This window comes from Indicator indicator, chromosome 11 (assembly GCF_027791375.1).
Source record: "Indicator indicator isolate 239-I01 chromosome 11, UM_Iind_1.1, whole genome shotgun sequence".
NCBI lineage: Eukaryota > Metazoa > Chordata > Aves > Piciformes > Indicatoridae > Indicator > Indicator indicator.
Genome location: NC_072020.1, coordinates 15,044,628 through 15,188,806, shown reverse-complemented (window position 1 = coordinate 15,188,806; position 144,179 = coordinate 15,044,628). Strand labels below are relative to the sequence as shown.

General features: G+C 41.4%; 2 protein-coding genes across 2 annotated transcripts in view; both read right to left on the bottom strand.

The window, feature by feature from the left end:
* Positions 1–20,222, bottom strand: part of LOC128970119 (uncharacterized) — a 23,188-nt gene extending 2,966 nt beyond the window's left edge. The window contains exons 1-8 of the mRNA XM_054385139.1: positions 20,180–20,222; positions 19,734–20,068; positions 18,838–18,874; positions 18,201–18,407; positions 16,327–16,377; positions 15,895–16,207; positions 15,054–15,106; positions 7,119–7,412 (exon numbers count right to left, since the gene is read on the bottom strand). Of these exons, the coding sequence (XP_054241114.1) occupies positions 7,119–7,412; positions 15,054–15,106; positions 15,895–16,207; positions 16,327–16,377; positions 18,201–18,407; positions 18,838–18,874; positions 19,734–20,068; positions 20,180–20,222 (1,333 nt within the window). The remainder of the gene's footprint in view (positions 1–7,118; positions 7,413–15,053; positions 15,107–15,894; positions 16,208–16,326; positions 16,378–18,200; positions 18,408–18,837; positions 18,875–19,733; positions 20,069–20,179) is intronic.
* A 9,409-nt stretch (positions 20,223–29,631) lies between these two features.
* AMPH (amphiphysin) lies at positions 29,632–141,480 on the bottom strand. Its single transcript, XM_054384757.1, has 22 exons — positions 141,412–141,480; positions 93,396–93,476; positions 81,108–81,162; positions 75,365–75,459; positions 72,798–72,893; positions 71,326–71,433; positions 70,858–70,943; positions 69,169–69,244; positions 68,182–68,264; positions 65,848–65,986; positions 64,509–64,637; positions 59,888–59,995; positions 56,347–56,370; positions 53,687–53,710; positions 51,036–51,068; positions 49,365–49,415; positions 47,184–47,297; positions 40,911–40,967; positions 35,651–35,776; positions 34,179–34,445; positions 32,281–32,382; positions 29,632–29,739 (listed from the first exon to the last, which is right to left on the bottom strand). Exons 1-22 carry the CDS (start codon positions 141,478–141,480, stop codon positions 29,632–29,634), a joined length of 2,031 nt encoding a protein of 676 aa, XP_054240732.1.
* Positions 141,481–144,179: the final 2,699 nt, after the last annotated feature.

Here is a 144,179-nt window from a genome sequence, read left to right as displayed (position 1 = left end):
CCTTCTATTCCTTCTTTTCCTCGCTGCCCATGTCATGAGCTGAATGAGCTAACATGATGTTCAGTTTAACTATACAGCTACCATGCCTCATATTGGAAGGGATGATAAAGGGCCTGTGACTGGCACTGCTTTGAGCTTAGTGAGCTGCTACTTGAGCCTCAGTAGCATCTTGTGCACTTTCTTTCTGCTAGTCTGCCCCAGTTGTCCAGCAAATAGTGTTGATTCAAGCAGCCTTTATGGGTATGAGAAATGAAATCACATTAAATTATGTGAAAATTAAAGGTGAAGGGACTAGATATGAAATCTTGGTTGTTGAGTAATCCTTCCTCTAGTAGCATGTGCAAAATCAGCCTAGAAACATTTTATTCCTGCAGTTATTTTACAACTGGAACCTCAAGCTGATTGGCAGCTATGCTAATTCAGGAAACAAAGTCTCCTGGAAGGGATTAATCCATCAAGCCACCTTCCTGCAAAGCTGTGCCTCATGCAGGAACTGTCTTTGGGTACATGCACCTGTAACAACCTGAGATTTCTTTTGGGGACCTTTGAGCACTTTGTCACAGCAGAGACCTGTGTTTCTTTTGTTTTGCTGTGGTTTGGTTTGGTTTGGTTTTTTGGTACTGTGCTTTGGTTGAGAGATTATTTCCTTATGTTGGGAAGGACTTCATTTATTTTCAGGATTGTCCTGCCATTTGCTTTGCCACAGGTGGCAAAGTTCCAGCTGGAGGAGGACTGAAATCTTCCTGAGAAGCTGAAGCTTCTGATTTTAAATCTTCTAGTGATCACTGGGAGCAGTAGGTTGCCTTTTCTTTTGCACCTGCCTGTTTTCAGTATCTGTTGACTTGACTTTCATCTTCATTCATCTTGTCTTCTGTAAAAGAAAATCTCTGGCGGAAGCTTTTAGGATTTGGAAGGTGTGGCAACAGAATCTGTGGCTGACTTGCTTGTGGAGCTGCTGACAGGAGAGTTTATGCAGAAAACAAAGGGAATGGTTCTTATGTGCTGTATTGCCTCACAGAGATCTATCTTCTTTACATAGGTGTATTAGGTTGCCTCCCAGGTGGTATGAAAATATTTGTCCAAGATATATTCAGTAGTTCCTGAGGTTAATCTTCCAAGAAGTAGGTAATCACTGGAATGTGTTGTCGTGCACACCTTACCAAGAGACTGGTAATACAACGAAGTAAAGCTTAGCTACGAGGGAACTCTATGTAATGACTGAACTCACTAGGTGAAACTGGTCAATTAATTGTCACTCAATCTACGTCCTTGTAAATGTCCACAGGTGCAGAGGAACAAATTCTTGAACTATTTTTTTCCAAGATCTTTTATTTCCCTGGCACTTTCTAAGTGTGTTTAGCATTTCTAAACCTCAAATAGTCTAATATTTGAATCGCTCTTAAAATGTATTAATTTGGGAATCCAGTATCAACAGAAATTAGTTGTTGATGGACTGCTATAATTCTTATGCAGATCTTTCTCATTTACAATTCCTGTGAGAGGAATTGTAATTCCATTCCTATGTAAGGAATCTGTAGGTAGTTTTTTACATATCATGCCATAGGTTATTTTGATAGTTGAGAAGTCAGTATTCTCAAGTATGTAAGTTGTGGTACAGCATAGGACACAAAATCTGTATCTACACAAGGTCTTTGTCTTGTTCCAGCAGGGTAAAAAAAAAACAAAACATAGAAAATCCCTTTCCACAATTAAATTCCTGTGTGCTGATTACTCCTGTGTGCTTTTGTAGCACAAGCTGGTCCTGCTCTGTTGTCTTTTTGTTAGAAGCACCCAATTGCATGTGACTTTTTTTTTTTTTTTTTTTTTTTAAGGATTTGCATTAATTCTGCAACTGAACTAGGGCAACTGTCATGCTCATACTTGTGGAAGCTTGAATGCAGTGAAAATCAGTTGTGGTAAAATAAGTGCTTGAGAAGAAATATCTTTCAAGTGCTAACAAAGTCCTGACCACAGAAGCTTGCACTTAGTGGTTCACGTCTAACTGGCAGGCACTCATGATAAATAAGGCTGCAAGTCCTGCAGACGTCCTGCAGCAGGCCTGCTGTTGTCGTAAGCCATAACCCCACGTGTGCCTGTCACAAGCATACAGTCAGACCAACATGCGTAGCAAACTGTGAGTTTCACTGCCTATTTACATGTAACCTAGGCATGTGGGTTTTGTCACTTTGCATTTCCATTAAAAGAAAATGGTTTAGAAGTAGATTGTGGTAAAATGCAGGATGGCTGTGGTCTAACTGTCCTCAGCTTATCACTCCTTCTCATCACAGCCCACCTCCTTAGAACCAGTTGTGACTGGTTCAGCTTACAGGGGTTTTCCACTAAATAACCAGACCTTCCTGCAAACAAAAGCCCCAGCCCCCAGAAACCTTAAAATATACTTAGCATCTTATTTAGGCTAAATAGGTAAAAATTAAAAACTTAATATGAACAATGTATGTCTGCATAAATAAACTGCAGGGTTGTGTGAGCTGTTACAGATGTAAAACCTGTAGCCAAGGACTTGAGAAAACCCAGAAACTGTGAGGTCATAGCTGTGTTCAACAGGGTTTAAGGCTGTACATAGGCAAGGTTTGTTTTTTGTTTTTTCTTTCTGTGCAAAAAACACAAAGAGCTGTATTTTCTCTCTACTTTTCTGTGCTGCATGGATAACACCTTTCAGTTTTGTGTACGAGACAGGCCAAGTGGGTTTGGGGAGCATTTTACTGAAAGAGATCTTGTTTTTTCTAATGCAATCAAGTATTTCTCTAGCATGGATAAAGGTAAAGGAGACTAGGAGAGTAATAGCAAGATGCCACTAAAATCTATAGTAACTGCATTCCAAAAATACCTTTGTAGCTGTTTTATATCACTGTGATTGGAACTGAGCCCTTACAAATCATAAAGCTGTTTCTCAAAGAGAGCTTGACTAAAGATGAAACAGCACATCTTTTTGTTGAATAACATGGCACTGAAGGCAGTAATCAGCTGTAGTGGCTTCAATGTGAAGATTGTAAAACAGCTCTTAAGATATGCTGGTAGTAAAATAGCTGTGGCTGTTAGAACTGTCTGACTTATGTTCTTCTCTTGAGATGGCATGAGCCCTAGAAGGCAGTCCTGTTGGAACATCACTGCATTCCCCCCTGCCTTGGCTTAGCTCTTCGACAGAAAACACATCATGAGCTGCCTTTTATTGTTCTGTGTAAAAGTGTTCCTGAAAAGCAGAAAATTGATGGTGTCTTGAGGCATTTATAAAAAAATAGAGACATGAATCAGGTTTTCTAGCCATCTTGGTGCACACTGTGGAAATGATAGAGAACAAACACAGCCTCACAAATACAGCAGCAGGAAAGCTTTTATTGCTGTCTACATCATTGCAGATACAGTGAGTGTAAATGCCGCAGGCACTTACCTCCAAACTTAGGGCAGCGTTTTGTCCCAAACCTAGCAATGCTTTACCCCAATATGTCTACTGATTTTTCCACAGATATTTACAAGGAAGTGATTAGTGGGACTTGGAGACAAAGACTTCAAAGTCCAACATCTGAGAATTTTTTCTCTATTGCAAAACCACTTTCTCTATGCTTCAGATCTAAAGTTTTGCTCAACTTAAAAAGGTGTCCCTAGACAAGATGATGTTCTTCATAATTACAATTATTTTCTTTTCTGAAAATGCAACGTGCACGTTTTCATTCTGTAGAGCCTGGTGGATTTCTTTCATTTCTGTATGTTCACCTTAGAATTGTTTTTGTGCTCATCTGATAACTTCCTCATTCAATAATATGTTAACTTTTAATATTGTCTTTAAGTGACTCTTAGAGCACGCATCACTTCAAAATATTTAAGTCCTGATTTGGTGGATACACGAGAGTTGCGATAAAGTAGAAATGAACAAATAGCTGTGAATTTTCAGAACAGGAGTGCTCCTAGTTAAGCCTCAAGCCCAATGACAAAATGTGTCTATGCTTTTTTTTTTTTTTTCAAAAGCCTCATTCTACCTCTATAAATCTCTGCATACATCATAACTTTTAATACAAGCAACTTCTTCATTTACCAATATAGACTTTAGATTAAAACTGAAAGTATGTGACCATAATCCTACTGCCCACTTCAATTCAAGACTCAGAAAAATTAGGAAAGCTAGAGTGATAGGAAAACACTAGCAGTAAAACAAAACTAGCCCTATGCACTAAAACCAGAAAATTATTTGGGGATTATTATTTTGTTGTTACATCTAACACTGAAAGCCAGGGAGGTATGATCAAAGCAAACTGAAAATGATTTTGTAAGTCTAAACTGGCATTTATGCTTTCTTTCCTTGGTGCTTGGTTGCAGTCCACATTCTGTAGATGAAGAAGAGTACGATGAAGTAGTACATAGAGCTCTTCAGAAGAAGGACGACATACACTAAAAACGCTGCCCTGTGCATTAAGTGATCTGTAACAATCATAAGACAGAAAAGTCTTGGTTAGTGTCTATATTGTACAGCCTCCTAAAAATGATTCCTGTGGGCAGTGTTTAAGCACATACAATGCTTGACTGCCCTTTGAGTGGGCTTGCACTGCTAGTAAGTTTCAGTCTGATCGGGTTTCTTAGCACTAGGCTGCTTCTCAATGCTGTTGGGCTATTATTCCATGCAAAGGCAGGAACATCATTCTTTTGTTTCCAGAACTGATTCCTAATAGCACCATATTTGCTTGAATCCTATCATGTTGGATTTTTTGAATACAAGTTCTCATGATTATTCCTAAATTCCCATTCAAGGTAAAAGAAAATTCCATTGTCTGAAATGCTGAGTAATTGCTAGGCTGATAAAGCATCATCTGAAGCACTGAATCATAGAATGGCTTATGTTGGAAGGGACCTTAGAGATCATTTACTCCAACCTCCCTGCCACAGGCAGGGACATCTCTCAACTAGACTCAGCTGATCAAGGCCTCATCCACCCTGGCCTTGAACAGCCCCAGGGAGGAGGCATCCAAAGCCTCCCTGGGCAGCCTATTCCAGAGTCCCACCACCCTCATACTGAAGAACTTCTTTCTAAGCTGCAGTCTCTCTCCCTTAGCTTAAAACTGTTCCTTCTTGTCCTATTGCTAGACACCCTTAGGAAAAGTCCCTCTCCAGCCTTTGTAGGATCCCTTCTGGTATTGGAAGGCAGCTCTGAGTCCTTCTGCAGTATTCTCTTTTCTAGGCTGAACAACCCCAGCTTCCTCAGCCTATCCTCAAAACAGTGCTGCTCCAGCCCTTGGATCGTCTATGTAGCCCTCTGATGGACTCACTCCAACAGCTCTGTGTCCTGATGGAAACACCAGAACTGGATGCAGTACTGGAGGTGGGGGTCTCACAAGAGTTTCAGGTATTTTAAAAAGTGGCACTTAACACAGGTTAATAATCTAGTAGCCCAATCAGCATCTGTAGCATCCTTGTAAAGCTGCCTGATAGAGGTGGGAGAGCCCCTTGTTATAATCCACAACAGAAGTTATTTCAGAGTAGCACTGAAATGTTTTTAAGTTACAGACCCCAGACTCAAAGTACTTCTTGTATACTATTTAGAAGGATTATTTTTGTCATGTTCTGAACATATGTAGCAGTATCTCTTAATTATTAATATATATTAATTACCTCCATTAAAAACTGTGCCGTTTCCAGGATATGTGATGCAGTCGCCTTCCTGAGGGACAGTTTCTTTAGAATGCACTGGAAGGAGAGATTAGATGCCTCAATTAGTATTTTTGTAGTTTTAACAAAAGTGAATTGAGAGATGGGGGGAGAAGAGAGGCAGTACTGCAACAGTAAAATAGGAAGTTAGTATTCAACAGCAATAAAAACCTCAAAACATGTTTAAGATCTGTCGGCAGGTATGTTCACAAGTAGGATTTGTTTGCAGAGAGAATTTGAAGTGGGGGAAATGCTATCAGAGAAGTGACTGGGTATTTATTACTGTAAGCAGGAGGTCGGCCTTTGCCCTTTCAGGAGTGTGCCCATGGCTGTAGCTTGGTGAAGTCTCATTTATTTGGATCTGCAGGCTGTTGAACCACTGGATCTTACCACTGAATTATCTGGAGTCTGTTTGCTTTCAGAACATGTTGTATTATAAATGGAGAGTAATTTGCATCAGAAGGGACCTCAATTAGTCTGCTACTTAATGGCTGCTCAATACTGAAGAGTATCTTTGTGAGAGTATGATCTAAGTTTCCCCTGCTGGGAATGTGCTATTTCATTGGTGGTTGTTCTCTAAAGTAAACCCTCATTGTACTTGAAGCAGCAAATTTGTGCTTGTCCTTGGTTATGGTGTTTGTATGCATTGATACATGGACTTAAAGACATCCATATTACATTCCCAAATACATCTTCCATCTAAAGAAACTTAAAGCTTATTTTTGCCAGAGTATATTTTGAAGGTTGAAATATGATGGTTATTTATGACCATGCTCTCCCTCAGTGGAGTTATGTTAATTTATAGTAAGTTGAACAGAAGTAGATGCTGAGAAAAGGTTAATCTAAACCAATATAGACAGCTTTTCTTAGAAGACCTTACCATGATTTAAGCAACTTGCATTGATTATAGGTAACTCTTTTTTCCTTTAAAATTGCATCATCTTTCAGATTTTGCTTTGCATAATCAACATTTCCACTGTTAAATGCCTATTCTTGCATGGTTATTACATCACTATTGCTGGGCTGTGACTAAGTAATATATTTAAACTTCATTCTATGCTCTCAGCAACTTTGTTTTTACTTTTTCCTTTTTTCGTAGCTGTGACTAACGTCAGGCGTTGTCAGAGGGACTCAGATATGCAAGCCATGGGTATCAGAGAAGTAATAATGTTTTCAGAAACTCTCTACACTGGATAGTAGCTGACATGACCCTGTGCAGACCATTTGGAGCTATGCTAGTTTACACCTGATGTAACACCCTATTACAAAGGGAGCATAGCACAGATTAGGTTGCTTTTCCTGGGAAAACTGAGACTTCCTCTGGATGTGTATTTTAGCTATTGTTGTGCCAGATGCTTTCAGGAACAGTAATAGCTAAAGAATTGTTTCTGTAATTCTATTGCAATGAAAAAAAGTGATTTCTATAATAACAAGTAGATACATTTTTAGCATGTGGTATATACCTTTTGCTGGCAGTGAACGCTGCTGGCTTTCATGCTCATATTTGCAGTAGTAGTTCTTGTCTTTGTTCTCTGCTGGCACAGTTAACCAGCTGCTGATTGAGTATTTATCCTCTTTTGTGAGTTTCCAAGTGTCTCCTTTTACCACGTTGTCTGTTACCTCCTTATTTTCTCCATCGGTCCATTTCACCTGAATAACTTCTGGGTAGAATTTCTCAATAAGGCAAACATATGTTATCTGATTGTCATGTTTCTTCTGCAGGATTTCAGAGTTTGCTGGTGCTGAAATTTGTTTGTCTGGATTGGTTATTGGAGAAAACAAACAACAAAATAGAGAACTGGAAGATCAATATTGTACAGCAAATAAGTACACAGCCATGAAACGTAAATTCTGAAGAGCAACAACTTAAATGTCACAGTCACACTGGTTTGGCTCTCTAATTTGTTATGAAATGCTTAGGATGGGAGTAGAAATGTCTCATGCATGAAAGGAACTTTAGGTAGTAAAATAGGTCAATTACAGCTGTTTCCATACTTGAAGTAAAAATAAGTTTTTGGTGAGCTGAATGAAACTTGGTATTCAAACATACTCTATAGAAAATAGTATTTCAATGGATCTAAATGGCAAGTTGTAATTTTTGGTCAAAGCCAGTTACAACACTGTTTAGAATAATTTGGAGTAGAAAATATGACTTTTAACTTTATTTTCAAATGTGTTATTTTATAGAGAATGAAAATTAATAGGGGCTGTTATCAATTTGGTACAGAAATTTGAGCTCAAAATCAGAAGACAAGACTCAATCCAAATACTAATATTTCAACCATTTTGATGCCTTTTACAGACTCAATGATTCTATAATTTTTGTTTAGAAGACACAGAGTCTTCCAGAATGTGGAGAATGTTTGATCTAAGCTTTAATACTCTGCCACGTACATGAAGAAACATTATTTAAGTCCTAAATTTTTCTAGTGATCGCTAATATGTAGACTGCTTTCTTCATGCTGCCTTCCAATACTGAAAAGAAGGCTCAGGAGGGACTTTTCATAAGGGTATCTAGCAATAGGACAAGGGGGAATGGTCTGAAGCTGAGGGAGAGTGTTTTGGTTTGGTTTTTATTGCTGTTGTTATTTGTTTGTTTGCTTACTGTTTTGGGGAAAAAAAAGGCACCAAAAAAAATATTGTTCCCATTTTTGGGAAGACGTTCTATGTATTTGTCATGTGAAGATCTTGATAGGGACAGGAAAAATGGAGTCACAAAATGCTCCAGACCCTAAAGATTCTTCTCTAATGAGAGAGTGGTGAAGTATGGGAACAGGCTGCCCAGGGAAGTGATACAGTTGCCATCCCTGAAGGGGTTACAGTTGGAATCAATGATCTTAAATGTCTTTTCCTGGCTTAGTGATTCTATGATTCTGTGAATGCTGTTCTGTTAATACTAGATCTGTTTAAATATTTGAAGTAACACATCTGAAAAGGCAAAGCCTAACTAACCTAAAGCAAAAGCACATGCTCTATCTAGATAAAAGTTCTATATCCAGACAGCATATCTATCCATACCAAGGTTGTCATAGGTGATGTGCTTTGTGATACATGCTCACCATAAGCATATGCGAATATATTTTAATGTTTCTGCAACCTAACCTGTGGAAAGTCCAATTAATTTGCCTCTCTGGGTGAAACCTTTTGTTATAAAGAAAAGTCCAAAACATCCATATTTCATCCCCACACAGAAAGGCATGTTAACATAATAAAAGTGGATAGTAAATGTAAGAGCCTGTTTTAGTTAAACATGAACTTCTGCAGTGTGTGCATAGGCGCAGCACTTGTGGACAATCGGTTTTGTCTATGCTTATCTACAAGTCAAGACTAAAAACAGTTTTCAAAACTGACTTTTGTTGTATAGAAGATACTACTTAGATACTACTACAAGAAGATACTACTTTTTCAAGGCATCAGAGAGATTTGAAGTGTTTATGTCCTTATACCAACTCTTTAGATTCCTATGTAAATATCCGCCACTGAATTTGAGCAGCTAGATGCACAGAGTTTGAAGTGTGGGCTGGCTGACTGGTGCAACTATCATGCATTGTGAGAAAACACATTTAAACAGACTTGTATTTTTGTCAAAATGCTTCTGCCTTTCTGTAAACAGCCTAACTATTTCAGAGAAATTTTCTACGTTGCATCCTACTTAAAACAAATCAATGATTCTTTGAAATATTTCATACTCACTGTTTAAAACCAAAGATGATCAAATCATAAGGCTCTCTACCTTCAAAAAGATAACCATTGAATCATGAATTTCCTTCATTTTGGAAATTCGTCATTGAAATGAAGATGAAGATGTTCTGTTGTAGCAAAAATATTTTTTTTTAACTAATTTATGCATCTTCCTTTTTTATGCATCTCTTCCAACCCAATGTGAACTGTGAATCTTTATAATAAGATAATTTATAGTATTTATATAAAAATAAATAAAATTAATTATATAACAAAATAATATTTTATAATAACATTTATAAATATGGTCAACATGTTCTTAACCTGAAATTTTGATTCTCCACAGAATGGAGTAATTTGGTCTGATACTCAAAAAACCTTCAGCTCCTCTTCAAGCCCAGTGGGAGCTGAGAGCATTCAGCACACTCATCTCATCAATTTGTCCTGCGTGCCAGAGACATCAGCTGTTATCATTGGTAACATAGTGTAGTCCTGACCTACTGTAAGCCTCCCAGATACCCTGAAGTGCTGACAACCTTCACTCCAAAGCTTTCACTCTACAAAACTTAGAAAAAGAAGTCTTGGAAAACTTACCGGAGACGATGAGTTTTGTGCCAGAACCAAATATCTTTTCAGGCACCCAGTGATACATCCCTTTACAGTAAATAGTTAGGATGTTATGGTTGGGCAAGGACCATCATATGAATAAGAGTCTATTCATTTGGCTGCATAAATGTAGAAAATTTTAATTCAATCTCAACTAATGCAGCTATTCTCAAATTGTATTTGGAGGTACATACTTTAAATTCAGTTGCAAACTAACCTTTGCCATCACTTGTTCAGAACTAAAAAGGAAAACTGTTGTTGTTCAGGCTATTGACTGAGCTACCATTGTAACTCTGGATTTTTCTTCTAGAAAAATTAATTTTACAAGGCATTTAATTTCTTTAAACCTGAAAGGCTAACGCAAATGAGGTTGCATTTTATACAAACCCCGGGAGTTTGGAGAAATACTGACAAAAGGGAGGACAGACCCCTTATTTAACAATAGTTATTCAAAATCTCAGAGACATTTAAGCAGATCCTGTGTGTCTGAGATTTGTCATTTTCTAGGCTGAGCCTCCCTCAGCATTTCCTGAGGTTTCTGTGAAAAATGTGAGGAATGTTAAAGCTTGTCACCTTGAGAATATGGGAAATAATGGATTTTTATATATGTAATGTATATCCATGTATGAATGTGTATCCTACAAGAGGAATCTAATGCTGCTATCAGCAATTCAAAATGATCCCTTTGGATCATGACCATTATGAACACGGGAGTGTTCACACTAAAACCTGTTTGTGAGTATTGCCTTAGAAGAATCAGATCCTGAATTCATGGCCATGGAATTGTTGATATTTTAAAGCTCTTTGCAAGTGTTCCTGTTAATATAAATCATGGTAAATGGCTTTTACTTCACAGCCTTCTCTGGAGTGGCCCCATCTTCCCTTATTCATGTCTTACAGTTCCACCCTTATGCCCTAATACTTGGATTTTCAAGTCTACTGGGTTTTGATTCAGGGCTTCATGGTTTTCCCGGATAAACAAACCACTAGTGCAAAATAATATTAATCTTCAGCATTTTGATTTAAGGGATCATAAAAAAAAAATTAATCCAACCTCAGGTAATTTAATGTAAATTTAAGTATAATCTATCTTTAGGAATTGTGTATTCTATAATATATAATTAGAACAAAAATGTCGTAGCTTTTTGAACTCTGATGAAAACAAGGTAGATGATAGTTCAGTAATATTAAAGAGCAAGTATATGAAGAAGTCAATTATTGCTGCCACAGTTTCTGCTATAAAATTATTTCCTAGAAGCATTAGTAGATTGTTCTTTTCTATCACTTTAAAAGAAGTCAGCAATACGCTTGTGAGTTGCCAGGGAGACCCAGCTGCAGCTGTAGCAGAAAAGATGGAAGAAGGAAAGCAGCCCTGCGCTGGCTGAGCAAACCACTGCTTCTGTGCTGAACGAAAAAAACAATGGATTTGCAGAGTTGGTTCATTTAGTTCAGTCTTGCCTTCCCTGTTCTGCTCTTGTGAGTGGCTAATTTCCCTCGAAAGATAACTTAGAGAAGAATCCTATATTGGCAGTTTGTGTGGATTAACTTTCCTGTTCAACTGTAAGCTTCTAAAAGCTCATCTATTCCACCACATGTACATGCCAAAGTCTCTCGAATCCCAGCCCTTCTGTTACTGCATTATTTTGAGTCTTGAGCAACTTTCTTTTGGTCAGAACTAATTGAAAGAGACTAAAAAGAGCAAAATTAATTTCATTACAACTTGATGTGAGTTTGGCTCTTTATACATTTGAGTATCTCAGTATAGATCTTGCAAAAGATTCTGCTCAAGCTCATGTAGTGAATTAAGGTCACATCCTCAGTTCTTGTTTTCTCCATTTCCTTCCATTAGGAGCAACTTACTGAGCTAATATTAGATAGTCACCTTTGAAAAGACAAGCTGTCATGAAATGCCTGATCTTAAGCCTAAACTAACTACAACCTTTTTACACAGAAGCCTTGGCCAGTTAAAGAAAAACTCCTATATGATTAGAATGATACCTGAAAATAATTTATTTTAAAGTGTAGCTAGTTAAAGCATGGCAACTACCTGATTAACAAGGTAGGGATTTTGACTAAAAAGAAGACACACATCCTGTTTCTGTTGAATTATAGTTAGGATTTACTTAGTCTTTCTGATATAAATCATTAAAAATTATCTTTATTTGATATGGTATATTTAACCTGGCTTAAAATATTTGATAGCAACAGTTCCTGTGCCCCTTTATTGGCTGTTTACTCCAGCATTGTGGCATTTAGTCCATTTTTAATGGGATACAAAAAGGTATTTGTCCTCCACTTTCCATTAATATAAACGTCTCAGCAGGAAAGGCAAAAAATTGGATTGCTTCTTCATATGTATGTTATTAAGCAATAAGAAGAGCATGTGGAGGTACTAATTTATTTCTGCTGCCAAAGTGCCATGTACATGAGAAAAAGTAGTTAAGGACAAATTCTTTCACTTTGAGTAGCCTAATTAAAAAAGGATTTTGGCAATGGTCATCGCATATTGTATCTGCATTGGGAAGAGTTTTTCTTTTTTCTGCTTTCTTCACAGCTGCTTGATTCCCTGCTTATTTCTTCAGTACAGTCAGAGTTAAAAATTTGGTATCTGGAAACCAGTAAAGGGAATTTCCCATCACATTTCCAAGGAGGAGCACGATCAAAACTGGCTCAGAACAAATCCTTTTCCAAAAAGTTTGTGATGCTAAACCACTGTAGGAATGACCAGCTGAGGAGGGGAATGCTGCACAAGGATGGTTCCATTCAGGCTCTAAGTGGTCTGAGTGCCCTCTGGGACACCTATAACACTCACCTAGATGTCCTCAAGCTCCTATAGTTTATTGTATGAAAGTAACATGTAACTTACCTGACACAATGAGCTTTGTTCCAGAGCCAAACACCTTGTGGAAATGCCCACAGTGAATAATGTCATTGCAAGAACAGTACAGCTCTGTTATCTTTATATGGGTAAATATTTAAGTTATTTAAAGAAAATCAGATTTACTGCGTGATCAGTTCTTAGACCTAGAAAAGTAATAAATGAGCAGTTGCCTAAACTGAGCTAAAAAAAATAAATTAAAAAAGGTGTGAAAATTTTGTAGGGCATGCATGTTGTTTACATGGACAGAATTCATCTCAATGAATTTTAGTCTTCTGGAAGTTTAGATGGATGGTGCAGATTGATCACCTGGGCTCTGTCTGTGCTTTCTGATCAGCAGACTGGATATCGCCCAACTAATTCGCTCTTTATACATCTCCATAAAATCAGACTTAGAAATGGTGAATATTGTGCTGAGATCTGAGCAGAATGGCATGCCTAGAAATACTACCATTTTTCATTGTGACTAAAAAGTTCAGGTTTTTAAGATCAGCATTTTCTGGGGAAAAAAAGTAAAAAAAAGAAGTGCTTGGCTTAAGTTTATAACTATGTTCCAATGCTTTTTAGCCCTGGGCTTTCTCTGACAAAGATCTGTTACCTCTGGTCTGCTAAGTTTTCTCTGAACTAAGCATTTTTTTGCTGTTTTAAGAAGAAATGTGGTTACATTGTGATTCCCAAAGGGAGTTTAAAAAGCTTATTCTCTTCTCTAGGCTGAACAGCCCCAGCTCCATTAGCCTATCCTCACAGCAGAGGTATTCCAGGCCTTGGGTCATCTTTGTGGCACTCCTCTGGACTTTCTCCAGCAGCTCTGTGTTCCCCTTATGATGGGACACCGGAACTGGATGCAGTATTCGAGGTGAGGTCTCAGAAGAGCAGAGTAAAAGGGAAGAATCCCCTTTCTTGACCTGCTGGCCACACTCCTCTTGGTGCTGCCTAGGATACGATTTGCCTTTTGGGCTGCATGAGCATACTGCCGGCTCAGGTAGGTGCCTTCTAATACCTAAAGGGATCCTACAGGAAGGCTGGAGAGGGACTTTTCATAAGGGTGTTTAGCAATAGAACAAGGGGAAATGGTTATAGGCTGAGGGAGAGTAGGTTTATATTGAATCTTAGGAAGAAGTTCTTCAGTGCAGGGGTTGTGAGACTCTGGAATATGTTGCCCAGGGGGGTTGTGGATGCCTCCTCCCTGGGGATGTTCAAGGCCAGGTTGGATGAGGCCTTGAGCAGCCAAGCCTAGTTGAGGTGTCCCCGCTCATGGCGGGAAGGTTGGAGTAGATGATCTATAAGGTCCCTTTTATAGCCATTCTATAATATTTGTTGATTTAAATCTATGGGTGAAGGTTTCTTTTCCCTAAGCATCCCATCTAGCCAATTGCTTACAGAGTGAAAGTATCTTAACAAAAGTTTCATCAAACTCATATTTCGAAGGCCATCCTTTAAACGCCAAGTCCATATTCTAAACAAAACTCACAAAGTAATTACTCTGATTTTTTTTGGCAAAAGCAGCTGCCTCTGCACAGGCAGAGTTTATCTGCAATAGCAGAAAGCATTTTTGGTCAGAGGTATTCATAACTTCATAAATTTTTCTGTAACTCTCCTCTGCTTTTTATGGTTTAATTATAGTCACCTTGATAATATTATGTATTTTCTGAGCAACAAACTGTAGGAATTGCTATAGCTTTATACTTGCTATGTGCTTTACACTGAAAACAGCATTCATCCTATTGATGGCATAGCTTCAGCATGATTAAGAGTACTACACATGCAAAAGTAAAACAGTTAACTTCTGTAGGGCCAAGAACTAGAAATTTATTAAATCTTTTACATTCCAGTCAATTTTCTTTTCCAATCAAATCAACTTTGAGCTACTTCTATCAATAAGAAAGTTTCAATATTTCTCACTTGCTGTTCTAAAATTAAACTTTTGAGCAGTTCAGTTTTCCTTCCCAGAACAAGAACAATTCCACCTCAATATTTAGATTTTTGCCTCTCCTCATTTTTCCATTCCCCCATTCTTAATAAGTATTCAAGAACTGTTGCAGACACATTCTCTCTATTCATGAGGTCAATATATTTATTGCACATCAACCCACCCAACTGGGTCACCATGCACAATTCACAGACAAAACACGATTTATCAGGCCGAGATTAATTTGTCTACAGGTTTTTATCCTTCATTATCTGAGAACCAGCATATTTTTGTGAAAATCAGATCAATAATAATGGTACTTACTGGAAACAATTAGCTTGGTTCCACTGCCAAAATATTTGACCCAGCTGCTCCACAGTATGTTTTGACTTTGCAATAAGCTAGCATGCTCTCTTGCTATACCGTTGATGAGGAAAATCCATTTTTTTTCCAGTCAGTCCTAGGAGACTGCATGAAGGCCTGGCCCTTTGCTGCTGGGAGGACGCTAGGCATTTAAGGCTTGCACCTGGTTGTTCAGCTGATATCTCATGATCTTCAAAATAGATCTCTTTCCTAAAGTGCTGGAAATTTGTTAGCTAGCCCCTCTGTTTTACCCTGAAGAGTTACAGGAAGATTCCTCTCCAATTTTAGAGACACATAAATAGATGCACAGGGTTATGCATGTTACAAAACATGTACCTTCCAGTGATGATTCTGCTCTTTGCCAAAGGGGTGCACCCCCTCTCGCCTGCAGTTAAGTAACATGTCCTTTTACTGTCTTCTTTTTTCCTAGGTTGGATGCAATGTATGCACCATTCAAGAGCCACCAGACATCTGCCATGGCTGTGCAAACAACACCAAAGCAGCAGGTGAGTTTTCAGTGTTTACGTAATAGCTCTTAAGGCAGTGAAGACTTCCTTTGCCCTTAAAATAGAAGGTGTGTGTTTGAAGACCAGAGAGCTAATGACAAGCTACATGTTCAAAAAGACTGGTATGTAGGGTTAGCTGCTCTCTTTGGGTAGCAGGAAAAGGTTTGGCCTTTCAGCAGCTCCTATCAAATGGAGTGAGAATTGTCAGGGAGCAGCAGTTACAACCCTGTGGTTCAGATGCTGAGAGAGAGAGGCGTGTTTTTGCCTTGCTGATCTTTCAGATTCTATCACAGTGAGGGTCCCAGTAGGCACAGTAGTAGGTAGCAGTGTCATCCGGAACTACATTGCTTATTGTAAGAACACACCGGCTCCGTCCGGGAACATTTTCAACCATGTACCTCTCTGCTTGAAAGACACTTTCAACTGAAGCTCTCCCCTCTGCAAAGTACAGCAGCCGCACTGGAGCTTTACCCTCCTTCTGTTGATACCAGTGTATGACGGAGCTATCCAAGCTTGAGGCTGTGGGAAATTCACACGACATCCGTGCACTTTTTCGGAACTTGGTAATGGATATGGGGCTCTGCACAGGAAATTCTTGTGCAAAACCATCTGGGAAAAAAAAAAAGAAAAGAGAGAGGAGAAATGATGTCATCAGCTGGAATTCAGGGATTTGGGAAGGTGCCTGTGTGAGCCTGTGAGGAAAGGTGAGGAAATAAGGAAGGACTTACGTGACCAAGAGGCTGTAGCCATGAGCGCTGCCAGCAGCAGCAGCATGTTTGCTTGTTACTCTTTGCTGTCGTTGAGACTTGGAGGAGAAGGAAAGGGAGGAGGAGGTGTGTCTTCTGTGTGCAAGCAGTTGGGACACTTTCAAAGAAAAAAAACACTTGAGGATGACAAGTGCTAAAATTGGTGCCAAGATTGTAGTCCCATCTGTTTTTCAGGTAAATATGAGAACCTTTGGTGACCCCTATGATTGTGGCCCTTGAAAGCTTGAGCCACAGACATTGAGGATAAGTTGTGAGTGAGACCAGCTCTAGAATTGTGTTGGGTCATAAAAGTTTCATTCTGAAGGTGATACCAGTGGGCAGTGAGTACAAGCTGTCACCCAGATATTTTCAAAGTGCCTGAGCCAAGAGTAGGCATTCCCTGATCCCATCAGGGAGCTCCTTTTGCTGCTTCAGCTTAGTCAGCACAGCTGTGGCACGCTAAAGTCACTGGGGTGCGCTTGTGCTGTTGCTGTCCTCAACTAAAGCATCTAGAGACCAAGGCTGCTGGAACCACAACAGCTGAACTGCAGGGGTGTACCTCTACTTTGGTTTCAGGTGCAGGAGGATATAACACAGCCACAGGATTTTGGTTTTGGAGCTCTGTTGAGATGCAAACACTTCTTGGAAAGGAAGAGTGGAAAGCTAAAATGAGCCCAGTGAGAGCTGCTGTCCACAGCCATCACAGAGGGCATCTTGATGAGCAGGAGTAGTTGCAGGGTACTCCCATGTGACTGGAGAGCCTGTGCTGCAGCTTGCCAAGGTCTAAGGGAGATGAGTTGCTTTGGCCTCCTTGTTTCTGGCCATTGGCCACAATCAGCAAGCTGCTGGTAAGGAAGGATGCTTTGCTAATTGGCTTGGAAAGATGCCCATGACCACTGGGCTTCAGGGAGAGGTGGGCAAGGAGACACACGTGCGTCTGTGTGGTGGTAATGGAAAGGATTCCTCTCCTATTTAATTTTCTGTCAGGTCAGCCTGAGGAGAACAACAAGAAGAAATGACTTAAAGACTGGCAGACACCACAAATTGATGAGGAAGAGAGAACTGTGAAAGAGACTTTAAGGTGAAGGGAGGGAGGTGCAAGGAAAAGGTGACTCCTGATCTGAAGGAGTGTGTCTAGAGTTGGGTAATGAAGCTGGTGAAGAGTCCGGAGAACAAATCTTAAAAGGAGCAGCTGAGCGAACTGGGATTGTTTGTTGTGAGGGAAGCCATTATTGCTCCCTACAACTATCTGAAAGGAGGTTGTACTGAGGTGGTTGTTGGTCTCTTCTCCTTAGTATTAAGTGACAGAAAGAGAGGCCTCAGGCTGCATCAGGGGAGGCTTAGACTAGATATTAGGAAAAACGCCTGTACTGAAAGAGTGGTCAGGCATTGGAAAAGGCTGTCCAGGGAAGTGATGGAGTCATCATCCCTGGAGGTGTTCAAAACATTGTAGACATGGCACTTTGGGACAAGGTTTAATGGCCATGGTGGTGGTATTAGGTTGACAGTTGGACTTGATGACCTTAGAAGTCTTTTCCAACCAAAAGACTATGATTCTATGGCATGCTGCTTATTAACATCATATACTGAAGACATGTCATAAGATAGTGTTAGTCTTCCTACCCTGCTGGGGCAAATCATGGGGGAGGGGTTGACTGAGGAAGTCTCTGAATTTTCAGCAGAGTTCAGAGCTTGTGGTTCAGAGTACAAAGTGCCTTTATGTGCAGTTCATCTCTGCCTGTCTAATGCTGTGATGCCGTGATAACGCCAGCGTGCGCAGTAGTAAGTGCCAGAGTCCTTGGGATTTAAATTATATATCATGAGATAATAGAGGGGCTGAGATGGATCCTTCCAACCTTGAAATTTCCCTTGCTCTCTACTGTTGTCAGTAACTGTGTTCTGTCGCCAGAAGCAGAGTATCCTCTTTGGTGGCTCTCCAGGAAGCTGCCTGTACCAGTGCAGGACAGCATCCTCACTTATTTGACAGGCCAGGCTGGCAGAGCTGCCTGGTGCCTGCATAAGAAACTCCGGGGTCTGCTCTGGTGCTGCCTGCATGTCTCCACCTGGCAGAAGAAGTGGAAAAATTATGTGAGCAGCAGAAAGTGCTGGTGTTTGGAGCCTGGACTGTGTTCTCTGTGCAGGGGTAGTAGAGAGGAGAGGGGAAAAATGGCTTACAGGACCAAAGTGAAATTGCAAGCAGGCCTGGAAGCAGCAACATGCTGCCTGTGCAGGTGGAACCTAGATATTTGAGACAGGAACATAATAAAAACCTCAGGTGGAGAAAGCATCAAATGACTGAGAGAAGGAAATGACTCATTCAGCACATTCATTGGTTGTTCTTCAATGTGCTATCATCGATGAGGTTAAATTTACCAACCAGCTAAACTACAGCAGTAACAGTGCAGAAAGCTGCTCCAGGGAGAGGCAGGAAGGGAGACACTCCTGCCTCTGTGTGGTGGCAATGGAAAGGATTCCTCTCTTCCCAGTAAATACCTATGGGAAAGTCTGTTTTTCTTTCTGTCAGGTCAGCCTGAGGAAGATGAGAAGGAGGAATGACTTAAAGACTGGCAGGCTCTACAAAGTGATGAGGAAGAGAGAACTATGAAAGAGACTTTAAGGTGAAGGGAGGGAGGTGCAAGGAAAAGGTTGCTCATCACAGCTGCACTCTGTCCTGCTTCAGGAATCTGAAGGCAAAAATCTCTCTCAGTTTTATGACTTATCTGTTAGGCAAGCAGCACTTTCCCTAGAATCATTCTTTGACTGTAGGACCTGATTTGCAAAACTCAGTCCACATAACTTGAAGGGCCTGAGAGCTGCTGTCTGTCAGGGACATAGTCCCTGGCTGAGGATTTCAGGTCTGTGATGGACACATCAGGTGATATGCTCTGAGAATCAAATGAAGATTTTGGGCTGTTTTGGAATTTGTAGGGACCAAAATGAAAAGGAAGACAAAGTATGGAGGATAAGGAAAATCCCCTGGTCAGCTCTTCTGCTTTTATATTCATGTAAGGTTTGCAAAAGAAAATGCAGAGATCCTGGACATGGGTTTCTTTGCTTGCTCCAAGGATTCTAAGAGAGAATAGACTTTTACAACTAAAGTTTGTTCCAACACAGAGACAGGCTGTGCTCACTGTCAGGTGAGTGTCTTTGGTAAGATGAAGTCTTTATTTAGAGGGAAATATTGCAGATATTTTCCCTACGGTGACTGGATGCCACAGGTATGTGTGAGCACTGGAACCACTCACTGCTTGTTAGTGTCATGTCCTGAAGAGCTGTCACAAGATGCTGCTGGTTTTCCTCCCCTGCTGCAGAAAATGCTGAGGGAGGTGTGCTATAAGGAAGCCTTTGAATTTTCAGCAGAGTTCAGAGTACAAAGTGTCTTTTTGTACAGCTGATCTTTGCCTGTCTAATGCTGTGATGACATGAGAACGCCAATATGCACAGAAGTAAGTGCCAGAGTCTTGAGGGGTTAAATGATTTATCATGAGACGATAACGAGGCTCAGATGAATGTTTCAGAATCTGAAATTTTGTTTTATGCTGATCATGATCAAAAAATGTGTTTCTCAAGAAGTAGGCTATCCTCTTTGGTGGCTCTCCAGGGAGCTGCCTGTACCAGTGCAGGATATCTTCCTTGCCTGTTTTACAGGCCATACTGGCAGAGTTGCCCTTCACCTTCCTAAGAAGATTTGGGCTCTGCTGTGGTGCTGCCTGTGCATCTCCACCTGGAAGAAGAAATGGAAAAATTATGTGAGGGGCAGAAAATGCTGGTGTTTGGAGCCTGGACTGTGCTCTCTGTGAAGGGTTGGGAAAGGGGAGAGCAAGAAAAGGCTTACGGGACCAAAGTGAAATTGCAAGCAGGCCCTGAAGAAGCAACATGCTGCTGGTGTGGGTTGAACTTGGCAATGAAATAAGAAATAGAGACAGAAACTTTACAAAGTCCTTGAGGTGGAGCTAACATCAAGTGATTGGGAGGAGGAAATGACTCACTCGGCACATTCATTGGTTATTCTTCAATGTGCCATCATCAAGGGGTTTACCAACAGGCTAAACCACAGTGGTAAAAGCACAGAAAGCACCTAAAATATTCAGTCTTGTGTAGTTTTTCTTCATCCATATATCTACTCTATTCTTCTCAGACTTGCCTGCTGAGCACACACATAGAAACTCAAGTTGTTCATTGTGGCCCTTCCCAAGGCTGATTTCCTCTGCTCAAACACACCAAAGCTGTCCCAGAAGCATGTTTCACCAGCCTTTCCTAGAACACAGTGCCTGCTTTGGTAGCACAAATGGGATCAGTCGTAGTGAACTACTTCTCTTATTCTTACTTCAAGCCTCTCCAAAACGTCTGGTCAGTCTCATTCCTAGATGTGGTTTGTCTCTAAGATGTCCTTCTAGGACAGCACTCCAACTTCTCATGTCCAGATCTTCTGGTAGCAGTGTTCTGCCAGCAGTAAGGTGGCTGGGCACATATTTTGTGCAAGTGCCTTCCTTCTTTGATGATGGAGCTGTAACACGAAACAAGAAAAAATACAGCTGGTGCCACCTTGACAAGGGTCTGTGGCTATGCTGGGGGAAGCATGCATGTGTCCCAGCCTGCTCTTTGGTGCTCTCTGCTTTTTCTTGTACTTTCTTTCTTTTCAGAGTCCTGACAAATGCCCTGCAAATACATCATAACAAAACATCCCTTGGACAGCACCCACCACTCACCATACTCCTCTCTGTGACAGATTTCTCATTGTCTGACTCGAGAGATAATCCATGCTAGATTTATTTGGGTCTTTGTCAATACCTGTGTACACAACTCACCACTAGTACAGAAAATTCATGTTCTTCTGTTTTCTGTGTGATAGATATATGAATTTGTGTAATTTCCTTTAGTGTAGACATAGCTATACTGAAAGAACAATAGAAAAATCATAATCACAGAGTTTACTAACTTGAATATTCTGTCTTTATTATTAGTCCCCTTAAGTGCAAAAGCCAGAGAGGAAGGTATCTTGCAAGGCCAAACTAAAGCTGCAAGAACCTGCAGGCAAAGGTGTTTTCAGAGAAGTTGTCTGGGCCTGTAGGAACTTTGGTGTAATGAGCCTTGGATGAAGGATGGACTGCCATTGAGGAGAGGAAATTACATACTTGAGTTGCATGAAATGCTCAGATGGACATGGGGTCATGAATACTTTTGACACTGAAGGAAAATTTTACTGCAGCTCGGGTCCTAGCTGTTTGGATGGGAAGTGCTGTGTCACTGTTTCCTATGTTCCATGCTGCAGTTTGCAGCTTTCTCTTGCAAATAATCTTCACAATCCTTTCTTGGGCCCATTTTTTTCAGTTGTTGTCCAGTGCAACAGATTGTTTCCTGTAAGAAAGGCTAAGGGATGTTATAAGCAGTCATTGTCATCATAACCATTAAGATGAGGGTGACCAGTGGTATTACCAATATCTCCATTGTGGCACTGGGGGCTGGACTAGATGATCTTTTGAGGTCCCTTTCAGCCCCTAAGATTCTGTGACTTCAGTTTAAATTCTCCCAGGCTATACCTACATCACAAACCCTCCTCCTGTGTTCCCTGTCTACCATCATTTCATTTTTGTGAGCTCAGACTGTATTTGGGAAAGTATCTACATTCTTCATGCTGATTTGTGCTGCAGTATAATTCAGCTGTGATACTGTCACCCACAGGAGTGCTCCCTTGCCCAAGCACAGAGTGTTATACCAGCAACTGTAGCACACTGTGTTTCACTGCTGTTCTGGTTGTCCCTAGTTTCTACTGACATACTGAACACACCACTGTTGGGATGTTTTTAGAGGCAGGAAGGTGCAGTTGTGGTTCTTTGCCTTTGAGGGCAAGCCTGGATTTTAGTGTACAGGCAGCTGTTTGTTCAGGCTCACTGTGCTGCTAGTTCCCTGGTATGACCAGCAGGCACAGTAGTAGGTACCTTCATCGTTGGAGTTGACATCCTTGACTGATAAAATGTAGACATTGGTACCTTGCTTCCCAGCAGAATATTTGTACCTGAGGGACTCATCGTCATAAGAAACTTGATCTGATATTATATACAGGATCCGTTTGGGAGGTTTGGAAGGTAATTGTTGGTACCAATGTATATAAAAGTACAGGTAGAAAGATAGGCCCTCAACTATGCACTCAATCCGTGCAGTTGTAGATTGCCTTCTGGTGAGAGAAGCTTGATTCTGTATCAGCACTTGTGCTTGTCCATCTAGAAAGAAGGAGAGAAAAGAGAACAAGCCCTCTTAGTCTGCTGTTCATACACAGAAACACAGGCTGCCTCCTGCCACTGCCCCACGCTGTGCCATGGTGACAAGAGGAACCTACGGGACCAGGCTGCAGCCAGAGCCAAGAGCAGAAGCAGCATCATCGTGAGGGCTCTCAGCAGTGTCTGCCTCTGGGAGAAAGGTGACAGCTCTGAGGAAAGGAAATGACTCTGTTTGGTGTCATCTGGAGAGGTGGGTGATGTAGAGATAAAGCATCCTGCTGAACACCACTTAAGGTTACAAGTTGGATTGTAGCTTTTACCTGAAGGGAGGTTGTAGCCAGGAGGGGGTTGGTCTCTTCTGCCAGGCAACCAGCACCAGAACAAGAGGACACAGTCTCAAGCTGTGCCAGGGGAGGTTTAGGCTGGAGGTGAGGAGAAAATTCTTCACAGAGAGAGTGGTTGGCCATTGGAATGGGCTGCCCAGGGAGGTGGTGGAGTCACCATCCCTGGAGGTGTTCAAGACGGGATTGGATGTGGCACTTGGTGACATGGTTTAGTAGTCATGAGGTTTAGGGTGACAGGTTGGACTCGATCTTTGAGGTCTCTTCCAACCTTCTAGATTCTATGATTCTATGATTTTACACAAGCTTTACAAACTCAGCTTCTCTTTCTGTTTGTCATGCACACACACACAACTACCTTATGTCTTTCACAAAGTAATTTTGTAGTCTGAAGTAAATTTTACAACTGCTTTTTTTTTCCCTTTTTTTCCTGTGCCATCCCAAAAAATGGCTATGTCACATGTGCAGTCCTGTGTGGTGCTTCAAGGTTGTTTTCACTCATCTGTTTCTGTTCTGCCACACAAATGATGTAACAGGATTTATTCCAAAGATGTATCTTAAAAGGTAGTAGGATTTTTTTTTTTTAATCTAGTGCATGCTGCTCTCCCTGACCCCACTGGCAATTCTACCAGACCTATGATTAATATACTTTCAGTTGGTAAAGTGAAATACCAGCTCTGCTGGTGATGGTGCAGGGCAAAGCGAGCTCTAGCTCAATAGCATCTTTGGCATCTGCTTGCCTGTGCAGTATGTCTGCTTCAAGGCTGATGGGGAAAGCAGGGTGGGGGTGTTCCCACCCATTTTCAAACACTTCAGGTTTGTGTAGGTCCCCCATGGCTTTCTACTGCTGTGCATCCCACTTAGCACAGTAGTAGGTAGCAGCATCTTGCAGAGTTATTTTGCTCACTCTCAGGGTGCAGAGAGATTTAGCGGGGTCCTTCTCAATACTAAATTTCCCCTCCTCAGACTTGTTTTCAACAAAGAGCCTGGAGGACAGGTAAGCAATGCATTGGCAGCTCCCTTGGGCCTCTTTTGGTACCAATGAAGGAAAATATTGCTAAAATCAGGGTCAGAGATGCAGCAGTTGATTAGCACTGCTTTGCTTTCTGGCTTGGTAATGGATATGGAGTTTGCTGCAAGACTTGTGCAGAACTGCCTGTGTGAAAGAAAGAGGGAAATTGGAGACATGAAACTGAGATAAGAGAGTATCCCCTTTGCCATGGGAGGACATGTGGGCAGCAAGGTGAGCAGAGCACCTACAAGAAAAAACAGCTGCCAGGATGACAGTGCTCAGCAACCACATTGTCACTGCCCTCCTTGTGGCTTCCTGAAAAGGAAAAGAGTCAGGGTCAGACTCAAGTGGTGGTGAAGCAGATCTGAGTGGCAGAAAATCATCCAACAACAAAACCCCCAACCCAAACCCATCCTTATAAGATTCACTACTGAGACAAACATAGGGTTTTTTAAATTTTTTTTTCTCCGAGAATTTGCTTGGATTCCTGTCTTAATGGCAAGATAGTCAGAAGGGAAGGCCCACTGAAATTGGAAATGATGTTTGTGGCTTTCTGAGTGGGATAAAAATCAAACTTTTCTGAGCTTATTTTGTAAAACTACAAAAAGTTTCAAGACCAACAGCAGTGCTGCACTGGCCCAGGACTAAGCCCAGAGATATCCAGGTCTTTGACCACTCACTCCATGTAAGATGTAGAGGCAGCACAGGCTGGAAAAGGAATGTGGACTACTCCAGTGTAGCTTTTGGTCTGCCCTTTGAGTCTTGCTGGAAGGTGTAGATAAACACAGCGTAAAGCTGGAAATGGAGTTCTTTGCAATTCAGCATCTGAAAAGTATCTATCTTCTGACTCAATTTTTTTTCATTAAATCTTTGCTTTCTAGAAGTAATACCCAACAAAGAACTTAATGTTTTGTTCAGAAAAATCTCAAACTGTATAGCCCTGAGCAACCTGAGAAGCACTGGCTTTCTCTTTTCTCATAAGTACTGGCTAAAAAGAATATTCAAAAAAGGACTCCTTTCCTGTGACTCTCCAGTGCTTTGCACTCTTCATTGGTTGGAGGAAACAATGGTAAATCTTTCCTTTTGTGACCCAGAAGAGTAACTGAACTCAATGTTAGTAGTCCTTACTGGTACAGCAAATTCAGGCTGTTAGTCAAGACAATGTTCTGATGCTGAGCTGTAGCCCTCTATTTCCCTTTGGAGATGCATCCTGATCTAGTGTGAGATGTCCCTGCCCATGGCAGGGGGGTTGGAACTAGATGATCCTTGAGGTCCCTTCCAACCCTAGCGATTCTATGATTCTATGATGGCTGCTCCATTGTGGGGACTGCTAAACCTAGATTGCCATAGAAACAACATAAGAAATAGTCCTGCATGGAGAACAAGATGAACTGCAGGATCTGACAGGTGTTTTAAAATTTCACTTTTAGCTCTAGAAACCTTTGATGCAGTGTCATAGGGAGTGCTGGGAGTGTATATTTAAGCACCGTATTTCTGTAAATAGCTCTTGTTTGTACTTCACTTTTATCTGATAAGCAAACCATAGCTTAGCAGTACCTCCCAGCTGCTTATCAGCTGTGTACTGTAACTCACCTCACTCAACAGCCCAGGAAGGAAGAGTCAACAGCCTAGGGTGGAGTGACAAGGTGCTCAAGAAGATATTTCTCACTGATACTCACTTACCTTGAATCCCTCTGGAATAGCTGCAGCAGACAGTACTACATAGGTCCTAGGATGGCTAGCTCCTTGGAAATCACAGATACAATTCAGTCTCTCCTGCCCTCAAATGGTTTGAAAAGGAGTCTAAGATGAAGGTAGACTTAAGAGTTGCCCAGCATTTAATGTGCCCTTACCTGTTTACATCTGGAAGCCATTTTTTTCTTCATCCCTCTGAATTTTGCATCCATAAAGTTGGAAACTGTCACGGGAAATGCAAACTCAGGAATTTCATCCAAAATGCCCTCCTGTTCCTTATTCATTTACTTCTCCCTTCCTTGTTCTCTCCTTCTTGGACACCTCTAGTCTACTAGGCACTTTTTGCCTGTTGCTCTCTCATGTCTAGACAAATAAGCTGGAATGTCTCTACACAAAAGGTATACAGTGTTGTGGGGATGTTTCTTCTGCAAACACATCACAGTCATAGTAAAGGACAGAAGGTTAAGGGAATGGCTGTGGGTATAGACCCAGGTGGCACAGGGGTACCTTCTGCTGACTTGGTTCTCTAGCTCACAAACCCAAAAGGTAAGAACACTGTGAATCCATGTGCTATTTTGCCAAACTAAATTGATCAGGCAGTACAGAAAAATGGTGGAATATTTAATTACTGATTATATCCCTACCTCCTTTACTCTCTTGAGGACTCCATTGAGGGGAGATGTGGTTTGGTGCAGTATTTTTGTAGCCTCAAGCCACTGTCAGGAAATTGGGGTTGAGCACTCCAGCATTAAAAGATGGCAAACATTCATTTCTCAGGGCTGTTTTGGATGGAAATCAAACTCTGCAGCACTAACACCAAGAACCTCAAAGTAAGAGGGTTTTTACTCATCCTAGTGAAACCAGGACAAACCATGGGTAGGTTGAACAGAGAGAGATGGAGACACAAGAAAGGGAAACTGACTTTACAAGGTCAAAGTAGTGTGAAGATACTAGAAAATGAAGACTAAATGAAAACTTTTCTGTTTAAAATATTTTCCTACAGTTAATAACTTAGCTATTTATTTAAATACAGGTATAGAATTATTTTAAGGAGAGATAGCACGTAAATTTTTTCCTCTTAAAGCAGCACTGTGTCTTTGAATTGAATCAGCTAAGTTGTTAATTGGTAGAGATTGACCAAGCATGAGTTCTAATATGTGTAAGGTGCTATCTAATATGTATATGTTGCTGTGAGGACTTACAGTGCAGCATGATAATGTTTTTTTCTGTCTGTCTTTGCCTGCATGTTGAAGCAGCCAGTTACTATTTACATAAAACTTTTGCTTCTGTTACTGCACTGCATTTGACCTGTCCCCCCACAGTTACGAGCCAGTTTTGGATTATATGAGACATTGATGAAGCAAAACTGGCTGAAGACTGATATAAGTAACTTGGCAAATGCAAGTTCTAGCATCTACCACCCTCTGCTGGGTATGAAGGAGTGGAACCTCAGGCAGATGTTTTTGAGTATGGTTGGATGCTAAGAATTCCCACATGTTGGAAGCACGAAACAATGGGAAAGTATAAAACTCAGTATTGCTGATAAACACATGGTGACCTGAATAGGCAGGGAGGCCGGGTGGAGATCCGGTGGTCTTTTTGTTGCCATTGTAGCTAGGACAATGAAAGGGCAAGACAGAGGTCCACCATCCAGTTCCATTTCTCGCTCTCAAATCTGCGACCAGAGGAGTCACACCAAAAATAAAAACTCTCTGGTGCAATTGAAAAATGAACAATAGTTGGGCCCCCAGGAATGATGGCTTGACCACATTCCCACCCCCCTGTTCTTTACAATAGTAGGTAATGAGGTGTAAATATTGCCCCATTTTCATATCTCATTTGGAGTGAAACAAGAATTCAATGCCAATAAATGGATTTGTCCTCCTCATCTGTATATATATATATATAGCATATGGATTAACTGTGCTATCTGTGCAGTCCATTGCTTCTGTTGAATGTGGCTGGACCTCCAGCAGCCAGGCTGTTTGTGCATCCGGCCTCATTGACATATCTATTAAGAGATAAGCCCTGCCCCTCCTAGCCCCTCTAATCTCTGAGAAGTGGCTGGAACACAAGGGGATTAATCCCTTACTGAATTTATCCTTCACTAAATGCAACAGTCCAATACTCTGGAATTTTTAAAGCAAAATGTTTGTGCATTGGTCAGTTTTATTTTCATGAGTACTTTTTAGTGTGATTTTTCTTTCTCAGGCTAGGAGACAACTGATGGTTCTCAGCATTTATACAGCCTTTAAAAAACCTTATAGGCTTAAAATGTAGAGTTTGGAATCCCTGCCACTGACTACGGACAATTCCACTTTCATTTACATCTGTAGAAGACTTTGGGAGTTAGAGCACCGTGACACAGGCGGTGTCTGACAGGTTTAGCCACTGTGAGAAACTGGATGACCTTCTCATTTGGTAATGTTTGCACAGCATATTCCTCAAGATTACACGGTTTTTAAATAATTAACACATAGCCAGATTCTTCTTTCCATTGCAGCTCAATGCATTTAAATTAAAGAACTTAAACAGAGGATTTGGCTTTCTTATGAGTAATTACCTGAAATAAATGAAGTATAGGAAGCCCTGGATTACATTTACCTTCTCCTTTGTAGCATGCAACTCAGAAAGATAATAATTCAAGTATATAGCTCCCTTGGTGCTTGTGGACAGATAGTAGACAGCAGTCAGAGTCTGGAAGAGAAGGAGCTACCAGGAGATGTGCTGAGCTGAGGTTCAGACCTTAGGAGCTCTGGCCATGACTAAGGTCGAGAGCAAGGATTTAGGTGGTGCATCTGCAATACTGTGTTTCTTTAGAAAAAGATGTATTAAATTAAGATTAAATTCTCTCATACAACATAGAAACTGTGCAAACTTCAGTGCTACAACACTTCAAAAGAACCACAGATGAAACAGCTTCTTTGGATCAAAGGTTTATTTTTAATGACACAGCACTGGAAAACATAAGTTACAGATGACTTTTTGATACAGGATACATTATATATCTTATTTTAAAAGGATCTTGTGAAGGTACGCTGCATAAATACATATAGTGAAAATATATTGTGTTTATTTGTTCTCAGAGATTAGTTTGGGTTCTTTATTTATTTATTTATTCAGCCAATCAAATAAATAAAAAAAAGTATAGATTAGCATCATAACAGCTTCCCCTCTAGATTATCTCATTGTAACTACTGCAGCTGGAAGAGGAGACTGAGCCATGCCTTCTTCAAGGTTTAGCAGCTTTGAACATGATGTTACTCATCATCTCAGAATGAAAATCTCACATTACGAACACAGATACCGTATCATGTTTTGGCAATGGAGCAGCTAGTTTTGCTTTGGAACAAAACCATTTCCTGTAATGCCAGACAGTGAAAGAGCAATGCATGTACTGATGACACTACACAGCCAAAGAACTACAATGAAGTCATGAAAAATGCATATATACCCATATGCACTTATATACACACATACAGGTTCTTGTGTGTATATATATTATGCATGTCCAAAAATAACACTGAAAAAATGTTGCAGCAGTTTTTGTTTTTTTGTTTTTGTTTTTAAACACATGAAACATAATAGTTTTGACCTCATTACTACAGGATAACTAATTAAATCTTCTGCAGTGCAACTCAATACAATACACTTAGTGCAGAGAAGTTAAGGTTTTGGTATTGAGGAGGCTAATTTCAGATTTCTTGGGAAAGGACCAAATACAGGATCACCATAGCTCTGACAAAGCACAAACAAACCCGTTGCCACGTACATGGGAACAAATAAGAACATTTTATTTGATTTTTTTTTGTTTGTTTGTTTTTCATGTACTGCTTCAGAAATCACTAGCTTAACAGTTTGCATTCATGCTCATTTCGATATGTTTCAACAAGCTTTGTCTGGCACCAGTCTGTAAACCATTAACAGTTTAAACTACAAAAAGGTGGGCTCCTGTGTTTCAAAGAGGTTAAAAAACCTACTGACTGAGCTTCATACCACATCCTCCTGCCTGACAGGAGAACTACTCCAGATGGCGCGTGAAGTTCTCTGGGAAAAGTCCTTTATAGCTATCCACATCTCTGTACTGAAGCCACTCGGACTCCTTAATGCCTGTCAACCAGCCAGCCTCCTGCAAGGAAAAAGACAAGAGTCTCTTAAACTTTAGGTCTCCCCCCTTCCTTGCTATGATCTTCAGACCTGAAGACTTTTCAGTCACATGGCTAAAAAATTTGGTGCTTTTGTTAAAAAGCAGCCTCTCATTTTGCACAGACCATTTTCTCTGCTCTGTTTGACCACAATTTTGTGTGACTGTGAACATACTGCATGGCCTTTAGCCCATCTAAGCCACAGCTGAACTCCAAAGCGGATCATCAGTCTTCCCGGTCATCCAGAATTATATCAAATCTGCCTTTGTGCCAATCTCTGTGGAGACTTTTGCAAAGTTGCCACAATATTGGCAGACTTCCATAGTAAGAGCATAGCAGTGGGCCAGAAGCTTTATACAATACCACAGATGGGGGAAAAATAGTTTTCAATCTGAATTTTTCCCCTGAGATTTCTTATATCTCATTCATGTATTGGCAGTCAGAAGAAATAACAGTTCTTGCAGTTTCTGGAGTTACTATCTCTAGAAACTCAAACTTAGTTAATATACAATTATTTTTTTCTAAAAAACCCTGGATACCTAAACCAGTAGTTGCCATGCAAACTGTAAACAAACACGATCAGTTAAGGCAATCAGAAGAGAGAGATTTCTTAATGGAAAGTGTTGGGTCCTCTCTAAGTGTGATCGGTTTTACCTGGAATTAATTTGGTATGTTTAAATAAAAAAAAAAAAAAAAATCAGCTTACACAAGGAGTTTGAACAAATCTTCACATACCCCACCAAGTCAGGCTGATGTTACCACCTATGTTAGAACTATGGTTACAGAAATATCAGTTTTGAAAGAGAATAAAGGATAACAAAGATTAAAAAAAAAAAAACCCTCTCTATAAATCAACAGAGTACCTGTCAAAAGACAAAAAGATTGAGCTTTACAGTGATGTTAAACATGAAGGGCAAATAGGTACTGAATAATAAAGATATAACCAGAACCCTTTCAGGAACATGAATACATAAATGTTTATTTTCTCCATCATTGCACACAATTTACTCCAATTAATGCTAATGGAATTTCTATGCTCACCACGAGAGAATAATATACTTCATGGATTCACCAAGTGAAGATTAAGCCTATTTAACACATAACATCCTTAAAACAGCAGATGTAAGTGAGAAGGCAGATTTTGGGATCCTTATAGCAGTGTCCCACTCTGCAAATATTGCTACTGAAATTTGTTGAACTGCCCATGAAGTAAGATGCAGCATAAATGAGTAAGGATAATACAATCTATCCCTATAAAAAGATCAGAGTGCTCTGCTGAAAGACAAATATTTTATTCTGAAATAAAGTAAACAAACAAAACCCCAAAACCCAAGCACAAAACCCCCAAACAAACGTAAACCCAAATTACTTCTACCTTGGATTAAAAGAAAGGTCAACTGAGATGATGAACACTGGTTATTACCCACCTCTGGACAGCATCAACTATCAAAACAATTTCAAATACAGCCCCCAGCACTCATACGTGCTTAGGGTGTTAGCAGTTAGATCTATTTTAAGAAATCAAACACTAGAACAGGCTCTCCAGAGAGATGGTTGAATCTCCATCTCTGGAGGTGTTTAAAAGAAGCAAGGATGAGATCCTGAGGGACATGGTTTAGCACCAGACTTGGTAAAGTTAAATAGTGGTTGGACATCATCTGAAAGGTCACATTCTGTGATTCTGTGAAATATTCTTCATTCAGAGCAGTGCTCTTAGCTATGTGACTAGGCAGGATTCAGTCCCCCACCTCCCAGCCCCCAAATCAGTGGGAGACTTTGTGCCAACAGTACTGGCACTAAGAGATGCCCATGAAGTTGCTGGTGCTAACAGGATGCAGCTCAGTCTGCTCTTTTACAGCAGTGGCCAGAAAACCAACTCACTTCACTGCAATTCAATTTAACACATGGAACAAAAGTGTTCAAAAATGCACCTGAAACACATTGCTAAAATAAAATTAGATATCTTAAATTAAACAAACTATCCTTTAATTCAGGTTCTGCCTTCCAGAGGGAGGAGGGCTTTAGAAGCATGCAGCACACATTGCAGCATCTCCATACATTTTGGCTGTAGAACAGGAAAATTTCTCTGCAGTCTTCGGGCTCCCTGTGCATGAATGTGAATTATTTCTTCAAATTCTCATGTAAAAGCTAGAGGGATCAAGTAATGAATTCTAGTGCAATTAGGTTAAGGTGAGATGATACATAGCAACACCGTGCACAATTTGTAAGTGATCTTCCATATTAGGCCCTCATGTGCATGTGTGCCTGCATAAAATCCACTACAAAGTTGTATAAAGAAAATATGTTGAGGTTGGATCCTGCTGGTAGCTCATATACCTGGAATTGAGCTGTGGCCAGCTGTGCCATTTAGTCTCAAATGAAAGAAGTACAAAGACAAAATTAAAACCTTTATGTTTTCTATCAGTAATGACATTTTGAATACACATTCCCATGAACTATAATCTGTGAGAGAAAAGGTGAGGCAAAGAAAAATGTCAACAAAAGAAAGAGACATCTGTTTTTACCTGATCAGCTGTGGTCTCAGAGGGAATTACTAGTACAATATCTCCTCGTTTTAGATTAAGCTCATCGCTGTTAGCTGCCTCAAAATCATGTAGAACTTCAACCTAAAGAAAACAACACCAAACATATAGGACATGTTTAAATAGAGACATTTTCTCAACAAAATTATATGTATTAAGCTCTACTTAAAAAAAAAAGAATAACATGTCTTCTTTACACAAACATACGGCTATTGGCAGAGACATTCAAATTGTTAATGCTGACATTAAGTCAGAGTTTCCTACTCCTACCCTTGGAAGCAGGACAGCTTGAACAAGGCTTCCTAAGGTTACCAATGGAAACCTAAGAACCTTTTCCACAGTTACAAGATCTCAAGGGCAGATGATACTGCAACATCCTACAAGTTCTGTCTTTTGGGCAAGACCTGCCACCCTTCTGTCTTCAGTGGAAGGAACTTGCTTTCATTCTTCACTGTCATTATTAAATCTAAGAGATGAGTGGCAGGATTTTGAAAAATAAAATTGGAAAAGACTCCCAGGAGTGCATATTTCAGATTTGCTCATTCTCTTCTTGTGGCCACTGGATATTAGTCTTGCTGTAAACATCCATGAAAGTTTGAATGGGACATACAGCACCTGTTTTAACAGATGATCAAAAAGAGCAATGGGAATCCTTCTTAATGCTTGCCCTGGAAAGAGCTCCCATTGACTGGCAAGAGCTCTCATTTACTGGAAGATGGGTATGTCAAAACCAAAAATCTGTTTTTCAGTGAGATGATTATTAAAACATTGCCAGGATCAGTATGTCATTGTGAACAGATAATTGTAACTAAATTGTTCTACCTCCTTAAGAGAAATGCTATTCTAATTTTCTCAAAGCACAGCCAGTTCCATGGTAACTGCAATAATGAAAGAAAATGACACAAAGAGCCAGGTGGCAGGCATAGATTCTGCTTCTCCTTATTTATGTCTGGCTCTAGAGAGCGTGATGAAAACCAAAAGATGAACTGTGTCAGCATGTCTGAATCAGAGTTGCACAACACTGTTTACCCACACCTTAATGGTATGCTCAAAGTTTGCTGAAAATATTGAGCAACGAGAATAGACCAAGAAGAAAGGCAGACTTAAGTAGTGCTGTGGGACTAATTAGTCTGAATTATGTAAATTATAATAGGAAGCATGTAAAGTTCATCCATCCTCAAGGAGCTTTTCTGATGCTTGCTGATTCTGAAGGGAGAAGCATTATCAAAGAACTTTATGAACCAGGAAACCCTAGGGGTCCTGCCAGTCAAGGAGAGAATTTCTCTTGTGCCTCATTAAACTTTTCTGTTTGATTACCCTAACAGTTTATAACTGTAATATTACTAAAGATACAGAATGACATTTTGGCTTCATTGTTGTGAATTGTAGAAGTCCCACAGGTTTCAATAGAAGCAGAACCTCCACTCTAGCTTTTCAGGCCAGAGAAAGGCCATTTTTTAATATTCATAGAGTCACAGATTGGTTTGGGTTAGAAGAGACGTTAAAGATCAAATGTCTTGTCAGTATATCAGATACATTGTTAGCATACATCATGCAATACTGCTGATGAACTGTGGCAGTGCAGTTTTACTCAATAATTTTCATTAGTAATTTGGTGAGATAAAAGGGTTCTTGTACATCAGCGTGTATTCCAGCTACTTAAGGCTATGTGCAGCTGCAACAGCATGCAGAAAATACATCTCAGACTCCGTGTATAAAGCAACAATGTGACGTTAAAGATGTGTCTGTGTGTGCATGTGTCTGGCTGTTAAACTAAATGCTCTTTGGCTTCAAGAAATCATCACACTGCCTGCACCAGCAGACACATCTACAGCTGCTAGGTCTGCAGGAACGTCTACAGGAAGAATGAAGAAGCAGACCTTAAAGAGAAAGCCAGGCGGCATCGCAGAAGCTGCGTCTTCTACTGGGACGGGCTGATCTTGAGAAGGTGCACCCTGAATTTCTTCAGCTAGTTTCTGCTCACTTCCAGCCTGGGAAACTCCAGTGAGAGATATGTCAGTGCCCTGAGTGCCTATCTCTGCTGCAGCATCTTTGGACTCATTCATGATGATTTCGTGTTCTTCTCCCTCCCCCTCGTTGTTGGATGCTGGCTCTATTACAACTGAAGGAATGCTGCTGATCTTTTCCTGGGGGGGGGGAAAATGAAACAAATAAAAAAACAACACAAAAGCATTGTAGGAGTATTTAGTATTTCATTTCAGCACAAAAACTCAATTATTTATTTATTGCACAAGGTGTATAAGGGAATGGAGATTTCTTTCTTCTCCACAGTGGCTTCTTAAGGAATAATCCCTTCTCTGCTTTCTCTGCTCCCCTTAGTTCTCCTGTTTCTACTTTCTGTATTACCATGAATCATTGCAGTAAATAATAAAAACGCTCTGCAGGTAGTTTAGTTTTCATTTTCAATGTCCATGGAAATTAAGAGACCTTTCTCCTCTACCCTGCTCTAAACTTTGGATGGGTTTGGGCAAAGCCACAAATTCCAAGAGTTGCTGTCCTATGTTCATTTGTGAATTCAAGTCAGTAGGTTAAAGGTGATGAAAGAGGGAAATGTGACCTGTTTGAGTGGTCCCTATTTACAGCAATTTAACTGGAGCAGAAAGGCTAAATAGGTAGCATCTGGCCAATAACGAAGTCTAACACAAAAAGCATTTAATAAAACTTGGAGCATCCAATCTGAAAATGACATGTTCACCAATCCTTTGCCAGACTACCTTATTCTGGTGCACAAAAGAAATATGATGTGCAGAGGCATGAGGTGGCAACTGTCTGCCCAGCTGCAGGGTCTGTTCTAATAGCTGTTCCCCAGCTCCTCAGAGGTTGCAGAAGAAACGGCAGCAGGCCAGATGCAGTCACACAGCTTGACCACCATGATTTACATAAACCAATGTAATGCTATTGATAGGACTTGGTGCAAGGAGACAAGAAAAAATCCATTACTTTCTCTGCCTGTTTCTCCAGAAAGCCCTGCTAGGTTATGTGATAAAGTTTGCCACTGCAGAGGCGCACAGATGAGACAACAACAGGAGGGAGAGTTCAGACCTGCCCATGTCACTGCCAGGCCCATAGCAGGAGATAAGCATCCCATCAGGTCCCATCTCCACAAGCCTAGTGGAGCACAGGGGCACAAAGGCAGACACAACCCAAACTTAAGGATTCAGAAGAGGTGATGAACCAATGTGGGTCCTTCCCACAGCTACCCCAGGAAAGCCTCAAGCCTTGCTGCTGGTTTTATCTGGGGGAATGTAGCTGTAGCAACCCTGTTTCTGTTGTGTTGCTGAACCTGCCCCAGTTCTCCTAACACTCTCTCCCAAGCTCCAACATGAGTTACCTGAGACACATCAGCTTCCTTTTCTTCTCCCTGAGGTTTGTCACCTTCAGTAACAGTGATAGCAGCGACATCACCAGCTCCTGCACTGTCTTCTGCTGCCACAGCTCCTTCAGTGACAGGTAGCACCTATAAAAACAAGAGGAAGGGACCTCTCAGGACACAAGCTTTGGGTATCTGCTGGCAAGATCATGGGTCAACATCTGCTCTGTGACCTCTCTGGGTGGTGCCAAACCACAGCTTTGCTTTCACTGGGGTTCTTCCTGATATGGGGGGGAAACAGCATATGGGGGCAGCTTGTGGAGAGAAGCTGATTAACAGGTGTGAGAGAGACATTTATGAAACCTTGCTAGGGACCACTTAGCAGAGTCCTTAGGTGTTACTAGTGGAGTTTGTCAAGAGTCTCATATTTTTCCTTCTCTTGCCTTCAAGCTGTATTGTGGAAGCAAGCTCACCATATGCTGCTGCTGTTGAGTAGCCTGCAAATTGTTTGGGGTCCACAGGGCACTGCTAGTGGATTCTGTTCTTCTGTTCTAAGACTTCTCCAGCTGCTTTTACCTACCTCTGGATCTGGGCTAGCTTTAAAAAATGTTGCTTTAATAACACACTCCTTTCTAATAGAGAGACTTGCAAATTGGGCTATACCATCAGAAGCAAATATATATTCTACAACTAGATAATGATCAGAAATCTCCAGAAAAAAATACAACTGTAAATATCTGTAGCTAAGCCAGTGAAAAAAAATAAACATGTGAAAGACCATTCTGTCTGGAAATGACTGAACCACTTGTGATCAGTCCATGTTGAATAGGTACTGTATGTTTTTGGTTTGTTTTTGTGGGGTTTTTTCAGTTCTTGAAAGGTGGATAGAAAAGCTCTTGCCTGTACACCACTGCTGAATCCTTCATCCAACAGAGACTGGTTTTGTAATTTATGTATCCCCCTAACACTTATACTGGTGTAAACTGGTACAGGCTGCCAGTAGCATGTTGGATATATACTTACAGTGAATTCATGTCAAGGGTTGGAAGGTAAATGACAAAATTCATTCTGTAAATCCAATTAATTTTGACACTGAACTTTCAATGTACAGCAGAGAGCACCAAGATAAAGTTAAAAGCATTGGAGAAAAAATTGTTTTCTAGGTACCAGTGTCAAGTTACACTTAGCAAAATTATCTCTGCTCTGCAGTTTGATCTTCCCTCCGTGGATGAGGTTAACTCAGCTACCCAAACTCAAACTTGAACTACCTGCCATTGTTCATGTGCACTCTTCAGGTATTGTTTTTTAACAATATTTAATATTCAGACTATTCCTATTCACTGTTGTTAATTGATGTGGTAAGAAATTTTTCTGGAGTCCTTAAAGGCACAAAACAGGTGCTTGTAGAAATCACTGGAGCAGCTTTAGTTTAAATTGAATGTGTTGGCGAAGGATGTCCTATCATAAAAAGAAGTAAATCCAAAGACATAGGCAGATGTTGACCTCTTCTCCTGTGACTTGTAAGACATGCAACCTGACACTTATAGCATTACCAATTTTAGCAGCTTTCACCCAAGAAGTTATTCAAAATGATGAATGTAAGAGCCCTGGAAGAGGTTAGTAGGAAAGAGGGGGAACTGAGTGTATATCAGATTGATTTTATACCATGCACTTCTAACAGCATGCTGCAGAAATTGATCTTGCTGTCTGTTGTGATTACACTCAACACTTCTTTTCTGTTTATTGGATTTGTATAGCCTATTTAATTCCTCTAAGGAGGAGAACACTAATTCACATGAATCAGCTCTCAAGTGCCCTGCAGTGAAAGGGGAAAGCTCTCCCAGCCTGTGGTCACGAGTCACTAAAGTATACCACAGCTAACAATTGCATAATAATTTTTTTTGTGTCTTAGAGTACAAAGCCAGTGCAAGCTAGATGATTAGAAAAGCTTTCCCAAAAATACACATGAGCTAGCACAGAATGAATCTCACAGCCAGCCTCAAAAATATTTGATTTGTGCAGAAATGGGGAAAAAAAAAGAGATAGTAATTTTACAGAATTTATACCCAGCTACAGTGAATCACATACTTGCAGATAGTTACCTGTATCACCTTACCTCATAGTGAAAACAAAACTACAACTCTCTTTTTCATAGGTCATCAATTACATCAGACAATCAATATGCCAAATTCATAGAATGCTTTGGGTTGGAAGGGATGTTTAAAGGTCATCGAGTCCTACCCCTCCACAGCAAGGAGAGCCATCTTCAACGAGTTCATGTTGCTCAGAGCCCCATCCAAGCTGGCCTCAAGTATTTCCAGGGATGGGGCATCTACCACCTCTCTAACCAGCCTATTCCAGTGTTTCACCACCCTCACTGTAAAAAATTTCTTCTTTATACCTAGTCTAAATCTCCCCATCTTTAGTTTAAAATCATCATCCCTTGTCCTAAAAATAATGTCCCCATCATTCTTATAGGTCCCTGTGGCAGTTTAGGCTGGGTGCCCCCTGCCACTGCTACATGAGATACACCTCTGGTGTCCTGGGTGCCCACCCAGAGGGGTGGACACAGGAAATGGCGTATTTCTACCCATAAATCCTGCGCCCTATAAGGCCATCTGCAGAGTCATTCTCTTCCTCTTTCTTCCCTCTGCTCCCATGGGAGATGTCCTCTCTTATCGGGTAATGCCGGGGGAGTATCCTCAAGGCCTCTTAGGCCTGTCTAGGCCTAATGCCAGGAGGAGAATGGAGGGGGAGGCAGTCTCAGACCTGGCCAGCCTGAGACTTGCCTAGCAGTAGGAGGGGGGGGAAGGAAGAGCCCTGAGGGGTTGGGTAGACCCTCAGGTGGGAGGAAGGGAGGACTGGGAAGCTTTTGGGAATCCTGTGAGGGGATTCTGTATGCTTTAGGATGTTCTTTTCCACTATGCTTTGTAGTTTGTAGTTTTCTGTAGCTTCACCAATTCGTTTTTCCATTTTAATTTTTTCCATCACTCTCCAATCCGTTTGCGTGTGTCATTCTTTTGTCCCTTTCGGGGCAAGAGATGTTCTGGCTGGCCTCAAACCAGTACAGTCCCTTAAGTACTGATGTGCTGCAGAGTACTGATAGGCTCCCCAGAGCCTTGTCTTCTTCCAGGCTGAACAACCCCAATTCTCTCAGCCTGTCTTCACAACAGGGATGTTTCAGCCCTCTCTGGTCCTCCTCTGGATCCACTCCAACAGGTCCATGTCTTTCTTGTGCTGAAGATTCCAGAACTGAACACAGTACTTCAGGTGGGGTCTCACCAGAGTGGACTACAGGGGAAGTATCACTTCCCTTGATCTGCTGGCCACGCTGCTTTTGATGCAGCCCAGAATGAGGTTGGCTTTCTGGATTGCAAGTACACATTGCTGGCATATGTCCAGCTTTTCATCTACCAGTACCCTCAAGTCCTTCTCCTCTAAATCCTTTCATCCCTCAGCCTGTATTGATACCAGGGATAGCCTTAACCCGAGTGCCCGACCTCACACTTGGCTTTCTTGAACCTCATAATGTTCACATGAGCCCACTTCTCAGGCATGTCTAGGTCCTTCTGGATGGCAAATCAGCTATCTCTAGCAGTATTATCAAAATCTGGACTGTTGTCCAATTATACTAACCATAGAGGGGACAACAAAAGGGTCATCTAGTACGTGGGCTGTGACAGAAGAACCATTTGACTGTTTTAATTGCAGCGGAAGTCAATGCTGCTTTACCCAGGGTGCAGCTGATTGACATGGTTGCACTCTCCTCTCATTAACATTGGGGTCAGCTCAACACAATGCCACAGATTCCATAACAGCAGGAATGAGCCCAGGGAGAGGAGAAGGAGGGGTAGGTACTGAGCCTGCTGCTGGGGTCTGCCAGAGGAGCTCCCTGAGCTGTGGTAGTTTTTCAGAGCTGAAGATCTCATCCCGTGTGTGGAGTTAGAAAAGGACTGGGTAATTTTTATGACAATTAGTTAAAATTGTATCTGAGCTAGTTAATTGAATTTGAAGGAGAACTAATCATTATGCTTTAAGGAATACATCAATTGCTTGCAAAGTTTTGGAAGACTCTTAGGGTAGTACTAAAGCATTGGTTATGCAAGTTACAGTATCAAAGGGATCACCCTGCACTGGAGGCCAGATATCAGCTTAGCAAAGAGAACCATAGTATGGTTTGTGTTGGAAGGGACTTCAAAGATCATCTAGCACTAACCTCCTGCTATGGGTAGGGACATCTTTCACTAGACCAGGTGGGTCAAAACCCTGTCCAACTTGGCCTTGAACATTTCCAGGCATGGGGCATCCATAACCTCTCTGGGTAACCAGCTGCAGTGCCTCACCACCCTCACATCTAATACTGTTTTGCAGCAAGGTAACAAACCCAAGCTTGGACAGCTGGACTTCCCATGTTCTGAAACCAAACTGAATGAGACCAGCTGACAATCTTTTTGTATGTGTTGTGGCACCAAAGTAAATTACAACAAAAAGGAAGTTGTCAGGACAAGATACAAGCTCAAAGTCATCAATAACTAGGGGTTACAGCTCCTACTTCTGTTTCTGCATTTAATATGCAGTCATTCTTGTCCTGCTCTCTGTGTACATTTGGACATTACAGTTTCACTTTAGTATAGAAGGATTCAGAGTAAGTACTTTTATCAACTCTGAAGAAACATAAGCTGAATATAATCATCCGAGTCCATACATGCATAGTTTAAAGCATGTCATTGGGCTTTTCAGTTCCTTTATAACTTGATTTTAACTGTATTTGACTGTATCTAAGTTGATGCTGGATTTGTCCTTTGGCTGTAGCCCATAACATAATTATTTTCAAATACCTGTTTCAGTTCAGGGCATGCTGTGCTAGGAGGAAAAATGATTAATCATAGTTTTGTTTTTTTTTTTTTTTTCTATAAGGCTGTTTGCAGGAAGGCTAGGCAAACACATTTTTGGGAGCTGTAAAAGCTACTAAAAGTCTCTGCAATGTACAGAAACAACATCATACTACCTTCTACCACAGAGCTGCTTTGTTTGCTGCCTTGAAATACCCATTGCTCTATACTGCTGCAATAGCAGTTTCTAAGGCAGGTCCTGCCTTGGATGAGAAGTGCTCTGGTACTAGAGTACATACTGCAGATGCAGGTGTACCTGTGCAGTGTTAGAATAGACATTGCAGCTAGTTTACATCATTGATGACATGCAAATGACAAATATAATTTTTGCCATGATTCTGTTGGATACGTTAAAGCACAGCCACACTCCTGAGGCTGTTCATATGTACCTCACTTTCTTTCTCAGCAACTCCAGTTGTCTCCTTATCCCCTGCCTCGATACTGTCCTGTATAAAGAGGAAATATGGTCATCACCTTACTTATACTGAGGCAATGGTTGCAGAGAAATTGATCTTAATCATGCTTAACAGAAGGACAGCATGTATGGCATGCAATGAAATGAATGGCTGGAACTAAATGGGGTAGTATATAGAAAACAGAAAGATTCATGCTGCCACATATAATCTGAAATGAAAGTAGTTATAGGTTAAACCCAACAATTAAAACCTTTTACATGTGCTGTCATCACCTATTAGTGCTAAGGATAATTTTCTTGACTTTTAATAGTAGGATTTTTATAATAGCACCAGCTTTGAAGAATTTTAGTAAGCAACTGTAACAGTGTGAGAGCTGAAATCCCCCACACTGACAATAACCAGGCTAGCTCAGGCTGGAAGCAAATGAAAGCTGTATTTACAAGCAAATCTACAATCTATGATGAAATGCAATGAATATGTACAAATATACACAATTCATAACATTTACAAATATACACAATCAACAGAAAAGCACAACCAAGCTCCCTTTGCTTCCCCAAAAGGGACCTCTTCCCCAAGGGGCCTCCCCCCCTTTCTCTGCTTGAACTTTGCAAAGAAAAATTAAAAAGACAGTCTCAAACCATCACAGCAACAAGCCACAACACTGCTGATCTTGACCTTTACAGCAAGACTCAAACAGTTCCTATAATTACCTGCTGCTTCCCCTGCAACCCAACAGAGTTTCAAGGTAAACTTTCTAAACCACTTCTTTCACTCATGTTGAATGACAACTCATTTAAAGGGGCTGTTCAAAAGAGGTGAGTCATGAAGTTCCTAATTTTTTTTTTTTGCAGAATCACCTTCTCCTAGGTACATATTCAGTGGTGCATGCAGTAAGTGTCTGACATTTGAAAAGTTAGACATGTGTCAGTGGTTTTCCAAATCTGACACCCACTTAGGTGTCTGAGGGATCAAATATGCTGAATGATAATGGGCTTCCCCTAAGCAGGATGTTTCACAACACAGATGCCACCTACCACTAGGTCCTTTTCTACAGAAGAGCAGCAGTCAAAATGGCTAAAATTCAGGCCTGGTTTGGAATAGTTGGAAGTGGCATTTTTCTGCTCAGGTTTGACTCCTGTGGACATGAGCTATTTCTAAAGACACTCTGCTTGGGAAAAGCTAATCCAAGCCCCATTATGGAAATCCACTTTGCTAGTAATTTTTGAGGCTGCTTTGCAAACACAGCTAGTTCAGATTTTTAAAAGACTTGCAAGGGTGAAGACAACTTATGCAAATCTATGTGAGGGCATGGTAGGTTGGGCTGTCCACTCTAGTAATCAGAATTAGGAGACCTCAAGTACTCAGTCTCCAGCTAGCTGCCTTTGCACACCAACAACTGTCACTCCCAAATTTACACAAGTTTCATCTGAAACAGTTGCAGGTTTCTTTTCTAATAAAAGGATGCTGAGTTATAGCCAAACTTCCTATGACTCATGTTTTTTCTAATCTAATCTTCTAGTATTGCCTACAGTCACCTTATAAGCCCCAAACATGTCCAGATGCCAGGGCAAGGCAGCTGCTGACAGTGGTGTTACCATAGAAACCCCTCACAGCTTTATCCCCTTAACATTACAGTGTTATATAACCCTTTTCTTAATGATTAATTTTGTTGTGTTTTTTTCTTTTTTTTTAAGCTGTCAAGCCTCTGCCATGGAATCTGATTTTATAGTAAGTTTGGGGAGACTTTAGAAGGCCTTAAACAGAAAAAAAACCAAGTATCAAGAGCAAAACAGAATTATTTCTTACTCTAGTGATGCACACCTGCATACATCCACCTATAGAACTCTGGTTTCTACAGAAAAGGTGTACACAAGTGTGTCTATTGCCCATAAAAAGAAGAAAAATGCTGAATTTCTGCCATCAGCTGTATTTACAAGTCAATTTACCTTCAGAAATTAGCATCATCCTGTACTTTATACTTAAGAATGTGCCAGTTTGTGCCCTTCTCTTAACATTACCCTGGTTGTATTCTCTGGTGAGAATCCTATCAGCCCAGATTTGGCTTCTCTGCAGAGGAATCCAATATATCCATATCCATATTTTTAAATGAGGACTGTTTTCCAGGCTAATTGAAAGCAGCTTTGGTGGGAAAGGGGAAAGTAAGGAGAGTTCCCCTTGCTTCCCAGAGATAATCTACTACCAAGCACTAGTGAAATTAGTAGCATTTGCTTTTTGATTAGCTAGAAGTTGGGATTTTGTGGAGGGTGGGATTTGAGGAGAGAGACATGGTAGCATGAGCTGTACCATTTTTAGGGCCTGAAACCCTAATGAAAAGGGTGACTGAAATAATATCTGACTAAAATAACATCTGACTAAAATAGCATACTGGTTTCATAAACAGAGGAAAACTTGCTTCTACAGCCTTCAGCAGGATGATACTGTTCTACATCAGTTCTCTCCGTGTTTTCAATGGCCTCATGCTCCAACTCTGCACCTGCACTCAGCTGCACACTCAGAACTTGGATACAGTTGACCATCCTTTTGTATCCAACCACTGCATTACTCTCCCAGATGACATGCTCCACCATTTGGGTACCATGCTTTGTAGCTACAGTGGGATTCAACCATAATGAGATACCCTCAAAGCTGCAGGCTGTTTGCCAGCCTATGCAAAGAACTTCTCATGAGGCAGTTTCATACATGCTAATACAAAGTTTTGAAAACCACAGTATTTAGCTGTCTGCCTTAACAGGAGAACATCAGAGTCTGGGAAGGCATCAGACCCAAAACTCTGAAAGGCTCTCTTCAAACTGAGTGCAGCTGCAGTCAAAAACCTAATCTCTGAGTAGTGCTCTCAACCCGAAGTGCTATGTCTCACATGTAGGAGGAGAAGAAAACCAACAAGATCTCATTTCTACCCTCCCCTAAAAGGACCAACTGTTGAGAGCTACTAAAAAAGCTTCTATAGAATTTCAGACCTGAAAGGCCCAGACAAAATTCTGTAATGAGATGCCAGGCAGTGATTCTGAAGAGCTCTTGTAATGAAGTCTTGGTAATCTTGTTCAGGTAGACTATGAAACAGCAAGTAACTGAATCCAAAGATCCCTGAGCAGCAAGTGGTACCCTATGCCCCGGACCATCCTCTCCTCAATTTAAATGAAAACCCTACCAGAAAATTTACTGTAAAGCTTGTACAAGGAAGAAGGATTCTGGATTAATGGGATGTAACAGGCAATTTATCATAGAAAAATTAAACTGATTAGTGGCTGTCAATCCCTACTGGAAGTCACGAAATCTGATAAAAGATTCCCAGTAAGAAGTATCTATCAGTATTTTACAACATCATTTTTAAAGTAAACTGTCATTCACAAAGCAAATAAATGCAGAACTGCTGTTGAGAAATAACATTTTTCCCCTTTTCCAACTCAGTGTACTTTCCCTTGGCTTTGATCACCTTTGTCATTAATCCTAATCTTCAAAACTCCTCTTTGCAAGTTCTGGGAAGTCCTTCCTGAAACAAAAAACCCTCAGAGCCAAATGCAGCATGGCTCCAATTCAGATATTTTAAAAAACAACGCTTTTTGATAATTTTGGAAAAAGCAACAAAAAAACCAAGCAAAAAGCTAATCAAAATTGTTTAACTGTAGTCATTATATAGATTAGAGCCTTCCTCATGGTTTGCTCTCAAATTGCCTCGCTCCTGTGCTGTGTTTCTCTCTGCTTCTCTCCCAACTGCTTTGCAGTCCTGTGCCTCAGCTACAGCAGCTGCTAACACACCAAGAAACCAGAACTCCTCATGGACAGGCAAGAAACAGAACAGATCATCTGAAAAGGTCATGCCAGCCAACAAGCAGATGTGTGGTGATGCAGCCACAGCCTACTGCTTAATTCATGCTTAAGAAGTGCAACAGGCTTCAGGGCATTGCTTTGGCTTGGTGTGAGACAAAAAGGAGCTGGCTGACTTTTAGAAAAACTGTGAACTTCTCACACAGTTTTTATCTTTATTAAATCCTTGTAGATATTCAAAATAAAACCATCTATAAACATCCTTTCCAGCTCCAATACTGTTTGCTCTTCCACATTATGCCTTGCCATTTACTGCCAGGAAGGGGAGAGTTCCAGACCAATGACTGATTTCCCATTCTTCCTCCCTCTTCCTACCCTCCCTCCTCCATTCTTCCAAACTATCAAATTTACCCTGACTAGACATGAGGCATTCTGGACAAGAGTTTGACAGAACAACATGCCTCAGACAGGCAATTTCATTCTGTGCCTTACTACAGAGCTGACAAGTTATTACTGTGATTTATATCAACTGAAAGGAGAACATGCAGGAGGGGGTCTCCAGACACTGTGGGGCTTTCTTCATTCAGTTATGTTATTGGAGGAAGCATGATCCTGAAGTCATTTGCTTTGGGGTGGAACTGAATAAAAGTGAATTAACAGAAATGAAATAAACCCTCGAAAGTCATGCAATTGTAATAAAAATTAAACACCAAACATAGTTCTGGATATGAAATCAGAATTGCTTCCCTCCATAGCTGGAATGCTGCTAGGAGACCACAGAGAATAGAAGGGATTGGAAAGAGACAGGAATTTTCTTCACTTTCCCCCAAAGTACTCTAGAGCTGCCCACCAGGCACTGCCTCCCTTTCTTTATAAAATAAATCATTTTCCACATTTACGAAGATGGGAGCAAGAGAAGAAAGAATCAGGCAGGTGCTACAGCTAAAGTTCAACCTGCCTCTTTGGATGCCCCTTAGTCTCACAGTTCAGACAGCTGGAACCACCCATAGAAATTAATTAATTTTTGTTGAAGAGGGTCTTTAATAAACTACATCTGTACTCCAGAGTCCTGCACACCAACACCAGTAGTTCTTTCTTTCTGCTGAGGACAGTTCGTTGATTACCGCTGGTGGCTTTTGCATGTGTCTAACACTGCCAGCACATAACCAGCCTATCCTTGGCAGGTACAGCTTGTGGGCCTAATGCTATCCACCTAGGACACTACCCAACCTGCAGTCATCAGCAAGTGTCACCATTAGGCTGGCAGTTTCTCAACCATTGCCATTAATGAAAATGTTAAACAAGATCAGATCCAGAGACAGATTTGTCAGACCCTACCATAGCCGTGTATCTGCTAAGTCTCCTGTCAGTGTTCTGTGATACCACATCTATGGATGCCAGCTACCTCTACCTTCTTCACCTCATTTGCATCTACATCAGTTTAATACTGCTTCCCATGTGGCAGTGTACCAAATGCTTACTGAAAAACTTAATATGATGAACTGGATATCATCATTCCTACCTGGCAGATGAAGATACACAGGGACTCACCCAAGGCCAAGAGTGGTTCATCAAGGTGAACCTTGTTCTTCTGGGAACACTTACAGTACCAAACTGTGTTCAGTGGTCAAAAAAAGCACAAGTCTACAGCTTTCACTGGCTTTTGTGGAGGAGGAAGCAACCCACTAAACAATCCTTTTTTCATTCCAGCTTCTCACTAGTATCTGCATATTCCAACAGTGACACACTCTCATTACAGACTTTGAACATGTTATTGTCTTGAGGAAAGCATGACAATTGTCAGCCTGCACAATCAGATTCTTTTTCCTCCTAGTTTCTTAGCCTGGCAGTAGGATGTGGAAGAGAAACCAGCCACCTCAATCTGCAGTTCCCTGCTTTGTTCACCTTGTAGAGCTGTTGTTTCTTCTCCTTCCACTGGTTCCTGAATGCTGGCATGTAAAAATCTGCTAACTGGTGTCTGGAGTTCCCTCTTCAGCTCATGGCTTGCTTCTAAAACCATGAGCCTTGTAGACATTTATATTACAATCACTTCTTTCTGGTATTTTCATGCTCTAGCATGGACCATACAAGATGCCTATTGGCTTAGTGCTTACAGGTCAGCTTGAAATGAAGTGAAAAAACCTGCTAATAAGGTCAGTGACATCAATTCTCTCCCTTTCTGAAGTTCATCTGGAATCAAACAATCTGTGAAACTTCAACCACTCAGCTGAACTTCAGTCTAAATCGCCAGACATAGGAGGAATGACATTTCAGGACTGAAAAGCAGACAGGTGCTGGAGAGGCATGCTCTGGCACAGCTGGACACTGGGGAAACCAGCCATGGATGGATGGATGGTGATGATGGAAAAGATGGCTGAACTGCAGCAGGCACATTCAGCATGATGAAAAGTGGCTTAGATGAGGCCTGGGAGGTGGCACTGGGGACAGGTCACTCACCACAGTCTGCTCTGCTGGCTCGACAGGCTCAGCAGGGATGGCCTCCTTTTCTGCAACAGCAGCAGGGGTTTCCTCAAGCTTGGGTTCTCCAGGTGGAGCTTCTTCAGCCTCTGTCTTTAGTTTTATTGATTTTTAAGTAGACAGTGGAAAAATTGTTAAGAAGCATACAATAGCAGGGAGGGAGGAGAGGAATGGTAACTGTGCCTGGCACAGTGCTGTTTTGTGCTCAATCAAGAGGATGACACTGCTTGATCTTACAGCATCTAAAGGGCATTTTCATCCTCAGTGCACTATATATAAACTCAGCCAGTTCTACATCTCTTCCTCACAAGGAAAGCAAGCATCAGCTTCCTGAGTTCCAGAAAGGGGTGATAGAACTGGGGGGAAGGTCCAGAAACTGATGTCAAGGCCAGGAGTCGAAACTAGCACTCATGTGTACCGACCCTTGGCTTCAAACAAGAGTTTTAAAAATTATTCCCTATTCCCTAAGTTCTGCTTGTTCTCAGATAATATAGTCCCTTCTCCAGAGAAAGTAAGAAGCAACTAGCAGAGACTCAAACAACTGATATGCACAAGGACAGCCACTGACTGCTTGTATTCTGGCAGCATGAAAATCATCCCTGGTTTCCTATTGAAATGCATTCCCACTGATGAGGCATCCATTTACCAACCTACTAGTGGGATTTCCACCTTTTAAAATTCTAGCCCAAGTTTAGGGTTTTTTTTTTTTGCTGTTTTTTTTTCTTTTTTTTTTTTTAACCAAGAGAATCTAGCAAATCTCACCAGCCCTGCGACATGTTCAGTCCTGTGGCAAAATAGCTCAGAGCAAGTGTGATGTTCAATGGAGACATCACTTTGCAAATACATGTGCATACAAAGGGAGAGCTGCACCCTGTGCTCAGCATATTCCATTTTTATGATGGCTGACTCAACCAGATAAAATAATCCTAGCACATTAATTTGCTATGAGCAAATTGCTCAGCATAATATGAAGCTCAAAAATCTTTTTAGCTGCTTTCCAGTCGATAACAGGCAGCTGGCTAGAAAGTCCCCTGTGATGAAGAGACAGTGTCCATGAAATCCTTAAAGATACTGAAATTTTCTTCTCCTGGTTGTTTTTCAGGAAAACCCCCATAGCTTCTCACTTCTTTTCTCATATATTCCTTAAGCAGACTGATTTTTAATGAGGTACAGAGAAGTCTGCCTAAGCAAGACCTTTAGGATTTGGCGTAGCCTAAAGAAACTTTCATTTATATTACAGTGTGTTGTGCAGAAATCTCTCTGTGCAGTGTATTAATGCCAGCTCTGGGGAATTTCACAAGAAGAAATAGTATTGAAATGTGAAACACAAAATAGGTTTATGCCAGGTAAGATGACCAGTAAGTTTCCTGAGGTTTAATGCTGGAAGAAACTTTTGGGTTTCAAATCATGGGTAGTGTGCCATAATGCACGTTTCATTCACGTGCTTCAAGACACTTGTTGACAAGCAGACTTCGGTCTAGTTACCATATTTAAGCTCCAAGTAAAAACTCTCTCTCCATATTCAGTAACCATTATGAACAAAAGCACCACCAGAAGCATCACACAGAAGCCACATTAAATAATATTGACTCTCATTCTGCTTCCATTAAGTAGCTACAGCACAGACCGAGCAATGTTGCTATCCCACATCCTTACTCCAGGGTAACCAAAGACTGTAAGAGAAACTAAGAAACTATCCAAGTATGATCAATTCCAAAAAGATTCTCTACTCCTTAGAAATAGACTGTGCCTACTATGGATATGTGGAGAGTGGATAAAACTACAGCAATACTGGGGACTTTTAAACAGCCATAGTGTACTATCACCTGCTTGCTATACACTGTACCACAGTACTCATTATTGCAAATTCTTAAATTTAATACATGAATAAACTCATGAAGTACACCTTTGAAAAGCAAAAATATCTGGGAATGTTCTGCTTTTCTATTCTTTCTTGCTGCACTATCCTTATGTAAGACTGCTTCAGTGAGTAAAGTTTTACATGTACAATGATACCATCCACTAGCTCTTCCAGGTAAAGGCTTTGTGATGGAGAGCATGGAAAACACAAAAAAATAGGAGTAAATATCATTTTCACAAAGGAAAAATGGTGTCATGTTTTGCAAGGAATTTAAAAAGGAAGCAAAAGCCAGCACTTACCAAAGGCTCTGTCACATTCTCATTTGATTGCACTGTAAATGCAGAAGTATCCTAAACACAGAAATAAAAAATAATGATGCAAAAATATCTGAGACAGGATGTTTGCAGGTGTCTATCAAAGACCTGACTTTTAAAATGGCTTATTAAGTAAGGTCATAAATAAATTCACATAGAATGAAATAAGAACTACAATATAAAGAAGTATATTCATAATTATTAGTTAAGCATTCCTTTTTCAGTTATATATTCTATGCTTCTACACCATGCAATGTTATTAAAAGCAGTGAAGAATTCTTCATAAAATACATCCAGGTTGGATAAGGCCTTGAGCAACCTGGTCTAGTGGAAGGTGTCCCTGCCCATGGCAGGGGTGTTGGAACTAGATGATCTTCAAGGTCCCTTCCAACCATTCTATGAATCTAACACTAGCTCTGAGTGACTTTCACATCCTCTTGATTCTGGGCTTCTGTTTTAACAGCAACTAGAGTATTAATGGATACAAAATTTTACCTGCACTAAGAAGGTACAAAAATGAAGACATTTCCAAAATCTTACTGATTCAGAACCAATTAATTATAAAATATTGAAAGGCCATATCATTTTCCTGCTGCAGTGGGAGCATCACATTTTAATATTATTGGGATAAACATTTTGCCTTTATTAGAGGTGGTAGCTTTGTTTTTTGCCCCTTCCTTCTGGATTCTTTACTAATGCAAATTTCCTGGAACAGAATGGTTAAGCACCAGAACACTAATTTCCATCCTTGTAGAAGCTCAGCCTTTTTGGGTACTTTTAAAAAATGGTGTACAGGGTATGCTGTGGATGAGCCAGTCTCTAAAGGGATGCAGGAAAATAATGAGGCTCCAGGTTATCCACTTGAAATTTGGAATCTTGGCACAGCCCTGGAATTTGAAAGCCTAAACATGTTATCTTCCTGTGCTGTGTCTCTGTAATGCCTGATATAAATTCACAGCAGTAAACAAATAATTCAGGTTTAACTTTCACAGTAAAATACATCTTAAATTAAATAAATATGTATGAACATACAGCTCATTAAAGTCACTGAAAATACGTAACAGAGCAAATGGCATTTTACAGGATTTTGGGACTATGAGAACAATCCACTAAAGAACACGATAAAAAAGCTAAACCAGACCATTCAGGAGGAAAAAACCCCGTCCCACCTAGAATCATAGAAGGCTAGGGCTTGGAAGACACCTCCAGAGATTATCTTGTCCAACTCCTCTGTTAAAGCAGGTACATCCAGATCAGGTTGCACAGGAATGTGTTCAGGTGGGTTTTCAAATTCTCCACAGAAGGAGACACCGCAACCTCTACGGGGAGCTTTTTCCAGGGCTCCAGCACCCTCACAGGGAAAATGTTTCTCCTTAAATTCAGATGAAGCCTCCTGTGTTCTAGGTAGTCATGTTTTTCCTATTAAATTCATTCAAGCCAAGAGTACCACGAGTATTAACATAATTCGAGGAACCTCTAGGAAGAATTTCTAAGGGCAGAGCAGGCTTGGATTTGAGTCTGTATGATGTTGCTGTGCAGCTCACCTGCAGAACACATTTCCTGGAACTGTACAGTCAGTCCTAATCCCTTCTAAACCCACAGCACAGAAAAAAAACCAAAACCCAAAACAGATCTCAAAACATGCTGATTTCTTACCTGTGTAAATCCATTAAATGCTGTGCTGGATGCCTAAGTGAAGATCAAAACAAATTATCATTTGTTTACTAAATCAGAACATGAGTCAAAACATTTTTATTTGCAAAATAAAAATGTAGGCCAGACATTGAAAAAAAAAAAAATTAAAAGTTAAACTGAAGGGTAAGGCAGCAAGAAATTCGACAACAATGCTATTTGATAACAGGTGTCACAGGCTTAAAGAAAACAAAACCAAAAAAACAGAGTAATTATAAAATCATAACAAAAGAATCAAGGAGAAGATAGGTGTGTTTAGAGTTATACACAGAGAACACAAAAGCTGCGAGACACGATGTGCCTTCACAGTTCAAAGCTTCATTCACTGTGTTGAAAGACATTTCTGTCAGCCTGCTTCACCACAGGGCTGAAGGGCACCACACTATGAGCAGTTGCATGGCAGCTTATCAAAAAAAGAACAGCACGGGTTTAGGAGGGGCAGCGGGGAACACACAGATGGGTTGTTTGAAACGACAAGGTTATGCATGGCCTAAGGAACTCTTTGTCTAGACTAGGCTACACACTGGGGTAGGTACCTCTTCTTTATCAGCCTCAATTTCCTGGTACAACAATCCATATCTCCGGTTAGCAATTTCATCTTCAGATAAATCTGAGTTGTTGGTCTCATTGTCTTTAGGACTAGTTGAACTCTCGGTGCTAGCATTTCTGGAATTTCCCATTTGAAACAGAGTCAAGGGTCTAGCTATCTCCTTGCTCAGTCCAGGATTGCTAATGCCTGCCTGCTCCCCAGGCAGGCCTTGATTTATTGGTGCCTCCTGACTTTTATTGTTTGTAGTTGCACCCACTTCTACCCAGCTGTTATCAGTCCCTCCTAGGTCTTGGGTAGACCATTTATCACTAATGCCTAACCAAATGTTTTCCATGTTACCTTCCTCTGAGTCTTGCTGCTTGGGGAAAAAGGGCCAACTATCCAGTCCATTGGCTTGGCCATCTGACAGATTAGAAAAACCCCAGGAATCATTAGTAACTGTAGGATCCCAGTTTGCCAGCCAGGGGTCTGTTTCCAAGGCTTCAGGAACACCACTGGTACTAGGATGATCTTCAGTGACTGCTGCTGCTGCCCTACCTGTCACTCGGTCTTCTGCATTATCTAGGCAAGGGTTACCACAGCTTGTGCTAGCAGCATCAGCTGTTTCTGGCAGCAGTGCCCACTCTTTTTCAGCACCAGCTTGTCCTTCAGCAGCAGCACTGTCATTTGGGAAGAAGCTGATGCTAGTGTCTTCAGTTCCTTTACCAGACTCTTCTGCACTGAACACTTCAGCATCAGAGATAAAGTTTCCAGTATCTGTAGGGTCCTTTTCTGTCTGGTCAGTTACCTCTAGGTCAGCATGTGCCATCATGTTTATATACTCCTTGGGTGTGTTTTCTTCAGTACCACTGTCAGTTTGGTCTAAGATATTCTCAGACGTCCTTTCATGGTTCTGATCCCAGATACCAAAGACTCTCTCAGGTTCAGCACCAGAGCTTTCTATTGTTTTACATTTGTCCACTACTACTTTGTCCCCACCTTCCAGCCCTATGCTCAACAATGATATTTCTCCATCTGTCTCCTCAGTGACATTGACACATTTGAATTCCTCTTCCCTAGAGTTTTCTAGGTTAACACCACTAGCACTCCCAGAATCCCCATCATTATCTTCCAACTCATGTACATTTCCTACATCTGTGCTGACTAAAATGGCAAGATCTGGTTTTGCTAAACCCTCATGAAGTTCTGCCTCACTGTTTCCTTTGGTTTCACAACCTTGCTCTTCCAGTTCCTCTGTACCTTCTACCTCCTTGTAGTTAACAGCTCTGGTCTCTACCTTTTCACTTGGCTTGACACCTGCCCACTCGACTTCCTCTTGCTCTTCCTCTGGCTTTTGCACATCACATGGGAGGGGTTCATCCAACAAGCTATCAGTTCCCAGGATGGGTGGCTCAAAACTGGTTATGTTCTCTAAAGGCTGATTGGTCACCACATCTTCCCATGGGACATTTTTGGCATCCAGCTGGTCATCCAGTGAAGTCCTTTGGTTTTCGTTTACAGAAGCTGACCCTGGTGCAGCATCCTCCTGCTCGCCTACAGCAGGCCAAACACTAGCAGGCAGAGCACCCGTGGATTCACTTGAGGTTTGCTCTCCCCCAGGGAAAAGCAAAGAACCGCCTGCAGAAATTTCCTGGCTGACACTGGGTGTGCTAACATCTAGGCCCCAGTTGAGTGAACCTAGATCAGTTTGAGATCTGTTAATATCTTCTGATGACCCACTGTTTGGGGTTTCCTCCATGACCAGGTTACACAGGGAAAGACTTTTTGAAGAATCAGGCTTTAAGCAGACAGAAAAGCAAAGAAAAAACACAAGATGAAAAAGATAAAGGAGGACTCGATGAGAAAACACAAAGTTTATACTTTACTAGAGCAATTTTAATTTAAAGAATGAAAGTGACTAAATTAAACTGTTTAAGGAAAAGCTATGCGGTTTGCAACATTTGGAGGCAAAAGACTGCAATGTAAAAGAGCAGCACTGATAGACCAAACCAGAAAACTCTCTACTACAGCACACTGATAAAAGCATCTCTCTAGCAGTTGCAGTTTTGGGGGGAGGCTTGCTTACCGGCTGCACCAATTCGCTGCTTGTCTGTACAGAAGAAAACCATACACACAAAACAGAAAAGAAGAGCGTGATGATGCACTTTGTTACAGCAGCACTTCAATTAGCAATTCTTTATCCAGCAGCAGTTACTGGCTTGGTGTGGGGAAGGGCTGTCAGGTCCTCTCCTGCCACTCAATAGAAAAGTAATCCCAGGCCCTTGTATTTAAGCCACGCTTCCATGTATGTTGAGTACTCAGACTGTGTTTTCCCCTGTAAGCCACTCATATTTTTATCCCAGTTGAAGCTTACTGTTATTTTTGTAAAAAAACTATAGCAAAGAGGAAAATAACTATAATAGAGAATATATAGATAGATATAGATGTATAATATTAACAAGCTATAAATAAAACTGTGTGAAAGTAAGACATGGATAAAGATATATAACACAAGTTTGGAGCAATAAATTCAATACATTTCTGGATTATTTTAACTGGTTTAGATATTGGCATCCTAGGTATTAGATACTTAGATATTTGCCTAGCCTATGTGTGTGGCTTTTTTTCCCCCAGGCTTTATATAACCTTTCCCAACAGAAAGACATGAGCAGTTAATTTACACCACATATGTCATGTGTTCACAAAACAATGCTGCAAATCTGAATGAGTGAGAAGCATCCACAGATTTCTGTGCTGGCTGAAGCTGCAAGAGTTCAAAAATGAGCGTACCAGGCTCCTCATCAAGTCAACTAGCTATGCCCATGACTTAGAGTCAATAGAAAGCTCACAAAAACGTGTTCTGTTCTTCCTGCAGATCATTGTGTAGGTAGGCAGTTAGGAGGGTAGACAGGTAGGAAGGAAGGAATTTGGAAGGAAAGAAGGAATTCGGAAGGAAAGAAGGAATTCGGAAGGAAAGAAGGAATTCGGAAGGAAAGAAGGAAGGGAGGGAGGGAGGAATTTGAAAGGAATTCAGAAAGAATTTGGAAGGCAGGCAGGAAGGAAAGAATTCGGAAAGAAAGAGTGAATTTGCATGGAATGAGGGAGGAAGGGAGGGAAGGAGGGAGGGAAGGAGGGAGGGAAGGAGGGAGGGAAGGAGGGAGGGAAGGAGGGAGGGAAGGAGGGAGGGAAGGAGGGAGGGAGGGAAGGAAGGAGGGAGGAAGAGAGGGAAGAGGGGAGGGAGGGAGGAGGGGGGAGGGGGGAAGGAGGGAGGGGGGGAGGGAGGGGGGGAGGGAGGAAGGAGGGAGGAAGGGAGGGAGGAAGGGAGGGAGGAAGGGAGGGAGGAAGGGAGGGAGGAAGGGAGGGAGGAAGGGAGGGAGGAAGGGAGGGAGGAAGGGAGGGAGGAAGGGAGGGAGGAAAGGAGGGAGGAAAGGAGGGAGGAAAGGAGGGAGGAAAGGAGGGAGGAAAGGAGGGAGGAAAGGAGGGAGGAAAGGAGGGAGGAAAGGAGGGAGGAAAGGAGGGAGGAAAGGAGGGAGGAAAGGAGGGAGGAAAGGAGGGAGGAAAGGAGGGAGGAAAGGAGGGAGGAAAGGAGGGAGGAAAGGAGGGAGGAAAGGAGGGAGGGGGGGAGGGAGGAAAGGAGGGAGGGGGGGAGGGAGGAAAGGAGGGAGGGGGGGAGGGAGGAAAGGAGGGAGGGGGGAGGGAGGAGGGGAGGGAGGGGGGGAGGGAGGGGGAAAGGAGGGAGGAAAGGAGGGAGGAAAGGAGGGAGGAAAGGAGGGAGGAAAGGAGGGAGGAAAGGAGGGAGGAAAGGAGGGAGGAAAGGAGGGAGGAAAGGAGGGAGGAAAGGAGGGAGGAAAGGAGGGAGGAAAGGAGGGAGGAAAGGAGGGAGGAAAGGAGGGAGGAAAGGAGGGAGGAAAGGAGGGAGGAAAGGAGGGAGGAAAGGAGGGAGGGGGGGAGGGAGGAAAGGAGGGAGGGGGGGAGGGAGGAAAGGAGGGAGGAAAGGAGGGAGGAAAGGAGGGAGGAAAGGAGGGAGGAAAGGAGGGAGGAAAGGAGGGAGGAAAGGAGGGAGGAAAGGAGGGAGGAAAGGAGGGAGGAAAGGAGGGAGGAAAGGAGGGAGGAAAGGAGGGAGGAAAGGAGGGAGGAAAGGAGGGAGGAAAGGAGGGAGGAAAGGAGGGAGGAAAGGAGGGAGGAAAGGAGGGAGGAAAGGAGGGAGGAAAGGAGGGAGGAAAGGAGGGAGGAAAGGAGGGAGGAAAGGAGGGAGGGATTCACACAGTTTCCTAAAGTAACAGTAACTTTTGTGAATAACTCCAGCTCACTGTATTGTCACACAGACAAGTTAAATTCTGTCTTCATTCCTGAATGTTGAAAAAAATGGTTGTCCACTGGCTTAAAGTCCTGAGGCACTACATCTTCACATAATTAAAACAGGTGACTAGCCTCCATTCCTACCCTGCAATAGCTATAGTTCAGGCACAAGAATAAAAGCAACACATACTTAGTGATAATGACTGTGAATCTTATTAGCCTAGATTTCTGACTTCATTTAGATTTTGTAGGCCAAGCAACAGGGATTATTTTTTGTAGTTGTATATAAAAGATTCCCAGTGGCTTCATATACTTGGAACTGTTTGTCATGGTCTGTAAAGTCTTTATCTTGGCTTTCAGTAAAAGCACTATAAATTTGAATTTAGGATGTTACAAAATCAGAGGCACAGAAATATCCCAGTTCACAATGATAAATGTCAAGCTTACCGTCCATAGATCCCATGGCAATGTCTGAAAAAAAGGAGCAGAAAAAAAGAGGCTCTTAGAAAAATACTGTTCACATACCCTGTGATCAACATGCTACATTACTGAGTTCAGTAACTCACAAGAGAAAACTTATTTATATGCATATTTGTAACACATGTGTTAGTGCACATGTGCACGCATGGGCACATACCTGCATACTAGACTTTTGGGTTCAATAGGATGGTCACTATGTGATGGATTGTGGCATTTCCTACTTCAGGCCATTGTTTCTTCCCAGAAAAACCACACCACCATGCACTTGAGTATCACAGAATCACAGAACTGTCAGGGTTGGAAAGGACCTCAAACAAAGATCACCCAGTTCCAACCTCCCTGCCATGGGCATGGACACCTTACACTAGATCAGGTTGCTCAGAGCCCCATCAAGCCTGGCCTTAAAATCTTCCAGGGTAACATATTCTGAGCTGCTGACTAAATGACCTTCCACAAGTAGAGCAGTCTCGGCAAGGTGTAAGCTTTAACAAGCTTACATAGGTCAGGGGTTTTAGCCAGTTAAAAAATGATCCAGCTGTCCCCTGAGAACACATGAGTTTTCTCAAAACTTGGACAGCAGGAAGGAAAACAACATGCTTTTCGGGATAAAAAACAATAAAGTTGACCAATGTTTTCATTTTCTTGTCCAGTTTGTTAAGCAATGAATGTTGGTGACCTTTTGGCAGAAGAGCTAAATGGAAAGATGAAAGAAAAGTAGCAGACTTTATGCCAAATATTAGCAGCCCACACGTGAGAAGAAACTCTGCCAGCTGGTCACAAAAGCTGTCTGATATACATAAAAACATGTCTACTATATTCACACCTAGGTTAAAGTGCATAAAACCCAAAAATTTAAAGGTGTTCCTAAAGTAAAACACAAACCTGCTCCTGAAGAATTTGCAAATGTTAAATATGACATCTAACATTTGCCTGAGAGAAAGGATTGCTGCATTTAGCTTTTCTTGCCTGTTTCCTTCAGAAGACAGCATAGCGCTCTGAACAACTGCATTCACAACAAACAATACAGTAATAACTCCCTACTCATATTTACAGCAAATTAACATCAACAGCCATTTCTCAATCAGCTTAATCTCTTTCAGTTCAGTGCTTCTGTGGCTGTAATTCACTGGTGTACTTGGCTGTAACATCATTAAATGAACAGTCAAGCTTTAAGGAGAAATCATAGATCTGTCCTGAAAGCACTAATGGGTAGAAACCCTAGATGTCCTACTGACTTCCGTAGAAGGACAGATGACTTATTTTTTATTTTTTCCCTTTCATTGCTCATGAGACTTTGAGCACGAGGAGGAAGGAACAAACTGAAAGAAAAGTGAGGCAGATCTCTGTCAGTAAATGGAGGTGAGGGTAAGGCACATTTAGAAAGGCCACTTCTAAAGTGAAGAAGCCACAGAAACAAACGCAAGTGAGAAAGGTCAGACTGAGGCTCACTTACTGTGGTCTGTTCACCCTGGCACAGGAGTGGAGGGAGGTAATGAATTACATGATCAGTAGAGAAGTCATGCCAGGCCTCCCAAGGCATCATGGCACAGATGACTACTCCTGTCTTCCTGTCACTACTTCAGCACTTTACTGAGGGGCAAATACCTGTGACCAAGGCAAAAACCATACACATACAGAAACACCACTTAAAGCTCTCTTCTTAGTCTCCCTGCAGGCTACCACAGGGCTCTCCAAAGACTGCAACCACAGATTTAATTCTCTCTGTGCTGCCACAGAAATGACCTGCCAAATCCTGTGAGACCAAGAACTAGACTGCAGGACTGTCTTCTCTTTGAGATTCAATGATTCTTCTGAAAACATGGTGCTCTATCTCCTCCATATGGTCTTATGGAGGTGGACCATCCTTTCTCATTGTGTCAAACCATCACACTCATGTATATATGCTGGGAAGAAAAGTGAAAGGAGAGAAGAGACTGAAGGTGCTCAGTGAATGCTTCCTGACTGATAAAACTAGATTCTATATTTCATGGTGCAGCTGAATCTAAAAGAACTTTTTTCCCACTAAACTTCAGTACAATGTGATGCCATAACAAACATGCTGTGTCACAAAAGTCAAATGTCTTTGGTTTAATGATCCAGGGCTCTGGGCAACCTGATCTGGTTGAGGATGTCCCTGGTTACTGCAGAGGGTGTTGGAGTAGACGAACCTTGGAGGTTCCTTCCAACCCAGACCATTCTATGATTCTATGACCCCACTGCTCTAATCAACACTATTACAAGACAAGCTGAAAAGACAAAGTCAGCAAAGTCAGAGATAGAGTTCTCTGTCACTGGTGAATGGCAATGAATTTCCTTCCCCTTCTTCTCTGTTTAGAGGGAGTAAGAAAATAAGAAGCACAAAGCCTCTGCTATACTTAAACACCTCTAGCAAACCACACAGAGAAATTTCAGCTAATATTCTGAGTGCTGGCAGTATACTGATTTTCTGACAGTGCAAAATGCATCTGAGATCACTGCAGATCTCATTACATAACTAGGACTGCACACCAAATAAGAATTAATTAACTGAGGAAGAGATCAGCAGAGAACCAGGACTCTCTCAGCCTTAAAGCCTCTTGTCTCATCGCTCCGTTCCCAGTGCTGCATTCCTGAACAGCTGATTAGTCCTCTCATGTCTCACAGTACATGCCAGGTCAGTGATAGCCTCAGGGCTAATAGGTTTTGCCAACAGTGTGTTAATATTGTTTCCTTCTCTCTGTACAACACAGAGCTGCAGCTCTACTGGCCAGCACTTCCCTGCTGTACTATCAGCCCTCTGGGTAGTGAGGGAGAGAGTCATGGATCTCAAAATAGTAGGGTCCTCTAGGGTAAACTAATGAAAATCAGAAACTGGGTGTATTACACTTGATATTTTCTTTTGTTTTTCTTATATTTTCTTTTTTTCTTTTTTTTTTCCTTCATAGTGCTACAAGGAACTACCATGGCAAATATTCCCAGAGAATGCAGTTTCTTTAAAATAGCATCCTGCAAGGAAATGCCCTCTTACATCTTCTCATTTTCCTTGAGGTTAGGTCTAAAATAGATTTCTAAAAGCAAACCCACTCAAACCATATCCGTTGCTTGCTACAGAAACTCCACCACAGCAAAGCAATCACATGCTGACTCCATGAGACCTAGGTCACCGTAGGAATCTTTCCAGACATGAAGAGTCAAAGCCAGGACAGAAAAATTGTCAGGAAAAAAACAAGCAGTGGAAAATTTTAATGGTGGCTCTAAGAATTTTTCTGAAGCTGGAAAATCAGAACTTGTCAAAGTCAAGGCCGAGGTACCAGCAATGTACTGCCTGACAGCTTCCTTCCTTTCCAATACATGATCAGGTACAGGGATACTGAAGGGGAAAGGTAGATGGCTGACTAGTGCTGCTCAGGGAGGTCACATTTTTTAGACCCTGCAGACACACTGCTCATTAGTACATGAGGCAAATCTTTGCTATAAAACACAACACGTTGCATTCATATATTTTGCCTACCTCCAGGCAAAGAGATACCTGAGACATGGGTGAATGAGTAACTCCTGTGGATACAGCTTCTGGCTTGAAAGGGTCAAAGTCCAAATCTAGCAAAGATTCTTCTTTCTTAGTTTCAGGAACTTCGTTCTGTTAGAAGAGAAACATAACTTTTGAAAAACTCTTATTTCAAAATCTGCCTTGGGCAGCAAAATATTGAGCCAGACTTTTTAGCTGTGGTGCAAAGCAGGAGGAGAGGAAGCTCTGAAGACTCTCCTGCAACTTTTATGTCTTTTAGTGTAACTTTTAATTTTATGAGCTTCATTCTTATGATGTCTTTGTTCTCTCTGTAGTGCAGCTTTGCCTTTTGAAAGTAAACAAACCACAGCCTTTTTGAAAAAGTGCAAAGTATTCATCACTTGTCTGTCAAGGCCCTTTTAAAGTGCTTTGAGTCAGACACCAAAACTAAAAACTACAGAAATGGCACCCAGTGTCCATACATTCTAATAAGTGAGTCTCTCCCCAAACACAAACATCAGTAACAAGCCAATACAGAAGGATACAAATACACTTGACTTAAATTTCAGCTCTGAACATGAATACAAATTTACATTTAATGCTGTCCTTAGCTCTAAACTTTAGGAAATACCTTACATAACACTAACTAAATCTTGCTACACTGATCTGCTCTTACAAAACTGGATTACATGCTACAGCCTTTTTCTGTTTGCAACTAATGAATTAACCAAGGCCTGTGAGGTCACTATAAATATATGTATTGGTTCAATGGGCTACAAGTCTTTCCTGCTGTAACACAAATAATTGGTGTCCTTCAACACAGAATTTTAATTAGCATGAAATCGTAGTTGAGATTTAATTGTCACTAAAGAAATATTTCAGACAAACCTGTTGGATTTTGGTAACCAGGCTGGTACTTCCCACTTCTAGTTGTTCAGTGAAGCTTCTCTTTTGATATATGGAAAACGCAGATAGTAAAGTATTCATTAGAATGCTATTCTGAAAGGTGTTTGGGTCGGAAATGGTGCCATGGGAAATGAGTTGCATTCACATATAATCTCATGTTAGAATGGTAATAGAGGGTCGGGTCATGTAGTCCAACGTCCTGCTCTTGACTGTGGCCAAAGTGTATGCAAGGGGAAGTCCATAACAGGGCATTCATAGGAAGACCAAAAGTAAGATAGAATAAAGATGATAGTAATAGTAAAAGAAACAAACAAAACCTTTCTGTTATTAAAACATTTAATAAACTTTCCCAAGTTCATGCAAACTTTCCAAAGTACTGTCACTATGGATAAACAGACATTCAAATGTAGGTAAGGAATGGCTTCCACATGCCACAAGACCTCTGAGCTCTCTGTGTCACCTGAAACAGGGTCCAAAGAGCTCCTCAGTTCCCATGCTAGGAATGACAGAATCACCTGAACTCTTCAGTCTGGAAGAGGAGTGCTAGGGGTAATGTGTATGTGGTGTACATCAGGCTGAGAGGCACAGGAGTTTGGCTGCTCTATGACTCCTCCAAAGCAGGAAGGCAGGTGGCAGCAAAGGTGATGGAGGCAGGTGTAGAATAAAGAAAAAAGTAGCAGTGCTCCATGTGGCACAGAGTTCACCTGGGGACCTCCTTGCCATCATGTGGTGTGAATGTGAAAAATTTACACATACTGAAAGATGGAACAATTTTTTTTGCAAAGCAGCCTGTTGGGGATCACTAACAGGTAGAGATCATGCTGAGGAAGCCCTGCAAATGACTGGAGGATGGGAGACTGCAGAAGTGGGTGTAAGAAATATTAGCTTTGCTTGCCTTGTTTTATGTTCTTCACTCAGACTCTGCTTTTGGCACCTGGTGATGATGGCTAACTGGTCTGACACACTGAAGCCAGTGTTACAGTCTCACACTTTAAAAAGCCAAATCCAAACTAGCCCTTGTCACCAGCATTACATTCATTTTATCATGCCTTTCATCCAACATATTCGGACTATTCGCTAAATGAGAATGTACCATTACCCTCAGACTAAAACCAAGAGAAAACTCGTCATACCTTCAGGGACAAAGGCCTAAATAAAGATATAAAGTAAATCAGATGGAGATTTAGAAGAAACAGGAACCTCAGGAAATCACTTTATAGCCATAACAGGAAGGCATGCCAATCATCTTGGGTTAATTCCACCATAGCATGACAAAGCATGAACGAATGTCACATGTGAAAGAGGTGGAAGCAAGAGTGTACCTCTCAGAGGATGTGTATGCACAAGAGATAGAGAAGGCACAAGGGATGGAAAAGGCACAAGAAACCTGCAAGGATCACCAGAACTGTCACCCCTCCCTGCACACAGTATACCAGCCTTGAAATTCCCTTAGTGGCTATGAGTTGTCCACTTCAGAGCACTCAAACACAATAAGTACATATTATAAAGGCCTACAATATTCCAAGGTAGTATCAGGATAGTAGGGAGAAATGTGATGTGAAGAAAACAAGAAATAAAGCAAGCAGACTAATTTCTAAATACTACTTTCATCTGGTCACTCAGATATCACAACTCCTCACCTCTTATTTTATACTTGGCAGTAATTAAATGATTCTTGACAATGAATGAACTGGAAGTGTGAGCTGCTTTGTTTAATCAGAGTTAAAATATCCAACCACACCAAGCAGAATTGTCCTTCAGCATTTTGCAAACATTGAATGCATTAGAAGTGCTTGGTAAAGAGAGATGAACAACAAGTATAGGCTATTTGTGTTCCAGAGCAGAAAAGTGCTAGCCCTGTTCATAATCCCCTCTGAAACAGGATTAAATTTATCAGTCTGTCGGTTTTGTGCCTCTGTGGGAGGCACAATCAGCAATCCCTTGGGAAGTCCTACATCATTAGAGGGCTCTGCAGGCTCAATAATTTTCTCCATATTGCCCACCAAGGGCTCTCAGAATACAGGAGATGTCATAGGCATGAAGAGGAATAAGTCCACATTTCCTGTGGATTCCATGCAATATATTTTTAATAACTAGTTCTCTTACAGAGAACCTATACACTATCACACTATTTGGGTATACCTGTACAGAGATCTCAGATACATTAAGGTTACTGTAGTAATGAGGGTGGATTTTATGGAGGGGGAAGTACAGATGATTCATGAGAAGCTGAGCAGGGAATAGCTCAGGTCTTTCTCAGGTCATTGACTGTGGAGGAGGAAGGGGCATAAATCACTCACTGAAAGGAGATCATTTTTTTCCTTGAGATATAAGGGAAAAATTTCAGTTCTCAAAAGCACACCCCACCTTTATTATGCCATCCTATTTTTATACCAGTCTCTTCTAGAAAGGATGTGAAGATCCTGGAATCATGACTTATACTCATTTAAATCCCTGTTCCAGTGTCAGCTCTTAACAGAAATACAAACTGGTTCCAATTCTGCTTCCCTGGCTGGTCTGACAGGTGAAGATTTGGTGGATACAGCATTTAATGTGGGAGGTCACATCTAGCATAGGTTACACTGACTTACCATTGATCTCAAAGCACATGATGTCAGTGTTAAATCCCCTGAAGTCAGGGTACAATGATGCAACAGATTTGCAACCTCCCTTCAAGCAGGAGAGGCCAGCAGTGGCTGCATACTGGGAGCTGCCATCAATACTTTAATTGCATGGGGACTTCACTATAAATAACTCTTTTCTCTTCCAAACAGAGCCTTGTGGATGACAACACTGCTTTCTTCCCTCCATAAGAAACCAAAACATCTCATGTTCAAATTCTCTAAAATGACTTTGTTTTTTCTTGCTGTGTCTACCTTCTCTTGCATTGTCAAATGAATTTGTACAAAACCAATAATTAACATGAAAACAAAAATCCAGAAACATTCTGCATAAGCATCTGCATATTTCTCCCCAGTTTGTCAGACACAGGCTTGGATTTCAGAGTTGTAATTACCATAATAGAAAGAGTCCCTTATTGAACAGCCAGCAGTTACCATAACTGCATAAAAGCTGAAAACTGAATACAAAATACACAGACTTATTTTACACAGCTCTGGCTTTTGTGCTTGTTATATACCATTTATAAAAAAATCATAATAATGAGGAGAAAAAAGTAATTTTGATCCCTTCTCTGCTATGTAACTACTGTTTCTATGAGTCAAAACCAACTGAAGGAATAATCCAGCTGGAGAGAAATTTTATACTTGCAAAAAAGTTGATTAAAACAGGCAAGTTGCATTTTTTTCTAATCACTCAAAAGCAAAAAGGAGCAGATTTTACAACTTTGATGGGAGAAAGAGAAATAATGAAGGATCACTGTAAAGAGCCATTTGAGATGTTTAGGATAGGTAGAAATGCGTCTTAGATGAACACTCAGCTTGTAATGCAGCTTGGATGCAGATACATCTCAAACATGGCTGCTTTGCAGTATTTTAGTCAGGCCCATCAGGAAAAGGCTCATCTTTTTTAATATGTTGCCAAGATCAGCCATTTTGAGTGATTATATCTGGTCTATTCAAAGACAAAACACTGTAAGTATGACCGTTTCAAGACAACGTAAAATGATAATAGTGCTTTTGCCTTTTACCAGCAGCCTCCCCACAGAGACCAGCCCCAAGGCCACTGTGTTGGAGAACTCAGGGTGATTGCAAGGCTGGACACCTCCTCGGAAGCTTACCTGTGATGGGGTCGTCACGTTAATTTCTGGAACGAAGTTGTCGTCGAATAAGTTAATGATGTTCTCCTGTTGCAACTCCTTCGTGGGTGTGAGTTTAGGCAGTGGTGGGACTGGTGGACCTTTCCTCAGCTAGGCAGACAGAAAATATGTCATAGACTAGTTCAGGGCTAAAAGTAAGAACTTTAAGCTAGGCCTAAACAATTACTTGGAATAGCAATGCTGCACAGAACCAGGTATCTTCTTAAGTTAATTCCTGCTACCTTTAAAGACTACTTAATGCTGAGACCTTATCATCACCGGGAACCACAGCACCTCAAATGGGCTTAGGTCATTAATTCCCCCTGCTCTTGGGAGATTCACATAATTATGACATGGAATTATAGCAAATGGTATTGGACAATTTAGAAATCTATCAAAATATCAAGGAAAAAAAATCCAGAAAAAATCCTCAGGTGTTATAGATACGTAACACCACTGGCTCCATCTAAGATTCAACTGAGTTCCACTAGATGAATATTCAGGCAGTGAGGTGTCACATTTTTGGAGATCAGAGGAAAGAAGTGTGCTCACATACAGCTATCATGTAAAATGAAATTTATTCTGATGTGTTTCCACCATAGAATCATCAATCAGCACAGAAACTATCCCAACTCTAGAAACATCAGTGACATCAACAAAACTCTTTGAAACCTTGGCCAAGTCTCACACATAGCTCGTATGTTACAGCTGAAACTGATGCATGAAACTCCTTTTTATTTCACCAACTTTGATGAGAACAGAAATTACTCCAGTGACTTCAGCAAAGAGTCAGACTTCTCAATCCAGTGTTAGCAAGAACCAATACCTTTAATTATCAGTAATTATCACAGTAGTATTTAAGCTAGCTCTATCATTTCTTGGCTTAGATGTGGGCCAGAGTGGTGATACTCCCTGCTAATTTATTTTCCAGGGTAAGCGTAAATTTGAAGATGAATGAAGAGCAGAAATATATAGTGTACTGAAATTTAGGAGGAGGCTTTAGAAATTGGTTTTTCAAACCATCACTGCTGGAACATGAATCCTTAGAGACTATGGAATTTTTTAAGAAGTATTTTGATTCGTCACCATAAGTCTCCCCTCCAGTTCACTGGCACCTTAAATTTTCTTCATTCCCCCTTATATAAAAAGAATTTTCCACCCATGCTTGTGACAGGCATGAATAACGAATGACTAGAACAGAGTGCAACAGAGCTAGTGGCCTCTCTGTCATTTCTCAGTCACGATCCAGACGAAAAATCCACCTTATCCATTATCTCAGGTATTTTTCACTGCATGACACAATAGTGAGGTTTCAGCTTACCTGTGTAGGTGACTTAGGTCTGGCTGGTGCTGGAGACGCTGGTGCCAGCATGTGATTAGGACTAGCAGTAGGGCTAGGCAGGGGAGAGGCCTCCTCTGGTGGTGACGGTGTTTTTGCAAAGCGGAGAGGACCTGAATCGCTGGACAGAAGCAAAGCAATGGTGAGGACATACACATCATGCTGACCTTGACAATTTGATGCAACAGGTGAAGTGCACCCCTGATGTAATACCAGTGACCACAAAAGTGTGCACACTGGAGGTGAACTGAGCCATTCTACAATGTCTGAAATTAAAACTGATATAAATTTCCATTAAAAGCCAGTGATCTACAGTGGCAAAGGAAACATTAATTTTGAGTAGTCCTGGTTTTTGGAACATCTGTTTATCTGATGATTATAACAACGTGCCTGCACTCTGTCAGATTCTGTATTTGAAGTAACATTTCAGGTATAAGGTTGTAGCTATCATAAAAGGTGAGATGGAATTATTGTCTTCATTTCACACAGTTCTCACAATAAAAATCTCTAAATATAAAATTCTCAGCAGAAGGCGTAACACTGATGAATGCAAATACTTCAGAAGCAACTTCAGAAAGGTTTCAATGAAATAAAACACATCCAAGATTCTTATAAAGATGTCACTATTTAGAGGGACAGTCCAACGCAACTATAAAATGCAGCAGTCAAGTGACTTCAACAGAGCTGTGCTAACACTAAGAAAAGATCTGATGAAGTCTTAAGAAAGGATCTGCCCTTCCCATGAAAGGCCTCGGAAGAAGCACTGAGACATATTCAGCTACCTAGAAATGCCGAAAGCTTACAGCTGGAGGAGGCTATCAGCTACTGCACTCAACAACCACAGTACTTGGTAAGAGAAGAGCAAGTCCTACAGATCTTCAGGGAGAACAGCAGCACTACCTGATTGAGGAGACCACACCATAAACATGTTCCTAAGTCTAACACAAGAAAAAATTGTTCTTTGGAAAGGACAGACTTAGCTCACACTCACCACCTCTTTCTGTGGAAGTATTAAAAAAGAAAAAATAAGGAGTTATTAAGAAATTTGTCTTCCAGTACAAAATATGCCTTCAGGATATTAACTAGTAAACAAGTTTTTAAGATGTTTCTATTTATACAGTTATCTAAAGGAAAGATTAAATACTTTACTTGTCTAGTACCTACTTCTTATGCATCTAAAAAGGAAAGCTGTTTTCTCTTAAAAAGAACCATTCCAGAGCAGTCTTTCAGAGTATCATAACTAATAACACAAACAAAAATCTATCCAGATATTCTCACAAAGCTTTCTGAACAGTACAGCAAAAGAGAGAAATATGGTAACAAAAAAATTTATGTATTTTTAAAAAGCATTTTTAAAACAAACTAAGAATATCACATTACATTAAACTGTGTCTACTCATTTGCAGCAACAATAATCCATTTTTTCCCCTTCATTCATGTAATCAGTAATTCAGTGGGAACAAGCATGTGCAGATGTTGTCTTGTTTAGTCACTCTTAAATGTTTGCTACTCTGAGTTCAGCTTGAGGGTAACTTTGCCTACCTATAACATCATTCTGATTGCTCCTCATGAGCTTGGATTGGCTGGAAATTCACTCTGAATATAATAAGCAGTCTAACTATTTTAGATTTTCAGCCTCTTCTGTTTAACATTATTACAGCACAGAGGGATCAAATTATGGCAGAAAAATCAGAAGCAAAACAGAAATACTGTTTTGTCACTGCATTCACTGACCTTCAGAAAGGTCTTTTGCTTTTCTTTTTTTTTTTTTAAGACTTTTGAAAGTCACTAAATATACAATATTTTGCAATATTCTTTTCACTTAGCTTTTCAGCTTTTATGATGTCCTCTCAGATGACATTTCTTGACTTTTCCCCATGAGCAAAAGAGACAGAAACTGAATTACAGAGCTCGGGATTCTCACCTATTCATATGCCTTTAGGAGCTAAAAACCCATCTAAATATTTCAAGGCTTTAAACAAATTTATGAGAGTTAGTATCACTGCTGTAAATGAAGAATCTAAGAATAAAAAACCCTATAATCTTAGCTGATATAAATGGGAGTGACAAGCCTACAATGTAGCAGCTGAGAATCTGGACTTTATTATTTTTTAAAGGAAAAATAAGTGGCTGATGAAGCAAGGTTTGCACCTTTAGTCATGTTGAGAAGAACTTTGTCCAAGGTACCTTATCTACCATCCTGAATGAACACACCCAGTGGACCATGTTGTGCAGCAATCACTTCACATGGTGTAGGTGATAGCTACATATGTTGAAACCCACAAAGCCTACTGCAATGCAAAGCAGTAAATTCACCTTGGTGCCCCTTGAATGGTGAAGGCCTTGTCTGCGTGCTGATCTCCCAGCTTCGTCATCACTTCGTATAGTTTGTGACATAGCTGAGGAAACAAAACACTTGCCTGAGTTCATATAAAACACTATAGCTGTGTTTGAAAAGACAGGTGACAAATCTGATCTGAGAACTGATAACATATACTCTGATAACTTTAACCTGGCATCTATATTCTTCCAAAAATACTCAGTGCCACATATATCAACAGCTTAATTGGAAATCTATCAAAATCCACAGAATCAAAGACAACAGCAGTTCTTCAAAACCATAAGTTGATTTTCAGAGAGCAAATTCACAAGTGTGACTGGTTGCTGCCTGATCTGTGATGAAGGAGGTGGTCTAAAGTTTAAAGCAACACGAGTAGCTGAGAAGATTCATGCTTTCCCCTCAAAAATCTAATCCAGATTTCTCTGGGGCTTCTGTCAGCTGAATTTTCCAAACAATTTTGGTTTCTCTAAGTAGGTTACTGAAGATAATACACTACCATTCAGCAAAAGAGCTTCACTGAAATGATTCTATTTGCCTAACAGTCATAGGCAGAATGTTATACTGCTAACAGAGTATATAGCAGTCTTGAAAGGAATGCTTTACATGTTTTTCTTGTGCTGATTAAAGCAATGAGATGCTTAGCAATTGGATATGGAAAAAAAAAAACACAACACCAAAGGCATCAGTATGATAAACAGAGTGGAGAAGCTATCAAAATAGAAACTGAATTTGGTGCAACAACTGATAATGCACTGTAGTCCAAAAATGTACAGGCTGCCCCTTCCTTGAGTAGCATACAGAAATGGCAAGTAGAAATGAATACAAACGTTATACTAGAAATCTGGATCTAGGGCAAATTGTCCTGCGTTCCTCTGTGATCTTTACTGCTGCATCATAAGACTTGCCTGCTGCTACACATATCACATAATCCATTATACATGAGATATTAATTTTTTACTCACTAAAGCTATTTCCTTGTGAAATTTGGCTTCGAGGCTGGATACATTTTTGAAGGTGTTCACATAGAAGCCAACACGTCTGCAGATGATGGCACAAAGAAAGGAAAAAGAGAATAAAAGATAGAGGTGGGAGTGTCACAAAAGCAAATTAATTATATTTTTTGCCCCCAAACTAAAAGCAACATTTTAAACTATTATTCTCAGGAAAGCAAATAACTGGATTGAATAGTAAATTTTCAGACTATTTCATTCATTATTATTTCTGCTTGTGCTGAGAACCATCATATTTCACACATCACAGAGTGAATCAAGTTGAGACTCCCCCACAGTGGGGGACTTCAGCTTGTTTTAGAGAATGAAGAGACTTGAAAGAATTGGCATGAGGGTGGCACGACATGGATTAGACATTTTTACAAATGCAGTCAAAAAAATCTGCTTGCTTGAGGTGCTTACATAGCTCACGTATACATTAAAAGCAGAAGGTGTTTTTTTAGGTTTTGAATTATTATTTTTTCTATTTAAAACTTCCATGTGTAATTTTTCCAAATTTCTATTCACAAAAATAATATTTGGCATAATAATAAACCTATAAAATATCAACTCAATGTATTATTTTCTTCCTGAAGAATTACAATAACTAAGAAAAAGGACTCTGAAAGCAATTGGTTTCTAAATTATGCCTGTTGCCTGAATTGAAGCCTACCTTTCCCTGAGACTACTTTCTGGGCAACACACATATTGAAATAAAAGGGCCCTTACTCTAAATAATTTAAATGCAGTAAACCCATTAAAAAAAATCTTGAAGTGCTTTTCAACTGAAATAGTCAGAAACACAGCAGCGATGCCTTCTATTGATCTGAAATTTAACAGGAATTAATTTAGAAGGCAGAGAATACAAAGGCTACTTCACTGCTCACAACACATTTCCACACCAGACTGTCATTTGTTCAAGAACCCAGCACACTAATGAGATGCCTGTTTTTCTTCTGCTTTTGTTCTCCCATTCATTTTGACTGCATTTTCTGTATAAACACAATTAATGACTAAACATCTCGAATGACTTATCTGTGCCATCAAATGCTTTTTCATTGCAAGCAGTGCAAACCTACAAAATGTGTATTCTGATGTAGCTATAATGTTGTTTTCCCCTTCTTTTACTGCTCCTGTGGTACCTTTTAGGAACTTGGAAACAACAATTGCTATAAAATCTTTACAGGAATGTAAGGTTCTTTGTTTCAACACCTTTAACAGAAAAATTAACTGTAAGTGAACCCATTGCAATCTAGAAAAGCACATGGATGCTCTGTGCCATTATTTTTTATATTTGATCTTTTTAGATAAGAAGTGCCCTTTTTTGTTATTGAAAGGATCATATATCCACCACAAAGTGTCTGAGTAATAGTAGAGAAGCAGCGGGTTGTGGTCATGACCTGATATTCCATGCTCTGACACAGTTCTTCACCCATAAAATGGAGATGATTTTGCATCTCAGAATATAAACATGAAAATGAATCTTAAGTGTCAAGACAGACCAAAAGGAATAAGCCTAATTTTAGGTCATTTGCAAGCATTTCCCCTTTTATTATTACAGAAAGATAATATATATGATCTTCTGTAAATTCATTAAAATCCCTTGGCTCTCTTTCCTTGCTCCCCCTTTAGGCCTTCTAGACAGCATCTGTGTTGGCTTACCTTGACCACAGAGATGGCAACTCTTCTTGTAAATCAGTGTTAAACTCTTCAAACACCTTCTGTGCTTTTTGAAATTCTTCTTCTGCCTAAACCGAAATGAAACAAAGTGACTTCTGCCATCAGTTCAACATAGTGAAAACCTGCCAAAACTACTTTTGTGCATTTTTTTTTTGGTGAGTCTTTTACAATTTTTCTTAACAAAGGATGTGACTCAGTCCCACACATGCAGGACAAGATAAGACTTGCTGTCCCCACTGCCTCTTCAAGAGAGACAGTCAGGGTTCAAGCAGGGCTCTTTCCTGAGAGAGGGCTGAGTGTGCCCTCTGCATGCACAACACCCCTCAGTACACACATATGCTTAAGAATATAACTACATTCATTTCTGAGAGGAGTGCCCTGTCTTTGCCCAGAAACAAGTGCCACTTGAGTTCCCTAAGTCTTCTGCCAACATTTTTCTGATTGTGGTACCTTGGTTATTCTGCCTTCATCTTTTCTTTTTGAGCTCTGCAGAGCTTCTAGATGATGCCTTGCGCTGTCATAGTCCACTAGCTTTCTGCTTCGTTTTGCAATGCGAGTCTGTATAGAAGTAGAAATGAAAGTCAGCACAAATAGCAGTTTTTAAAAAGCTCTTTTACCTATGTTGTCATTTTTTGCACGTATTTTTTGCATATATTTTTATTCTCCCTTATCTGCTGTTGATATCTTAATTACTATATCATGCAGGAACACGGATATGACAAAAGAGACAAATGAATAATCTTATTTTAAAGAAGGAATCTATTTACTGGTGATCTGTAATTATTTTTTTTTTTTTTGTGGGTGTGTCTTACAGGCCTTAACAGTGAGATATCAGTGCTAGGCAAGACTCCAGAATAAGTGAATCTGTTAAATTAATGGTAGCAACAACTTTCCCCCTTATATACAGTAGTGCAAATTTAATAATTAATGCACATAATTCTTTGCTGGTATTGAAAAAAAATGGTACTCTGACATATGAATAAAGAAACTGGAGTTCAGCACAATAGGAATTCTGGTTCACCTGCTATAATTTCCTAAAAGCTAAACAAAAGTCCTTTGGCACATACTGACTTTAAAAAGGTTTAAGCAAATTCCATATGCTAAGAGGGCATAAGCACAGTTTAATTTACAAGCAGGTTTGAGACTGAACGTCAGTAATGCAGGGATACTTTTATTACTTTTTCTTTAGTCCCTGCTGTAAAAGACAAAGGGGATACCTGTGTGATACCTATTCAGCTATCAACCATGACAAAGAATTTCCAGCCGTGTCCATACCATCTTGTTCAAATATAACACTATTTACCTCTCACATGTAATGACTCTTTATGCTCTCACATTTCATTCAGCAACCATCTCCCTGGACTGTACACCTGGACTGTAAACCAGACAGGCATCTGGCAGAGGGTAGAATCTATGTAACAGTCTCTCCTGATGTGTATTACAGATTTTTTTATAACTAATTAAAAGACAAAATCCACAGCATAGTTAGAAGGAAGATATTTAGATACCCACAGGTGTATCTAGCCAATAACAAAAGGTCTATTTTTTGTGGTGCAGTTGGCCTGGCATTCTAACATCTGAAGAGCTTAACGCGTCCCTGACGTCAATAAGAATTATCCCATTGAAAAAAAAAAAAAAGGGGGGGGTGGGGGAGTAGGACAAAACATGAATTGGTTATCTACAAATGCTAACTTACTTCCAAGTGTTACCACATGAAAATTACTTTTATTCACTTGCAAAATCAGTGCAGCCTAATGTCCAGGTGTTTGCTTACAGAACAACAACTTGTTCATTTCAGAAGACTTTCAGAAGACCATTTAAAAATTTTTGTATTTTTCTTTGCTTGTAATCTCACTTTCTATTTATTTGAGGACTCAATAGCAATTCTACAAATTGTCCTTTATAGGAAATCATTACTGTACTTTGATATCAGGAAACTGTCCTAGATATGTATCCAAGGTCAACAATGACCCATCCACCAGTTTTTGATGGAAGTCTTCCCAAAGTTCATCACATTTCTGTAAAGGCAGAAAAGAGAAAAGAGTGCTTAGTAATTTACTTCCACCCCAAATCTAGGAAAAATACAAATGTAATTGGCAAAGATTAATCTTTCTGAAGTTTAAAAATGTTCTTTGTGGTAACAAATCAGAGTGAATTCATTACAGAAATGAATGTTTTCGTTCTTTCAAATAGCTACTGCCATGTGAAAATAAGGATACCATGGATTCAAGGTCTTCCTCAGAGTTTCAAGTCCCAGAGGGTCAACAGTGTAGAATCTGAAGCTACCCTAATTCTTATGCCTAAATATGTTCACTTGTGATGAGCCTTCCTTACAGAGAAAAAAAGTACAAGTGAAAATAGAAGAATATATAAAATAAAGGAAACAACAAAGTGGGTTTCTCATCAATTACAAGGATTTTTATGCTTAGCTTTGCTTGGTCATTTTAAAAAACAGAAGCTATACAGACCCTGTCTAAGAAAGGTCTTTCCATCCTGTAAAGTTGTGCCATTAAGGTACATTTGATGAAATGGCTGAGACACAGCTAAGCCTTGCACTACTACAGAACTGATATGCCAGATATGAAACATGCCAACATCCACAGGCAAAATAAACCTCTCCCTGCTACCCCAAAGCTACAGTGCTTTCTCCCAGTCCCTTTGGTGCTTTGTGGTAGTCACCAAGGGATACCTCTTGCAGTTTTCACTTTTTTAAGATCATGTTAATGCAGCTAATGTGACAAGGAGCCCGTGGGGAGCTGGGTCAGATTCCTTGCCAGAAGCAAAGCCTGTTATATTGAGGAGTAGTGCTCAAGGTCCCTGGTTCCTAACTGAACAAATCATTAGCCTGTATTAAACATTCTGATCCCCCTTTTCTTTGCACATTTCCAAAATCACTGAACTCCCTCCTTGGATGGGAGGGAGGCTAAAAGGGATGAGCACTGCTCTGCAAGGCTCTTATCCTCCAGAAAACTATTCCCTAGTGTTTGTTTTTTCATCAGCTGCTACAGGGCACATTATAAATGCTGTGCGATGCTGGCATTCAATTCATTCATTTCCTACCCTAACAGAGTCCCTAATGAATTATTACAATCTATTAATCATAGATATATCTCATTTATTATCACAATATTTGAGCACAGTGGTCTACAGAGCAACATGGCATTAGACTGCAGCAAGCAACTGCCAGTCTTGTGAATTTGCTGATAGGTATTCTGGACAAATTGAAATCACAGAGGTTTTCTAAAAGTTAATGGGCTCAAAAAATATTGCTGAAGTGTTGCTTGAGTCATCATCTTTCCTACCATACAGAATAAAGTCATTTATACAAAATGATCCTTTATATCCTGGACTGCATAAGCACATCATTCTTTTATGCTCTAGGGTGAGAGATACATAAATATAAGTTTGTGATTATATAGGGAAAAAAAATCAGGACCAGAGATTTTGTAATATTGTCCACACTAGTCTCTTACTAAGAAGACACATCTCACAGTTATTCCTATATTTCATAAAGATTAAGGGCCAATTTTTTGCCCTTCCACACAAATTACAAATTTCTGAGTGTAAAATGTAATGGTCTACAGATACAAGATGAAGCACTACAGCAAGATGCAGAAAGAGATGTTCCAGCTGTTTGATCTAAAACATTATAAGTGGTATGGTGTCTTAAGTTCATTTGGAAGTTAGGTGCTTTTAAAACTAAAAACACATCATGCAGCAGCAAAGAAGGGCAGATGCTTTTCTTCCCTATGGCTACCACAGCATTATGCAGATTTTGGAAGGCTGATTCATCTCCCAGTTTCTTGTTAATTACATTATCCAAGAGCCCTTGCAAACTTCATGCCAAGTGGTTAAAAGCTGCACTGATGACAGTTTGTACTTTTTTTCACTGCCAGAACATTTGCTGTCAGACTTCTCCAAGAATTAAGGCTAAGTAGGCAATTCAGAGCACCTCAAAGTCAAATTCCTGCAGTGTCCTCTAGAAAAGCCCATTCTTCTCTAATCACTGCAGGAAGCTAAAAAGGCTAAAAGGCACTGCAACCTAATCTGCCCTTAAATTCCAGATTCTTGTCAGAGTGGGGACTGTTCCTTCAGATATCTTGTTTGGTGCCACTGCCTCAAGAGTTGTTACACAGCTCACAAGGATAAGCAGTTTTGATAATTTTAAACTGAACTAAGAATCCTGACTGCACACCTGGTGTAAGATACCTTGTAAAAACTTGTCAGTCACTAGCCATGTGGGCCAAATCTGCTTGCACTGATGCTGATCTCGCTGGGAGCTTGTGTCAGCTAGTTTGTAAAACACACGCTGCAAACGTAGCATCTGGTCAGCATGAAGTGCATTACACAATCATTTCCATGCTCAGAAATCAGGATTTAACATGCAACAAAGAATTAAGGTAAGTTTTTTTTATGTACATTTATCCTCAACAGCTCAGATAAATTCATTTGCAGCCAAAATACTTTTTCCCCTTTCCATGCATCTCACCTCTCCAATCATTTTCACATCTTCTCGTCCATACCAGTCTGGCTCATACACTTCATGAAGAGACTCTGTCAGCTTCTTTGAGGCATCTTGCATCCCTGTAATTAGACAGAAGGAGGAATATATAAATGCAAGCTACAAGAAACAGTTGCTACATATCTTTATTTTGACCCACATGTACCTGCTGTACTATTCCCTCTGGCATGTTTAGAATATCATTTTCAGGAGCTGAAATGAAACCTTATTTTCACCCCAACTCCCCCAGGTAACCAAGAAATGCCCCTCACAGAAGGATTAACCCATATTTATATGCAGAAACAAGCTTTGTATCAGATTAGGGATTCAATTTTCTACTCTGTACTAAACATGCATGAACATGAATAACAACTTGGAGGGTGGTTCTGTCTGCTAGAGACATGTAATACCCAGCTGAAAGACTATCACTGAAAAGACAATCAAATAGCAACCTGCCTTTGGTTAGTCTCAGCTCTTCCACCCTACTGAACAGTTTCCTGATTTGTCTGTACTATGGTGAGTACCATGCCAGTTTGTGTGGAAGAAGGGATGTTTCTAGGGCACAGTTAAAGTGGCAGCTATTTAAAGAAATTGCTGGCTATAAAAATGGAGTTAGGAGAAAAGCTAGAAGAGATCTGAGCAAAACAGAAATTGCTACCCAGAATGAAAGAGGTCACACCCAGGAAGAACATCTCAGGATTTCTCTCTTTCTTTGTTTTCAAAGATATTTAAGTCTCAGGAGCTTTCACATGTAGAGTGAAAATGGTTGAGTTTGTTATTCTTGTGCCCATGGTAATGATGTTGACCTAGAGGTATGTTTATAATGAAGAAAAGGACTGGCAAGAGCTGACACAGTACCCAGATTCCTGAAGTTGGGAAGATTGCCATAACAGATTCAGGTTTATGAAGAATTTTTGTCTTATATGTTCACCCAGCAGGCTTAGAAGCATGTGGAGCCCAGTTCTTATTCATGCTTACAACAGGGTGTTGTCTACAGCAGAGTATGCTAAGCCAAACTGCATTAGTCACCTCTGGAGGTCTTCCTATCACAGGTGAAACAAGAACAGGGACTACTGGTGGTTATCACTCACACAGAGGAGCTGGATTGAATGCAAAGTAACTTTAATGCTATTATGAGAAACACCCTAAATCTGTCTTCAGGGAAATCAGTTCAACCCCAATGGATAAATTGCTGTCCTCAGTGAAGGCACTGGGGTTTGTCTTTCCATTTTGATGCAGCACCAATACATTAGATGTTGAATAGTGTTCTGAATCCTCTGAAACCAAACTGATCTCATCTGCCATGCTAAGAGTCCATTCTGAATCAGTAATTTTAAAATGACAATTTTACTACAAAAATCTGAACAAAACTGTGAATGGTTTTACCTAACATTACCTTTTTAAATAAAAAATAGAAATTGACGTTTTTTTTTCTTCAGCCCAAGTCTGTTTGCTGCAACAAATCTGTGCTGTCTTGAAAATATCTCTAGTGTGATCTTCAGATTTAACTGCTCAGTGGATGAATATAGGAATAACGTAGATATTTCTGTTTCCTGCACAACGAAATGTTCAGGAGTGGATGAGGAGAATTCATATGAAACTTGTATGTCTAGAAGAGCAGACTTGATCTGCTCAGTAGCTGTTCTACCAATGTGCTCCATAACTCAAGATATGACAGGAAAATAAATGCAATAATGCACACTTCCTAATATAAAAATGATGGTCTATGAAATGGGTAGGATAGGAAAAGAAGATATTGAAAAGGCTGGAAGTAGAAGGCTGTTCTCAGACCTTGAGTTCAAGGCAGAGAATGCTGTAGGAAAGGTGGAGAATGAGTACAGAGGAAATTCTGGTGTTCAGAAGGTATAAGCAATCACCCTTAAATCAGCAGAACAGAGTATTTGAGCAATTCAGGGATTGTCTTGGGGGTTCTTTTAATGACAGAGCTCAGCTCAGAGCACTGGTATAGCACAAGAACATCAGGTGCATTTCTTCCTTTTCTCCTTTCATGCTTAATGCTTTGGATTGTGTATTACCAGGTAAGAAAGGGTTCTCAAATTAAAGTGGATTGGGTTATTTTTGCCTAGAAAATGCCAGATTACAGCAAAATACAGATGATCTTCACATATATTTCAAGGCAGAACTCATTTAAAATCTCTAATGGCACTGCAAATTAATCAGGTCAGGAGGTAAGGCAAAGCCTTAAGCACTGTATTGACATGCTTAGGAAGGCTACTTGTGTCCACTCAGGGTGAACACACAGATCAGAAATATTTGTGCACGTGCTCATGCTTCATTCTTTCTGATACCTGAACTTCTGCCCTTAAGCAGGCTGTGTGCTAAACCTGCCATGTACACCCACTCCTATAACAGGCAGGCCAGCACAGCTGCTCACTAAGCCCTCCAGCAGCTTGCAAGGTCACAGACCAGGCTTGGGGAGAGCACCTTTGCCTACACAGATTCGGATTTTAAGTACTACAGCACTCAGGCATATATTTTCTTAGGGGAATAAGTAAAAGACACAATATCCCACACTGGAGTTGTAACAAAGCTGCACAAACTTTCGGGTCTAAGAGTCTGGTAATCCTTCATGTTACCACACTCTTGTAAAAGCCATCAATCAAATCCCACTGTAGCGTGAGGTAAATGGGCATCACAGTACTTGGTTCTTTTAGTCAGCAGCTTCAGTCTGAAATTTCCATCCTACTCCCCTCCTACAGCATGTGTACTGCAATATCGCCCACACATGAGCATGTAGGTAAATATCAGTCCAGTGGCTTCCTGCTCTTTTTCATGCTTGTGGCCATAAACTTCTTTTTTAATTTGGCTGGTTTTCACTGAGAATTATTTCTTACCCACTGATGCCTTTTATGCATTATTCAGCACTAAATTTAAGAGGATTAGTATCTCAGCCATAGACTGCAGGCTGTCCATCTCTGCTGTTTTTAACTGCTATTACTGAGAAAGAGCAATTACTTAAAGTAAATCGTGAAAGTACTAAGAAATGTAGGAAGAATTTGGACTGCTGATGAACAGTTAGAAATTCATATTTAATGGAAATTGTTTCATTTAGTACCACTTATTCTTAGTAATTGGGTCACTTGTTTAATAACTACAAATGCCAAAATAATTGAACGGCTTAGGAAAAATGATGCTAAATAATCCAGTTACGGATGTCTGAGGCTTTCAAATGCAATCATCCCTCTTTCTACAGGAAACAGCCTCTGTCCCTGGAATCCCAAGGGACTCCTGGAGGCTGCCACGTGGTAGAGATCCTGAGGCTGGTGATGCAGTGACATTCTCACTAAGGACCCTGCACCTCCAATACACTCCCATGAAGACTGAGACTGGCCTGAGACTCCACTTTGGTCATAGGATTCATATACTGAGGAGTTTCTTCACTCCTCAGCAGAGAAACCTAGGCTAAATCACAGAGCAAATTCAATTTTCTTGATGTACTGATGCACCTTGCTCTGGATCCTAATATTAAATTATTTGAGTGGGGAAGAGAGCTGCAGTCATGGTTCTCCAGGGAAATGACCTATCCTACCATGAGGATTGTAGCTGTTATGGTTACTCATTAGAATTTCCACTGGAGCAACACAATCGTTTCACAATTCATTACTGAATTTTACAGAAAGATGATGAATAGTTTTATTGCTTAGAAATTACATAATTGATTTTAAGATTTGTGTAGCTGAAGGATATGGTAGTTCTGTCAGCCCTAGACTGACAACTAGGCAGCAAAACTGCTTGCAGACTTCCAAAACTTCCCCTTCCCTGGTTACTATTTCTCACTACTTTAAGCCACGTGAACAGTACGGTGCTTCTTTTTCTTGATGCAAGATTCCTTTTTACCTCTGTCATCCTGTCACCTGTATGCAGATCCAGATTTCTCTCTCTCCATCTGCACTGCTACTTGCAAAGAGCTCAGGGGAGAGAATGGGAGGCTGATTTAGGGTGTCTTTAACAGCTGGCCAATAAACATGTTCAAGCTTTGAAAAGCTTAAAAAAAATATTAAAAATCATGAAGTAGAGAACCCTGACACTTGTTTCCAAGGCGACTGGAAGAGATGGAAGACTGGGACATGAGGTGACTCTAGCTATCAGGGATTGTACAGTCTCATCAGTACAAACACCACTGATATGTAGCAGTTGCTAAATTACCTCACAGGTGAAATAAAACAGCCCATAAAAGCCATTCACAAGTTCAATAGCTTTATGGCATGGTTCCTCTGAGTCCCTGTGTACCAGCAGTGAAGATCAAGATCCAGCTAAGACTAAGAAGCATCTCAGAGGTAGAGAAATCTGAATACAGAAAAAGTGTTTTGAGAATATATGATACTAAACCCCAAACTGTCAAGAATATTAAAATGAAGGGCTGGAGAGCCACAGGGAGGTTCAACTGACCATTCCTTGTTTAAATTTTGCCTAGATCTTGTACTGTCAATATCCAGGCACTCAAAAGTCATGCAGCAAAATGAAACATTATGGTTTACAACATACCAGCTTCATAAAACGCTTTTAAAGTTAGCTATTGTGCTAATTCCCAAAGCTCTTTAAAATGTACTGCTTTCTCACCTGTAAAAGGATATCAAGTGCATTATTTTCCAATTATATGGTGGATCTTTATTATATGATTTTTTTCCCTGCAAAATGAGCCACTGAAGGCAATGTGCCTCCAAGGCTCAGAAGTCTTAGATGCAGAAATCCCAATCCAGTGCCTAAATATGTCAGTTCTCATGCTTACATGCATAGCTACCCCAAAATCTTTTCATGATTTAGCCCTATCCCTCAAAAAAGACAACAAATAGAACATAGCAGTTGCTGGATCTGCCTCTGACATGTAAAACCTGGAAAGATCTTTGACACTGCTGAGCCACTAGGCTTTGGGGATAGACCAGCCAGAGCTGTATATTGTGGATTCCTGTCTCTGGCTGTCCTCTTGCTCCAATATGGGGAAGCTGTGCCAAAGTACCTTCCAGGGATGCCTTGGTGGTTTGTTGGCTTTGGAGAATATTTTAAAGGCTTATGACTGGAGGTGGGGGATTAAGAGGTGAAGAAAATGAGGTGTCAGCAAACACCTTTCAGTCTCAGTAAGAAAAGTAGTCCAAACTATTCCCAAATATGGACTTAAAGGCTGCAACAGAACAAAGCTGCTGAACAGAAAAACATGGCTAAAAAGACAAAAGGTACACCATGAAAAAATTAACACCAAGTTAAAACCACAGCTTGGCACAAAGAGCGGCCTACTTGAGAGTAAACCAGCTTTCTTCCCCACCTGCCAACAGCTGCTGATGCTTTATTATGACACAGTGATTTCCAGGGTTGTTAATACTCATTTGTAACATTTTTCCCTGCTGGTCTGGAGCCAGGTTTAATATATACACATATCACACACAGATATATTTATCTCAAGAAGCCATTACTGTCTCTGTCAGTTACAAACTCTTAACTGTCTTCCCTTTAACACTTGGCTCCAAATCCTCCAAAAAGAGGAGGCATGAGCAAGAGAACACTCTACATATGGTGCTAGGCTGAGTATGCTGGCTTTACCAATGTCCAGTAGGATTTAAACAGCTGTTTATTTAATGGCTGATATTTAAGTGCCAACCAGTGAGCTTCTGCTCTCTCCAAAGAGATCACAGTTGATTTTTTAACTTACAAAAAATTAAAAAACGCATCAAGCAGTCAGAAGTACATGAGGAATCACGACTGAAAAATAAATCACCTTTGATGGCTGCTAAATATCCTTTCAGTTCTCTCTGGAGTCTGGAACCCTCTGCCTGGAAAAGAAAAGAAAAGAAAAAACAAACAAAAAATGCCTTAAATCATGCATACAGTATTGTCAAGCTTAACAAGAAAAACCAATTTCAGGATTTATCTGATAGATAGCGTCCCATGTTGCAAGCATGCATAAGTTCACACAGAAAAGGTGGCCTGGCCAAGATGCTATGCATAGTGTCCTCTCTTGGCTATTATTTCTGTTTATTTTACCAGTCATCTGCACAGTGGAGGTTCCAACCAAAGACAGACAGGTATATTTCATTGCCAAGGTGCAGTTAAAGTCAGCCTGGCCAATGTCCTAACCTGAAACAGATAGAGGTGTAATCAAGAGTTTGTACCTCTGCTGGAAACCACTCAGATCAGACCAATCTAGGCTTGCAGAAAATCCATGCCCTTATATAACTGGCCTACTACTTTTATAAACAGTTTTTCCAAGTATGTTAACATTTTAATATTTTGCAAGCAATTAACCGCTAAAAAACAACAGCAGCAGATTTTTTTTTTTTTAGCTTGGCTATTGTATCTTGCAGTCTGCTGTGAAATCTCAGCTGTTTCTTTGGCAAATGCACCAAAATGATCTTCCTTTATCTTATACCAGCAGCCTTTGAAAAATTCAAAACAGACAAAATAAAGTAGGTTGCTTTACTTTATCTCTGACCAGACCACAAGTTGGACTTCACAGCCCCTAGGTTTTGCAATAAAATCTGTGCTCCACATTGCTAAGAAGATGTTGTCCAGGACACGTTCAATAGCCTGAAGATTTTGGAAATTCTCCATGTATATCAGTTCTCAAAATCCTTCAAATTATTTATTTAAGTAGATGGAAACTATAGGAACATCAGCTTGCAGTCACATTTTTCACATACAGATACACCATATGGAAAAATCAGCTGCAAAATATGACTGACTGCTTTGGAGTTGCTCTCGTATTTTCATGTGAAAGTCAGAGCCCAAAAGGGTGCATGTGTGAATACTTTAGAAGGAAGAGTCTCAACTGGTATAAACTCTTTTAACTCCATATAAGTCAAAGGACTTCTGATGTTAGTAAAGTATTTGCCATCTGCGGCAGCAGTGCTCAGAGCATTCAGACACAGAAAATCATAAGGAATTCATGTTGAAAGAGATCACCTGGGGCTTAGTGTCTGTCTACCTGCAGCCATGTTAAATCCACATGGTGGCTCTGAAAAATACTCACTTGCCTCACCACTACATGCATTGCAATTACATCCACCACACTCACTTGCCTCTTCCAGCTCCCTCCAGGGAACTGAAAGCTTTTAGAACTGGACCAGAAACCCCCAAATTTCAGTGCACTGTAAGAAAATCACAATTGTTTTAAGATGCTGAAAATATTAGAATAAATAAAAATTTGAGTGGGCTTAGAAAGCAAACTGAATTTGTTTTGTGAGTTCAGTGAACAGAAGGTTGCTTTTACACTAATATAATATAAAGCAAAACTTCTTTTTATACCTAAATCCATGATTTGATTAAATTCTGAGCACAGAAATAGACCCACCAGGGTGATACATGAGAAGGTGCTTGTAATAGCAAGGGCACAGGAGCATCCAGCTGCTCACCAATATGTCTCTGGTTTGGAACCATACTCAATGCTCCAAGGAAAGGCAAACCCTTCCCTTACTTTGGGATCAAAGCTGCATATCAAATCAGGTGACAGACAGGAACAGGTTGAGTAATCAGTGGATTAAACATCACGTTTAATTACTTAGAACATGATAGAAAGCTCTGAAAGCAGTGGTAGCTTGATGTTGTGTCCCCTAAGAAAATATATAAATGGACATCTTAATACTGTTTAGTAAAAAGTACTACCTTAGCACATCATAACAACACACTTGACTGTTCTACATAATCACAATGGCATCCCAACATACTTCAGAAGATGACTTTTTTATTTTTCTACTTCTTTCTGTGCTAGAATGGGAGGCAGAGTTGACAAAAATTGCCTCTTTTTTCTATGTGAACAACAATCAGCGAGGAAAGGAGATTGATCCTGGGGGCACAATTTCTTGCTCTCAGATCTGAAGAGGAGTATCTGTAAACACGTGACAGGAAGAGGAGGGAAGTTCCCCTTTTATGTATGCCAGTGTCCTGCTGGAAGGATCCCTGGTACTTCGAGAAGTCACATGAAAGTACAGAAATTATCTTTCCCATTTCTACCTTCTTTGGCCTGAGCACTTGCAGTCAAAGTGGAAGTAGACACAGTAATTTGATTCTTCATCATGGTCCAGCTGAACAGGTGCCCACACAACAACAATTTTCTGATGTTTCAGGAGCAGCAAACTGCAGAACAATTTTCTGATGCTTCAGGAGCAGCAAACTGCAGAACCCTATTAGCTGCCCTCAGGTCCAGTTAAAGGTCTATAGTTACTCATACACCGGTTGCTTTTGCCCCTGGGCCTAACCGCCATACCACAAATGGCATGCTAGGGACTCACACTGCTCAAACACTATGTCTATAACTGCACTGTTGTGTAGTTTCACCGCTGGTCCTCCTAAACCACTATGAGACCTGTTGTGGTTGGTTAGCGCCGTGCGTCATCAGCGACTGCTGCTCAGGCAAACATACAAGGAAAAGTCAAAGCAGTGAAACACGATGCAAACATTTTGCCATATGTGCTGTTATGAATTCTGACAATTCATTCAAAGGAATAATTTCAACATGCATCTCCCTCAGTCCAGTCTATTATCAGGTCACAAAACACTGAACTTTCTAAGGAGCATAGAGTCATACGAATTTCCCCTCGTTAGCAAATGTTGCATGACCTGACACTTGAAGCATTCATGGGCAAGGGCCAGCTCCCACTGAATTCAAGAGATAATCTCTCATTTCAATGGCCATGCAACCAGACACTTATATAAAATTGAAATTGCTTCGAAAGTCGAATCACAGAATCACACAATAGTAAGAATTGAAGGTACTTCTGGAGATCACATAGTCCAACTCCCTTGTCAAAGCAGGATCACCTAAGGCATGTGTCCAGGTGCATTTTGAAAACCTCCAGAGAAGGCTCCACAATCTCTCTGAGCAGCCTGTTCTAGTGCTCCAGAACCCTCACAGGAAAGAATTTTTTTCTTAAGTTCAAATGAAACTTCCCCTGTTGTACTTTGTAGCTGTTGCCCCTTGTCTTATCACCGAGGACCACTAAAAAGAGCCCAGCCCCATTCTCATGACCTCCATCCTTTTGATACTGATAAGCATTGATAAAATCCCCTCTCAGCCTTCTCTTTTCCAGGCTAAAGAATCCCAGGTTTCTCAGCCTTCCCATGTAAGAGATAATCCAGTCCTCTAATCATCCTTGTGGCCCTCTGTTGAACTCTCTCCAATAGTTCTGTCTCTCTAGAGCTGGGGAGCCCAGAATTAGACACCATACTCCAGATGTGTTCTACACCAGGGTAGAATTGCAGGAGAGAAGAACCTCCCTTGACCTAGTATTTGCAGTGTAAAATCTTCACCCCTGTGAATTCTGCAAAACTTGCCTCTGGTCTACGCATTTTGCTGTGGTAAAGTCACTGTTCCTGAAGATAGATACACTTTTACCACCTCACAGACTAATTGGTTTCGTGAGATGAAAATATTGCACTGCTGGCTCTGCATTATCTTGCAAACTCTGACATACAAGTTTTTAAAAGCACTGTTTTAAAGTTTGTCAGATATTTAATATAGCCCCATCTTAATATTTACTTATATAGTTTTGCCTCTCTGGTTTATCAGATGAAAGCATCTGGTGGCTCTGAAACACTGCTCCAAGCACCCTCATGAAGGCCACTAATTTTGTTAATTGAGATGGGGCTAGCTGAAGGAGAATGAAAAGTAGGTGTCATTTTGCAGATGTTGTGTTCTTCTGAAATGACATCTCCCCAGAAAGCACTGATGCTTTGTCATTTTATAATTTCTTTTATTTGTTCTACATGAGGCAGAAAAATTAGTTAGAGTTTCATAATATGCAAGACAACTCCTGAGAGAAATCTCAAGAATGTACTCAATAGCAAACTTCTCACAGTCAGGTTGTTTGATAACAGCAGATGTGTTCTCACTGAACTCCAGCACCATAAATCAATGTTCTTAGCTCACCTGATCTAGTCAAAATACAAATAACCCAAAACTGGCCAGGTAACCCTGTTAAACTGCACATGGGAGCAAAAGAAGCATGCTAACAACTCAAACCAGCATCCCTCACTAGGAAAATCAGCATAGCTCTCCACAGCCATGTCCCAAACAAGAACTCATTACTCTGAACACTGTAGCACACAGGCAGTGTCACTGTCAGATGCCCTTTTCTATTTGCTCTTATTAGATGGTCAGTATTATGCAGTCAGCAAAGACACGTGCACTCAGTGAGATAAGGAGGTTCCGTGTTGCAGGATCACATACCCTTACAGCAGCATTAAGACTCTTCAGTACAACTGATTCTTGTGCAACTTTAGTTCTGGTTTCCTTGTCAAAGAGTAGTACTTTAGCATATCTTAGCACTGAAATTCAGACAGAGACCTGCAGTGCTGTTGGCTTTAAGACTGATGAGATCTACAAAAACTGAATGACTAAAACCATAAAAAACTTGAGTTGTGTCTTATCTTATGCTTCCTTGATGCGTTAGAAAAATCATTGCTTCTACTCAGGAGTTAAAGGCTACCTCGCCTCCATGAAAGCTGGGGTTGGGTGACCTGTTTGCCAGGCATCATTTATCCACATCATTCCAGGCAGGGCAGCAGAGTTTGATCTTTTTATCATGTAATATGCAGGATGCAAACACAACAGATATTTAAAGGTCAGCAGAGCATGTGCTTGATACCAAACCCAAGTAAATTACCCCACTTTAGTGAGAATCAAGAGCCCTGTCAATGCTGAACCTGGAGCACAGGGTAATTAATAAATTACCCCATAAAAATGAGAGCCAGAGAGCTATAAATGCAGATCCAGGTTGGATACTGGAATTTTGTCATCCCATTGTAAATACATTATGGAAATAGCTCTTTTGAGCTATTTTGTGTATCACCTGGAAGACATCCTTTATTGTAATGTGCTGTTATTAGCTGCAATATAAAGTAGCACTGTGTCACTTCAGGTAGTGTTTACTGCTAGGGCTTTCAGAAGGATGAATGCAAAGGACTATTGCATTACGTGAAGCTTAACAAGCTAGAAGAATGTCGACAGAAATTCATAACTCACTATGAAATGTATCTGTATACTACAGTACCCTGTTGTACCATTTTTCTGTCCCCTTGCAGTTCCTAGAACTGCCTCCCAAATTTTGGAATCTTTTTCCTAAAAATTTTCTTCTTTTCTTTTTCTACAAGCTATAAAAGACGGGTTTTGAATTATTCATCTAGTGGATCCCTTGTAAAAAGGGATTTGCAACCTTCCCTGAAAGCACAGAAATTCTTGCATAATATATGTTTATATTCTTATATGATATATATTTACAGGTTTGGTAGAAAACTGTCCAGAGCTCTTTGTTGTGAACTGCATCACTTTCAAGCGTGTGCAAAATCTCGGAGCTAAACTGTGTCATCCATCCCCAGGGTCAGTTATCCCAAAGGGCTCCTGAGGAAACATACAACACACTGCTTTAAAAATAGCCAGAAACAACTTGATCATTCAACTGCACTGCCTGGAAGAAAACAATTAGCACAGTTACTAAAGCTGCAGAGGCATATTAAATTGTGTCCAAGGGACAATCAAAACCAGCCTAGTGTGCCAACATTTTAGATTTGGAGCAATCAATAGGCAGAATCAAATAAGCAAACCATCGGGGTCAGCCACTCTCTCCTTTGGAGTGAGGAATTAGTTGGAATGGATCTGGCCTGTTCCTGCAGAGGTAATTTTGTAGCATATACCAGAGGGCCTCACCTACCTAGATATCCTGCCTGATTGGAATTTAACAAGGTTGAGACGAGATTTAATGGTACACTATGTAACTTCTTGTCTAGGGAAAAATAGACCCTCAGACATAAGATAATTATTAAACACACGTTTCAGGATGCAGTAGTGATCAGCAGAGAAACCCCTGCCATAAACCCCAAAATACTTTGCATATTTTATCACTTGTATTTGATTTAGTGGTCATCAGTATCTGAGGCAAGCCTTGAGACTGCCTCTGAAAAGATGCCTGTCAGATGCAGTCCCCCTGAGTGAGAACACATCTTGGCTGGCAGAGAAAAGGTCCCCCAGCCTAGTCTAGACTGTGTTCTCCTGTGTATGGGTTACTTCGGAGGATCTGTTAAGGACAGCATTTGGTATCCACTTTGTTTAGCAAAGGAGTCTCCTATGAGCACAACTATATTGGACTAACAATATTATCAAGAATCCTCTGAAGTTTAGTACAGGATTATACAGACAACCAAGGAAATCTGAGTATCAGACAAGGGTAAATTGTGTCTGCCACTCAGGGTAATTTTAAAGTTCATATTTCTTGTTTGTTGCCAGGATTTGTTTCTCCATCTCAAGCCCATGCACAAGATCAGTAAATTCAGGGGATCTAAGGTGAGGACATGAGATAGGTTTAAAGATGGTAAAACAGAAAATGAGATATCTAATAATTCCCAGAGAAAATAAGGTGTTGCAGAACATCCATTGAATTTTACGTGATTGTAATACATATTGAAGCTCCTCTTCTTCATCATGACCTTCATTCAACTCCAGATTAAGACATCTAACACTGTCTGCATGTGTTGGGCACCTCTCCTCATTTTAGAACCAACGTAGACATCCTCAGTGCAATCTGTGGAGTCAGAAGGGCAACTGAGAAAATCCTGTAGTCAAAAGCATACACTCAGCATAGCTGTCTAGTGCCATTTGTGATACATCCACAAATGGCAAACACAACAGGTCCTACAGAATCTGCTAGCCTTGTTGAACAGCATTTGGAAGCCAAGGAGGACACAGTAGGGCCTCACAAGTGGCAACAGATGCCAGTATTTAGACAACTGACTCACAATCATCACAGCAGTTGCTCAACTTGGTGGGGCTGTGCCAAGAGCTATGAGAAACTCCAGCACAGGCCATGCCCTCACTGATAGGTGCCATCCTGCAGGGTCAGCATCAGTCAGGCAGAGCCAGGGGCTAGTAGGATCATACACGGATATGACCTGATCTTGTGGCAGTTTGAATCAGGTCTAGGGTCTGTCTGAAAGATTCAGAGAGGAGCAGCTGGAGCTACAGCTGAAACACATGTGCTGTAGGCATGGGGAGCCTATGACATGGCTTAGGGAGAGACTGCATGCCCAGGGCTGAGTAAAAATGGGACTGCTAGGCCCATGGACAGGGTTAGGGGTCCCAGATGGGGCTGATCAGAGTCATTATGGTCCATAGATGCCCCAGAGAATGGAAGGGTTTCTGTCTTGGTCCTCCAGACCACACTGCCCAGTTCATCACAAGTATCTGGGAAGACAAAACACCAGCAGTGATGTTCAGGAGTTGCAATGTGGAACTGAATCACTCTCTAAGCACAGGGTTCATCTGCCAAAACCCGTGTCTGCTACTGCTGGAGATGCCATGGTGTGCTTGTGAGGATAACAGAGCCAACAGGTATGATACACAACTGTGGCCAAAGCTATGTGCCTCTATCTGGAGCAACAGCTGGGGGCCAGGTGGGACACCATTAGGCACAACTGGTGCCTATGTGTAGGTGATGAAATTCGTCTTGGGTCTTTTAACTCATAAATAAGTTTTAAGACATGATGTGCATTTGATGTAAAAAGAACAATAAATGCTACCTGTCTCACAGAATGACATTAAAGCAATGGTGTGCCACAGCTGTAAGGCAGATAAGCATGCTTGCACGAAATGAAGATCTGGCCAGGATAAACCTTTCCAGGAAACCTAACAATCGTATCCAAAGAGCAGCTCTTACTATGAGATATGTATTAAGTAAAGCAGCCCACAGAAGTAGGTTCTGTTCACTAAACAACAGCAAATAAACCACAAACAAAACAACCCAACTTGCAAGAACACCACTTTGGCATTTTCCTCTATTCTGACAATGTGTCTTGGGCAGCTGCTTTTGTAACAGCATCTCTGCATCTATATATGTTATACATAATGTTAATGTGTCCAAACATTAAATATACTTTAGCTGTGGTTTTTAAAATAAAGGAAGACTCATAGCTGCACATGGAAGAATAATGGAAGGCAAATTTGCATAGTCATGAAGTAGAATATTGATCTCTTACAAAAAGGAAGCAAGCACTGTGAGTCATTAAAACACACTTGGGGATAAGGGAATTTTTTACTTCCTGTCCAAAAAAAGTGAAAAATGAAGTTGCTTGAACAGAATAGAGATGAAATGTCAGGTAAACCCCTGATGGACTTGGTATTTTCACAATTGAGAAAAATATGTAGGAATTTTATTTTATTTCCCCCCTCTCTGAATTTCAGGGTCAATTAAGAGGCTGAACACATCCACAATTATCTGGGCAGAAAGAAATGTTCAAGCCTCAAAAACTTGCTTACAACACTGAAAAATCTGTGTCATACACAAGCTTGTATATGCTTTGTTTGTTCCATAAGTTTTGATTCAGAGCCATAATTTTCAGTTTACAACATAAGTGGAAGGTAACAGCTGTATACTCTGCTGAAAATCTAAATGCTTTTACTCTTGGTTTCAGCTGCAGCAGCTTACTGCTTCTGATAGGGAAAGTCCTGAGGCTCTGTGCCCTGTTCTCTCCAGACATGGGATGACTCAGTTTCTCCATGGTGATTATTCTGGGTAATTTAGCTCTGACTTACCAAGTCCAGAAGGGTCTCTTATCCAGTTGTATTCAGAAAGAGGTGGGAATGGATCACTGGGATGTCTTAGATGTGCTTTTTCTACAGATAGATCTGCTGGACATATCTTTACACATAGCCTTCTGCTGAGTGCATATCTACCTCCCAGTCTGCTACTCAGGCAAGGAATAACATGTAAAGATTTCAGTTTTTCAATTTTCTATTTCTCTTTCCTTTAACTAACTTTTCCTTGAACTGGGAGTCCTCATTTATTGTCTTTGGAGAGTATTAAATAAAAAATAAATCATTCCATACTTAAGACCAGTGGACGTCTTGCGTGTTGCAGGCTCAATAAGGTAAGGAAACAAAAAAACCCAAAACCAGACCAATGTATACAGCTTTCAGCATACCAGGATCCCCAGAGCCCACGTGGCGTCAGCTGCTACAAACCATTTACAAAGAGACACAGAATTGAAGTGACAGCCTTCCCCCAAACCAAAAGTAACTGGGTGAGGTAGACAGGCCAAATCACTGCTAAGTGAGACTGCAAAACATAGTAAAATTTGGACCTTCTCTCAAACTAACTCTACCACAGAAACCCCCTTTAGGTCAGCAACCACCAAAAGACAAAATAGTTTTGGAGGGAACCATAGAAGATGGGACAGCCTCTAACAAGGGTGGCTCATCTGGCAAGCCACCTGTATGGTCCATGTCAACAGTTTGGTGCACCCCAGCACAAAGATCAGTCACTCAGACTGCCTTTTCATTCTTTAATATCTAGAATTACTTATTGTTTCTTTTTCTAAAGGCTGTAGAGTTGCAGAGATAACCTTGAAAACAGGGCAATGTAAACCTAGCAGAGGCCTGCCTGAGTTCACAGAAGACAGTATTTCTGCAAGGTATTAATCGGAAAGAGTGGCAATTTACTTGCTCATTGTAGTGCTCTGTATCTTTGCATTTCTAGTAAGTTGTAGATCAAAGCGTGGACATAACTAAGGAAGCTCAAAAAATTTATATGCTTCTTATTGCTGAACATGGCAGAATTAAAAGCATTAAAAATACATGTAGTGTTTTTTCCCCTTGTATTTGAAGAACGGCACACAACAGAACTCTTTGAGAGCGAGCCCAGCAATCACATATAATCAGTGCAATAAAAGTACAGTCTCTCTCATCTGGTTTGCCAGTGGACCCAGCCTAATCTGCATGTGCCTCTCAAGAGAGCTGTAGTAGTTCCCTCTGCACACACTCCTCACTACCCAATTCCTCCCCTGGCCCCAAGTCACATTCGCTTCCGGATTTAGCACCATGCAGTTCAGGCAGAATCCTTGATTGCTTGTTACTGCCTCTCTGTACATCAAAGGAGGAGGAAATAAAAGGAAGCAATGCTAAGATCCTCTTTAGCCCATAGCAAGATATCCAGCTGAAAATCACCATCACAGAAAATTCTTGGTAAAGGACAGAAAAAAACCAAACACTTGAGACAATTTTGCTTTAAAATCTTTTTCTCTCTTTCATCTCCCTTTTTTTTTTTTTTTCCTTGAAATTTCACTCAGCATTTTTGGCTAAAAGAATATTCCAAAAAACTCTGTTCATAGGGATGTTGCAGCTGCTCCTTATGCACCCAGTAAGAATCTTACAGATGCACCGTATTACCAGCAACACAGTTACTAGCTGTGCAAACAGCTGGGATATTGAGAGCAAGGAACAGCAACAACATAAGGACAACCAAGAAGAAAGAAATCCATTGATGTCCCAGCATCCTTGGAAAAGAGAAGGGAAAAGAAAAAGGGAAATATAACATCTCTCCAGGATTGCAAAGCTTCTGAGTGTTTCTTCAAGTCTATTAAATCCCAATATCTTCCTGACCTCAAGAAATTTGAGCAAGGTACCACCCTCTTCAGAGAAACAGAGTCTTTTATTTCCCATCACTTTCATGTTTGAGGAAGAGAGATCTACCCAACAGCCTAGCGGCTCCTGAAACCTCCTTCCCTTTTACAGCAAGAGAGGAAAATTTGCTAAGTGACCATAAGATGCAAAAGAGTTAATAAGCATCCCAGCAGGCAGGGTGCAGGGTTTGTGTTTGCATGGAAAGGACTGAACTGTGTGTTGTTGCAGAAATTGCAAACAATGAACCAATTTTACATTGTATAAAAGACATGGGAGCAGTTCTCTCACCCTCCAGTGCCTTTCTGTATGGGTTCTAAATGATAGTTCACAAAGATGACAGGTACCTCAGTTCATACTTACATAACAAGACAAATTTTTTTTTGGTGCCTCATGGTAGGCATTAATTTGTACTAGAAAGTTATTATATAATTAAACACAATTAATCACCTTGGAGCCAAAAGGTCTAGCCAGCAAAGCAGGGAACTGAAGTTAGAATTTAGGATTGCATTATGATTAGATTATAAAATCTTTGGGGCACCTTTGTTTTCAGAGGTTCTGTTTACAGCATTAAGAATAATTGAGTGCTGCTCCCCAGTATTGCTTCATCAGCACTCCAAACAGAGCCCCTTGAGGTGCAAGGAGCTCAACCACACACTGCAGCCTATTCGTCTGTTCACTTCATGGAATAGTTTGGGTTGGAAGGGATCTTGAACGGTCATTTAGTACAATCCCTCTGCAGTGAGCAGGGACATCTTCAACAGGATCAGGTTGCTCAGAGCCTCAACCAACCTGACCTGGAATGTTTCCAGCAATGGAGTTTCCGCTACCACTCTGGGCAACCTGTGCCAGTGTTTCACCACTCTTGTTGTAAAATCCTCTTCCTTATATCTAGTCTAAATCTCCCCTCTTTTAGTTTAAAGCTACCACCCCTTGCACTGTCATAACAGGCCCTGCTAAAAAGACTGTCCCCCATTTTCCTCACAGGCTCCCTTTAAGTACTGAAAGGCTGCAATGAGGTCTCCCCACAGCCTTCTCTTCTCCATGCTGAACAACCACAGCTCTCTCAGCCTTCCTTCCAGCCCTTAGATAGCTTTTGTGGCCGCCTCTGAAGCCACTTCAACACATTTGAGTCTTTCTTTTACTGAGGACTCCAGAGCTGGACAGAGCCCTCTAGGACAGGTCTCACCAGAGTGGAGTGGAGGGACAGAATCACTGATGAAAATAATCTACAACATGAAACTTTCTTTGTAAGAAGTCAGCTACAAAGCTGACTTCCATTTGGGTTGGGTTCTGTTCCCAAGTATCCTGTTAAAAATACAGTGTCCCTCTCCTGACCCCATAGGGGTTAAGCATGATAGTGATATGTATCATCACAGCATGTGAGTTGTGTTGTTTTGTTTTTTTTTTTAATGAGTCCATTTCTTAGCACTCTGCATGCAAAAAATCCAACTGTTCTTTCTGTTTGAAAATAGCAATATAAAAATCTTATATCCCCCATCCCTACTCCCCCAAAATAAAGCCCCGCCTTCTTACCTGTTACCCTGTAACACCTTCTTCAAAATCATCAATTCAAATACACAGTATTCTTAAGACACAATTAAAGGAACAGGAAAAGTAACTGACCTCTTGCCGTTTGAAATTTTGAACGTATTCCTCAAACTGTTCATCTTTTGTTTCATCTGCTTTTCCTAGTTTTTGAAGCACCTATATTGAAAAGAATAGAGAAGAAAATAAATAATTTCATATGTTTATGTCACAAAACAGAAACACTGCTACTTTGAAACACTTCTGTTCTTGCAGTTAGGTTTAAATAGTGGTTTATTTTTAGAGGTGTTGTGTGCACAACTGTTTCCAATGTTCACACAGGAAAACATTTAGTCAAAATAAAAAAAAGGATAATGGTGTGTGGAAATATACTTCAAAGTGTGGATACTTTGAGGTCTATGTGCTTTGTTTTTAGTGAAACAACTTTTCTTTCAGCAAAGAATCCCAAGGTTTCAAAGCAAGTAAGAAGTGGAGAAATTTCCTAGCACTGCAAGTTGTCCTCCCCTTCAGACAGAGAAAAAGAAAAAAACAATTTTTAATTAGGTTTCTCTTGTTTATGGCTTATTATATTGAACAGTATTAACTTTGTCCTTATCTGCATGATTTTCAACATAAAGTCACAGAGAATAAAGAAGTGTAAGACTGCACGAGAAATTGGTAGAGCTGAGGCTTATTTAAGACTTCTGGTGGTGCTCAGATTTGCTCCCCTCATTAATTCAGAAGTGGGTTGTCATCCACTAGATGATAAATACACTTCAATATGTCAACAGTTGGGGCTATCCATGTGATAGCAGCCCCAGAAGTAATTTGACACAGCTACACTTTGCACTGTATTTAATTACAATAAATGCATTCTATCATTAAACCCCAGCACTATCCATTCATTTGAATATTTATCACTTATATATCTAGCTGCAAGCAGACTTCACCCTTCTTGTCAAGCAACCCCCAAATCTTTCTAGAGTACTTTTGTGTGGGATGAAGCATTTCACACAATGATGTTCAGATGGCTTGCCCATGACAATCTGACAAAACTTTCCACTTTCACAGGAAAACCCAAAAACCAAACAACTGAAAATACCTCACAAAATAGAAACAGTAGCAATTAACCAATTCTATGAATAAACATATAAACATCACCACCTATCAATCTCAAAACAAAGCTCCTTCTTTTTCCTCCGACCATCTGCCCCTCCTAACCCTAGCTGGCCCCACATCACATAAAAGCAGGCTGCACAAAGGGGTGGCAAGCATTGCCACAGTGGCAAATGGTAGTCAAGGTGATCACGAAGATGATGCAATGCTACCTGTGGGCCTGGCATGTGGAACTTTAAGGAAGTTTTGACTTCTTTAGAGCAGAAAGACAGAAAGAATGACATCAGAGGGGGAAAAAAAGACAAAGGCTAGACTCATTTCACAGAATCACAGAATCAATAAGGTTGGAAAAGACCTCAAGGATCATCAAAGTCCAACCTGTCACCCAAGACCTCATCACTACTAAACCATGTCACCAAGTGCCACGTCCAATCCCCTCTTGAACACTCCAGGGATGGTGACTCCACCACCTCCCTGGGCAGCACATTTCAAGGGCTAACAACTCTCTCCGTGAAGAACTTTCTCCTCACTTCCAGCCTAAACTTCCCCTGGCACAACTTGAGACTGTGTCCTCTTGTTCTGGTGCTGGTTGCCTGGCAGAAGAGACCAAACCCCTCCTGGCTACAACCTCCTTTCAGGTAGTTGTAGAGAGCAATGAGGTCTCCCCTGAGCCTCCTCTTCTCCAGGCTAAACAACCCCAGCTCCCTCAGCCTCTCCTCAAAGGGCTTGTGCTCGAGGCCTCTCTCCAGCCTCGCTGCCCTTCTCTGGACACATTCAAGTGTCTCAATGTCCTTCTAAAATTGAGGGCCCCAGAACTGGACACAGTACTGGAGGTGCGGCCTAACCAGTGCTGAGTACAGGGGCAGAATGACTTCCCTGCTCCTGCTGGCCACACTATTCCTGATGCAGGCCAGGATGCCATTGGCCTTCTTGGCCACACTGCTGGCTCATTTGGGCATTTTGGGTTGCTTTTAAGTCTGCTGACTAGTCACAAAGGCCTCATATATTCTCATCCCCAATCTCTTCATCAAATATTAAGAAGTGTCACAGATGGTTTTACAGAGGAATTATTTAATTTAACATTTCAAATCATCACAGGCTTTCATATTGCTCCTTGTGACCAATGAGCCAAATAGTCTGCCCCCCGCTGTGGAACAACTTTGATCCACGTCAGGCAGCTTGTTCAAAATCCAACATTCCTTTTCAAAGAGGTAGCTGCAAGATAAACCTCCTGACCACAGCAATACATTCAAATCTTGTTCCCAGGAACAAGCAGCAGATACATTAATTGCACTCTGAGTGATTCATAACATAGGCAACAAACCACGGGAAGAAGGTTGTGATGATAAACTCTTTTCTCTTCACCAGAATATCAGTGGTAGGTAACCATGCCTCCAGATGTGCACTCAAGATCATAGTGCAAGGCTCAGAAGGGAACAACTACCTCACACAGCACCTACTTCCTATGGTTTGGGGTTTCTTTTACCCTATCTGCAACTTTCAATTTCTCTACAGGTACTGTAGAACTGAGGCTAAGATGCAGTGATAGAACTTACCCTCTACAAACATCAACTTTCATCTTAATCCACGGTTACATTAAATAACCGTTAATAACATAGCTTCCCAATTTTCCTAACCCCAGCTCAAACCTTAACTACAGATATGTCACATGGCTCTAACAAGAAGCACTAAGCCAGAAGTTTGGTGTCAGCTAAAGCTATTTGCCCCCACAACAAACAACTGATCCTCTGATGTAAACATCTCCACACAGGAGCTGCTTCAAGAGCAGCTTAGCTCCCTGCATAGCAGCAGGGTGGACAGGACTTGACAGCAACCTCATCAGACACCCTAACATGCATCATCCCCAGTCACGTGTGAGTACTCTTAAAGAGCAATCAAAGTATTCGATACCACTCAGGGCAGTAGGACATGACTGCTTAGACAAGGCCTACCCATAACAGGACTTTTTCAGAAATTCCAAGGACTGTTAAAATACCAAAAAAGGTGCTCACCACAAGTAGCATTATTTAAGGGTACTACAGAATAGCCCCAGTTTGAAAAGCATGATAAACACTTGAGAGAGTCCAAAACTGTTGTTATGGACTCACTGTCCAAAATATTTTGAGAATAGCAAAGTTCTCCAGGTCTCAACAGATACAAACTCATGCATCTACAACCCTATTCCATGACGCTTTTACAACACTGTACCACAATACTTTTTTTCTGATACACTACAACCTGTAAAAGAAATAATAGGGCTGCATGACTAATATATGCAGCTTTCCAAAGAAGTTTCACTGTGGTATTTCTGGGCAGAAATTGATTAAATGAAAGTAGACCATTCAGGAGAAATCATTTTAGAGTTACCTACATATAAAACATTGTATGGATTTAAGCAAATGCTCACAAAACTGAAAGAAGTATTTGGTCAATATGAAATAGAAGCTTTGAATGGAGCTTCTTACAACACATGACAAGAATGCTTTCTTGAGAAAAAAAAGAAACACAATGGGATAAGTTTGAAGTATCTGTCTGCATTTCAACTTGACTATAGAGTAGTATACAACTCATATGGCAAACTTACAATGATCCCAAGCATACCACAATAATTCCAGACTGACAAAAAACTCAACCCCACCAATCTCCCCCTGCCCCAAACAAATCCACACAAAGGCAACTCCAAGTTTAAAAAGACAAGATTTTTTATGTGATGGGATGTTATAGAAAGCATCTAACACCACAAAACCATACCAAAAAAAAAAAAAAAAAAAAGTCAAATTAGAAAAGTCAAGCATGATCCATGATACAAAAAAAAGTCAAATTAGAAAAATCAAGCATGATCCATGATACCCCACTGGTATCTGAGAAGTGTAATAACAAGGTTTAAAGAAACTCTGTTCCAGAAATAAAAGCTAGCTTGAAAGACAACACATTGAAGTGTGAAGCTTGGAACAGAACTAATTCCAAAATATATCTACTGACTTTCACTCAAGCATGAGAGCGAGATGGTAAACACAAGAAATAGAACAAATACTCAAGGCTCACTGAAGCCACATGAGATTCCCACCTCCTCTCTGTTAGCATGTGGGCAGCTGAAGTGAAACCAGAGGGAGACTCTTTACAAGGATGCTACTTGGTTGTTCCCCTGCAAAGAGGGGCAAGGAAGAGCCTGAATTGGATTAGAGATAACTAAATGTAAAGCTTATGGAACTATATGTTTAGCCCAATTGATGAAAGGTCTCCTCTCCAAAGAGGTAACATTCATATCTACTCACAATCTACTTGGGTGGTTTTAAAAAGTGAAACAAAACTTTTTGTACCAATTTAACATTCTGTGATATGAGCTTGCAGGACTTCTCCAACCTTAATGATTCTGTGGCTCCATGATGTCAAAGTTTACAGTCTTAGCCTGCTTCCTTTTGACTCCAGCACTGAAATCTCAAAAGTTGGTCAGAAAAACCTGACCAGAGAGATATTTTTCAATATTGTTACATGATGCATAGTTCATATATCAATCCTATTTTAGAAAAATCAGATGGAAATTCCTAATTAGAGAAATAATAAATAAAAGATTCTTTAAAAACCTGTTAAACTCATATTCTGTTCTTTGCTTTCTCTTTTATGCAAGCAATAGGCATTAAAAAAAATCTGAAGTCCAAGAACTATTTTGGTATTTGTGTAGGAATTAATTTACATGCAATGTGACTTGAGGTCTCAGGGTACATATGCCAAGCAATCATTACTATCATAGGTCAGGAAAGTGAATCATGGGCTAAATAAAAGTGGGGTTTGTTTGTTTTGGGTGGCTTTGCGGGTTTTTTTTTTTTCCCCTCTTCAAAAATTTCTATTGTAGAATGCTGGAGAATGTTCTGACTAAACAGAACAAAAGATCACCATTCTTTGGTTTACATGCTAGTAAAATTAGGTAAAAATACAGTACTTAACACTTTCTTTTTAGAGTTAAAGTTTTGCCTTTCTGAACAAGCTCGGTTTTTCAGCCTTGTCGGAACCATACCACGTTTAATCTTATTACAATTTTGTAAAGTAGATCAGCAACCAGAATGTTCCCAGTATTACCTTTTTATAATAGAGATACGTGTCTGGAAATGGCATAGTGTATTGCTCAGTTTCAATGTTCCTGTGAATATTTTGATCCCAACATAGCTCCAAGGCAACAGGCTGAGTAACTTTTCTTTTTCAAGAGGCTGACTGAATTTCATACTTTACACACTACACAGCCATGGCACTTCCAAAACTCAGGTTTGCCTTTATACTTCATACCACCTTCATGCAGGTGCTGCTGCTGCTGCTATTCCACCATTGCTTTCCTGCAGAAACAACAGCTGACAATGAGAAATGTTTGGCCAAGCCTCTATTCTTATTAATAACTGCAGGAGGATCATGAAAAAAAAAATCCCTTTGTTGTTGGCAGATTCTTAAAAGTCTGGAAACCAGTTTAAAACAGAACACTGAGCATTTTACTAAGAGGGTAATAGAAAATGCAGAAAGGCACTACACAATGAAGCTCTTCAGTGATGAGCAGAGCAATTGCTTTGTGTGGTGCTGGGTTATAGTAGAACCCCTCCAGGCATAGCTGAGGACTGCAGGCGGCCATCAAGCAGAACAAGCAGCTGAATCAAAATGTCAGAAGAAAACACATTGGTGTGTAAAACACAAAGATGATAATTTAAGAAACCAATTTTTGAATCATTAAGGAGCAAACAACTCAGAACACACACCACTTCTTTTAAGAGAAGAAATTGCCAGGGAGATGGTCAATAAATTTGTAAGAGCCCAGTCACAGATAGAAGGAAGCAGAAGACTTGGAAGAAACACCTTTGCTCTCCCTTTCATTTCACCACTGTCTCTTCTTCCTCATCTTCAGCAGAATCTGTAGTCCACATTGTTTGTTACGGATCTTAAGAGACAACTAAAATTAGCTGTGGTTTCCAGATCAATGTAGGTGATCTGTAATTACCACTCCTTTTTCCTGTGCTCTCTTCCACTATTCATGTTGTATAAAACAACTGACCATTCAGCAAGTAACAACCAATCTTTACTGTCATGTAGTGTATCTGATGATCTCTTATTGTACTAATATTTCTTCCCTAGCTTCTCATTTAGGTCTTACACTGGGCACAATAATCCTACCATTACTGTTCAATGTCATTACTGAAGTGAATCATATGCTAGAAGAAAGGCCATCAGAATAAACTGCACTTTGAAACTAAACCATTTAGTGGAGGACTGCATGAAATCTGGTCCAAGAAATGGAAGAAGGCAACTGTTACGTACCAGGCATTCTTGTGTGGAGGAATATAAAAACAACACCATGGGTCAGATTAATTTTCCACATAACATATCAACCTCTCTCCAACCCCTCCAGAAGAGGAGGAAAGTTCATGATAAGTGTGCAGTGATGCATCTCCAACACCCTATCCCAGCTCCTAACGAACTGCATTTCGATGAATTCCTGATGCAGTCTCTTTACATTTATAGCCCTGATGGATTTTTATTGACGGATTGTCCTGCTGCTTATGGAGCTCTAATAAGATATTTGTTGTTTGAAGAAGCATGATGGTTCACTTTTCTTATGGCTGCTTTGATTTTATTCAGTTTTTGTCAGTTTTTGCTTGCTGGTGTTCTGATTATTGTAAAATTCATGGGAATGGTTTGCTAACAAATAAGAAAATAATCCAGACAAGCACAAACCACTATGATAAGATATGTGCTCTTAGTTAAAATTGAAATAGAGGAATGGGGTCTTTCTATGGCAGCCTAAATGACAAATGTGAACATTATGCTAAGAGAGATGATTATAAAAACCTTTCTGCAAATTAGAGAATCTAATTGTACATTATTGCCCAGACAACATAAAAATGCTCCAGAGAGATCCACAAAAGAAATAAGATTATGATTCCTCTCAGAATAAGGCCACAAGCTTCTATATTAGTCCTTGGTCATTCAGTTAAGATCAGAAGTACTTTACAGAAAGCACCAACTTGCACATTGCAGAGCAGTACCGCCTGTAGACCATTCCTCACTCTTTGCAACAACCCTCAAATTTGGTCTACTGGAAGTAAGCAACCCTGCAAAACTGAACATAATAGTAGATGGCTATTATTCTGCATAAGGATGTTCCTAAGAGGTCCAGCAGCTGGGCAGTGGACATTTAAGGAGACTGAAGGAACAAACTTTGAAGTCCACAAGGTGTCATTTTGCTGGTGAGAAGGGAAGGGATGCTAACAGCTATGATAATGTACTGATAGAGACTTCTCTTGCTTGTCTCGTAGGACCTTTACAGAGTTTAATGCTATGGGGCTCTCCCACATAACAAGGTGGCTCATCAAACACCCTCTGCACGTATTCTGGAAGCTGCTTATCCCCAGTGGATGTGAAGGTCTGGCACAGTTCCAAAGAACTGCCAAATAAACAAGCTCTTAAGCCAGTTTTCCCAATCTGCTCTGTATAACTGGCCTGTATAATAGAGGAGTACATCCAGGTAGAAATGCTGGGATGGTGCACAGCAGGTGATTTTCATGGAATGTAGCTTAAAGAGGAAAAAAAAAATAGAAAGATATAACATAGACCAAGCAGCAGGGGTGGGGGGTTGGGGGGGAGAAAGAGAAATAAAAGAAAGAATTAAGAGGGAGAAAAACAGTTGTGAAACAAGAAGGACCAAGCTAAATACAAAGAATTAGCCTTGAGAAATAGTGGGTTTGATTCATTTGCCTACCGGTAGGCATCTCATATGGCACAGGATGTCTCAAACATCTCTGTGCAGGTGGTAAACATGACACAGGACCTATGGAAGTGTCTCCTGGAATAGCAGCTTGAGGTGAGGCAAGATACAACTCAAGCAGCCTACGTGTAGGCAGCTGAATTGAGTTATTAATATCACAGCAACATCTACAATCCTCAGAATTTTGAGTATTCTTTTTCTTCACAAAAATCTCTTAATGCAATAACAATTCTTTGCTCACTCTATCATTGGGGAAACAAAGTACAGGAAAGGCAAATAACTCCTGCACTAAGTCTAGAGGAAATGAATCACAAGCAGGGTACTTAATCTGATTATTCTAGACTAGTATCTTAACCTCTGGGCCATCCTCCTGTGAAATGGAGTTTCACAGAAATCTGCTGTGTTCAGATTATCTGCACTAGAGGAGGAAGACTGAACAAAAAGGCATCTTAAAGAACTGGAAAGACAATCTGTTTGCCCTTCTCTGGCTATTGTTGCTCTCACACTTGTTGAAAAAATTGATCACTTCTTTGGGTTGTACCAGAGCTAAATTTAACTGTCTTCACAATTAGCAATAATACCCTTGGCTGAATTACTGTGTCCATTACTGTATCCCGAAGAAATCAAAGGGCTATTCTGCTGAATTCTGTCAGTTGTTGTTTCTGCCTATATTCACTCACCTCACTGAAAAGTACCTGGATAAATTCCTATTAGTGACCAGAGTGTTTCAGCCTTGCAGAAACTAGCTGTGCATCCAGGCTCACTTACACTCTCATTACTTTCTATATGTCTTCCTCCTACCAGCTCCTCCACTTCTCTGCTCCACTTTGACTTGTCCTCTATACTTTGTGTTGAGCAGACACTCTCCTTAATGCTGCCTCCTCCAAAAATTAACAACAATGGAAGATAAATATGTTATTTACCGTCCTAATAACATTTCACTCTGCTCACATGACAACTTCATATACCTGATCTCCTGTTCACATTCTGCCCTATTGGGCTGAAATTTTATAAAGCAAGAGACTGTCTTATCCTTTACCCTTTTACAGCACTAAAGACAAAGTGATCATCATCTTAATTTATTTGAAAAGCCTCATGATAAATAATTTCTCTTTGGGTGTTTACATTCACTTGTGACCAGATAGTTCTTTTGCTCTCCATTTACTTGATACACCTAGTCCTTAACAACTAGGAAAATAAACCACCCAAACTAAAGCAATCACTCAACACAAAACTTTTTCACCGTATAGTTAAAGCATAAAAAGTGGCACAGAATCGAAAAGAATTTTAATTGACAAAACTTTAATTATTTGACTTAGATAATTATTAAAAAAAATGGGGTAATTACCTGTACAGAACATTAAAATAATTAACTTGAGGTCTCATCAACAGAACATTAAAATCAACTACAAAGACAGTTAGCAAAAAATTTTTCAAGCTGGAAGCATCCACAGTGCAATAAACAATTCTGTCTCTTGTACAGATGGGCCACTGAAGATCATCCTTGCATAAGGAGTCTAATAAAATTTATCCTACAAAAGCCTTCAGCAGTGATACCTGACAGGCAATCTATTATCTCAAAATTAGTCAAAGTTTTCCTTGGCCAAGAAGAGAGATCTCAAATATAAAATTGCATTTTATCTGTGCCTACTACAGTTCTGCTTTTTTAATTACACATTTAAATTACACCTGGAAAATGACAATTTTGTTCTTTACAGACTCTCTCTCTGGATTTTTCACAGCGAGTACGTGATGTATTTCCTGTCTGCTGGGAGTCGAATAAAAAATAATCAAGCAAAAAGCTTTTCAGTCACAAGGCCAAAATAAAGATAGCAGTCAGTCTAACAGACCTTGAATTTAGAAGTGCACATGCATTCTCCCACTGTCTGGTTCCACAGGATATATATATATAACAGACTCTTGTTTACTTTGTTTAGCTCTGATGGTATGCTTTCAGTGGATGAAAAAACTTAAGGAAACAAGGCTTTCACCTCAGCAATGATGCTGAAAAGGGCTATTTCCCCTTTTATTCACAGTACCTGATCTCCTGTACTCAGTTGCAAGATCCAGTGACAATATTTCCTATTGTTCTCAATTAAAATCAAACTGAACTAATTTATAATACAAGAGAACGATTATGACACTAAGCAGATAAAGAATGCCAGTGGTAAGATATAATATTGCCACAGTAGAAAGATATGAAGTTGGTAAGTCTCATTTGACAGCATCATAGGTATCTCTCATCTAGGTTACTTCTCACCACAAAAGGCAGGCAAAAGGTAATTTACAAATTATTTCAACGTGGAGGAAGAACCACATAAAGCCGTAAAAAAAAAAAAATCAGAATTGATAGAGAGAAAAAAAATCTGATTTAAAAATGTATTTTGATTTAGTGTGTTTCTCCCATGGGTGCCTGTGAGATTGTCTTTAAACCAATATTACAGTTACATCAGTAACCCTGTAGAGATGAAGACAGACAAGGACAAGAGTTCAGCCATTCCTGACATGTAATTAACAGAGCTCACATATTTCTTATTGCACTGTCTCAAAGAGCTAACAGTTCACTTTCCTTCTACTTCACCATTACATCCATTTGACAAGGTACTTGTGGTTTTGTGTTTTATTAGTTTGGCTTCTGAATTTATCCATAGGCTCAGAGTAGCAATACAGGTGCCTAATCTTGACTGCCTCCTCCAGCCTGAGCTGTGATATTTCCAGAGATACTTCTTGAGAAAGTAGTCTGAAGCTGGAAAAAGATGCCCACATTTGGTCCAGAACACATCAAGGGAAGATGGAGCCCCTCAGTCTACTCTTTTCTACACTGAACTAATGTCATGACTTCAACTTTGTCTTGTGACCAACTTTTCTATTGTTTTTTCTCTAGACTCTCTAAACTTTGTAGGTAACTTTGGTCTCTAGCAATAATATTTCTGTATTAAAGTTGTTTTGAGTTACTCCAGGTCTTTCAATTCCCTTTGATTTTCCTGTTGTTTCAGCAGCTTTGAAAATCAGTCATATATAGGAGAACAATTAGCAAAAGGCTTGATGAATTTTAAAATCAGTGGTAGAAAGAAATGTGTTAAGCACTGAAAATCAGCTTACATGTGAAAATGGATCTGAAAGTAGCATCAGACATGAAAAAGCAGCAAGGAGATTAAACTACAAGGATTTGATATTCAGGGCTAAAACCTATGAAAAAAACACTTTGCACATCTCTCTTCAAAAAAGATAAGCATCCCCCAGTGCCTCACTGCATTTAGAGCTCAAATGTATAGTCAAACGAAATATTTCTGTCCACAGTGACCACCACAGTGAGTGGCTATCTCCCAAGGATCTTACAGTCGCTCTGGAAGCAGATTATAACACTTCCACTTCTGGAGAGAGGAAACCTGGGAGTCCTGGTGGACAAGAAGTTATCCATGGGACAGCAATGTGCCCTTGTAGCTGGGAAGGCCAATGGTATCCTGGGGTGCGTTAGGAAGAGTGTGTCCAGCAGACTGAGGGAGGTTCTCCTCCCCTTCTACTCTGCCCTAGTGAGGCCCTACCTGGAATACTGCATCCAGTGTCAGGCTCCCCAGTTCAAGAGGGGCAGGGATCTACTTGAGAGAGTCAAATGGAGGGCTGCAAGGATGATTAAGGGACTGGAGCACTGCCTTATGAGGACAGGCTGAGAGGCCTGGGGCTGTTCTGTCTGGAGAGAAGACTGAGACGGGATCTAATAAACATAAAGATTTGAGGGCTGGGTGGCAGGAAGGAAGGGACAGCTTCTTCTCGCTTGTTCCCTGGGATAGGACAAGGGACAATGGATGTAAGCTACAGCACAAGAAGTTCCACCTCAACATGAAGAAAAATTTCTTTACTGTAAGGGTCATGGAGCACTGAAACAGGCTACCCAGAGAGGTTGTGGAATCTCCTTCTCTGAAGACTTTCAAGACCTGTCTGGATGTGTTCCTGTAGACCTATGCTAGATTCTATGGTCCTGCTCTGGAAGAGGGGGTGGACTCCAAGATTTTCAGAGGTCCCTTCCAGCCCCTAACGTCCTGTGATCCTGTGAAACTGAGGCAGAGGAATTGATTAAACAGCTGTGCCAGCCTGTACTTAATCCTGACATCTGTCAAAGGAAGAGCTTTAAACTGATAGTGTAGAATTTGTGCATCAACATTGTGCCTGTAGAGTCCTCTGAAAACAACTTTAGAGCAACGCAACTGAAAAAGCACATATAACACAGTACAACATATATAAAAAGTTCCAAATCTTGAATACTTTGCTCACATAATTAGATTTGTGGATCTATACGTGTGAAAGATGAGCAAGATCAGTTTTTCTATCACTCCCAAAAATAAAATGATACATATGGTATCCATTACTTAACATTGTCTATCATATCTACACAAGCTGTCATATTTGTTGTAGCAAAAAGTGAAAAGTTAAAGATACTGGTGCAAAAATAAGTAAACCAAAGCTTACTGGGAATAGTTCTGTAAGGGTAATTTTTTTTCCCCCTCTGTATCAAATGTAGTCCCTGAAATTTTCATCTGTGTAAAACAGCTTCTTCAGCAAGTAATTTCTTAACAAAGACATGTTTGAAGTGATTTTGATTACATGTTTTCATAAAGGTTGCTTTTCACACCATGAACTATAATGGCTTTAAAAGGCAATCAGAACTGTAGGCATTTGTAGGTATAAATTTAACCTCTGGCAGAGAGATTAGATTATGCAACAAAAGTCACAACATTTTGTTCATTATGAGAATATAAAGGAGTTTTTCTAGGAATACAGAAGTTATTTGTCACACACAAGTACTGAAGGAGCACTTTAGGAAACACATGATGTTCTTAGGTGTCTTCTAAAAAAATACTGGGTTTTAAATTTATTTCAATGTATAGATACACTATTTTCAACTAACAAAGATTACTCCATGCATTGCAATGGAACAGAAGCTTGCTTAATGTAGTAGCTATTGTCTGTCCAGGAATATTTATCTCAGGTAGCTTCAGGATTCCCTTGACTAAATAAGATCAGAGATTTAATGTTGTAAATCCCTTCAAAGACTGTGATTAATCACACAGAGGAAGCATACTGTGGTGTGTAGGCCTTGGCCCAGTTGCACAAGAATCAAAGCCCATTAGTCTTATTGGAGGGCTTCTGGAAAATCTAGCCTGACACCAAAGACTTTCCTAGCATTTACACTCAGGGTGAATGTTCTGATTGCAAGACAACAAGAAAACAACAACTAGGACTTCTGAATACTGCAGCAAAAATCAATCTAACAACAACTTCATCCAGAAGGAAGATACTTCCCTCCTAAAGCCTGCAAAATATAGGGTGAAAACTGCTCAGGGGTGTGTGGTGTAACTCTGCAGTAACATAGAAGTGATCCACACTTCTGGCTGTTTCTCTGTTTTGCCTGCCTGTAGGGTGCAGAAAGCTCTCCAGTTTGTACCCTAAAGCTTGGAAGGAAGTATCACTCTTCATAAGCAAATGCAATTGCTGTCTTAACCTGGTATTTTATTCTGCTAATCAAATGCTATGAAGCGCAGAATCAGGAGGATTTCTGAGAAGTTTAATGAAATGGTTTTTAAATGTCTAGGTGAAGATTACTGTCAAGTCAGTTCCAATTTAGCTAAAACACGTGTATGATATCCAGCTCTGGGCATCAGAGTGTGTACCACATTTGAACATCTCTCTAGAAAGCCTGCTTTCCACTCAATAGGAGAAGGTATTGGTTGCTGAGGTATGCAGGGTGCAAGATGATGTACCCGGCTCCATGGTGTACAAACCCATGTGTGCCTGCACAGGATATCAAATTGTTATAATAGAGGAGAGGAGTATAATAAACTCCCTCTTGACCCAACATTCCTACGAGGAAGTGCTTATCCTTCACTTGGAGTTTCAGCACCCCTGGTGCTGAAACCCAACTCCCCACTCCAAAGGAAGATGGATGGAAATGATTACAGATTGCCCAAAGGCAAAGTAGATATCCCATCCCTGAAAAGTCACAGTCAGGTGGGATGTGGCTCTGAGCAACCTGATCTATCTGAAGATGACCCTGCTCACTGCAGGAGCATCACGCTAGATGACCTTTTATAGGTCCCTTCCAACCCAAACCATTCTGTGTTTATTTTCAGAATCCTATTATCTACTTTAACAGTAACAAAATACTCTAATAGAAAGATTGAATGCATTCCACAGCAAAAAGCCCCATAACAGATGGCATATAGAAGTTGTGGAAGTTGGTCTATAATTTGCTTCCTTTATAATTTATCTCTGAGTATTAGATTACACATTGCAAGATGTAGTCTATTCAATTTTGCCCAGTGCTTATCTCTGCACAGAAAGTACATCCTTTGCCCAAACCTCTTTATGAGAGAAAAAAAAGCACTCTAGGTATTTGCATCTATCCAGTTGCTTACTCTGCAGGGGGTTTACTCCCTTAGGCTATGGACCAGAGATGTTAAAAGGCTGTCAGGCCAGCTGGTTCCTCATGAGAAATCACAGAATACATGTGCTTGGAAGAGACCAAGATCATCCAGTCCAACCCTCAACCCAGCACTGAAGGGTCAACACTAAACCATGTCCCTAAGTGCCAGGTCTTAACTGCTTAAACACCTCCAAGACTGGTGACTCCACCATTGCTCTGAACAGACCATTACAATGTTTGAGAACTCTTTCAGTGAAGAGATATTTCCTAACATTCAGCCTAAACCTCCCCTGGTGCAGCTTGAAACCATTTCCTGTAGTCCTGTCACTTGACACCAAGAAGAGGCTGTCCCCCTTCTTGCTCCAGCCTCCCTTCAGGTAGTTGCAGAGGAGAAGGCTACCAAGTTGCTGGTGTGTGTTAGACTGGACTTTCTCGTTGTTCTCAATTACTTTGTTCATGAAATGCAACAATTGCACCTGGTTTCCTTCTGAAAAAAAAAAAAAAAAAAAGCAGCATTTGTTGCCTTTCAGCACAGACTGTGTTTTTTCTCCTCATCAAAACAACAGGCATTAGCTGAATAATTGCAAACTTCAGAAAGGGGCCCTACACTGATTTCTTGTCACAGAAGCAGTTTAACATCAAAGAGTCCGCTTTTATACTTTATTGCAGGTTTTATTGTAGAACAAGCTCCTTGTGTTGCCACTGCTCTGAGCTTGTGTGTCGGATGTCCACTGTAGTCGCAAGGCTTTAATCCTGCAAGGTCTGCAGGGAGTGAGGCATCCATGAGTAAGTCTGCTCAGGGGTATGTGTACACACACAGCCACATGTATACGGCATATATACACACATACACACGTGTGTGTGCCTGTCTCCAGCACTCCTGGTCTATTAAGGCCCCCTACACTATAATTTCAACACAACTTATGCTAATTTAATCAGTGCAGTGCTCTTGACTGCTAGGATTCCAGTAGGCCTGCAGATGAATTGATGAAAATAGGGGCAAGGGATTATGTGAGGAATTCCTAAACTGTGACGATGTTAGAGCAGTGACAGCTGACAGGATGCAACCTAATGGAAGGGTTGTCTGAACAGTGATGCTCCTGCTCCAAGAATAGGCCTTTCTAAGTTACCCACACGCTCCCCTTTTTACAGACCCAGGGCTCTACATCAAAAGCTCATAATATGCAAAGTTATAACCAGAGAGAGTTATTATTCTTAGACTTGTGTCATTTAGAACTTTTATATTTTTTTTCCTTTTTGTCTTTATGATATGAATTTTATTTGGGATATGAATTTTATGCATTACAAATGTACAGAGATTGATAACTACAACAGAAATCATGTCAGTTATTTAGTAGATGTCATTGTCCCCTCAAATTTAAATTAATCCCAGCACTTTAGCAGATTATTGGAAGACCACCGGAGATGCTACATTTTCATGCAAGCAGTGAACCTAAATCTTGTTAGTCCCAGGTATTGATCACAACATATTTTTTACAGCAGTAAGAATAAAACTGTTCAGCCTATGCTCTGCCTTTCTTAACTTTCTCCTGTTCTCCTCTTCCTGCCCTCAAGCATTGTCAGCACTGCTAAGGGCTGTGAGACATTTGCCACATCCTTCTAAATGAAGCTGAATTTCAGTAGTGCCAGCAATGGTTTCTGCATAAAACACTGCAGTCCTCATGCATGATAAAATGATATAAATACAAAAGCTGTGTGATTAATGTAAGGCTGTGTGATTAAATGCAAGTCAGTGTGATTAACAGGGCTACAACATACGAGTCCTCTGCTTTCTCTTTCCATAATTAACTTAATTGATTCTAAATCTGCTCTGAAATTAGGATGACACTATTTAAAGCAAGCTTTTCAAGACTCAAAGCACCATGTTGGTTCAGCGTTTCTCGTTTCAACCTTCAGCTATTTACTATTTTGTTTCAGAATATGCATCTGTGAATGCCTGAAGTTCCCTCTCAGCAGAGTCACGGTGACAGATTCCTGGGGAAATCACTGTGCATGGATTACAACACTGACTAAGTATAAATGTTTCCAAGATTTCAGGGTCACGTTTGGGTAAGAAAAAAAAATAGACAGTTTTACCACAGTGATACATGACTCCTTATGAATATGGACAACAGAGGGGTTTTGTTACCAGGCATGCAAGTAATATTTGAAAGCATCTGAAGTCTGTTAATACTTTACATTACAGACTGAAAGAAGAATCTCCAAACTCCTGGAGAAAGATGGGGAGGAATCTAGGCTGGATGTTCAGAAATCAAGTACTGCTCAAACTAGTATTCTTTTGAGAACCAGTTACCCTTGACAGGAATCATGTGTGGTTACCCACAAAGCTGTTTTTCCTTACAACCGCTTTCCTACATCCACCAGGCTGTCCACAGAGTGGGAAGACATTGACAGTTCACTAAAAGGTTACGTTGCTGCAACACCAGGCACCACTCTGGGCTCCTTGTTCATAATGTGCAAGTCAGAGTCAGCTCTGCCGCATGCAAATCACTGCAGGCTCGGAGCCTTATGTAAGTGAATCCAGCGACCTTCCCATTGCTATCTGCTCCCCATCACCCTGCTGAGCAGGGCCCTCTCATCACAGAACCCACAATCAGGTATGAATAGCCTGAAACAACAAAAAGATTCCGTGGAACAAACACCAGAAATATAAATAAGATCCAGAGAGCTCTTGCCTTTCATTTTAAATCCCCTTCTTTCCTTTTTGCCTCTCCCCTTATTTCCTTTTCGCCTCTCCCCTTATTTCCTTTTCTCCCCCTCTTTGCTTTCCCCCTGTCTTTCCTTTTTCTCTCCCCTCTTTCCTTCCCCACCCCTTTCCTTCAATGCAGAACTAAGAACTCATGACTGTGCAACTGCATGATAATCATTGCAAGTAAATCACGTCCATGGAGAAACAGTGCAAGAAGAGTGAGATGAGAAAAATTTACTGCAGAATGCAGTGCCCTGCATCCTAGACAGCATTAAGCAGTCTCAATTGTCTGAGGACTCAGAGTAAGATTTTGCAATGCCACAAGAATTTGCATTTTAAATGCAATATATATGACCAGTGTAAAGATTTTAACAAATAAAGATAGATCTGGCATGTTCAACACTGTTTTATGCTCTGGAGTAATGCTCTTCTTGTTACACGCTTTGTAATAAAACAAGCAAACAGATAAACAAAAAAACCCCAAAACCCCCACAAACAAACAAACAAACAAAAAAAAAAAAAAAGAAAAAAAAAAGAAAAAGTCACACAAAACCAGCCACCCGGAAAAAAAACCAAAACACCCACACACAAAAACCCACCACAACAAACCAGGAACAGGCTCTTTACTATGAGGGTGGTGGAACACTGGAACAGGTTGCTCAGAGAGGTGGTTGGGGCCCCATCCCTGGAGATACTCAAAGTGGGACTTGACAGGGCTCTGGACAGCCTGATATAGTTGAGGATGCTTCTGTTTACTGCAGAGGGGGTTGGACTAGAGGATCTTTGGAGGTGAACCCTGCCAACCCAGACCATGCTATGATTCTATCAAAAACAAAACCAAACCAATTAAGAATATTTTTTTGGCCACAGCAGTGTTTCTGTCCGATGTAATAAAGAGTGAAAAACAGGAAAAAATTATCAAAGAGTTATTGCTTAAACTTAAAAGACAAAACTCCAGTAAAATTATTTTTAGCATAGAGAGCACCTCCAATTCAGTACAACTTAGAAAGCCATCATTATTAAACCAACGGTATATCAAAGGAGAATCAAACTAGTAATTAGAGAAACTAATAATAATGATGATGCAAAATCTGACTCTGCTGCCAGGATTATTTAGAGAAGAATTTGAAGTAGCCACAGTGGAATTTGCCTTGTTACCTTGTACAGCATAGAAAGCCCAAGAAGCACTGGAGGGATTACTACACAAGTGAAAGAGAAATGCAATGTATTTTCTATAACATGTCATAAAATGTAAAGTTTTAACTTCGCAGTATTTTACCCATACACCTAAAAAAACCAAACCCAAACAAACAGAAAAACCCACCAACAAACCAAACCAAAAATAAAAATCTAACTTCTGTCCAAACAGCCATGAAAACACTGCCAGTTAATTTCAATGCAATTATTTCTCTTGTGAGGAGATTTTAAATTCCAAAAAGATGCCAAGAGAAACAATAAGGACTGAAGGACAATTAGACACTCATATGGCTGCAGTTCAATGACTCTAAAGTTGAGTTGCATTAATAAACATTTAGAAATTAAACTGAAAGGTACCTTGATGTCTAGTTGGTGGTGAGTCTAGTGGTGAGAAAAAAAAAAAACATCATCTTTGGGTAAGATGGAATCTTGGCCAAAAGCTCTAACATCTATTGCCAGTTTCCTATGTAATGAGGTAAATTACACTCAAAAGGATTTTTCTACCAGTTTCAATTTAGAGCATACTGCAGTAAGACTTACCGCAGATAAGCAAGCATGAAAAATTTTCATAGTGTTTAACTTATTAATTATGTGTAATCAGTTTAATAGTGTTTAACAAGGGTTAATCTTAACCCAACAAAGCCATTGTAAATACTTCCTTCAAAACAAAGTTAAAATAGAATCATAGAATGGTCTGGGTTAGAAGGGACCTCCAAAGGTCATCTAGTCCAGCACCCTCTGCAGTCAGTAGGGGCATCCTCAACTACATCAGGCTGCTCACTTGAATATCTCCAGGGAGCTTGATATTCTTCACTTCGTACCACATCATTCCAAATATTAAGTCCAGAAACTCATACATAGCTTTCAAACAGCTGAAGAACCTCAGTAATAGCTATGATATGAAAGGTAATGACTACTCAGCTCTTCAGAGTTATTGCTTTAGACATTGTTTAAAGGAAATATATAGAGATAGGATCTACGTCAGGAGAAAGCATTGTATACTACTTGTATCAAGGGACAGGGCTGTAAGACCTTTAGCCCCTTGTACATTGATAGTGCTGAGATTTCTCCTTGCAGGTCCTAGATCTCCTTTTGCAGCCAGAGTTCCTCCTTTCCCTTTTTGTAAAGTACTGTGGTGTACCATGCATCAAATATAAATGTGCTGTCACATATCAAGCAAATGAAAGGCCAAAACCCAAAAAGAAATAATAATAATAAAAAAAATCATTCTCTGTCTCTGAAACACAAAGACAGAACAATTTCCATTAAGTGAAAGAGCCATGATGGACATGGTGCTGTCCCAAGCTGCGCTGCTTCATTGCTGTGGGCATTAATCTTTTTCTGTGGGAAACAGAGAGCCTGATCTTTGTATGCCCCATAAAGAAGCTGTTACATTGACACCTCCAAATTTTAACTGGAATTTGAGGTGAGAGCTGAGCAATTCAGGGATGAAAGTCTTTGGAGGACTGATCTGCTCAGTCAACTGTTTTCATACAGTTTAGTATGCAAGAAACTGAGCAAGAGTCCATAACCAAGGAGAATCGGTTCCCCTATTCAAAGCTGGAAATTACTTTTTCTCATCTATCTCCAAGATTTGCACTTTTGAAATCCACTTCTGCTTAAATTGACCTTTTATGCAAGAAGTGCAGCTCCTGTGTGATTAAAACCCATTATATAAAAATACCTCACTTAGCAGAACAATTTCCAGTGCCTTTCAAGAAGCATGTCTAATGTTGTCCCTTAAAAGACAATTATTGTACCACATTTTTTGAGAATTGTTCTGCCAATAGAGAACAGGATTGTATTTTACATTAAATTAATCCATAGACTTTGAGAAATAAATTCTGGTTGAAAAGTCTATTTTATCCTCAGTGACTGTGACAGCAAGAACTTCATTTAATGCCTACATTTTGGGTTGTGCATGAGTTTTTTCCACATGTAGAGGGAAAAACCCAAGCAGATACAGGATGATGCTATTTAAAATCTAAAAGCACATCTGGGTATGCAATAAAACCCCTATTACATGTGCTTAATGTTTCTTTAATAATTTACATAATCTTGTTTGCAGCCATCAGATGAGAAGGGTCCTCTGCTATTTCTGTAATGGTTGAGCTGGTATCAGAACAGTGTATCCTCATTTTTTTCATCTTTTCCTTAGAGATCTGGTAAACACTTCCCAGATGATAATACAATCTCTAATAGTAAAATGCTGTTGCTTCTGTAAGAAAATTTGTTCTCTTAGAAGAGAAATTTTGTGGGACTGAACCATCTGTTCAGTTGTTTTTCCTTCTTGAAAAAGAAAATGCCTTTTGGTAAACAAACATTTTTCACAACCACATTGATCCGGGTCTTCTGCTATAGTCCAGTTCCTCTGTTGTTCTGCTGACTCACCAAGGTGAGTCCCAATTGCCAGCTCAGGAAAAGGCTGAGTGTGGAGATGGAAATCTATACTCACTGTCACTGCTTAAGGAAGCTGTGGGAAAGAGGAAGTTGCCAGAAAAAAACCTTATGATCATCTGTGCTCAGCTGGAAGCCCTTGATGAAGGTTACCTGCTTTTTAGTTTTAATGCAACCTAGGGAAGCACCAAGACAGACATATATCAGAGCCTCTATGTACACAAGCATACCAGTGACCCTTGGGGTGGAATATTTGCACTGACTTTCAGCAAGAACATGGAGTATTTTCTTCCTGAAAAATTGTACTGACTGTACTGTTAGCAACATGCAGCGTTCAGTTTATTCTTACCCATTAACTGAGCTCTTGGTTTTCTTAATTAAATAAAACAAACGCCAAACCCCTAATTTCTGCTACTGGAAAGAGAAGACTGATGTGGAAAATTACAATCCAAAAAATACTTAATTAAAAAAAATTTCTTATAATTTGGTATTTTAATTATCCTGTCAAATGTCTAAAGTTGTTGTTTGACTTAAAGGATTTGGAAGCTGTTGCAGCAAAGGAAGGAGGCAGATATGACAGCTAAGTGAATACCAGATGGCTTATCAGAAAGCATAAGTGTAGGGGTGTGCAGAGACACCAGGCTAGGGTGGATTTGCATGGCTTTGCTAGAGTAGCAGCTCCACCCTGGCTAATAAACCTCTCAGTGGTGGGCATGCTGTACAGCTCTTGGAGACAGCTCTTGGGGTTGTTCAGCATGAAGAAGGCTCCAGGGGGACCATATAAGCTGCCTACCAATCTTGAAGGGAGCCTGCAGAAAAGCTGGAGAGGTACTTTTCATGAGGGTGTCTAGCAACAGGACTAGAAGCTGAGGGAGAGTAGGTTTAGACCGCATATTAGAAAGTTCTTCAGTACAAGGGTGGTGAGATTCTGGAGTAGGCTGCCCAGAGTGGTTGTGGACACCCCCTCTCTGGAAGTGTTTAAGGCCAGATTGGATGAGGCCTCGGGAAACCAAAGCTAGTTGAGAGATATCCCTGCCCATGGCAGGGAGGTTGGAGTAAACAATCTCTGAGGTCCCTTCCACCCTAAGCCATTCTATGATTTTGTGATACTTTCGGTAGTACTTCACTGTATTTTATTTTACCACACTTGGTAACAATTTTCAGCGTGAGGGCAGCCGCGGAAAAGCCCTTCTGCTCCCGGGAACGCGGCGAGGGGCGCCTGAGGTGGGAGGAAAAAAAATAAAAAAAGAGGACCGGTTTCCTGAAGGAATTGAGCCATGGTTATGACTCGGTCTCAGGCCATCTGTAAAACTGTGGGTACCCAAACAGAGCCCACACATAAGAATGCAGGTGTTCAGGCAGCCAGCTGCAATGAGTGTTGGAGCCTGGCACGAGAGGTCGAGGGTGGCAGAGCCAATGCCTGCATTAGGTGTGAGCGGATCAGTGATCTGCTTAACCTAGTGGCTGAGCTGAAGGAAGAAGTAGAAAGACTAAGGACCATAAGGGAATGTGAAAGTGAGTTAGATAAGTGGCACCAGGCTCTGCAGCCCCCATTAGCAGAGGGAAGCGACACAAGAAGCAGCGGGGATTGGATACAGGTGCCTGTCAGAAGGGGCAAGGTAAACCCCTTCCAGCCCCCCTCACCTCCTCAGGTGCCCTTGCACAACAGATATGGGGCACTAAAGGTTGAGGGTGAGGTGATTTTGGAAACAAAAGCAACACCACGTGGGGGGTCGATCGACTAAAGCAAATCAGTCCCCCCCTCGCATCAGAGCTTGTCCAGAAAAGAAAAAGAGGAAGGTAACTGTGATTGGTGATTCCCTTCTGAAAGGAACAGAGGGCCCCAGATGTCGGCAGGACCCTTCCCACAGGGTAGTCTGCTGCCTCCCTGGAGCCCGGGTCAGGGATGTTACCAGAAGGCTGCCCAATGTAGTACAGACCCCTGATTACTATCCCTTGCCAGTTATGCAGGTGGGAAGTGATGAGGTCAGTACCAGAAGTCTTAAATCAATCAAAAGGGACTTCAAGGCACTGGGAAAAGTAGTAGAGGGATCAGGGGCACAGGTAATTTTTTCATCTATACCCTTAGTTGCAGGCATGAATGCTGAAAGGAACAGGAAAACATTCCTGATTAATAAGTGGCTAAGAGGCTGGTGTCACCAACAAAATTTTGGATTCTTTGATCTTGGGGAACTCTCTATGGTCGCAGGTCTGCCAGCAGCAGATGGGGTACACCTGTCGCAGAGGGGGAGAAGGATCTTGGGACACAAGCTGGCAGGGCTTGTACAAAGGGCTTTAAACTAGGCTTGAAGAGGGAGGGGAGTGAGCACAACAGTGCTAGAGATGAACCAAAGGAGGCTGAGGGTGGTAAGCCACAGACAGGGGCAAAACCAGCAGCCCAGCTGAAGCGTGTGTACACTAATGCAGGCAGCATGGGTAACAAACAAGAGGAGCTGGAAGTCTTGGTACAGGAGGAAAACTGTGATGTTGTTGCCATCACAGAAACGTGGTGGGATGACTCTCACAACTGGAGTGCTGTAATCGAGGGCTACAGACTCTTCAGGAGAGACAGGAGGGGAGAAGGGGTGGAGGAGTGGCCCTGTATATTAGGGAGACTCTGGACATCATGGAGGTTGAGGCTAAGGATGATCAGGATGAGTCCCTATGGGTAAGAATTAGGGGGAAGGCCAACAAGCCTGACGTCCTGGTTGGAGTCTGTTATAGACCACCCAACCAGGAAGAAGAGGATGATTTAATTTTCTTCAAGCAGCTGGAGGCTGCCTCAAGATCACTTCCCCTTGTTCTTGTGGGTGACTTTAACCTGCCAGACATCTGCTGGGAATTGAACACTGCAGAGAAGAGGCAGTCTAGAAGGTTCCTGGAGTGTATGGAGGATAGCTTCTTATCCCAGCTGGTACGTGAGCCTACCAGGGGTGCAGCCCTGCTCGACTTGCTGTTTACAACTAGAGAAGGGCTGGTGGGAGATGTGGTGGTGGGAGGCTGCCTGGGGTGCAGTGACCATGAGATAATTGAGTTTTCAATAGATGGTGAAACCAGGAGGGGCAGCACCAAAACCTCCAGCATGGACTGCCGAAGGGCAGACTTTGGCTTATTCAAGGAACTAACTCGGAAAGTTCCTTGGGAAACAGCCCTTAAAAACCAAGGGGTCCAGGAAGGCTGGACTGACTTCAAGAAAGAACTCCTGAAGGCAGAGGAACAGGCTGTGCCCACGTGCCGGAAGAGGAGCCGACGGGGGAGACAGCCGGACTGGATGAGCAAGGAGCTTCTAATGGAATTAAGGGAAAAAAAGAGAGTGTATCACCTTTGGAAAAAAGGGGAGGGATCCCAGGATGAGTTTAAGGACATTGCTAAGTCTTGTAGGAAAAAAATTAGAGAGGCAAAAGCCCATTTAGAACTTAAACTGGCCACGGCCGTAAAAGAGAATAAAAATTATTTCTGCAAAGATATTAATGGCAAAAGAAGAGGCAGGGACAAGCTCCACTCCTTATTGGATGTGGAGGGGAATATGTTAACAAAAGATGAGGAAAAGGCAGAGGTACTCAACACCTTCTTTGCCTCAGTCTTCAATAGTGGGACAGGCTGTCTGCAGGACAACTGGCCTCCTGAACTGGCAGATGGAGTCAGGGACCAGTATAGTCCCCCTGTAATCCAGGAGGAAGCAGTAAGGGACCTGCTGAGCCACTTGGATCCTCACAAGTCCATGGGACCTGATGGGATCCATCCTAGGGTGCTGAGAGAGCTGGCAGATGAGCTGGCCAAGCCACTCTCCATCATTTATCAGCAGTCCTGGCTCACAGGTGAGGTCCCTGATGACTGGAGGCTGGCCAATGTGATGCCCATCCACAAAAAGGGCCTGAAGGAGGAACCAGGAAATTACAGACCTGTCAGCCTGACCTCAGTGCCAGGCAAGGTTATGGAACAGGTCATTTTGAGTACAATCACACAGAACCTACAGGATGGTCAAGGGATCAGGCCCAGCCAGCATGGATTCAGGAGGGGCAGGTCCTGCCTGACCAACCTGATCTGCTTTTATGATCAGCTTATCCGTCTGGTGAATGTGGGGCAGGCTGTGGATGTAGTCTACCTGGACTTCAGCAAAGCCTTTGATACAGTCTGCCACAAGAAGCTCCTGGCAAAGCTGGCAGCTCATGGATTGGACAGATTCACTCTGAAATGGGTCAAGAACTGGCTGGAGGGCCAGGCCCAGAGAGTGGTGGTGAACGGTGCCACATCCAGTTGGTGTCCAGTCACTGGTGGTGTCCCCCAGGGATCAGTGCTGGGCCCCATCCTATTCAATATCTTTACTGATGATGTAGATGAAGGAATTGAGTCCATCATCAGTAAGTCTGCAGATGACACCAAGCTAGGAGCAGGTGTTGATCTGTTGGAGGGTAGAAGGGCCCTGCAGAGGGACCTAGACAGGCAGGATGGGTGGGCAGAGGCCAATGGGATGAGATTGAACAAGGCTAAGTGCAAGGTTCTACACTTTGGCCACAACAACCCCAAGCAGCACTACAGGCTGTGGACAGAGTGGCTGGAGAGCAGCTAGGCAGAGAGGGACCTGGGGGTGCTGGTTGATAGTAGCTGAACATGAGCCAGCAGTGTGCCCTGGTGGCCAGGAAGGCCAATGGCATCCTGGCCTGTATCAGGAACAGTGTGGCCAGCAGGACAAGGGAGGTTATTCTTCCCTTGTACTCAGCCCTGGTCAGGCCACACCTTGAGTATTGTGTCCAGTTCTGGGCTCCTCAATTCAAGAGAGATGTTGAGGTGCTGGAACGTGTCCAGAGAAGGGCAACAAAGCTGGTGAGGGACCTGGAAGACAAACCCTCTGAGGAGAGGCTGAGGGAGCTGGGGTTGTTTAGCCTGGAGAAGAGGAGGCTCAGTGGTGACCTCATTGCTGTCTACAACTACCTGAGGGAAGGTTGTAGCCAGGAGGGGGTTGGTCTCTTCTCCCAGGCAACCAGCACCAGAACAAGAGGACACAGTCTCAAGTTGTGCCAGGGGAGGTATAGGCTGGAGATTAGGAGGAAGTTCTTCACAGAGAGGGTGATTGCCCATTGGAATGTGCTGCCCAGGGAGGTGGTGGAGTCACCATCACTGGAGACTTTCAAGAGGAGACTGGATGAGGCACTTAGTGCCATGGTCTAGTTGATTGCTTAGGGCTGGGTGATCGGTTGGACTGGATGATCTTGGAGGTCTCTTCCAACCTGGTTGATTCTATGATTCTATGAAGTTTAGTTGAGTACTAGCCACAGAAGCACTTAGAGAACAGACTGGCAACCATGAAAAGAACAGCAATCTTACCTAGATGCATAGGAATAAGTCCTGTGGCTGTAACTGGACACCCACTCATGCTTTGGTATTGTCACCTCCAGCTATACAGAGACCTCCCTGTGAAGTCACAGAAGCATTGGCCAGCCTCTCCTAACTGGGAATCACTCCCACATTTATGTAACGGAGGAAAACAGTTTCATATCTGTAAGGCTCCTCTGGGAGTAAGTCAGAGGAGGTTCACATTTTTGCAAGAGTAGTCTGCTACTGTTTGATCAGGAGGAAATCCTCCTTCAGTGTTCTTCTTGTGCAGCTCTTGCCATATGGTAGAGCAACCAACAGATTTTTGGGTGAGAGCATGAAGATAACTACAAAGGAAAACTGCTTCAGTGTCTGTCCTCTTAACAACAACCAGTACACAATATTCCTAAGAGCAACAAATCATAGTAACAACTGCCTGATCTGTAAATTGTGTTACAAACTGTGGTCAAAACTTGGATCAAGGAATTGCTTTGCATTATTTTTTATGTCCTCTGAACATGAAGCTATGAATAAATAAAATCAGATCTTGAGTATCTGAACTTAGCAGACCTCAGAATGATCAAGGCAGGCTGTTCACCATGCTTTCAAATCTTCAGTAGCAATATATAGATTCTACTCCTCCTTAACAAGTCATGAAGCACTAATCGCTAGTTAAGCACTAGAAACACTTATTAGCAGCATCCAAAGCAGCCAGTAGAAGCTCAGAAAGACTAAGCCATAATAAATAAAAAATGTTTCAATTAACTTTTCTGCTTGTTTATCTCAACATTTTACTATGAGGCTATTAAACAGCCTAAATTGTCCCTCAAAAAAAAAAAAATGTTTCTTTAAATATAACCACAATTTAAAGTAAATAAGAGGAGTATCTAAATCTAATTAAAAACAATATAAGGATACTGCTGTCTGTTGGCAATGTTTCGTATATTGTATTTTTATAAACATTTTATAGATAATTACATTTAGGCTACAAGCGATCAGTCTTTTCTGATGAATGCATAAAGAGTTCCTTGTCATATTTTCTTCCTTCAAGTCAGTTTTTTTTGTTAAGTTTTGGCTTTTCAACAGGAACACAACAAGGTGAGAGGGGTGTCTCACAGAGTGGGGCACAGCAGAGTCCAATGCTTTGAGGCAGTGTGAGGAGAGAGTAGGGAAAGCAGTTAGACCCATAACTGAAATGTATATGCTTTCAGATAATAGTTTTGCACTCTGGGAATTTATAGAGGATGTGAGGCAATACTGTAAAAATTTAATCCTTTTTCCAGCAGTGAAGGACTACACTAACCAGAATATACCTCTCTGATCCATGCATCCATGAATTGCTCACAAAGATGAGTTTTAGTCTGAGTTTTCTTTGCCTAACGAGGTGTTTCCTGTGCATACACAAAAGTAAGTATGTCAGCAAGCCTAGAGACGAGAAGCAGGGGATCTCATCCTCACACTGCTGAAGGATCCCAAACACTTACTCAGGGAGCTGGATGCCACTGTGTGATATTTCACAGTGCAGAGAAAAAGCACCCAAATGGCCCAGTTCACCTGCTCTGCCAATGATTTCTCAAAGGAACTCTAAAGCTAAAACCACTGCCCTAGATTAAAATTCACAGAGCAATGTGTTAAAGGCCGTAAGAAACAGAGAACAAACTGAAATGCAATCACAAGCAGGAATTAGGAAGGCATTCCAGAATGCCAGGCATGTGCTCTAGCATTTGGCACACATATCACCAAGGGCCACCTTGGACCACCTATTCAAAGTTAGTAAGTGTGAGGGTATTGAAGAAACACTGTCATGACATAATCTAAATATTTCAAATGCGGTATTCCCAGCCATAAACTTGCTGGAGACATTTCAGTACATGCAGAACCTTGGATGTTCGAAAGATCCTGGAAAAATACTGATGGCGAGTTGCCAGATACTTCAAATTTGTGATGCCAAGTGGAGAGAGCACATGACAAAGAGTACAGAAGGCGACACTGTCCTCTTCTCTTCACCTACTCTTTTGTTTATCTCCACCAGCTATCGCCTCAGTGCTATACACCTCTGATTTCACAATACCCCAGGTAGAGCTGACAACCCAGTCAATGCTCACTGGAGGCTCAATGCTGACACAGGGGTGTGTATCTCTTGAAAGGCATCCCACCAATGAACTATTATTCCCTCTTCAGTTGAAAACTGAATATTTTTGGTGAAAAAAATAGAAATCAATAAACAACTGGACATTTGAAGAGAAGCACAGAATATTCTGCAAACTACTGGCAAAGGAATTCTCACTTGAAAATGTTCATATGGATAGTTGTTTAGAGATTACAAGATTCAAGACTTTATTCAGATGAGCTCTTTCAGTTTGACTCACTTCCCTTTGATGTTAAAAAGAAGGAGAGGGGTGAAAGCAGCAAGTAGTGCGAATGACAGTGTAAATTAACACTTCTGATTATATTTCACCCTACAATAAGGTAAGACTTACAGTGTTTCTACATAAAATCATTGCTCAACACAGAATTGTTCCAGTTATATGTACTGCTTTCACCTGATTTCCATAATGACATTTTCACTCAATCTCTTTTCACATTCTGGGGGAGGTCAACAGGGGTACAGAAATGCTAGAAATATGAGTCATAGGGACCTGACAAATGAGCCTCATTTGTAGGGGGAAGGAGCCTGAGTTAGCAAAACCATACTGGGGTCAGCAAGCAAACATGCCTAGTCCTTCAGCAAGCTGGTACTGGGAAAGCATGTTAGTTTAACATCTGGAACACATGTCAATTTAACATCTGGAACATTGTTGCTAGCGATGATCACAGCCATTTAGCAACTGTCAACATGGGGTCATCGCCTGGCTAGGCCGGTCCCCCATCACCCTGTCACCACACTCTAGTTTAGTGAAGCAGCATAGGTATATCAGAGCCATGTGAGACCCGTGACAGGCATTTATTTAGTAACCCAGCACACAGTTGTCCTCAGCTTGTTTCATGGTCTTTACAACAAAGGGAGTATTTGCTCAATACATGTCTCCCTCAGACGGCTCTGTCTATAGCTTATGCATTTAGGTGCATCCTCTTCCTGGTGACTACACATTGCTCTTTGGGTGTTACACATTCATCAAAATTAAAATATGTTCTCTAGATTCAGACATCACAAATCAAGGTTTGAGAGCAAAACTGTGAGCAATCAACACATTAAGTCATTCCAGCCTTGGCAGAAGACAATGGCATTCAAGTCAAGAAATAATTCATGCTCCAAATAAATAATTAAGGGCTGTACCGTGCCTCTGAGGTGGAGTCCTATCCTGGGAGTAGCTCGTAGATATACTACCAAGCTTCGTGCCTTCTTCAAAGGCCTGTCAGAGCAGGGCAAGATGACACCAGGGCTTAAAGAAGTCCTTTTCTCCTTGTAACTGATCTGTAAGCTAGAATCTCACTCAGAGTCCAGATCCCACCAACATCTAGCCATGCTGCTTGCAAGCTACACAGACTGGTTTGTAATTGAAGACAGTGCTTCTAGCTAATGATTTCTTAAGGTTTGAAAATTCCATTTGGATCCTCCTAGTGCCCCCTGAAAAGGTCCCTAAAAAGTAGAATTTTGAAATCATTATTATACCATGTCACAACAGATCAACTACTGTGAGATGTTCTCTTGCTTTTTGTGATGACAAGTAGTGAGACATCCATATTGCTAACAGAGCAAAATTTAGGGAGGAATAAGTGTTACTACAGTCTGCCTCTGAATGACAGAGATATCCTATACTGCAGGACAATTCCATATTATTGCTTTATCTCTCCTCAGGAGCAGGGGAAGATACAGTCTCCCTGGGGATGCTCACAAACGTGGTCTCACAGGAAAGAGCTCTCCAGCTAAAGAAGGAAAGACTGTCAGCTCAGCTGAAGCCAGAGAACATAAAATACTTCATAAGGTTTCCCTGCAGGCATTAATAATTCCAGTGGCTCATGTTTTACCTAAAAGTAGCAGAAATCTAATCTTGTTCATAAACAAGTTCATGCCAGCATTCAGATTCAAGGCTGTGCAAGATAAATATTTATAGATTGCCTTTTGCAACTTGTCATGTTTCAGCTCAGACCTTCATTAGCAAACCATGGCTGCACTGTAGGGAAAGAAAAGTCCAAAGCTTCAGAAGATACAGCGACCCCCCTTGATCAACATGGGACTTGCTCTATTTTGCATTTTAAATACCTCAGATACAACCAACAGTGCATGTTTTGGGATGAGCTGTCATCTTCAGTCTCACATCAGTGGTATTCAGTTCCTTCTCATTTAAAACCACCTTGGCAAATTCACAATTCTTATATAGGTACCTTTCAAGTCAAGCCACAACTTATGCACCAAAATCTTAAAGTTCTGTGATGATTTTACACATGCTCTTAAATAAATGACAACCTAGAAAAGAGTCCCATGAGCTAAAAGAACATTGAGCTCTCTTCAGCCAAGGCAAAAGAGATACAAACCCAGTGGAAACCAGGCTCAGTATTTCTGGTGAGTCCACAATTCCACTAACTTCACCATGAAACATGCATTAGAAACTTGCTCTGCAGCTTTGGTTTCACTTGCAAGAGGAACGTGCACTTCTTCGGGCTTCACTGTTACCATGCCATGCTCCACTAGGTGCACATTAATGCACAATTAGATTTTACTCCTTTGTCTATGTATAAATATCTAAACATGCAGAGCCACTGGTACAAAGTAATCATCTCTGGGATTATGTTGGAACACTTCTGAGCCTGAACCCCCCAACAGGTTAGATTTACCCTACTGATAATATTTCACTTCTCTCTCTGCTTTGCCTGCCTTCTGCAGTATTTTCAGACAATTTACCCTTAACAGTACTTAGTGGGCTCATGCCTTTAATAATATTCGCTTTGAAAGTGATTCTGATCTACCTTCCTATACAAGAGCTTGATCCATCTTGACAGGCCATAAAAGAGGTTGGGTCCCCTGAAAAGACTAATGTTTCAATTACCCTGACTGACTTTTGAGTTCTCCCATCAAATAAAGATTAATTTCTACCTCAATTGTAAGAAGTAATAGATGTAAAGACATCATTTTTCTATACTCCTGCCCTGAAGCAGGGTACACATATTCACACCAACTCTGACAAATGTTGATCAGACTTGTTGTATGAAACACAAGTAAATAAAATAAAGCCTAAGAGATTCCATGACTGGGTAGTCAATTTCAGTGTCCCATTATCGTTAAAAACAACATTTTTCCTATGAAGCACCCCAAACCTTTCCTTTTTTCACTTCCATCTTTTTACACCTTATCCTACAGCCAGTCAACACCAAAGAGAGTTGCTTCACCATCATCTTTAAAGGTAAGTAAAAGCAAGTAGTTCCATGTATGAGAAGACTTACCATAACCCCACTTAATGTTTTCTGTTCTAGACCAAGAAAACTCAATTTTCTCAACCTCTTATTAGGTGTCATTTATGCCCTTTGTGTGCATATTCTATCTGTTTTTCAAGGAATTTTTGTCCAAAGCTATACAAAGGACACCAGCAGAGATCTTAACACCTCTGGTTTCAGTTAGGGTTTCAGTATTTTTATGAATAATTTTCCACTAGATCTGATCATGTCAAAGTGAAGTTCTTCTTTGGATTGGTCTTGAACTGTTGCCCTTGGATTATTGTTACTGAATTTCAGCTCATTGGTTCTGTGTGTCTGACTACCTTGAATTATCATCCCATCCTCTGTCCTGCCTTGGGAAACCTGAACCAGTCTGAAGTCAAACACTTGGTCTATTCCATCAAGCAGTGACAGCCACAGGGACAAGTTAGTGTGACTGAGTCACTACTCAGTCTTCCTTCTCTACCAGCTTCCTATCAGAAGTGATAACATTTGGATAAACAATCCTCCCTATACAGATTCTGCTGGATTCTGCTCATTCTCTCTCCCCTAAACCCAGGATTTTCTGACATCTCTGGGTTTACCCTCCTCCCTACAACACATGATGCCACCTCTACTATTTCAGGAACTATCACTCTTTCATCTATCCTTTTAGTACTGCTTTTTATAGATGTGGGAAGGACATGACTTTTGTTTATCTCATTAAGATGTTGTACTTACACAGATCCAACTTCTTGGTCAGCTGTTTTAAGGTATTCTTGATATCTATAGCTACATAGGTGGATTTCAGAGATGGGAATGGGGAAGAAAAAAAAATCAGGAGGGGAAGACTACCGTTTAGGACAGCAATTGTTTGGGTCTAGCCTACCCATTGCATACCTTCAGCCAGGCCTCAAGTAAAATAGATAACAACAGGTATTGACAAAAGGAAAAGTGATCAATCAAACTGCTTGAACATTCCAAATATCATCAACTGATTGGTACCAAAATGCAAAGGAGAATTGGCAAGATTAAAACCAGTGACAGACAGCCCCAGACTGATCCATTAAGCCCTCTGTATTTGTGTGTAGGTTTTCAGTGCAGGGGGAGCAAGCAAAAGGCTTGAGCAAGTGAGCCTGTATGCACCCTTGCAAAACATTAGCACATGTCAGGCATTTCACTCAAGCTGGGTGTAGGAGCTGTGCAAGTTTACTTGAATGCAATGCATCAGTTCTAATTAGCTGCAAAACTTACAGTATCAGTAAATTAAAAGGTCAGTCAGGAATTTTTTTGATCCCATGACAAATTTGCTGCTGGCATTGCAAGCATCTTTTGACATCCTCACAGTAAAATGTCATCTTTCCTCAGTGTAAGCATATGCACACTGTTACATGTCTAAGCACAGGTGTGATGTGCAGAATGCTATGCAGCCAGCTACAACTTAAAAACAGATCCACTCAGAGCCAGTACAGAGAAAACAGGTAGTATTATATCTTCTGCTAGCACAGTGAACTGGATTGTATTTAACCCAGAGCCTCGTCCTGCTGTGACTAAAATGGACATGACCAGAATCAAATCTTGAAAGGATAGCTACTGTAGTGATTCCGTATCAAGTTCATCACAATTTGTAATAGGCACAAATCCTAAGTAGTATGATGGCTGTAATCAGTGTTTCTTAGTGTGTGCCTCTGATCTGAACTCTTTCATTCTGACTAAACTCCCATGCAATCCAATTCAAGATCAGGTTTCATATTAAAACAACTCAAAACATTGCAAAAAGAGGAAAGGGAATAAATGGAGCCTAGGTGGAAAACTGGTTGACACTGTTTTTGTGCATTTCTTCCTGCACAAGGGAGTAATCTGCGCAGTCTATTGTATTCCTGTTAGATTACTGATAGAGTAAAATCCCTCTGGGCATGGGTATGAATCACAGACATGCTCATGTTGATGAAGGACCATTCTCCTGATTGATTCCATACAAATCAGTCACTGCCTTTTCATGTAAGGGGGGTGAGGAAAGAAGAGCTCTATCACTCCTACGCTCATGAGAGACTAAAGGATCAGTCAGATCCCAGATGGGAGTGCAGGCATTTTCTCATGTCTCTGGTACAATTAGCTACTGCAGATTCTATGGACCAAACAACAATACACACCCACACATCCAGGATTAGCAAGCAGCTCGTTGTTTTGAAATTATTATGCTCTTTACTATAGCTCAAGTTTACATAATACAAAGAGTAGCTATTCCAGATACAACAGATACAATTAACATCTCATATTTTCCAGATGAGTGTAAATCTTAACAATTTGTCATTTTTTCTAACACAACTATAAAAAATATTTCATGTCAGAGACATAAGTGTTGTTTTTTGTCTATATTTGAACTCCTAGTCCTCTATTTTCTTCTTTTTGAAGTATGTGGAAAGAAACTGAGAAGTTACCAATTTTCCCTTTAATTTTACATACGTAGCCCCACTAAAACTTAAATTTTCACCTGAAAGTGCTGGCCTGTGTTAACTTTAGTTCTACATCAGCACTGCCTTGTGGTTATCAGACCTGGCTTCTTCATTGTTTACTAAATTATAAATGCTCTAAGGTTAAGTTCTTTAATTTTCATAACATACACTATATAAAAGTTATCCAGCCATCTGATTGGATTAAATTTATATTAACACATGAGCTTACTTACTCTCCATATTGGCATAAAGTTATCACAACATTCTTTTGAGACTGAATATAAAATAATTCTTTAATTCTAGTTCCTAAGTAATATAGAAAAGGACATTGTAGAGAAGGTAAAATGTTTTCCTACAACTGTAAATAGGAGTCGTATTTTGTTGGGTGTGTATCCCATGCGGGACAGACAGACCCTTACACAAATATAAAGCAAGAAACTTAGGGGCTTTTTATCTTTTTTGGATGCCTACCAGCTTCCCATTGCAGCCAAGATCCCATGGCAGCTGAGCTTCAGTGGCTGCTCTCATTTGCCCCAATCCCGGAGGTGTTTAAGGCCAGGCTGGATGAGGCTTTGGCCAGCCTGATCTAGTGTGAGGTGTCCCTGCTCATGGCAGGGGGGTTGGAACTGGATGATCCTTGTGGTCCCTTCCAACCCTGACTGATTCTATAATCCTATGATTCACTGCAAGGGATGTCCATGTAGCAGTGTTAGGTGTAATTTTCAGTAGTACAGCAGGTACTTTTGGCCTGACAGGAAACCAACTGAGCACTGCTGCTATAGCTACAGCTGGTTTAGATGAAGACAACCTTAGAGCAGAAATTAGCTTCTGGCTCTTTTTAGAAAGCCTTTCCACATCTGGAACAGGGTGCCCAGAGGGGTTGTGGAGTCTCCCTCTCTGAAGATATTCAAAACCCACCTGGATGCACTCCTGTGTGATCTGCTCTAGGTGATCCTGCTCTGGCAGGGAGGTTGGACTGGGTGATCTTTCGAGGTCCCTTCCAAACCCTAACATTCTGTGATCTTTCTGCTATATATTTTTTTTTTCATATAAAACTTAAAAAAGACAGAAATCCATCACAATCCACCAGAGGTGTTCTTTTTGTCAACAATTAATGATAGCACCTTCCCTGAAGCAGAACTGAAAATATCCTAAGCATGAGAGAATGAGAGATGAGGAATAACAAGTGCTTTGCTTTTGAGAACGACTTTTCACTGCCTTCCCTTCTCTCCCCCTGATCCATTAAAAGTGCAAACCCTCTAAGATGTATCAATGTGTAATAAAATTTTCTTGATTAGCAGCTGCTTTCCTGTAAAGTAAGGAAACTTTCTGCCTAACAAAGTGTAAAAAAATATTCTTCTTTAAGCTAGAGGAGGGAAAAGTCTGGACCAGGTTTATATTACTACTTCAAACCCACAAACCTTTCTTCTAACAGATCCTACTGAGCAACCCAACACCACTATTAAACATTGCACTTCATGGTAAGCTTTTGGTAGGGTGAGCTGTTTGGTAGGGTGCATTAGCAAACAGTGGTAGAAATGCTTTGACTCAAATTGGAAATTGGATACTATAGGGGACAAAAATTATTTATTGCTCAGAAAAATAGATCCTTGAGAAATGTGACTTAGCAAGCTCAACACTACACAGTGCCTCTTTTGAGGTATACTTTTTAAATCAAGCCTAGTTAAAAAAATTCTTTTCCAGATAAAGACTACCAATAGAAGTCAGTCCTCACTGTAGAAACCAAACCTGAATGGAAAAAACTGAGCTGAGGCACTGAACAGAACACATTGTACTCAAACCTACATTCATCCTGCAGTCTGTAAACATGTGTCTTTGATCCAAAATATTTGTCAGACCATATTTGACCTGTATTTCACAGGGTGTGTTACTCCCTGTTCTGCCATATTGACTGACTCTTGGAGATGTGACTCATTAAAGAATCAATGACATTCAAATGGCATGTGTGCTCATCAGCTAACAGTTGCTTCAATCTCTTCCTGATTTGCTTCTCAGCCTGGCTATCAAATCAGATTCTCAGCCAACTTCTTAACTGCCATTTATTTTTACCCTAATATGAAACTTTGCACAAAAGATGCTGGCACTATGCTTGTAACAAATATGTTCTTGGATTGGTACTCCAGGAAAACATGATGCCAGGGTGGTGTTAATAATAAAACCCTCTTCAGCTCTGCAAAACATCAGTGAGGTTTGCCTACTCTGAAACATGGTTTTCAGACCCTGGAAGTATGGATTTCATAGCAGGGCAGTTTAGAACAAGAACATAGGGCAGAAACAAGTTCAAAAGCCCTGAGGTATATATGGCACTTTGACTCAAGTGAGTCTGGAGTGACTGTGCCGCTGGGCTAAACCTGAAGGTGACCAGTTAGGTGAAGTTCCTGAGGACTCAGCTGGAGCTCCTCATAAAAACAAAGTTTACCTATCTAGCCCATTGTAGACTCCTTCAGCTTGCACATTTACTCTTCATGCACTGCTGTCTTAATTACCAGGCAGCTTTGCTCTTTGTTTCACCTTTCCTCTCTTCCAGTGTTTCCCCAGATACTCAGCACTGCCTAGGTGGCTGCTGTCATTTTATTCCCAGCTTCCCACAACATCAGGAGGTCCACGGTCAACCCTGCAGACCCTGAGGGAATAGCCCTGTTCCAGCAGCACCATCTGTCTCTCCTCTCATGCACAACAAGACACAAATAAACCAAAATGAACATTCGCTACTCTTTCAAAGTCTGCAGTGGCTCAGTAGTGACTATTAAACGTGCAGACATCTCTGAAGTGAGCAGCTGAGCTCACCTGTCAAGTAACCAGATGGGACAACAGAGGTCAAATAATTTTCTAAGTGGCTTTGGTGGTTAAGCCTGCAACTGGTTTGGTCACATATACAAAAAGAGAGGAAAAGAAAAAGAAAGCAGGCAGGAAAGGCTGATGGGAGAAGAGAGGAACAAAGAAGGAAGAAGGGAGATAAACAAGTATGAAAGATGATACAACTGTTCTAATACTAACTCCACCTACACATTTTTGCAGAGAATTAAGTAGGACAATGTTTAGAGATGCGCTATCAAAAAAGCTACATTTTGGCAGTTTGCAAGACTGTCACATCATAAAGAATATATTCAGTTCTTTACTAATTAATCCAGCAACTATTTGAGAATATAGAGGAAGAGTTGTACTATTTTTTAGTATTAAAGACATTTCCCTGCACTGTTATACTTCCACATTTTTTGAAATCCCAATTCTCTACTCCAAATTCATATTTCATCTCCAAAGGTCCAGCTCATTTCTGGACCCCAGCCAGCCATCTTCTCACCTGGATATTAACCTCATTCTGCTGTAGCTCTTGTCCACTTGCTGATTCACATATAGTAAATTCACTCCTTCAGGGCTTCCTGAAGGTGGTCCCTCAGTGACTGTGCTGTGGTTGCAGCAGCTATCCATCTCCTGCTGCCAGGGATCCCTTCAGCTACTGCTATGTACTTTTCTCCCTAAGATTTTCTTCCCTGAGAAATGTCAGCCATGGGGACATATGCCCCAGGCCTGCACCAGACCAACCTGCTTCTGGACTGAGCTGTGCTCCTGCCTCTCTTCAGGCCTGAGTATACCCATGAATTTTTATTTTCCTTTGTTCTGCCTTTGATCCTAGCACTTCTGTTTCCCCTGTGGTTAGAGTGTGGTTAGTACACATCTGAAAAACATGAGGCAATCAAGTTGATTCTTTCCTCTCTGATTAGCCTCATTAACCATTCCTTATGATTTTTACAGGACTAAAATTTGCCTTATCCTTAAAAACACTGACAATTTTATTTTAATTGCTTTATGCTCACATCAGATCCATTTCAGCAGTGTGCCCTACGTGTTTCGAAAGCTCATCCAAACAGCAGAGTGGCTACACCAGTGTGAAAAGATAACACCCACATAAACCAACAAGGATTTAAGTGGTAATGGCAGGTTGAACAACTGGAAGCCTTGTTTAAATATAAGCAACAGCGTCCACACACAGATCTGTACAGGTTTAATAAGAGCTGCACGTTTTTATTTACTCCTCTACATACCCTGCATGCAAATAAGCCTTGAAACAACTTCCTGAATCTAAACCTAATGTATGCATTCTACATGAAAAATCAATGCCATTCTCAGATCTCAAAGGCTGATTATTCTGCACAGAAAATGGATTGCCTTCATTCAATCAAGCTTCTTCCCTGCATGCAGCATTTCATCTACTTTGTGCTTAATGTGTATTAACCCTTGAGCATGTGGGTCACTAACTGGGCTTTGCTGAGACAAAGCGTGAATCATCAGTAGAAATTACTGTTCCCATGGCACTGCAGACCATCTCCTAACCCAGCTACAACCACCAACTCCTTGCAGTTCTGTAAGGACACAAGCAAACACTTAACAAAAGTCACAGTCAAGAAAGGAAATTCAGATTCTCTGTGTTCTTCAGGCAATTTTCTCAAACCCCTATTTGTTAAAAATAAGGCATCAGTCCATATTTGAGTGACTTTCAAACCACTCAAACCTGGGAAAAGGATTAGCAGTTTCCTTTAAGTTTCATTGTGCAGAAGTGTGTACACACTATAAAGATGGCACCCTGTGAAATGTTCCTGAAAAAAAAAAGAATACTGGGCCTTATTTTATAATCTAGAGTAGAAATCATTTTTCAAATGGTTGTTTTACTGACAGCCCAAGACTTGGGCAAGCTTTCCTCTCCTCTTTCATATCCTATATAAAAAGGATTGATTATAGTTCAGACTGGCCTCAATATCACTACAAAGCACAGATTTAGCAGTCTAGTGGGTATGAAAAAGTGGGGTGCAAGTGATACCAAGCAAGACTTTACAGAACATCAAATGAATCAATCTGCTACAGACGCAAGGAGAACAAAGTAGACTATCTCATCTGGGAGCAAGCAGGAGCCTTTTTATCAGAAAAAAAAAAAAAAGAAAAAAAAAAAAAAAGAGTGGTAAGAAAAAGGCAATACAACAACCAAAACAACTGAGAACAGGGCACTGGGAGACCAGAGACTTAACTGTGGTCCAGCCCCTGACTTCACTGTTCCCCCACACATAGAAAGGCTGTTAACTCCTTTCCCATTGTCCCACCAACTTTTTTTGAAAACATCTAAACAGAATTCTACCAATTAAGTGCTTATCCACATCAGTCCCCAGTTCTGCAGAGTCTTGCAGATATTCCTGGCCTACAGGTAATGAAGAATAATTACTGAGAAATCAGAAGGAAGGGTAAAGCAGCCAGGAGGAGGAACAGCCAATATCCTGCACTAGCTTTCTCATACCACAACTAGACACTTCAGAAAAGTGTTACATGTGCCTTTACCACAGCCCCATGTGTTACCTTACCCTCAAAAATGAATCAGTTAGCAGAGACATAACAAGACAAAGTGACACAATTGCTTCTCCATGTTGGTCATTGGTTTATGATTCTAGCAACTCTTGACTAACTACTCATTAAGTCAGGAAAAAAAGATCTTACATTTAAGAGCAGCAAAAGCTTAGTCATGCACAGCACTGATGCTGAAAAACATTCACCTGCATATTTTAGGCAGGTGAAAAAATTCCCCCTGCCATTTCCAGGTGAGTCCAGGGAGCTACAGCATATACATATGGGCATCTGCAATAAAACGTTACAAGACATCTTTCACCTTTTATTTTCTTTTTCTTCCAAACTCAGGAATCTGTCATCTCACACTTGCTATATTACCTGGCAAGCCAGCATAAGGGACTCCCCACAGCTTGGCCAGCCATGCTGAGTTGCTGTAGGCAGGGCAGGCACAGCCATGCTGCTCTCACTTCCATGCTGACCTTAATCTCATACTTACCCTGATTTTCTCTGCCATCTCCCCCCACTGAAATATCCTGATATGACACACATTGAACAGTTTTCTTTGGAGTTCCTCCACAGAAAATTTTGGCCAGTGATGGAAGACAAAGTGTGTTCATTTCTCTGTGGAGCTTATTTGCACCCTGTATTTGTGTTTAGAAATGTCTGAGTTGTTTCTGGGGGAAAACATGCAAAACCATAAGAGCCCGAGAACAGGAGTACTGCTGTAAAGCAAAGTTCATCTGGCCCAATATTCAGTCTCGATGAATGCCTCAAGGAGAGCAGATGAGCAATGCAGGTCTGCTTTTGTCAGGCTATAGAGGTGGTCATAGGCCTTAATGGCTGGGATCAGCCTCCTCTGGGACCCCTACCCATACCCTCTACTGCTGAGGTCCCAGGGGACATGTCTCAGCTCAGGCTGGGGCCACCAGTGTGCTCATCTCTGCCTTCTGTCTTCTAGATGGGGATAGAAGCTGCACTGCAGAGAGCTGCTCTCCCGGACAGAGCCCTCAGCCCTGTGTCAGAGCTTGTGGAGAACTCAGCACCACACAGCAGAACTGTGCTCTTCTGCACTCTGCTCTCACCATGAGGCAAGGAACCACAAGCCTGTTATTTGCCTGAAATGCAAGGGGGTTTTCAGCTCCAAAAGCACTTTAAAGGATGCAAAACACAAAGGATATAAGTTCAAACAGGATTTTATTTCATGGTATTTTATACTATTTTGTTATTTTCTATTATATTATTTTTTAAACCTGTTTCAGCCTTCAGTGCTCATATAAGAACTAACACAGTGCCCAGGCAAGGCAGCAGCAGAGCTCGCTCCCACTGCAAGCTTGCACTGGGCAAGAGATCCAGATCATGAATGATGCCTTGGAGGTGCTAGAGCAGCAGCAAGAACCAAGCCAAAAGAGCCTGGAGAAGCCCTGACAAGGGGCTGTGCTCAATGCTACAGAGAATCAACTCCTGGGGGAACCAAAAAAGCTTCCCCATCCTGGGAGTCCAGAAAGCTTCCTCCTCCTGGATGTGTGGCCTGAAGGCCACTTCTGTGGAACACAAGACAGCTTCCCTATTCTGCAAGTCTAGAAAGCCTGCTCCCTTCTGGGTGTGTGGCCTGAAATCCACCTCTGTGGAGCACAAGAGACAGTTCTCCCTATCTTGAGCATCTAGACAACTTGCCTGGTCCTGAGCGGGTGGCCCAAAGGCCATTTTGTGGAGTCCAAGAACAGCTTTCCCTATGCTGAGAGTCCAGAAAGCTTGCCTCCGCCTCGATGGGCGGCCCGAAGGCCACTTTGTGGAGCACAAGAGTCCCCTCCCTATCCTGCCAGTGTAGAAGTCTGCTCCCTCTGGATGGGGGCCCAAAGGCCACCTTTGGGAAGAGCGGCCCAAAGGCCACCTGTGGAGCACAAGAGTTCCCTCCCTATCCTGCCAGTGTAGAAACCTTGCCCCCTCTGGAAGGGTGGCCCAAAGGCCACTGTTGTGGAGTGGCCCAAAGGCCACCTGTGGAGCACAAGAGTTCCCTCCCTATGCTGCCAGTGCAGAAATCTTGCTCCCTCTGGAGGGGTGGCCCGAAGGCCACCTTTGTGGAGCGGCCCAAAGGCCACCTGTGGAGCACAAGAGTTCCCTCCCTATGCTGCCAGTGTAGAAACCTTGCTCCCTCTGGAGGGGTGGCCCAAAGGCCACCTTTGTGGAGGACAAGCAACAGGAACCTGGCTAACTAGAGTGGCCTGAAGAAGCCCCGACAAGGAAGGGGCTGAACTCAATGCTGCAGTGAAAAAGAAGCAACTCCTGGGGAAGCCAAGAAAGCTTCCCCATCCTGGGAGTCTAGAAAGCTTTCTGTTCCTGGATGTGCAGCCCAAGGGCCACATTTGTGTAGCACAAAGAGCAGTCACCTGGCCAGAATGGCCCAATAAAGGCCTGAGCAAAGGGCTGTGCTTGGTGCTGCAGAGGAAGGCAAAAAAACCCCAGGGACACTTAACAGTCCATCATGAGGGAAAAAAAGCCTTCCTCCCCTAGCTGCAGGGCATGAGAGGCCATCTTCCTGGTGCATGAGCACAGGCAGTAACCCAGCCAAAAGGGACCAGAGGAGCCCTGACAAGTGGTCATGCTCAATGCTGCAGAGGAAGGCAAAAAAACCCCCAGGGACCACTGCCAATCTGCCCTGGGGGGAAAAATTCCTTCCTGACCCCAGTGCTGGCGATCGGCTACTCCCTGAGCATGTGAGCAAGACCTGCTTCCTCCTTCCACAGGCTTATCATGCCTCCCAGAGATGCCCAAGCCCTGTTCTCCCTCACTCCAGAGCCATCTGAGAGGCTTCCTGGAGTGGCCAAATGCTCCTGGCCTGATCAAACTTAGGGGACAAGAATTCTTCCCATGCCTGGCAGGACACCAGTGGGTGCTGCAGAGCACTGGGATTCCTGACAACATTTCTGCACCCCGTTTCTTACGACTGCTAATGCTGCTGCCACTGCCTCTGCAGGGGATGGAGATGGTGAGCTCTGCAGGGCTCAGAAGAACACATTCTCTTATCTTGCCACTGCTATCCAGCAGAAAAGCCTCAAGCACCTCCAGGAATTGGTGGCTGTTCTCATCTCCAGCAGCCTGGTCTAGCTTTGGTCTTCCTCTCTCAGCCCTCACCAAGTAATTCCACCAGCTCCTCAAAGACATCCTCTGGGATGTCTACAGGCTGCCCTGGGCCAGGTCTGACAGCAGATACAGCAGAACTTTTGTAGTGTCCCAGGGCACTGCCAGTGCCGTTGCCAGGTGATGGCCCTGTGACATCAGGGTGCCCCATGCAGAGCCCCACCCACCATCGCTCCGCCCACCGCCCCTCTGCCCAGCCTCCTTCAGAGGGAGCCTTCAGGGTGCTGGTCCTGAGGCATTCCCCATGGCCAGGAGGCCTGCGAGGCTGTCCCTGGCCCTGGCCATTCACTGGGCCCCCTGCTGGGCACCCCGATGTGTCCTCTGCTACTCAGTTCCCACGGACAAACCTTGTGCTGCTCCTCTTAGGCCACGACAGAAAACAATCCTGCAGCCCACAGACGACCCCTATTAGTCGACCCCTCTCCACGCCAGAGCTACCATAAGTCTACCTTGGTCTACCTGGTCCTCTGAGTTGGTGGACCACAGTGGGAACAGTACCTTTCTGCTTGTGGACACTGAAGTTTTCAAAGGACTTATTGTATCAGCTGAATGTTCACAGCTCCAAGGGACCTGACAGGGTACATCCCAGACTACTGAAGAAACTAGCAGTTGTTACAGCAGAACCTCTTCTCAGTCATCTACAAAAGAGATCTTTAAAGGGAGTCTGGGGAGGTCCCCATTGACTGGATGCAATTCAGTGTCATTCAGTTTTCAAGAAGGGTATGAGGGAGATGCAGGAAAATAAAAAGCTGTTGTTAGTCTAATCTCAAAACCTGGAAAAAATATGGAGAATATCATACTGGGTGCTACAGAAAGGTATTTAAAGATCAATTCAGTCATCAGGAAAAATCAAAGTTTTCTCAAAGGTAAAATCCTCTTTGACACATGTGGTATCTTTCTGAGCTAAGGCCATGTGCCTGTTGGATGTAGTTTTTCTGGGTTTTAGTAACACTTTTGATAGAATCATAGAATCATCCAGGCTGGAAAGGACCTCTGAGGTCAAGTCCAGCCACTTCACCCCCTCCACCAAGTCTGTCACTGCACCATGTCCCCAGGCACCAGATCTAGATGGCTTTTAAACATGTCCAGGGATGGCGATTCAACCACCTCCCTGGACATCCCATGCCAGTGCCTGACAACCCTTTCCATGATTTTTTTTCTTACTGTCCAGCTTAAACCTCCCCTGGCACAGCTTGAGGCCATACCCTCTCATTCTGTCTTTAGTTACTCGTAAGAAGAAACAAGTGCCCACCTAGAGGCACTAAACTACCTTTCAGGTAGTTGTAGAGAGAAATAAGATCTCCCCTCCTTTTTTGTAGCTTAAACAGCCCCAGTTCCTTCAGCCACACCTCACAGGACTTGTTCTCCAGGCCCTTCACCAGCTTAGCAGGCCTTCTCTGTACCTGCTCCAGGGCCTCAGTGTCTTTCCTGTACTGTGGTGCCCAAAACCAAATACAGTATTCAAGGTGCAGCCTCACCAACTCTGAGTACAGATACTGTCCCTCCCAGCATCCCTATGGACAAGTTGTCCAGCAGTGGGATGAGCAGGTACACAGCGTGCTGGGTGAAAAGCTGGTTGGGCAGCATGGCTAAAAAAAGATTGTAGTGAACAGGGCTACATCTGGGTGTTAATCACTCACAGAGCTGATACCTTTGCTGATACCAAACTGGCAAGTGCTGTTGACTCTCACAAGGGACAAGAGACCTTGCAAAAGGATCTGGACAGATTGGAGCACTGGACAGTCACCAGTGGCATGAAACTCAATACAAATAAGTGCTAGATCTGCACCTGGGACAGAGTAATGCTGAGCACAAGTCTAAATTGGGAAAGGATTGCTGGAAAGCAGCCCTGCAGAAATGGACCTGAGGGTGATGGTTGACTGGAGCCTCAAAAAGTGTCAGCAGCATGTGCCCTGTCAGCCAAGAGGGCATTTAAAAAGGGTATGAAGGTCCTTGAAAGCATCCCAAGAAGGACATCAAAGCTGGAGAAGGGGCTGTTAGGCTTGTCCTCTGAGGAGTGGATGAGGACACAGGGTTTCTCTAGTCTGGAGAGAAGGAGGCTGAGGAGTGACCTCAGAGTTATCTCCAGCTTCCTGAGGTTTGGAAGTGAGAAAAGGGAGATGCTGATCTCTTCTCTCTGACACTCAGTGCCAGGACACATGGGAATGGCTCAAAGCTGTCTGGGCAGGGTTTGAACTTGACATAAGTAAACACTTCTTTTCTGAGAGGGTGGTGGAACCCTGGAACAGGCCTCCTGGAGAGGTGGTTGATGCCCCAGGCCTGTCAGTGTTTAGGAGGAATTTATGTGGTCCACGTCCTTAATACCATGTTTGAGCTTTTAGTTAGCCCTGAAATGGTTAGGCAGTGGGACTAGATGGTTGTTGGTCCCTTCCAGCTGAACTATTCTAGTCTATTCACTTAAGAGACGTTGAGTTACAAAAGACAGGATAAGGAGATAACTATTGTTATAAATTGGGTTAGCAGTTCAAATTCAAGTTTCCAGAGGAACCTAGGAAAACCAACGCACACTTTTCATCCAAGTAATCTTGTCCTCAGAACTGACTCAGCCAGTCTTGGCTACCAAAACTTCAGATTTCAGTATAAATAGACATTTGAATGCATCAGTGTTTTGTTTACTCTATGACTGGGATGTAGGCTCCTAAACTGCCCTAAGGCTTTTAAAACTTTAATCCAGATTCTTCAGCTGACTGTTTTCAGCTTCCAGCAGGTGCTGCAAGCTCAGCATGTCCGTGCTTCCTGAACTTTGGGAGAAGTAACTGAAGAAATGCAACGAAAAGCAGCATGATTTAAATGATCAGATAATCATTGATTCAAAATCAGGGTGCCAGAACACATGTGCTACCAACAAAAGTACCATCTTGTGGATGATGTGAAAAATGAAGTGACCAATTAGTATTTTGAGCTGTTTAATATCGCATTTTATTTTGAGTACCAGCCTGGTCCAGCCCATATTGGACCATTGCCACTTTCCACTCATTAGCACTTCAGTTCAGGATGAAATGTGTGATTTCTTACCATCTTCAGTCTTACACTAATTTTAAACCTCGTTTGCCATATCAAGCTATTGACACATTTACCTCACCCATTTCCACGGTGTAATCTAAATATTTCTGTTATCTTGTAACATCAAAAAATTTTGTGGTGTTTTGTTGTGGGGCTTTTTGGGATTTTGCTTATTTGTTTGTTTTTCAAATCAAGTCAACTCTGTGGAAGATGGATGATTGTTTTTGATTAGGAAAATAGCATCAAAGGCTGTGTCCATGTAACTCTCAGCTCCAAGACTTCTAATCCAAGACAGATTTGACCCCCCAAAAAAGATGTTTTTATGCCAGTTACTTAGTTTCTATCATATATATTTATAATGACAAGAAACACATATATGGGCACAAGAACTGCCTGCACCATACAACTAAAATTTCTCCTAGACTGCGAAGAACTGAAGATAATGACAGCAGTATTAGAAAAAATACTTACTATAGATAGAAGGTTTCTGTTTTACAGACACTCTATGTTTTTAAAACATCAATACATCAATAACAAATAACAAGAAACAATCTATAAAAGCTGTGTAACTGCAATTGACTGTATGGACACATTAAGTAAACTGAAGGTGCCCAAATCTGATATAAGCAACAAGACAAAATAACTCAGAATGTATTTAAAACCTCTTTAAGCCAGTGTGATGTTACATGTCTGTCAGAATCCCATCCCATTCACTCCTAGATACAATTTAATTGTTGTCATCAAGTACCCAAAGCAAACAAACAAAATCCTATCACTCTGTATCACTCCAGTTTGGGAGCATTAATTTCACTCCTTTAGCAAAGTTTTAGCAAAACAATGAAACATTTTATGTTGTATAACCATAAAGAAACTCAAAGCCCACCAGAATTGTAGGCATGAGAGAACAGATGTGCACAGCTCATACAATATGCATGCCATGAAGCAGGAAGCTCAGATACAGAGCTTCAAGGTAGTATGATCTACTCTGCATCAGATCACTAAGAGCTTTCACTCCCTGTAAACAAGCAATGTTTAGACCCACTGACATAAGAAACCACCAACAGAGATGCTATAACAAGGCCAAAATTTCCAGATGCCTGACTGTAATACACGCAGATCAAACCAGACAAATTTTCCCCATGTTAGTGTGGCTGATCATGAAAGCAAAGGCAGAGCAGCCCAGCCTCCCAAGCCCAACAGCATCCCCAGCTTGCACCCAAGGCACCCTTTGGGGGCTGAGGAATCTACCCTGGGGCTCATGCATGAGCAGTCTTTGCCAGGACACCAGGACCTTTGGTATTCAGATTAAGGTGTGCTCTCTGATATGCCCACACGTTTCTGTAAACCATACCTCCCATGTTTGAACAACATGAAGTACACGTTATTTTTAAGACTTACACCAATGCTTTACCAGACAGTTAATTGTAATAACACTGATAAAGACACAAGAAAACAAGTAGTATTTTTAGGCTTCTGTTCCAACTACTGGCCCAGCTCAACTCACACCATAAAGTCACAGGATCTCTTCAAAGAATTAAAGAGTATGTTATGTGTTTTGCCCAAAACCAGCTGCAGTTCATGCCTGCAGAAATGAAAATCTGTCATGACTTTGTTAGGGAAAAGTCTAGTATTTTATGACCTTGAGAGCAAGACAGAAGTATTTGAAAAGGAAAATCCATCACCTGCCTGTGACAGCCTCAACTATCATGCTCTTAAATTATGACACAATTGCATATGAGACTTTTCTATCTATTAATTGCTGCAGTTTTTGTTACCTTAGAGTTCCATGTATAGCAAAAATGAATTGGGGTATAAAGGCTTTATTAGCCCTCAAAAGGGACGACTTGCAATGTTCGCTGACCACTGTGCCTCCCAAATTGATGCTGAGAACAGCTTTATAACAAGCCGCACTAATAGCTGACACGGGTGCTATATATAGCCACACACAACTGCTTTTCTGCTTGGTTTAATGCTGCTGTCTGTGGTCCTGTTCTGGGACATCACGCAGATTTACAGCTCTCGGCTTGTATTAGTGAAGTCCGACAAAACCGAACAACGGCCAACACGGCCCTCGTCCTGCCACCAGGACTCCTGCCAATACCCCTCGACTTTGCCGCTTGGTCAGTTTCAGTGCACGGGAACGCAAGAACCGGTGCTCAGACTTCCATGCCGAAAACATCACCAGCTGCACATGCTGACCGGCCTCATGACATTTGGGGAAGCTCCCCAAACCTGAGGCAGAGGCTAACGGAGGCGCCGGTCCCTGCCATCACCCCCTTGTTCCGGCCCTCTCAGGTTTCTGTCACTCCAAAGGGGTTTTTCTGTCACAGCGCAGCACGGAGGATGGCTGCAGCCGCGGATGAGCCGGCGCGGATATTAAAGGAAACGAAATCCTCTTAGGCGGGCTGGCGGCGAGCGGGGAGCCGAGGCGAACCGAGCCGAGCCCTCCTCTCCCCTCCAGCCGCGACTCGGGCCACCCCGCAGCGCTGCGGCCGCAGCCACCCGGCCTGTCCCCGCGGGGAGCCTGGCTGCTCCTGAAGGGCGAGGAGACGGTGCTCGCTCTGGTCTGCGGCAGGGGGACACCGGGGACCGCCCGCATCCCCCCACCGCGTCACCGGAGGGGGGCCATGCGCGGCCGGGATGCCGGAGCCAGCGCACGGCGGGGCGGGGGGCAGCTGGCACCCTTAAATGGGCCAGTTACATAATAACGTGGTCAGCCTGTCGCCCACCCCACTCCTGCAGCGGCGGCTCTGCATCCCTGGGGACGGGAAGAGGGGAAACCGCAGCCGCGAGCAGCGAGCGGGGCCCCTCACCGGCCCCGGGCACCGCCACCGCCCCTTTCTCCCTCCTGCTCGCCCTTCCCTAACGCACCACCACCACCCGCCGCTGCAGCGCACCTTCTCCTGGGCACGGTTGAGGCGTTTCTGGACGTTTTTAGCGAAGATGCCGGTCTTCATATCAGCCATGGCGGGCAGCGGGGATGGGAAGGGTGGGGGGGAAAGGCAGGCGAGGCAGAGCCCGGCGGCGAGTGGCAGCGGCGAAGCAGGAATAGATGGATGAAGGGAGGGAGGGAGGGAGGAGGGAAAGGAGGAGGAGGAGGAGGAGGGCCTTAAAGACACAGCGAGGATAGGCGGGGCCACCACTGCCTCAGGTGAGCCACAGGCTCCCCCCGGGGAGGTGGCTGTTGGGTCTCCGAAGGGGTGGCAGCTTTGTCCTCTTAAGGTGAGGCTGTTCCTCTAGATAATGAAAAGCATCAAGAGAGGTAAGGGGGTGGTGCTGGTGGTGAAGGTTTTCAGGAGCCACCAGAGTTGCAGCATTGGATGGCCATGTCCACACTGGGATAAGTCCCCCTCATACACCCACACAGCTTGAGGCACACACTTATTCCCCTAGAAATTTCTACCATGTCACATTCGCTTAGTTTCCAAGCTCTTTTGATGCCTTTTTGCCTGGTTTTGGGGCTGCAGCATCACAGGTCTTAAGCATAGGAGCTGGGTGCTGCAGTTTACATGCCAGTCGTCATGGTGAGTGGCTGAGTTTGGCTCACAATGTGCAAATGCAAGTGATACACATTGACTTGCCTTCAGCAACACATTGATTGCTCTCAGCATCTTCCTCCTATCCATCACTCTTTTGTATCTTAGTGTAACAGCCAGTAGCAATAAACTGGCTCCAGACTGGTTTAGGTTTTGTGAAAGAGTGGGGACAAGTTGCTGTCAGGTTGGTGGTTGAACTTGATGATCTTAAAGACCTTTTCTGACCCTAATGATTCTATAATTCAAGCACCCTCCAAATCCAGAAGCAGTTAGTCAAGGTTAGTAAATTCAGTCTTCCCACGTAGTGTGGCCCCAGATTCACTTCTAGCATTTATTTCTGCCATTTGGCCAAGCACAGAGTTTCCTGATCCAGAGAACAGAATGAACACAGCAATGATCCAGTGATGAACACAGCAAATAAATACAACCCAAAACCCTCCAACCCCAAGCTCTGAGCCTGCACCTATATTCTTCTACAGGGAGTTGTTCTCTGGTTGTAATACTTCTAATTGATTTATCAGGTTGGTACAAAACACAAGCCAGAAGTTCTTGTACCTGCCAAAAGAAAATGTCTCATACACCTAGTAAGTCTAGTGAGACCTCATGTTGTTACCAGCCTTCCAGTCCCAGGCCTACATGGTGTCAGGAAGAAGCTTTAACATACCAGCTGCAGTGGTAACCCTGTTTAGTAGGAAATCATGGCCAGCTCTCACATAAGTACCTTTTTAAAGAAAAGAGAGCAAAATGAGGCAAAAGCAGAAAACCAAAGAAAAGACATCATAGCAACTAAGGAAACTATTTTATCTGAAGATCGCAGGAAGACTCTTGTGATGCTGTTAGGTTGGTGAAAGATCAAAACAAAATCCCAGCACACACAGGGCTCCCAGATTCTTTGAAGCAATTTTTCACATCTTCAGAGTTTCTCTTCCTGGCCAGTTTGGCAGAGGATTTGAATAATTATTTTAATACTAAAATAATCATGAAAAGAGGTGATCTTCACTTTGATGACTTATGCATTTTCTTCACCAAAGGATAACCAAAGTGGCACGTATCACCAGCAGAGTATGCTAGTGCATTTGGCCTACTAGGGGGAGGGACAACACTTTCCCATGCCTTTTTGTCCCCAGTTTGGGGACAAATATTGTCTGATATAACAATAGCAGGTCCCTCACCATATATCCCCAAACCACTTTTTCATGCTGGTGCATGAGAAGCAGAAAGATGTGTGGTCTGTTCTCAGTCATACAGCCACTCTCTTCCTCCTCCATCAGTTGACCTGCACTGGCTTTGCCCCATTTAATGGCCTTGGACAGCAGCCACTGATGGCTTTTTCACTGGCCAGTTTATCAATGCACATGTTGATCTCTATCAGTTACATTTTGGAAAGTAATTATCAGCAAACAATCTCTTCATACTCCCTGCCTGCTGTGCAGAACATTTGTTGCTAATCTCTCTTAAGAGAAAATTTCCCCATTAGGGTTTGTTTCAAAGCGAATTCCTCTCAGTGTTGCTGACACCTTAGTCTGACATACATCATGCTTAAAAGCAAAGAACCATTTGCTACCACTTACCCTTCTTGTTTTCTCCTTATATTTGGTGTATTGTTATTTATTTGGTGTTATTTTAAAATGAGGTTGCACTTCAATTTCATTCTTGAATAGCAGGCATGATCAGACATTGATAGATAAACACTTCTGGAGGAGTGGTGATTTTTGACCACCACATGTCTAAGGGGAAGGGAGAAGGTACATATTACCCCTGCTGCTTCAGCATCACTTCTGCCCTGTTCACCAATGGTGTCAGTCAGAAAAAGAAGAAATCTGCATCTCTTCTGACTCATTAACAGTGTGGCTTCTCATCACACATTTCTGCAATTCTGAGCACTCATCATTCATGTGAAGCAAAGAAATGAGAAGGCACTGGTCCATAGGAGTCCATTTTACAACACTGAGAAAAATATTTGGCAGATGTCTTGCAGCCATTTCCCTTGCATTGATAATTACAATATAGATATCAGCTGCTTCAGAGTAACACTGCAACTTTCACCTCACAGAGCTCTACAAATGTCAACATGTGGAGGACACTCACAATTCACAGCCCAGGCACAGCAGATGAAAGGCATTCCCATC

Bases quoted from the DNA above. Each gene is read 5' to 3' on its own strand.
- AMPH (XM_054384757.1), bottom strand. From the start codon at position 141,480: ATGGCTGATATGAAGACCGGCATCTTCGCTAAAAACGTCCAGAAACGC. The intron at 75,460-81,107 runs GTGATTTATTTT...GTCTAATTACAG, and splicing joins ATATTTAGCAGCCATCAAAG to GGATGCAAGATGCCTCAAAG. The intron at 56,371-59,887 runs GTATCTCTTTGC...CCTTTTTTTCAG, and splicing joins CTCATTCACCCATGTCTCAG to ACATTGCCATGGGATCTATG.